A 144,179-nucleotide genomic window follows, 5' to 3' on the forward strand; every position below is an offset into this window, starting at 1 on the left:
TATCAGAAGCTTTCATTTTATATCATACATCTAATCCTAAAGCTTAAAAAGACATCAGTGCACCTAATTACATCACTGGCCATATCGACAGTGCAAATCAGGCAAACATGGATAGAGGAGAGAATGATAAAGAAACAAACGTGATTGTGATTGTAAAGGAAGAAATGTGTGTGTGTAGATATATGTTTTAATTTCAGTGGCACAATTCTATACAGAAAATATCTATAAATGTTTAAAATATAAGCTCACATGTTAAAGCTTAAGATAACAGTATTTAACACCAGTAAACACTTTTTAATTTCTATGAATTAATAAAAATATAAAAACCTTCTCTACTCATGGAATCCCAGCAATCCAATGTGCAGTGATTTCCCTCCCTATGTCCACCAAACCCTTCTTCTGCAGAGGTCCACTGAGTGTTCTAGAACATAGCTCAATCTTCACATGAATAACTGAAGATCATTCTCCATGTAATCCATGAGACTGCTTTTGCTTTACATGACACCTGTTAATATTGTATTCTCAAGAGATGTACAACTTTACACAGCATTTTTTTTTTATAAAGACTGAGAAAAGCCTATTGGGGCGGTGGGAGTAACTTTACAATCTAGTCAACAAGGTTACTGCAGTGAAAAGGAAATGTTTCACAATTTCTCCCCAGCCTCATCAACAGTTTTAACACAACCAAAATGTTTATATCCACTAACCAATCTATATAAAACGCTAGATAAAAACATGGTGTTGGACAGTGCTCCTTTATCTGGAGAAGGTAAAGAAGAATGGCAGCTCTTTAAATCCAGACTAAACGGAGCATTTGTAAAAAAAATAGAGGGAGATATTGGAACATGGTCCAAGATTGAGTCATGTGATGAGAATTCTGAGTGCTTGTGAAAACACTCAAAGAAAACAACAATCTTATGACCTCAGTTTCTTCAACACACGCAATTGTTCCTGGAATGTGCTTTCAGGCAGATGCAGTAGATAGCACTGAGTTTGTTTCAATTTACTTGCCATTACTTGCTATTGTTACTCAATTATGCTTCTAAGGAGAAACAAACCAACATGTTTTTGACATGTGTGGCTTGCCCTGACTTTATTCAGTTCACACTCATTGGAGCTTTAGTTATGTAACCTTTAAAACAATTTTTTTTTAACTCCCAGAATATAAATTATCTCAGGCTGTGAATAAAGTTGGCCATGGCATGAGGCTGAAGTTTCAAGCATTCTGCCGTTAGATTGGCGAAACCTCTCCCTGTACATTGGGTATCTTCACGAGCCTGAAAGCCCTTGCAGTTAGGAATTTTTTCGGAGATCCCCATCAGCAAGTGTGACTGATTACTAAGACAGTGTTCATTCATGGTTCCCTCCCTGAAGATGGACTAGAGTGGAAAATTACACTCTTCTAGTTATGGCCTGGCATTTCTGTTACCTGGCTCTGACTCTGAGGTTATCCAGGACCTGGCAAGATTTAGTGGAGCTGGAAAATGCTCCTGTCACTCAAAAAATCCAAAGGAAATTAAATACTTTGTAAGATTTTTCTAGCACACGTATCTTTAAGTAAATGTGAAACTTTCAGTGGAAAAGTGAAGGTTTTGGTGAAAATCGGTTATTTAGAGATAGGTTTTGGAGAAATCTTAAAGGCAGACTAGTCAAACAAATCATACAGTAATGAATACGACAAAAAGTATACATCACTGAATTTATTATAAAGCAACCCTGAGTGTGCAAGTTGGTTTCTGTCAATGATACAATCTAGAGGCCCAGGAGAAGATGAGACTTCAGCTCAGAGACTGCATCTATCAAATTTGCCTGTGAACTCCTCAGTGGGGAATTTTGTCCATTAATGATTGACGTGGGAGGGCCTACAGCACAGTGGATGGGGCCACGCCAGAGCAGGTAATGCTGGGTTGTCTAAGAGAGAAAGATGAGCAAACTAGTAGGCCATGTACCTTTATAGTTTCCACCTTATGTTTCTCTCCTGAGTTGCTGTTTGGACTTCCCTCAGTGATGGTTTGTAACTTAGAAGATAGAATAAACCCTTCCCTCACCAGATTGCTTTGGTCAAGGTTTTATACCAGCTACAGATTCCTTTCTAGGACAATATGAAAAGGCAGAAAGGTTAAAAAGTGTTTTTGGATGAAATATACCATAAGTGAAGGTAGAACATCGCATGAATTGTTAAAAACAAACCAAATAAATTTTTGCAACATCAGTAACATTTAAATGACGTAAAGACACTCAAATAAAAATTGGGCATTAAAATATATTCTTATTCTAAAAAGTAAGATGAACTGTATGTGAGTGCATGTCAAAACTTTAATGATCAAAGCTAAAGGTTAGGTAACAGAATTATAGTTGTTAAACCTATTGATTCATTATTTTAAAATCTCTATGTCCTTTTTTGTTTAGCTACCAACTTGGACAGTAGTCAAGAAAGGAAAAAATGCAATATTAAACAAAATTATCAGTCTATTATGAAGATAATAGTATACTTAGGTTGTATTTATGAATATATAGTACTTCTTAAAATATATTGAAGACATTTAAAGGGAAATTGCAGGTCATTTCCACTCATAAATATAATTTCCACAAACAAAATAAAATGTTTGCAGATTTTCTTCATTAATATGAAAAGTGTGGTTAAAATGAGCTTGAAACCTTAATACTTTTGACCTATTGGTCAAAATGTTTTTGATATATTTAAATAAATTTAAAGGAATTATTGCTTCTCATGTATATAAAATAAGACATACATATATTTTAATATATTTGCAATTTCATAAAAATTCTTTCTCTAGTTTTTGCTGAAATTTGACCAAAATGTCTTCAAAGTTTCCTTCTATCTATGTCACCCATTTTAGATAACATACTTGCCTTTTTACATAATTAAATAAAAATATTTTAATATCAGAAATACAACATAAACATGATACTTAGGCATAATTTAATTATTTTTAAGTTAATTCTCTATCGGAGCTTTCCTCTTAACTGCTAAAAATTTACAATACCATATAAGATACAGTTTTAATTTGAGTATTTATGTGCTGAGGATTTTTCTCAATATAGATGAATACATTTTCAGAAAACCTGAGAGCTTTCCAAGAATGATAGGCACTCATAACCTGCAGGGTGTAAGTCTCAATACTGACATTTCAAGGAGAATACCAGTGTCTTACTTGATACTTGTAAAATAAAAGAAAAAGCACTAAGAAGTTAAGGAAGCACAATGTAATATTGTTTTACTGTTGCTGTTGTTTGGTCTTTCAGCACATTTAGTATTTAATCTTTAAGAGAATATTCTCAAAAATAAAATTGATATGGTTATTAGTTTAGAGGTTTTAATCTAACAACTGCCTCTAACGATGAATATAATTCTAATAAAAATGTGAAACGGTGGCACATGTAGTTCACATTTTCGACATTGGATTAAATATACTGATAGCTCATGTTTTCCTCATATATATTCAAATAAGAGAATTAACTTTTAACATTTCCCTGAATTTTCTTAAATAAAACCTGCATTAGGTATTTTGTTTTAATTTTAAACATTTGTTAGGTTTTGCTTTTATGTTCCGGTGCATTTGTGTGTACGTAGTTGTGGGTTTGTGTGCCTGGGCTTGGACATGATGTGTACTCATGTGGAGGTCACGTGATGGCTTATTTTAGTAAACTTTAACCTCTCACTGCGTGGGTTCAGGGACTTGAACTCAGGTCATCAGGCTTAGCTGTTGATGCCCTTGCCTGACAAGTCATATCACTTGCCCTAGCATTAGGTGTTCGAAGCAGCTTTAATCAATCAATAATATGATATAAATGTATTGGAACAGAATGTTTCCCTTTGCTGATATTTGCACATCAAATATTTTATCATTGTCTACGAAACATTTGCAACAGTCCAGTATCAACAGTACAACTATTACAAAGTGTGTAGCAATATTTATTTTCAGTATATGTGTATGTATGAATTCAGATCTATGTGTATTGCCCTCTATCACTCAAAATATATGGGAAAACTAATTTTAAATTCCCTGATGACATTTTCAATCAATACTGTGGGTCAGTGTGGACAAACATATTCTTGAAGGAAAGTTACAATGGATTTTCCAATGTTCCATGCCCCAGCCTGCAGAGGTTCGACTAACACTCAGGAGGAGAATTCTCCTGTATAAGGACAGCACACAAGACACAAAGAAGGAGAGCAAGTCTTTGATCAAGCTCTCAAATTTTACTTTTCAGGTAGAAGGTTTTATAAGGCAGGGGGCAGGGAAGCTTATTGCTATGGCAACCCAGCTGCAGGCTATCTCAAGATGCGAGAAATTCCAAGCAGGTCACAATGTTCTGCCACACTGAATATTTTGCTATCTTTATCTAATCTAACTGCTAAACTACAACAGGATGGCTCCATCTAAATCTTGTCTTTAGTCTAACTGCCGAACCACAACAGGCTCTGATGGTTTCTGGTAAATGACAGACTACTGAAGAGATAGAAACCTAGGCTCTGACAAGATGCTTGAACATTGGCCATATGGCCTACTGTCCCCAACAGCTCCATTCATCATGATTATATACTAGCTAGGCCAATTTTCCATTCTTCCTTTGTATTTGCTAAATTTAAAGATCTAATGATTTGAATGTATGATGTTGTTTTCTTAATACACTTTAGGAGAAAATCATTAAAAAAAAAATAGTCACTAGACAAGGATACAGTTGATACCTGACTTCTGTATAGAAGACTAAACATTAGAGGAGTTTGGAGGATCAAGTTAGGATACATGGCTTAGTGCTACATTTTGCTAATATGTATATGTGCCTGAGTTCACACCAGTGTCACACCAAAAATAAAAAGTAATACAAATTTAAGTTAAATTCTGTTTGAAGTAACCAACTGAATTCAGAGCAAGAAAGCAAGCAAGATTCCTCCCAGGTGCAGAGATAACGATAACAATAAAAAAAAAAAAAAAAGAAAGCAGACAAAGAACTCCAGAGAGGCCATAGAATGTGAATAGCAGCCACCTATGAAACTGACAAGTCTTTTGATTGTTTGTGTGAGAGAACTTTTGTTGCAAGTGGAGAAAGAACCCAGGTTCGACCCACAGCGAGGCTCACTTGTCTATGCATTGATCTCTAATTCACTTCCCTGAGTCAACCGAATCCCTGGAAATGAAATAAGGAAAATTAAATCACTTCTCAAAAGAGACACTTTTACTGACATGTATCATGTGATGATGATGACTCACAGTGGACCACATGCATCATGGTACCTGCACAGGATAAATTTGTTAAAGTATGCTCTGCCGTGGTAAAATGCTTAGAATGCTTAGAACACACCCTGTCACTGAAGAAATAAATTTTGGTTTTTAAAATTGCCTCTTCTCCCACTAAGCAGTGAAAATTCTATGATTATGATGACTGGCCTATTTTGGGGTTCATATTAGTTAACTTCTGTATTTTTTGGATTATAATATAATTACATTTCCCCTTTCACTTTCGTCCCTCAAATCATTCAAATGCCTTCCACTCCCCCCAAAATTTCCTTTTTTACTTCACGCAGAAGAAAGGTGACATTGTTGGATGTTTTAGTATGTGTATAATATGTAAAATGTACATGTGGGTTGTAAAATGTACATGTGGGTTGTAAAATTAGGATAAACCTACTTATATACACAATTGACATTTCTTTGTAAAAATGCTCAGAATCTCACCTTTCAAGCTTGTTTGTAAGCTCAGAAACTATTTTGTCACTACTATTTATATTGCACACTAAATTCTTGGGTTTTTAAAACTCTATTTTCTTATCGCTCTCTCAACTACTTGCTTATTTTTATCTGATTATCTAAATGAAGTTCACTCCTCATTAGAAAACTAGAGATCAGTTCCATTGCCTCCACCAGCCAATGAGCAGTGTCTTTGGTATGCATAAGCACATGTGTGTTTGGACTTCAGTCCATGTAAACTGTGCAGGTACACAGGTGGATTTTGAGTCCCTGTCTTGTTCCAGAACACCCATTAACAGACCTTTTATTAAGCTGCTTCTATAACTCATTGATGAATTGTTGGATCTCTCTTACAAAACTGTTGACATAGGATTTGAGTGTTGAGTTCACTACACATATGTGTCTCATTTTATACTAACAGCAAATGTGTTATAATGCCCTATGCTATTGTCTTCCTCAAACTGATCATGAAAATGTAAGTCCAGCAATTTGATGAAATTTGAATTGGATTGTCATATCTCTGTAAGCCTAGTAAATACAAAACCAGTAACTAATAATGTAACCAATGTCACATCCACTTCCCACTTAAAGGAGACTGTTCTGGTTTACTTTTCTGTTTCCCTAATAAAAGACCGAACAGAAGCAGCTTGGAAGGAAATGACTGATTTCATCTCAGAGCTTACATGTAGGCCACCACCAAGAGAAGCCAACGCAGGAAATTAGGCAGCAACCTGGATCCACAAACTAAAAGTAAGACCCTGGGGACAGGACCTGACACTAAGACACAGGAAAAAGCTTCTTATGCTGTTTTCATGGCTCCTTTAGCTTAATTTCTTATGTAAACCAGGACCTCCTGTCAAGCCGTGCCACCACCACAGTGGGCTAAGCTGCCAGAATCAAGTATTAATTTAAAAAACCATAAATCCTTCCCCATGTAATTTGAGCGTTTCATAAATGCATAGATTTGTTTGTGTTTTTGGCTTTGAGAATATCAAGCAGTATATTTTTTATCATATTCATTCTCGTCCCACTACTTCCCCAAATTTCTTCCCACTGCTGTACCGTGACAACTTTATGTTCTTTCTATCTGTTAAAAGAGTGATGTGTGCATCACATACTAGCATTTCTATTAAAATATTAGACCCATCCTGTCCCCTCAGCCTATTCTGAATAGCGTGAGAAATATTGCAGAGTAAAATAAAGGCATCCTTGGTCCTTCGGATGCAAGGCAGAGTGTGCCCTACCATGATGGTTTCATCAGCAGTACCAGTACTTAGTGCCTTCGGTTGACTTTGGTCATAGTTTTCTGTTTGTGTGAACTTTCAGAGCAGCTCAGGTCTGAGAAAAAGAAAGTGTTCAAATTTAAAGGGAGCCCTAAGTAAACATAGATACCTGAGATGTAGGAACTTTAACACAAAATAATCATTGATATATTTGTATATTTCAAACTCTTACCTTAGATGCAATAATTGGTTAAAATGTCATTAAGGATCTTCATAGTAATTAACAACACAACAATAACAACAAAAGATACCAAAACATGGAGTTCAGTTTTTACTGAGTGACTGCTACTCTAGATTATTCTTCATCCACCCAGGGTTACTTGGTTGAAGAAATGTGATTCTCTGTTTCCTAGCACACATTATTTGTAAATACAATCTTGGTTGAGACCAGGACTTTGCGCCCATAGTCAGGTATTATTCTAATAGGCCTGCCTTTATATCTGACTTGGCCTTTCACCTTTGGAGCTTTTAGTAGAGTGGGAGTGAGCAGGAGCTGAAGCAGGAGCACGCAAATGAAAGGAAGGGAATATCAAGAATACATCATTGATTACTGTATAACATGTGCCAATCACTGCAAATGCATTTTATTTGTACTCCTTCTACATGTATTTTTTTAAAATTATGCCAACAGTTTAGTGTCTATATAAAATTATAAATTTATATTAAGACATTCAAAGGGAGCAGGGCACAGAGGCACATGCCTTTAATCCCCGCATTTGGGAGGCAGAGTCACACGCACCACTGTGAGTTCAATCTATGTAGTGAGTCCAGGACAGCCAACGCTACACAGAGAAAGCCTTTCTCAAGCCACCCCCAACAGGCATTCAAACTGTTTCAAGGCTGTATATGTAAATAATTACTTGCCAATTTAAAAAAATATAGTATTTACGTAAAATTCTTTTCTTCCTCAAAGGTTGGATGTGATGAAGAGAGTTTAGGAATCTGTAAGTCATGACTTCTGTTGTTTTGTAATTATCATATCTATAAGTAGTAGGCAAAGTATCTATTATGGTGACACTGTGACATTTGGGTTCTGTGGATGAAGGCAGGAAGAGGAACTGTATAATATCTCTCACTTTGAACTTGTTATTTTAATTTGCTTGGAATTTTGTTTATTTTTCATATTTTACTTCCTATATAAAGTAAGTACCACGTATGATTTCAGAAGATGTTCATGATTCTATAGGGATCTTTAACTATTGTTTGTCCTGTGGGTCAATCTTATGATCTTTTCCTCTAGCCTCTGAGATTGAATTTTATCACTGACTGACTGCTATTAATGTGTAGGCTGTAAGTTCTTGCATCTCAGTTCTATATCAAACTGACACATAGGCCTCACTTTTTGAAGAGATTATGATTCTTGGTCCTTATGTTGTTTCCATGTATTTACAGATTTTCATCTCATTCTCTTCTCTTTTATTTTAGGAATAATTTCAGTGTTATTTGAGCAAGGAGAGATTGTTCACCAAAAATTTGACTAGGTCATTTCAGATGTTTCATGTAAATTGTTCAACATTAATCTATCTTTGGAGGCTTGTTAAAAAAAAGCAACTTTTAATTGCCTTATGTTTTGGATTGATAAGATAACAAATGGTATGAATGTTATGAACTAGGTCCCTTTGTCTGAGGAAGTTTGGCACAAAGCCAGCTGCAAATGCTTCTTTTTCTGCACTTACTAAGTAGCTCCAGCTTGGTTGCTGGTAAGTGGTGAGGAAAGCAATTTGCCAGTGTATACAGTGCTTACTTGAGCCAGAGTTGATTTCCTAAACTGTGGCTTAACTCAAGAATAGATAACAAAATATCTGAATAAAATAGGCTTCAAGGCCTCCCAGTGTTAGTACTGTTTTAAGACTGAGAATTTTGAAACACAAACTTTTCAAGTTATACAACTAACTTAAATGTAAGTCCAATAAGATGGTCTGTTTCTACTTAGTTTTTAAATATGCAAATAAGAAAGGCCATTTAAATTATCCATTTTTATTTATGCCATTTCCAGATGGAAACATAACTAATTGCAAATTCATTTCCACATTGCATCTCTTGATTTTATGCCTTCAAATTTGAAAACAAATTGATGCTTAAGTATTACAAATTGAATTTTAGCCATTGTAACTTATCCCAGCCTAAGACAGTCCAAATGTAAAATCCCCAACAGGAAGATAGTTTTCTAAATGATTACCTCATGCCATTTGGATTTGGATTTTAGGGATACTGGTAGGAAAGAAAATAATGATTTTAAATAATATTCTAGAAATATATTCACACATCTAAATATTTCACTTCAGTTTTAAAAATATCTCACGCCTTTGGGTAATATATTAAATGTTATACTTTAATTAGCCAGTTAAGAAAATATCTTTAACTTTTAAAAATTAAGGTACAAATATCCAATATTTCCAAATAGATCTGTGCAGACATTATTTTACTTTTTTTGGTGGAGATAACTGCTCTATACATACAGTTCAAAGCAAATCTACCAAATAGACCAGTTAAGCCCATGGTTAGGAAAGACATTATGTCATTGGAAAACATTTTTACTAATATTTATTCTTTTCAATCTGATATTTAAGTATAGCTAAAAGGTTCAAATTGTCCTTATCATCTGTAATTCTTTGCAATTCTGATATTTTAAAATATATTTTACATGAAAAATAAATACCCAGTAATCATGCTAAACACGGAATTCTATTGTTTTGCATTGGGATTCCTAATATTTATTTCCAAGTATAGCCCGTGGTTTTGCATACATAATCAGCTAATTTAAAATTGGTGCTAGAGCATCTCTTCGGGTACAATTCCTGACCCTGCATTCCACCTCAAGTTTGGCTATAGCACTTCCTTTGAGCCAGAAAGGATAAGCTCCTCCCACTGCTGGAGCACCTCAAGCAAGGCCATTGGTGCAAAAGATAGTCAATCAAACAAAAGTGGATAGGCTCCTGTGTCTGCTTGATATCCCACAGCAGAACTGACGTTCAGAATGCCTAAGTCATTTAGGTTCGTTCCAAATAAGTTCCAAATAGTTTGTTTATTTTCCCATTAGTAGTTCATTTTTTAGACAACAGCCATAATGATGTTAACTTTAAGCGAGCAGATAACAATAAAATTTTAAATTTATGTTTGTGTCAGCCATATTTTTGCTGGGAATCTCTCATGCAAAGAGTGTTCCCATATTTTCTAACTTAATATCTGACTTTCCATTTCCTTGCAACTTTGTCATATTCACAGTTACAGGTTACTTTATGTTGCTGTAGTGACCTTACTTGAATTTATGTATTTTCATGTTATTGCTAAATATTCTCCACTTTCCAATTTATATTGTATTATTATTATTGATTTCAATATTTTATATCTAATGAGATTATGTTTCTGCCTAGTAAATAAGTGGCTGTTTCATTAATGTACATCTCAACTTATTTCAATAATGTATATTTTTAACTCTGTATGGATGTTTGAATTTTTCTATATAGCAGAAATAATGACATATTTAAACTTAAAGTAATTGTTATCTTATGTTTATAATTCCCCCAGTTCATCTTGTCTACATACTAACTCAATGCTATTTTACTCTTTATTATTGTATTGTTTATCAAAAGCATACTGAACTTGTGAAAATGAGAAATTATTTTCATTCTTCCTTTGGAATAGTACCTGAAACTTGAAATGCATTTTCCCAGAAAGAGATCTATTCTATTATTCTTCAATTCTTCCTTTTATCCTACTCAAGCATTTAACTCTGGTTTTATATACTGTTCTTTCACCATTTCATCATTTGTGTATGAAATTGTCACACTGATAGGCCATATTATGTGTTGGCTCTAGACATTGTATCTGCCTATTACAAGGTGGATTTCCTTAAAAGACTTTACAGTTACTTTTCATTATTTCCCATTCCAGGATGTGTTTGTATTTATTTTTCAAAATGTTCATGTAGTTGGTTTTATAACCAAGAATTTTCAGTGCTTTTCTCTGTTGTTCAGATTTAGAGAAACAGATGTTCAGTGGAGGTTGAGTGATAACTGCCTTACAAGGTTTGCTTTCAAAGACATCAATCAGTTCATCATTAGCTATGGATCTCTAGGTGTGTGTCCACCATGATAAATTGCATATTTTGTAATTTATTTAGGTTTTATTATTTTTAAAGTTGGGCATGGTGGTGCAACCCTGTAATCCCAGCACTTGGGAGGCAGAGGCAGGCAGATCTCTGTGAGTTCAAGGCCAGCCTTGTCTACAAAGGAAGTCCAGGACAGCTAAGGCTATACAGAGAAACGTCTCAAAAATAAATAAATAAATAAATAAAACAAATGAATACAACGTTTTATTGTTTTATGCTAGTTTCCAAAATTTTTTTTAGTTCTAGGTCACAGATGTATTCCCAAGTCAAAGAAATTCTAGTTGGTGTATCCTTATTCAAAAGTATTTCACTTAGTGCACTAGGTGCATTTGTGCACTTGTATGTGCACTTTGTATACAGGCATGTGTGTTTTAGTGCCCCAGAGTGTGGGTGGAGGTCAAAGGACAAGCTGTAAGACTTACTTCATCTTCTCAACCATCATGATCTCAGAATTTGATGGTAAGGACTTTTCCCACTTAGCTGTCTGTCTCACTTTTTATTTTTCAAAAATTATGTCATGGATTTTTAAAAAAAGTGGGAGTTTTGATTTTCACTTACTTTATACAGTTTTAACTTAAACACATCCCTATTGTGTTACATTTAGTAACTCAACATCAGGCAAAAGACAATGTAAAAGGGAAGAGCCTGGGACACATAGGCACAGGAAACAACTTCCTGAACAGTACACCAACAGCCCAGGCCTTAATATCAACAATTAATAAATGGGACCTCATGAGGCTGAGAAGCTTCTGTAAAGCAGGAGACACTGTCAGTAGAACTAAGCGACAGCCTACAGACTGGGAAAAGATCTTCACCAACCCTTCATCTGACAAAGGTTTAATATCCAAAATATATAAAGAACTCAAGAAATTAAACACCACAAAACCAAACAACCCAGTTGCAAAATGCGGCTTGGACTTAACAGAGAATTCTCAGCAGAGGAATATCAAATGGCCGAGAAACACTTAAAGAAATGCTTGTCCTCGTTAGTCATCAGAGAAATGCAAATCAAAATGACACTGAGATTCCATCTTACACCTATCAGAATAGCTAAGATCAAAAGCTCAAATGACACTGCATGTTGGCGAGGATGTGGAGAGAGAGGAACACTCCTTCATTGCTGGTGGGAATGCAAACTAGTACAACCACTTTGGAAAGCTATCTGGCACTTTCTCAGAAAAATGGGAATAGGGCTTCCTCAAGACCCAGCTATCCCACTCCTTGGAATATACCCAGAAATTGCCCTATCACACAACAGGGACATTTGCTCAACCATGTTCATAGCTGCTTTATACATAATAGTCAGAATATGGAAACAGCCTAAGTGTCCCTCAGTAGAAGAATGGACTAAGAAACTGTGGTACATTTACACCATGGAATACTACTCAGCTATTAAAAACAAGGAATTCCCGGTATTTGTGGACAAATGGATTGATCTAGAAATTATTATAATGAGTGAGTTCACCCAGAAGCAAAAAGAGACAAATGGTATACACTCATATCAAAACACTAGTCCAAGGGATACATACAAGGAAAAACTTTACTTACCAAGAAAGTGGGTCAGAGGAGAGGACATCCTATTGAGACTTTAGGCGAGAGTAACATGGAAGAATAAGGAAATAGTAGGACCCACAGGGTCCTGGAAACCTACAAGAAGAACTTTATGACAGACAGATCTGGGTCCTTGGGTCCTCCTCAAACTAAGGCACCAGCCAAGGAGAATATAGGCATTAAACTTCAAACCCCTACCAAGACCTAGCCGACGATCATGATATTCTCCACCATTGAGTGGAGAGTGAGATCTGACTCTCACACAAACTCTGGTGCCCCTTTTCTGACCACGTCTCCTGGATGGGGAGGCCTGGCGGCACTCAGAGGAAGGATAGCAAGTTACCAAGAAGAGACTCGATATTCTAACAGCATATATAGGGGGAGGAGGTCTCCCTCAATCACAGACATAGGGGAGGGGGGAAGAGGGGAAGTGGGAGGGAGGGAAGAATGGGAGGAAACAGGGGAAGGGCTAACAATCGAGATGTAATATGAATAAAATGAAAAAAATAAAAAAAAAACAAAATTCATGGAAAGGAGATGTTAAAATAATTCATATTTCACTGTGTACTTCGTGGTTTTCAGTTGTTTTTACACTATTCTTATTCATTGTATATCACAATATAAATATTTGTTAACATTGATTTATTTTTTCTGTACCATATATAGAATTGTTCTTATCAAGAAAGTAATAAAAATTAAACTCCTGATTCGAAAACACCTAACCTGTAATTTTATGATGAGTTGTCTTGCAAAAAAATTGTTGCACCAACATATAATTAGCGTTAGTATGAGTCGTTCTGTAAATGAGTTTTGAATTCTTTTTGTGTTAGGTATGAGCTTTACAAGCATGCATGGGTTCCTGTGTTCACTGTCCTCAGTGCTGCATGAACCTGGACATGGGTGACACACTATTTTATTTCCAGCACTTGGTTGGCAAGTGTGGGAAGTCAGAATTTTACTGTAATCTTCAGCTACATAGTCAGTTTAAGGCCTCCCTTGGCTACATAATATTCTCATATCTCAAAAATAACAAATAACTTGCCTTCTGTATTTCTTAATGGCATGGTGCTAGATCATAGCAGTATGACTCTAACACCATTCTATAAATATTATAGGACCTTGAAACAACTTGAAAATTTGTAGTGAATTAAACATATCTCAAAGCTTCCTGACCTATCAGCCACTCACAGCAGGTCCCAGACATTCTTTAGGCAGTCCAGTCACATCAAAGTTGATTTTAGTCTTCAAACTATCAAACTGATATTCTATTTTTAAATAATGGCATTTTCATGTTGAATTATTTGCGTGGTGAACATTTAACTTTTATTATGTGATGTTCATTTCTCTGCCTGGAAAGACATAAATTCTGAAGAGGCACTGTATGCTATGTAAAAATACTACATCTATCCCTGGGCATTGGCTAATAATCCTGATAATCACTGCAAATTAAAATTTGAAGATTTTCTTTAATATAAACTCTGATGTTTATAATCATTGAAAATTAATGTTTGGGTATCTTATTTGATAAGTGCCTAATACCATCTACTTTGTCCAATATTGTAATGTAATAGTGTTTTAGACACAGTATAATATGATTTCGATATAAAACACACACATATATATTCAATATATATTCTAGAGGTTGAAGACATGGCTGAGTGGGTAAAGCACCTGTCACCCAAGTAAGTCTAGATCCCCACAAGCATTTAAATGGCCCACTTGGCAGCCATCAGTAATTCCAGTACTCAAGAGACAGAGAAAAGAGATCTCTTAATCAAGCTGGATATCAACAAGCCTACATTAAGTGAATATTTGGTTTAGTGAGAGATCTTCATCCAACGAATATAGTGGAGAGTGGCTCAGCAAGACACAAAGCATTAACTTCAGGCATTGGCACATATGTATACTAAAAAACCACTCAAGTGCATAAATATGTACGTACACCACATGCATGAAGGCAAACTAAAATATAATGTTATATCATCCACTCTAGTCCTGCAAAAAAAATCTTTTCTAAATTTATCATTAACTATGGAGCATGTTTTATTATGTATTCATAGTTTTCAGAGAGGATATGCCAGTTCGTAGTTCATCTGCGCAAAACTTTAAATGGAATAGGATACAGATGCAACTCAATATAGATATAATATATCATATACATTACTTATAGGTACATATATTTAAAAAAATATTCAACTGAAATCCTACAGCAGGGAACTTCTACGTAGTACAGAGGTGTAGAAATCCATAGTGATATTAAATAAACTAGAAAACTTTAGAGGTCTGTATATAGAAAGAGAACTTTATTTAGTAAGGAATAGAATTAGATGATCTTTAATTTGACAGACAGGTAAACAAGTTAATTAAAAAGAGTAATCTGAAAAAAAAGAGAGTAATCTATATTTAGCCAGATTTGTTCAGGACATGGATGGCATCCCTCCCCTACTCTCAATTTAAAAAATGTAATTGTACCTGTTATGTTTGTTGATTGAAATGACATCTAACATTAATACAGGTAGTCACTGTATTATCAGAGCAGGCAGGCTGGATTAAGAAAAACATTGTGGTTTTTATCTTCAAAAGGGTAATAGATTTTTCTAGGAATGCTTTCTGTACTTTAAATTCCTAGGGTTGGCATCTTCTTGAACTGGCATGCTCTGTCAGGATAAAGTTTACTTCTGATATATCACATCTACTTTAATCATTGCCCTTGAGATTTGGTAGAGGGGAAATAAAATGGAAACAGGCATATGATAGGCTAAATTTTGAGGAGATACACTACAGTGGAGCAGTACCATTCAATAACTGAATCAAAGCCAAGGGTAACTTCATTCGCGTAGATTGTAGGGACAGTAGTAAGCAAAGCCTAGCTTTCCAGGGAAAGGTGAGCTGATGCAGTAGTAGATGAATTTCACAATAATATTTTTTAACATGTCACAGTGAAGGTCCCGCTATGACCTATATAATATATAACACACAGGTATAAATAAATGCCTGCAATAAACTGGCAATAGTCAAAAGGGGAAAGTTTCCTCCTAGGTCAATGCATTTGGCTATTTCCTTGAAGGAATATTGATATATATATGTGTAGCATTACAGGCATCCTGGATGGTTTGTCCATATATTTCCAGTGTGCCCCCAATTGCACAAATCGGAACTATCATACACAGAATGAAGTGGTTGTTTCACCATATGAGCAGCAAATAAATTAATTAGTGATTTCTGGTGACTCCGTTAGCAGTTCAGAAGACAGAAGTGTTAACTTCCCGAATTTAACTGAATTCACAACTTGAGTCAAAATTTGGGAATGGCTCTCTTTAAGAAAAGGATATTGTAATCTAAGTTATAACTTTTAGGTAATATCTAATATTTTTGGGTCTGCTCGGTTAAATCCTAATGGGATCACAAAGTACAATGTGTACTCTAAAATTATAGCTTTTATCACAGCACCTCATACTTTCAGGTATGACTATATAGTTCTGGCTTGAAATTATGTAGGCTTGTGACTACATAATACAGTTATTTATTAAATGAGGAAGTGGAAGTGCACAAAAGAAGGATCACAATGGGGCTTGTTCAGCTCAGCCAAAAGCTTCTGAATAATATAGTTAGCAATTGAAAGCTGAATGCAGGCTTGATTATTCAAACAATCTAAGGCTTTGTCAATCCTCTTCAAGAACACTTTGATGTGATCATAAAACGCAATTTCACTTACAAAGCTAAATATAAATAGAATATGTTTACAGGTATAAAATATGACAGCATGTTGATTGGGATGCTGTTTACACAGTTGCTGTGTGAAATTAATCAGGCTATCTACTTTTGATTTTTTTCTCTTTTATTCTTAATCCGTGCCTCAAGAACATGATATTGTTAACTTGTTACACTATTATTTTTGCTCGTGGTTATAAGTATATTCACTTATTGTTGAATGAGGTACATAATTGACTTTGTCAGTTTTAAGTATAATGAGAAAAATTTATGTGGAACTATAAATTAAGCAGCTAGAAATGCATATATGAAAGATGGAACATGTACAACAAACATGGTTTCCAAAACTTTTATTAGGTTTATTCATATGATTTTATATGTGAATGTTAGGTCTGCATATTTCTATAGGTTTCATGTATGTGCTTGGAGCTTATAGAAGTCAGAAGAGGGCATTGGATCCCCTTGAGCCAAAGTTATGAATATTTATGTACTATCATGTGGTACCTGGAACTGAACTGAGATCTTCTCAGATGGTAAGTACTCTTAACCACTCAGCTATCTTGCAGCCCTTCAAAAATATTCAGATGATACATCTTCAAAATTTTTATAATATCTATAGAGTTATATATGTTTATCTGTTCCTAATATATACAATCCTCACTAAATGACACTAGAATGGTATGAATAAGAAGAAAAATAATATCAGTGTTTTTGATTCCTGTTAAATGGCATGAAAATGATAATATAATAACAACTATATTGAAGCCATATGACTGGGTTTTACTAGTGTATAGTGGTATATATATTAGTAACACACACATATTCTTTCATGCGTCACTTTGCTTTTTAAAATTATAATGCTCTTGTCTACAAGGAAGTTAATTTTCTTCATCTAGATTTTTGATATTATTTTATTAATTATAATTTATTCATTTTACATCACAATTGTTATCCCTTTGTTTGTTTCTTCCCATTTCCACATGCCCTCCCTCTTCTGCCCTATTCCACACCCTTAGACCTCTGATTGAGGGGGGCTCTTATTCCCCCACCTTCTAACCACAACTATCAGGTCTCATCTAGATAACCTGCATCCCCTTCCTCTTTTGAATCCTTTACTGAAAATGAACATTATTAATATGTAACATAAGGACTCAATTCTTACTACAAAATTCTTGAATATTTATTTTTAAATTATGAAAAGGATAGATAGATAGATAGATAGATAGATAATAGATGATAGAGATAGATAGATAGATAGATAAATAGATAGAATGATTATATTTTTGTAGTGTTCGGGTCAAATACAGGCTTTGAAGCAAACTAGGAATATATTCTTTGGCCAAGTACATCCCTAGTTCATAAAATATAAAATATACAGTATCAGGAATATGGCTAATGTGTCATTTAACAATCAATAAATTGCTCCCAGTGATTCTTATATACTGAAGTGTCCTATTGGTCATAGATTAGTCATTCTCTCTTTTGAATTCCTTTTATTTTGTTTTATGTAAAAATAGTGCAGATACTTCCTGTCTGCTTAGTAAAATGTTTTGTTTATAATACTATGCTGAAAGAAGGTGAGCATACAGTTTAAATTTATCTCTTACCCTCCTCTTTTCATGACATCATTATTCTTTTTTTAAAATTTTTTATTAATTTATTCTTGTTACATATCAATGGTTATCCCCTCCCTTGTGTCCTCCCATTCTTCCCTCTCTCTCATTTTCTCCTTATTCCCCTCCCCTATGACTGTTCCTGAGGAGGATTTCCTCCCCCTGTATATGCTCATAGGATATCAAGTCTCTTCTTGGTAACCTGCTATCCTTCCTCTGAGTGCCACAAGGTCTCCCCCTCCAGGGGACATGGTCAAATATGAGGCACCAGCGTACGTGTGAAAGTCCTGTCCCACTCTTCACTCAACTGTGGAGAATGTTCTGTCCATTGGCTAGATCTGGGTAGAGGTTAAAGTTTACCGCCTGTATTGTCCTTGGCTAGTACCTTAGTTTGAGTGGGACCCCTGGGCCCAAATCTGCCTTTCATAATGTTCTACTTGTAGGTTTCTAGGACCCTCTGGATCCTTCTGCTTTGCTATTCTCCCATGCTTCTCTCATCTAGAGTCCCAATAGGATGTCCTCCCCTCTGTCCCAGTTTCCTGGTAAGTGAAGGCTTTCATGGGACATGCCTTTTGGGCTAGTACGCAGATATAAGTGAGTATATACCATTTGAGTCTTTCTGCTTCTGGGTTAACTCACTCATTATGATCATTGCTAGCTCAATTCAGATGTCCACAAATTTCAGGAATTTCTTGTTTTTAATAGCTGAGTAGTATTCCATCGTGTATATGTACCACAGTTTCTTTATCCATTCTTCTACTGATGGACTTAGGTTATTTCCATGTTCTGGCTATTATGAATAAGGCTGCTATGAACATGGTTAAGCAAATTTTCTTGTTGTGTGCTAGAGCATCTTCTGGGTATATTCCAAGGAGTGGAATAGCTGGGTCTTAAGGAAGCCCTATTCCAAGTTTTCAGAAATAGCACCAGATAGATTTCCAAAGTGGCTGTACTAGTTTGCATTCCCACCAGCAATGAAGGAGTGTTCCTCTCTCCCAACATCCTCACCAGCATGTGGAGTCGCTTGAATTTTTGATCTTAGCCATTCTGATGGGTATAAGATGGACTCTCAGAGTTGTTTTGATTTGCATTTCCCTGATGTCTAAGGATGTTGAGCATTTCTTTAAGTGTTTCTCAGCCATTTGATATTCCTCTGTTGAGAATTCTCTGTTTAGTTCCAAGCCCCATATCTCAGTTGGGTTATTTGGTTTGGTGGTGTTTAATTTTTTGAGTTCTTTATATATTTTAGATATAAGACCTTTGTCAAATGTAGGATTGGTCAAGATCTTTTTCCAGTCTGTAGGCTGTCGCTTTGTTCTCTTGACAGTGTCTCCTGCCTTACAGAAGCTTCTCAGCCTCATGAGGTCCCATTTATTAATGTTTGACATTAAGGCCTGGGCCGTTGGTGTTCTGTTCAGGAAGTTGTCTCCTGTGCCAATATGTTCTAGGCTCTTCCCCACTTTTTCTTCTAAGTGACTTAGTGTCTCTGGTTCTACGTTGAGGTCTTTAATCCACTAGTATTTGAGTTTTGTGCAAGGTGACAAATACGGGTCCAGTTGCATTTTTTACACATAGACATCCAGTTAGACCAGCACCATTTGTTGAAGATGCTATCTTTTTCCATTGAATGTATTTGGCTTCTTCGTCAAAAATCAAGTGACCATACGTGTGTGGATTCATATCTGGGTCTTCAATTCGATTCCACTGATCAACCAGCCTGTTGCTGTGCCAGTACCATGCTGTTTTAATCACTATTGCTTTATAATACAATTTGAGATCAGGTATAGAGATTCCTCCGGAGCACCTTTTATTGTACAAGATTGGTTTAGCTATTCTGGGTTTTTTGTTTTTCCATATGAAGTTCAGAATTGAACTTTCAATGTCTTTAAAAAATTGTGTAGGTATTTTGATAGGGATTGCCTTGAATCTGTAGATTGCTTTTGGTAGGATGGCCATTTTTACTATGTTAAATCTCCTGATCCATGAGCAAGGAAGATCCTTCCATCTTCTCAGGTCATCTTCAATCTCTTTCTTCAGAGCTTTGAAATTTTTTCAAACAAATCCTTCACTTGCTGAGTTAGAGTAACTCCTAAACTCATGTTTAAAGTTTTAGAGAGATCGGGGACACAAGGCACTTTCTTTAGCATAATAAAGGCTATATACAGCAAGCCAATAGTCAAAATCAAAGTAAATTGTGAGATACTCAAGGAAATTCCTCTGAAATCGGGAACAAGGCAAGGCTGCCCACTCTCTCCATATCTCTTCAATATAGTACTCGAAGTTCTAGCCAGAGTAATAAGACAACAAAAGGAGATCAAGGGTTTCCAAATGGGAAAGGAGGAAGTCAAATTTTCTCTATTTGCAGATGATATGATAGTGTACATAAGTGACCCTCAAAATTCCACCAGAGAACTCCTACAGCTGATAATCACCTTCAGCAAATTGGCTGGATATAAAATTAATTCCAAAAAGTCTGTAGCCTTCCTATACACAAATGACAAGCTTGCAGAGGAAGAAATTAGGAAAACCACACCCTTCACATTAGTCACAAGCAATATAAAATATTTAGGAGTTACTCTAAGCAATTGAAGGACATCATTATTCTAACTATTAGATGATGCTAAGTTTAGCTTTAAACTAGCAAGGAGAAAGGCAGAACATATCAGAATATTAGCCCCCAAAACAATCTAACTATAATCTAGATTATATCTAGGTTTTCCCTGTTAAAATTTTTCATCCTTTGTAAAGGCAATGCTTTGTATTTCTCAGGCACAAGTGACCATTTGTATTAAAGATGAATTTGTTTTTTGTCATAACAAATGACACTGATTTTGCACTCCATCAAGAAAACAAAAAGGCAGAAATAATACGCTCACTTCATAAAATAGGTTTTCTACATTAAAAATTAGGCAAAAATACACAAAATGACTGAAACTTTTATCATTAATGCACAATGGGCAAAGATACTAATTTCCTTTTCCAATTCAACTCAAGGAAAAGCAAATAAAACATTAGGTCTAATTATTAAAATGTCTTTATGACTTCCAGATTGAATTTTTTGAAATAAACATTTTATCACAATTGGAGTGACAAAAATCAGAAAATCGGATTTATCCATTATAAATATTTTCAAAAAGTTGCATAAAATTAATAACATGCTCAGGCAGAATGAGGACTAATTATTCTTTAGTATGTAATTTTAAAATATGTTAATCTTTATTTTTCAATTTTGAAGATGATAGTTCTGACCTGTCAGGAGGGCAAGATAAAAATTTAAACATACTTGAGAAAAAATATCAGTGCTTGTTATAAAAAGACAGAGAAAGCTTACAGCTTTCCTTTGCTCATTGGGGAAAAGCTGTTAATGAGTTGGGTCTCTGCTTCCTCTGACATATCTATTTTAATCATTTGAAGGAAATGTTCAACCATCATTTAATATAATGGCAGTTGACTTCTTCACCTTAGCTATAAGAGTGTGCAGAGGAAGCTCATCAATGTAACCTAAGTATACAGTTACCATTGTCTATCCAACTGTCTTTGTAAGCGCCATGCCATATGTCAAGACAAATGAAAAGTATACATCTTTAAGTATGCAGAAAATAATATTGTCAAAGCAAGTCGAATTAGGAGTCATAGTAGCATGACTATTTTTCATTATGTGTTTTCTTCTACACAGTAATATAAAATGAAAAGTTAGTTCTGCATAAAGGTGTATGATATTCATACATTCATTCATTATCCAGGGTTAGAATTCTCAACTTCTTTCTTGGGACACTACTGTGGCTAAGCAAGAAATGTCATGCATGGGTGGTGGTATGTGACATACAATATTCCTTATGAATGACAAATCAGAGATGACACAAACTAGACTCAGTTTGAAGGATAAAGTTGCTACTTAGAAAACGGTTTAGAGATGTGATGTTTTGGTGGCTAGTGATGTCAAGAATATCAATACATACAGATAACAAGCATCATAAACTCTCTCTGTCCAACGATTTAGCCTTCAATTCAGAGCTTTCTCTGTGTTATGTTGTGAGGAAGGTTCATCTTCCACTATCCTGCGTTTCTGATCATCATCATGTTTGGACCTGAGGTTCCCTCTGTTTCTACTAAAGGTACATTTCACCATGACGGGTGTTAAACCTCCTGAAAATCTAGAGGAAGAGGGTTTCCATTCTTAAGTGATTGCTAACACCAACAGATTTTTTTTAGTGATTTATTTCTTAAGTTAAGGAAGTCAGGACAGGTAAGAGAGTTGTGCCAGACTAGAAGGTTTAAATGAATAGAGGTAGTTTACAACCTGAGACTTAGTGACTTCTTGTGAGTCTCTAGCGTGTTAGCAAGAGGAAAGTAATCTACTCAATCCCTCTGTGTATCTATAATGCATCTGAATATATTGTAATGAGGTCAACAGACTAGACAAATGCTCATTAAAAAGGTTATGACAAGTTTACTATACTATATTATAATTGAATGATGAGAGAGCTGATGGCTCCTTAGCACTCAACCAATTCCAAAATAAGCACTCTTCCTGAGAAGACTTTATTATATTAGTGCAGCGGAAAGAAAGAGGATGAATGCCAAAACTTGGAGAACCTTCACTAGTCTGTGACAGTTCAATTTAGTTGACACATAAAACAAAGTAAAAATGACATTAATGGAACTGTATTCTTGATATTCTAGGATCCTTTAGTGAAACCTCAAATGGCTAGATGGTCTAGGTTCTAGAATACAGAATGTTTAGAGAAGCACAGATAGAATGCACACTTTACAAAACATTTTCAGGGAGATCTATCCTGGAACTCCTACTAACGCATAATGAGAGACACCTTGTATGAGAATCTTGCATCCAATTGAACATTCTTTGAGAGATAATTTTATAGCCATGTTAGTATTAGAATGAATCACAAGTTACTTGAAGTGCACTGGAAATACCCTCTAAGTTGTAGTTCACTCTAGCTATAGGAATGTGGAAGCCTGAGAGAATGCACAAAATTAGAAACAGTACACAGCTACGTTCATCTCAAGAAGGGGGATGAAGGACACCAAAAGATAGAACCATGTATAGTTGGAAAGTTCCCAAGCACTGTAGCAGGAATGATAATGTATTACTATTCTTTGTTATTTTTTTTTCCCACTGTACGTATAATGAAGGATAGAGGTAGGGTAAAAAGGACAGAGTCGGGGAAAGTCCAGAAATTAGAAAATTGCTATCATATTAGTTGTACAAAGGACATAACTTCCATTTTGTGACTGCTTTCTCTGATTAGAAAAGATAATTTGTTAGCTTTATGTATTGTGAAATAGTATGATATTTATAGATATGAAAAACTTGTAGTCCCTAAAGGAAATCTAACACTGTTAATTAACCACGTGCTAAACATAAAGAAAATTTACCACTTATATCTTGTTTTCATGTTAAATAGCTAAGCTAGTAATTAAACTTAACTCAAACCAGTCTCATTTCCTAGTCTGATTAACCTACAGAATCCATTTTGGTTGCTATCAACTTTTCCTATTCTTTTTGCAGTCATTCTAAATGGGTTATTTTTCTTTGATATTTCACCACAAAATCATTAGTAAAAGAAAATCTATAATATGAAACTTATAAACCAGAAGATTATCTCCAGAAATTGAGTTAAATCTGAACAATTGCTATGAACTATAGTAAAAAGCTTTCTTATTTCTCAGAAAAGTTGCTGATTAAATCCATACTTTGGTAATCCTCCATTTTCACCAATTGCCGATCTATAACAACAAATGCTTAGTTACTTGTTTAGCACTGGGGTGGAAAAATGTGTTGAAAAGTAGCAGGAGAAAATAAAGGATAGTACAGCACTGGCCGTGCTATTTCCAACTCCCTGCTGCATATGTAACACTATATAAGTCTGAGTTTTCTTTCAAGAATAATTCAAATAACTTTCCTTCTGAGATGTCTTACAAGACTGCTGAGCCGGTAGCTCCTTTGTCGCTGAAATACAGCACAAAGTCACAGAATGCTTAAATAAGGAACACATGAGGAAATTTTGGCTGGAACAACGCTGAGGATCATGTAGAGAGCACAAGGCTGCCAAAGCTGCTTTCCAAGACAGGGTTTCTTGCTGTATTCAACTCTAATGCTGGAGATGTTCCTTCTGCCAAATTATGGAGGAATAAATGTCCCATTTTGATACCACAATAAAGTCAGCTGATGCAGCCAGCCAGAAAATACAAAAAATAATAAAATGTTAGACAATTGAAGAAAGGAAATCTGGAAAGCCACCAGTTGAAAGATAAATATCTTAATGACACTTGGAATAATAGAGTTTTTGTACATCCTTAGAAGAAGAAAATAGTAAGTTGGTTTCTGAAGATTTTTCAACGTAACTCTGCCATTAGGATTGAGGGCAGTGAATAGTAATGAGAAGTTTAGTCGTCATTAAAAAATTTTAAATTAGGCATTCTCCAATGACATGCACAGCTTTGATTTATGTACCTCATGTTAAAAGTGCTTCCCATTGTTTGCAGAAACGCTGATTTTGTCTGGAGAAAGTATGACTTCTATGAAGAGTGTATTAACCAAAAGAGGCGTTCTTAATTCTGTCTATGCCATTTCTCTCCGGAACAAAGAAAGGTGACTGAGACACTACATCATCCAAATAGTACATTAGAAGTGGCTGAGTTGAAAGAGAGAGGACCATAGGCAATCTTCTTGATGATGTTACTGGAAGCAGTAGAAGCTCTTAGGTCCCACATCTAGTTTTAGCAGCTAAAGCATAAACTTTTAATAGTGTTTCTGAACATACTATGTGTCTCTTTCACAGCAACAATATTAGGGACCCAAGTCTAATATATCACTAAAACGTCCTGTAATGTGTATCCTTCAAATTTACCTATAACATTTCTAAAATATCTGTGAGCTACAGTCTGTTTCACAATCCCCTTTTACTATTCTTTGTGTGACTTCTAATATTGCTGATATTAGTGTCTCTGACCACAGGGTTAGCAAGCTTCTGCCAAAGGATGAATAGTGAATGATATTTTAAAAAGCAATTACATGAATATTCTTTGTCATTTTTTTCTTTTTAAATCTTACCTTAAGAATTACAAAATGTGGGTTGCTGGGAGTAAATATATAAATATTCATGAGGCAAGAGGGAAGCATCACTGATTACTTCTTAATTTTTCTTTTTCATCTTTTGGTACTCAGGGAAAATAAGCTTAAATATTTTAGATTAACAGTTGGCTTTTGAAAAATTTAAAAAATTTTTAATTTGTTCACGTTATATCTCTATTGAGTCCCCCACCCTCTACTTATTTAATATGAACAAGTTTATTCCGTGTCTTGTCAGCAGTAAGCCTGAATTAGAGAATAATTTGTGTTCAGATATTTTAAAATTGGACCCAGTGAAGGACTTTAATTACTGGTTCAACCAGTCATATTTGGTTACTATAGGTTTTCCTAAGTGAGACATGATGCAACAGACCTTAGGCATTTAACACTTTTGACTTAGATTTCCAGTAATTTTACAAGATTATAGGTACCTAAAGAAGTTGAAATAATGCCTAGTTAGTTGAAAAACAATCTCCAGGATTTGAGGAGTGATGTCAAAGTCTTGAAAACTTGGCCTTGCAATGGTGCATACAGCTTTAATCTCAGTACTTGGAGAGCAGAGCTATGTGAGTTTAAGGGCAGCTCTGTCTACAGAGAGAATTTCAGCATAAAATGGACAACATAGAGAAACCCTGCCTTTAAAAATAAAATATAAAGAAAAAATGCAATTGGTAAGATGATATTTGGCTATCAGATATTAAAATCTGATACTCTGAATATTCTGGAGGATGATGAAACAACATACAATTTTACCACTATGAATTTGGATCAGACTGTTTGCTTCAATTATATATCAAAATTTTAATAAAATGAGAAAATATGAATTGGATATTTTAGTATTTTGAGTTCTTAGAGTGGATCATTAAAATCATATGTTACCAAGTTCACATCCCTGACTTGCAATTTTATAGCTATGCATTTTAGGGCATATTACCTAATACATTTTTTGATGAATTTATACTTAAGCCAATATCTTTCTTATTTTGACAAAAATAAGACTATTGCTGAGAAGGTTTCAAGCACTGCAAATTATGTACTTGAGCCATTTACAAGGAAAATGTTCATGTTCGAGTGTTGCCTCATATGACTTATGTGATACCGTTTGTCAACTTGGGGCAACCCTAAAACACTTCTGCAGAAGGATCAGCTGAAACTAAAGAACATTACTGTCTCACACTTCTGGAGACCAAGAGTTTAAGATCAACAAGGCAATAGTTTGGTTTCTCTCAGGGCCACTCAGCTTGCTGATAGTGATTTTCTCTTCATCTTTGAACACAGTATATCACTCCCTCTCCTTTACTTTAAGAGAACAGCAGTTACATTATATACTATATCCCTACACTTGTGACCTCATCTGTCGTAGTTATGACATAACTATCAAAAAGTCATATACAGGGCATTGTCGCTAACTATCAGGAATATATTATACAGAATATTCCATGGCATGCCAGAGTATTTTACTACAATGTGTGTGCAACCACTCATTGAAAAGTCTCTCGCAATCTTTCCTTCACAAACTCCCCACAACCTGAAAACACCATTGTACTCAACCAGGCAATTTTAAGTGATGAATAACGTAAGATTGTAAGAATTTTTGCATTCCTCTGCTACATCTAAATGCTTAGTGAAAAGCTTAATGAGTGAATAAGTCAATGTAATTAAAGGAAATAAATTTTTAAAATTTTCACACGAGACAACTTCTTACTGTGTAGTCCTCTGGAACTCATTATGTATCCCAGGCTAACCTTAAACACATAGCTACTCTCCCGCCTTGGCCACTTTACTGCTAGGACTACAGACATAAGCCAGTGAACCCCACTGAGTAAGTGTTCTATGACCGTCATTATGATAATCAATTCTAAATTTCAATTAATCTTCTGGATTCATGCTATGATATATTCAGATAAGGACAAAATCATGGACTTCTTTTGATCTCACAGTCAAATTCAACATACACAAAAAGGAAACTAAACTTTTTCAGTCTGTCTTGGCATCTTTCTGGCATCCTGTCACATCAGAGTGGTGGGACCACATCTAACACATCTCTTAATTTCAAGCAGAACTTGTTTTTCCTTAGTATGATGTGGGTCTTGTTTAGTATAACACAATCACAAGTGTTTGTGTTAGTTAAATACCCACTTAGAGGTTTTTAAGAGTCATATATTGGTTCACTTATTTTTAAGACGTCATCATACAATTGTTATTCTCTATTTAAAAGTTGGCACAGCAGGGACTTTGTGCCTTGTTGATACTGCCATTGTAAAACAAACTTGAGTCATTAAAATTTTACATGTCTGAACAGAGATAAGATATGATAGACATTGATTTTCATTCAGAAATTTGGACCCAACAAGATAGGAAAGACATTTTCTCAAGTTTATTTTATTTATGTGTAATGTATATGTTAAAAGTAATTTTTTAAAAAGAGATGCACTAATTATGAGCAACACTTATCCTCTAGGCTGGAGATTCAGATGGAATAAAAGAGGAAAAAGGAAAAAAACAAAACAGAAACTATCTAGTATGATCATTCTGTGAATCTGAGAGTCTGAATGTAATATAAAAGTATCCCGATTTTATAAATAAAAATATATGTTCCTGGTGACTATTCAAAAAAATTTACATGTCTAGATGAAAGCACAATTCTCTACAGTCTTATGTTATTTATTACTACACATTGGATGATCAAGCATAAAGGTGTTTTCAGGTAAAGGAGAGTTTGGGAAGGAAGGATGGGCGGGGCTGCTCAGTGTGTGGTTGCACACTTATTGTAATAAAATGCTCAGGTATATCATGTGTATCTTAATAACATGCTCATAGTAGTTCAACATTACACCCTGGTATGCGAAAAGCCAAAAGAAAGGGCATCGAATGTTTTCATCAGAAAGACCTGACAAATATTTGAGGACTTTCATATGTTTATTTTATTATGAAGTCATGCAGTGTAGACATATGGACACAATGTTCTTCACATTTACATAGAGCAGTTAAAATCAATTAAAATTATATTGAAAAAAGACATGAGGTTTTTTTTTTTAATCAACTACCTGAACCAAGAAATTAAAATGCATTTTTGTCAGCAATAAAGAAGCGCAAATAATTTTTAAATGGCACATATTTAAATATTTTTCTGCTTAAACACTCTACTCATAAGTTTGGATCTGATTTTATGCTTGAGATTCTTTTATTTGTCATCTATTATATCCCTCATTTCAATAATAATTAAGAACATATATACGAATCTGTATATCTTTAAAATAAATGTGAGAAGTAACATTTATAATTTCTTATAATTATATGTGTACATCTTTATAAACAGCTCAACATTGTAGTATTATTACCACTTGTCACTATATAATTTTCACTATATAATTATGTATCATGAGAGGTAAATACAATAGGAATTCAATTCTTGATGAGGAGAATTGCTTTTCCTAAAAATTAGTTATAATGTCCATGTTACCATTGAGGGGTCTTGGTTCAGTTTAGTTTCTCGGCCAGTTACAGAAATAAAAAGGCAGAAAAAATCAGAGTCAAAACACACATCGTGGAATTTCTCAACATTTAGAACCTGGATCGCAAATGCTATCCCTGGCTTACTTAACCATTTTCTCATATATTTTCTGGGGCAGGGGCCTTCAAAGGTATTATTTGGCCTAAATCAGTCTGAATAAACTTTAAGAGAACTGTGTCCCAGTACCTTTAATGGGGTTGGGTAGGATTCTGTTTGCTCTCTTGGGCTACAGATGCTTATTTTCATCAGAAGTTCATTATAAGTTCTAATTGGTCTTAGAGAGAAAACTAGGTTGGACTCAGGGACGCCTCTTTTTTCTTTATCTTTCTTTCATGGATAAGGAGATAGGAACTGAAAAGAAAAAGGGAGGATATACAAATTTTGAGGGAGGATATAACAAAAAGTAAATTATTGAATCTACTCCTCAACTCAAGGCCTTAATTGTTACTCACAAATAAGGTTATTTTTAATTCATTGGTATAGAATTTTGTATATTGATGCAAATCATGCTCATGTCAAATACTAGTCTAATTTTACCACAAGAATATTTATCCTAGGTCGAACAGATACATATGAGTCTATAGATGCATAAGGCAAAATAATTAAAGTCTTCAAAAACTTCAGAGACCTAAGAATAAGGCATTTAAAGACTTTTTATTATTCTAAAGATTCTTTGACAAGACAAGTTAACTCCTGGCAACACCCAGCCTTCCTCAAAGAAGATGATCAACATCAAAGAACCTCCTCATGGAGCTGGCTTCAAATGTGACAAACAAGCCACTGGGGAAAATGTCCTCATTTCTGCTATTGACAGAATTCTCCCTAAAAATGGGCAAGTTTAGATGCAGGCAGAGTTGATGGCCGAACTCTTTCAAGACAGGGTAAGCAAGTCCTCAATAGTTCCTTCCTTGCAAATAAGTCTGTCACAGATATTGGGCTAGAAGGCTGAAGATGATGCTCCAACATTATAGAGAGTGTTGTGTGACTGTTCAGGCAGTAAATTGTCTCAATCATTTTTTTTTTTTCAATTTGGAAGCTGCTAACCTGTACTTCTGGTTTTTCAGGTTTTTAAGTTTTATTCCTTCTCAAGTCTCTGATATAATTGAAGATCAGATAGTTTAGTCTTACAATTAAGCTTAGTTGGTTGAGAGTTAAGATATTTTTAGATCAAGATAGATGTTTTAAGTTAACAGAGATGAGATATGATAGAGACTGATTTTCATCCAGAATTTTACACTAGACAAGATAGGAAAGATGCTTTCTACAAGTTTGCCAAGAACACATAGCCAAATCATTATGAATGTAACATTTATTAACTCCTGAGTGCCTCATGGTTCATTCTGCTGTATGTATTTATTTTATTTATGTGTAATAATATAAATGTATATCTTAAAATTAATTTTAAAAATTACTTGATAAAAAAGTAAAATAAAAAACAAACTGCATAAAAAGCTAAAGCACAGCATCAGAACCACACAGTGCTTATATTTTTCAGGGCCAGGAAACAAGAAGGACAAAGTGGAAATTGGACAAAAGGTGAGAGTGAGAAAGGAGGGGTACCAGAGGAGAAGGGAGGGAGGGGCGGAGGGAGAGAGACCCGTGGGGGGACGGAGAGATTAAAAGAGAGAGCGAGTGGGCAAACATGAGCAGGAGGGGGGATGAGGGGGAGAGGGAAGGAGAGAGAGAACAAGGCCTCTTTCAAATAGAGAAAGGAAAAGCAAAGTCCTTGGAACCCAAATCTACCTCATCTTGAAGGCTGAGACTCCTTGAGTCTTTGAGAGATCTTCTTTTACTATATTAGGTTAGTGAGTTTGAAGAGTCAGGAGGCTGCATGGCCCAATGCTTTCACGTAAAAATGTTCTGATGTGGCCTGAATTTGTGGGATAGGTTCACTGGACTGGGGGAGCACCACTGGCTGGGGAAAATGCTTGCCTGCCCTTTAGACTTCTGTCTCTAGTTAGGAATATGATAAAGATGCTGGAGATTGGCCATCCCTGCCCCCGTTTTTTCAGCAGTTTATTTATTTAATCACTTTATAGCCTGATCACATCACCCTCCCTGAGATTCCATCCTATACTCATCAGAATGGCTAAGACTACAAACTCAAATGGTGGTGAGAATGTGGAGAAAGGGAACACTCTTCCATTATTGGTGGGAGGGCAAACTTACACAAGCACTTTGAAAATCAACCTGGCGCTTTCTCAGGAAATTGGGAATAGTTCTACTTCAAGACCTAGCTATATCACTCCTGGGCATATACCCAAAAGATGTTTCACCATACCACTTGGATACTTGCTCAACTATGTTCATAGCAACTTTATTCATCATAGCCAGGAAGTAGAAACAGCCTAAATGTCCTTCAACTGAAAATTGGATAAAGAAAACATGGTACATTTACATAATTGAACACTACTCAGCTATTAAACATGAGAATATCATAAAGTTTAAAGGCAAATGAAAGTAACTAGAAAATTTTATCCAGAATGAGATAAAACAGAACCAGAAAGACATTTGTCATCTTTAGTATCTTCTTGTGGCTTCTCTTTCTGCCTTTTCATTAGTGACCAGTGCAAACCTACCCCTACATTGTTTGACACTGTCTTTTTTGTTTGTTTGTTTGTTGGTATGATAAAACACACTGACAAAAACAAACAAACCAGAGAGAAACAGTCTATGTTAATGCTCAGTTCCTAAGAACAGCTTATAATTGTCAGGAGCTCATGTTTGTTTTGGCTTCAGGGAAAAGATCACATTGTGTCAACAGTGAGAATGCAGAGAGAAAGGAGGGCATGCTCTTGCAAATCTTTTCACCTGGATCCCAGGAAATGACCCCCTCCCACACACAGTGGGCAGGTTTTAGCACCTCAGTTATACACTCCTAGATTACCCCTATACACATGCAAAGAGATCCTTTCGGTTTATTCTAAATTTGAACTCATTGGCAATTAACATATTAACACTAACAATTGACAATTAAGTATCAACTCATTTTCTAAATTATGTGTCCTCCCTTACAATTCCATCAGGTTGTATATCAAAGAGCTTGTTTCTATAATGCCTAAGTAAACTGACTATAAATTATATTTAAAATATCAAGTGTAGGCATTGAAACTTATTGCTAATATTTGATATTGTGTGTATGCAATCTTACAAAAAATCTATTGGCACTTGAATTATATACTTTCTAATTTTCTGTAAAGTTCATTAATTTCCATAAAGTTTCCCACTCCTAGGGATATGACTGTTATACCATTGATCTTCCAATTGAAGCATATTATTATCTTGTTTAATCATACATGCTCGGATGTCTTTGGAAACATCAAATTGCTATTTAATTTAATATCAATTTTCAATGCAATGGTATACTTAAAACATTTTTATCTTAACTCATGGAGCTGGAAAGGAAATGAGGGAAGTGATTTTCTTCCTTTTCAATTAAAAACACATTCAGAAAGCCAAATCAAGAAAAACAGACACAGGAAAAACTTTACATGTAGATTTTTTAAAGCTTCTAGATATTGGAATTTGTGATATGCCCAAAGCTTAGAGTCTACTGGGGACTTCATGAGGATTCCTTTTGCTATAATTCAACACTCTGACTAAATGTAAGTTGGTGAGGAAAAGTTTATTTCATCTTATGCTATGTCGTTCATCATCTAGGTAAGCCAGGAAAGACACTCAAGTTAGAAACTATTGCAGGTGCTTTGGAGGAGTGTTGTTTACTGCCTTGCTTGCTTACTTAACCGGGGACCAGCAGTCTCTGAGTGGAACCACCCACAGTGATCTGGGCTTTGCCACATAACAAGAATATTCACCACATGTTTCTTCACAGGCCAATCTGGTGGAGGGATTTTTTAATAATTGAGGTTCCTTCTTCCAAAATGACTCTAGCTTGTGTCAAGTTGACATGAAACTAGGCAGTAGAACTTACAACTGAGGCTTTTGGATACATTATACAGTTAATGTTACTATATTAGCCTGTGCTTTTTAAGTTAACTTTTTCAAGCTCTCTTAATGAAACCAAACTTTTCTCTAACCTTTCTCTTTGAATACTAGGGAGAATTGTAATTCTGGTGTCAAACACCTGATGGATAGGCATTGATAGTAGTATTATAAAATTAGTATTTCTGATAATCTATCTACAGAAAGGGTTATTAAAAATAAGAAGCATGAGACATATTGTGGTTTTATTGTGTCTCAATTATGGGCAATACCTCAAAGCCTACATATGGAACTGTCTGGTGGCAGGATACTCTTCTGCTCCCAAATAATAAGCAATATTAATGTTGCAACAAAAGAAGTGTATTTGCGGAGGTGAGAGAAAGACCATTGTGAAGTAAGTATTAGCATAGGAGACACAGCTACATACTGCAAGTACAGGTGCATTTTCAATTTTAGGGCAGAAGGAAGAAACAAATGGAAAGTAATGATCTAAAAGGAACATTCTTAAAATTATCTATGCCCACACACCACTTGGAAAAATTTAATGCACCCCTTGAGATAGACACATGAATTTTCCAGCCACACTTTTGGATACAGTTATAAAGGAACTACAACGGAAAATGCATAGACTTTGCAGTCTGACTTCTTTTTGAACTCTGGGTCTGTAATTTTGTATGTTTCCTCCATAATTTTAAGATTCTGTTTCTTCATTTCCCATCTCTGTAAAGGAGGGTATCAATCTCAAAAGCTTTGTTAAATTTTCTGAAAATATTATATGATATTTATAGGTTATTATCTACTGTGTAATCTATATTTAAAAACATTAGCTTTACTAGCTCTCCTCCAACACTAAGAATAATTTGTTTGCTTCGGAAAAGAGATTCATATTTGTTAAAACAATGATGTCACATATTTACATTTACTAGTAGTTACATTTATGAAGAAAATAATTTATTTTTTCTTTTATTCAAAATATATATTTTGAATAGTATTATATATATATATATATGTTTTTTTGCATAATGCTTACCTCCCTCTAGTCATCTAAGTTCATCCCCATATCCTCTTCAATCCAAATACATCCCCTTTCTGTGTCTCATTAGAAAATGAATAGGCTTCTAAGGGATTATTACAAGGCAATAAAATATAATATGACGTAATATAATAAAACCAAACTAAATACATTCATATAAGACAAAACAAACAAAAAGAAAGGAGCCTAAGAAAAGGCACAAGGACCAAATATGGACGCAAAGACGTATTCACTTGTATACTCAAAAATCCTATAAAGACTGAAAAAAGGTAATTTATGAATAGATAATTTCGCAAAACATTGGGACTTGTATTTGACTTTTTGATGTAAACATTTAAAACTATTTTACTTGCTGAACTATGTATTTAACATCTAATTTATAAATCTTATGGCTTTAAGTATAAAAATTAATATTGGGAGCCAATCTTAGGAAACCATTGTCACCTCTCTCATTATATTCTCCCTTTGAGGCTAAACTTATGTAGAAAGGAAAATGGAATGATTTTCTCCAATGGCAGAGTAAGAAAGCAGGATAATCTGTGATCCATGAGCAGGTTGCATAATTAAATATTTTGATGAGCTCCAGGTACTCCATCCTTATCACAGTCATTATTTCACTAATGGCACAGCAAATCTCCAATGATTTTTGATTAAAATAACTATATCTCCTTCCTTATTTGTAAAGCTGTAGTTTGGCTTCAACACCTTGTAGCTGTGTTTGGACGGAAATCATTGCAGGATGCTTTGTAATTGTTATTTTTGCTACTGTTGGGTTTTTAAAAAAGTAACGAAATCTACAAGGAATGTCCTTTGTTCCATCCTCCTTTATGGTGAGTCCACACCAATCTTAATGCCGTAGGAGCTATTTGTATTATAAATAGTCTTAACATTTTATTTTATTATTATTAAAAATATTGTCAAATGCTATATATTATTAAACAAATTACTGGAAGTATTGTTGATTGATTGTTGATAATTCAACTTAACATAACTGTAATTTTTTTATAACTGTAATTTCTTAATCACTATGATCTGAAATTCATCAAAAGAACTGTCATATCTTACTGCTCTAAACTTTTTCTGTATTTTGCTATTAGAAAGAAGAAACATGAATTGAAACTTCCCAGAGTAGCCAAAGTGAAATGTGATGTTTTCTAATGTTACATTAAAATAGCCACCAAACCAGAAAACTGAGTATTTATGCTTGAATATGTCATTTTATGAAGAGCAATAATGTAACTCAGGACAAAGTTATCATCTACTTTCTCACTACTCGTGATACACTTAAACAATAACATACTACGGTCACATTATGTTTTTTAAAGACTAAAGCTGCCTATCTGCACCCCCTGTGTACTCAGGTAATTAATGATATTCCGTTTCAAGTATATAATGGGGTTTAAGAACAGATTTAGTTTTACAATTAAGCTTAGTTGTTTAGGAATTAAGAAGTTTTTAGGTCTAGATAGATGTTTTAAATTGGTAATGATGAGATATGATAGATATTGATTTACATTCAGAATTTTAGACACACCAAGATATGAAAGATATTTTCTTGAAGGCTACCAAATATAAATAGCCAAAACACTATGAATTAATATTTATATAATTCCTAATTGTTTTGTGGTTCTTCTTGCTGTAGGTAGTTTATCATATATATGTGTAATAATATTAATGTATATGTAAAAAATAAAAATAAAAAATTCAGTGTAAAAAAAAAAGACTAAATGAAAGAAACATATCCCTCTAAAATTCACTTCCAGATTACTAGGGAGACAAATAAAGGAGTAAATTTAAAAGTCCATTGAAGACTATAAATAGAAATAAAAGACAAGTCCAGAAACTTCAAGAGAACTTCAAACAAACAACCCATTGTGCCCAAAATATATTTAAAAAATAAAATCTAAGTGCTCTTCTTAGCTGTAGAAAGTAAAGAATGTACTATTTAAAGAGGTAAGAATACAGTGTCCTATACATTGAAAATTTAACAAAATGGCTGTGTGTGAGCATCATTATGAAAAGGGCATCAAATACTTCCTAATGTGCTTCTTTCTTTAGCAGTCAACTTGATAGCCGACTACAGACCGCAATAGATTTAACTATTGATATGGTATGTTAGAATCATAGAGTCTGTGAAGATACTTATTTGTTCTGGATTCTCAGTCCAAAAGTCAATATGGACCACCTGGCTCAATAGTAACACAGATAGAAGGGAATCATTAAACAAGAGATTATAATGAATAAAAACCACAGACATTTTTTGAACTATTAACCTAAGCATATATTTCCCTTTCAACAAATCATAAGTGATAGACAAGTCTACCTGTATCATGTTTTGAAGATATTTTCAGTCTATAGTGTGTTTGAGACTTTTTTAATTTTCTGAACTTATTGACAATTTCCATTTTCTTTAAAAAAAAAACAGCATTTTTTCATTATCTTCTTCCCCATCCATTGTTGTAAGTGTTCAAGATTTAGAATTATGTATGTAGTGCACTCACAAATAAATTTGGTTATTTTTTACTATCTTTGAATTTGCTTTGTTTTCTCTGGTCCATGCACTTAAATTTTTTAAATTACATTTTCTGATACATTCTCTAAACTTGTTATGGGAATGTCCTGTAAAATGACTATGTGCATATTTCTTAAAACTGCCATAAAATCTGTCACGTCTAGATGACTCAGTGCTTAGAAAGATATTTCTGAGTAATTAGGGAGCTAAAAATTGAAATTAAGGTTTTGTCAGAGCTCAGTTCACTCTAAGGTTTGCTTTCTTTATACTAAATTACTTTTTTGTCTCTTCCAGAATCACCAAAACAAGGGAGTCTGTTGGTTTTTAGCCCATGACTTTACTTTCTGATCCCATCTTATATTTTTCTTGTTACTAGACATATTTATTTTCTACTTGGACACCAGTCACAATGGGAAGGTCTGGCTACATCTGAGTGTACTGTATGAAATGAGTTTATTTATTTGAAAGACAGGATAACTTATAACTGGGCTAAGGACATGGCACAACAGGTACAATGCTTGCTATACGAGTTTGAATCCACAACACGTATATTGTTTACTTTTCTCCCTGTGTTATAACACGATATGGCCAATACTACTTAGACAGACAAGGTTTCTTTGGGCCTGTAATTGCAGAGGAATAATGATTCATCACTATCATGTCAGAAAAGCATGGGAACATCAGGTATTGCCACAGGAACAGTTGAGAGCTGGAATCTTGAACTGCAACCAGGAAAAAAAAAAATGAGCAGGCTTGTAATAGCACATGCCTAATTTCTCCAAGCGCACTGCCATTGGCATCCTCTAGCAAGACCACACTTCAAGAAGCATTTTTATGCATAGCCAATTATGTCTCAGCCTGTCTCAGAACTATTCCCATATAGTGGGATTAACAATATAAGTTACCTGCTTGTTCTGCAGTTTGAATTCTTTACACCCTCTCATCTCTGTTCCACCTTCCCTAGCTTACCTTCTCTCCCTCCATCCCCTAGTCATCAGAAAGAGGGCCCCTCCTCCCATCTGGTCTCAGCCTATCAAGGCTCATCTGTACTACTCGTATCCTCTTCCTCTCTGTCCTGGCAAGACTGCTTGCCACGAGGAATTGATCCTTGGGGGTCCAGAGTCCATGTCAGAAGTAGTCCCTACTCCCCATATTGTGGGACTCACAAGGAGACTGTGTTGCCTATCTACTTCATCTGAGCAGAGTGAAAAAAAATTGTTTTAAATCGTATTGAAAGACCCAGCATGTTACCAATATCCTGAAGGGGTATCCCGTTGAGACTAAGCAAAGAAAGAGAAGGCATCTTACTATAATCCACATATGGTTTTGTTACATCCTTAGAGGCATTTGGTGGGTTCATAGTAGCAACTCTCATGGATTGGACTTACACAGTGGTTTTGACAAGGTGTCAAGCCTGAATAATTGGAAAAACTAAAGGGAGGAGTATTTCCAGGAAAATCTGAATAAGTGCAAAGACTTAGAAACTTTGGTTCTGATTGCCATGGTGAACTGTCAATACAGCAGCCTTTATAAGAGTTGTGGCCCCGAAATGAAGTGCTTCAGCTTTTGATTATTGTTGTCTTCTCTTGACTCTCCAAATGAAAAAAAAAAAAGTCTTTGTTAAAAAAAAAGTATTACCAGCTACTATTACTAAAACCTTAGGTAGAGGGCAATTAACAACATGTAAAGAAAGGAAGAAATGCAGAAATGGTAGATATTAGTATGGACACATATGTTTTCTTGATATTTCGTTTTCTGTTTTGAAAAATAATATAATGTATATAAAAATATTGAATAAGCATAATAATGTGTGCATTCAACATCAGCTCTAAATGTTAAAAAGGAATAAATGCTGGTTCCACTAGGTTACAAAAATTTTTTTATTTTAAATTTAATGATTCTTCCTCAAAACCTGCAAAAGTAGCTAGTGAGAAATGTTGTGGACAAGAAGATAGACTATGAGAATATACCAAAGGAGAAATAAAGATTGATCAAATTAGACAAAAACCGTATGCAAAAACCTGGAGGAATAATGAAGTATTTTGTTAGCATTAGTAAGCTCTTTAATTTAGACTTGATTGAATGCCTTTCAAATATTGCGTTACAGAATTATTTTAAAATGGTAAAATGAGATGATATTCCTCTTTCATAAACCAGGAGTGTTACATATACCAAGGAAACCACAGAGACATAAGGCAGAAGTAATAAATTGGGTAAAAGAAGTGAAATAAATTAAATAATAAATACTTAGAGAAAATAAACTGAACTTGAGACAAATAACCATATCACAAAGTTATTATTGTTGTTATTGTTATAAATATTACTGTTTTGGTTTTTAGAGACAGGGTTTCTATGTGTACCATTGGCTGTACTGGACTTGTTTTATAGACCAGGTTGGTTTCAACTCACAGGTATCAACCTGCTTCTGTCTCCCTGAGTGCTAGGGTTTATTACATGTGTACTCTACTATAGCAAGCATAATTATTAACAGCAACTAAATGATTTAAATATTATAAATAAATAGATTATGCATTCCAATTGAATAGATGATTCTTAGGTCACATATGATGTTAATTCTAACTCAAATGAATGATAGCGTACTAATAAACAACAGAAAGACATTTACCTTCTAAACAACAACAAAAACGTAAGCAAGAGTTCTTTGAAAACCACAGTAAATGGTAAGAATTATTTTAGTTTAATTACTAAGGAATGAGGGAGACGTCAAGGGTTCACTCAGACCTTCATATACTGTTTACATCCCTATATCACATCTTCAAAATAAAGCATACAAGTGATAGAATTAGAATCAAAAGAGAAAAATGTCATACTTTTGGTGTCATGTTTTAATGTAAATAACTAAGGCACTCATCTAAAATAATGTAAAGAGAGCTAGGAAATGTATTTTCAAACATTTAAAATATAAAAACACTTTTGTTTCGAGGCATCTTGGTAAATCCTGTCATCCTAGACTTTGGTAGACAGGGCAAAAGGGCTGAGAGGTTAAGCCCAGTATTAACTTCATAGTAAACCTGAGGCCAAATTCTCAAAAAAAAAAAAATGAAAAAAGTGGTTATTGAAATATAAATATAAGCACACAGAAACACTACATTCACTGTTAGACTATATCAGCATTAAAACTATGAAAGGACTTTTTTATTTTATTATTTCATTTTTTAATCATTATACATTTTGACATGTTTTAAATTATGCTTTTTAACATATACATTTATATTATTGCACATGAATAAAATAAACTACATAGAGCAGGAAGAACATTGAGACATTAAGGATTATATTAGTTTTACATTCGTAGTTATTTGGCTATTTGTATTTGACAAACTTGAAGTAAACCTCTTTCCTATCTTGTTGGATCTAAATTTGTGAATGAAAATCAATATCTGTCATATCTCATCTATATTAACTTAAAATATCTGTCTTTATTTAAAAACACTTTAACTCTTAACCAACTAAGCTTAATTATAAGACTAAACTATCTTGTCTTCAACCCCATCAGAGACTTGAGAAAGAATACACCTTAAATACCTGAGTGAACCAGAAGTGCAAGTAGGTGGCTTCCAAAATGAAAAAAATGACTGAGACAGTTTACTGCCTGAACAGTCACCCAACACTCTCTGTAACATTGAACATTGGAGAATCATCTTTGGCCTTCTAGACCATTATTTCTTCCAAACACATTTGATAGGCAGGAACTATTGAGGACTTGTTTAGCCTGTCTGGGCAGAATTTGGCTGTCAACTATGCCTCAATTTAATTTTGTCCATTTTTAGGCAGAATTCTGTCTGTGGCAGAAAGGAGGATGTTTTTCCCAGTGGCTTGTTTGCCACATTTGAAGCCATCTCCATAAGGAGGTTCTTTGATGTCCATCATCTTCTTTGAGTCAGGTTGGGTGTTCCCAACTGTGTGGGACAGTCTGAAATGCCGGACCACTTGGGATTGGGAGCTTTCTACAATGCTGTACTGGAAGCTGTCCTGTTCTGATGAGTAACAGCAACTGATATGCTTGGAACATGGAGGATGCAGGATATTCAAGCCCAGTGTGCTGAGAGGAATGAATCCTGTCAGGTCTGACCCAGGATCAGTGCCCTGTTCTTTTGTCCTGAAAATGAAATTGCTTACAAACATTATACAGTTCTAATATTATAATTGTATGAGCTGTGCGGGATGCACAGAGCTCATTGTATGAGCAGAAGTAAGAGATCGGCAAATTTTCCTCCCTTCTATACTAAGAATAGCCTCTAATTATGAGTCACAGAGAACCTGTGACCATCATGAAGCCTTTTCTACGCATAGACACTCATATCTCAGCCAGTCTCAGAGTTATTCCCATGTAGTGGGATTAGCAATACAAGTTACCTGCTTGTTCTGCAGTTTGAATTCTTTACATCCTGATTTCAGCCCCTTTGCTCATCACCTCCTGATCCCATCTCCTCCCTCATCCTCTTTTCCTCCCTCCTCCCCTAACATCTGCCCTCAGTTTATCCAGTGTCCTCTGTATTACCTGTACCCTCTCCCTCTGTGGCCTGGCAAGTTCACCCTGCCAAAGGGGAAGTGAATAATATTAGGAGGCCTGAGTCCATGTCAGAAGTAGTCTCTATATCCTATATTGTGGGATCCACAGGTAACTACACTGCCTATATAGTACATTTGAGCAGAAAGGTCCAGGTCTACATCCTACATGGACCTTGGTTGACACATCAGTCACTGTATCATAATATGGTTAACCTTAATTAAGTGGCTACCATCCTCTTATGAGTAAGATGATGTCATGTTTATCTGTCTGGGTCTGAGTCACCTCAGTCAAGACGATTGTCTCTAGTTCCCTCCCTTTGCCTGCAAATTACGAGATTTCCTTGTTTTTGATAGCTGAGTAGTATTCCATTGTAGAAGTGAGCCATCGTTTCTTTATCCATTCTTCAGTTGAAGGACATCTAGATTGTTTCCAGATTCTGGCTATTATGAACAAGGCTGCTATGAACATAGTTCAACAAATGTCCTTGTTGTATGGTGGACCCTCTTTAGGGTACATGCCCAGGAGTGGTATGACTGAGTCTTGAGGCAGATTAATTCCCAATTTCCTGAGATAGTGCCAGGTTGTTTCCAAAGTCATTATATAAGTTTGCACTCCCACCAGCAATGGAAAAGTGTTCTTTATCCACAACCTCCCCAGCATGTTCAGTCACTTGATTTTTTTTTTTAATCTTGCCCACTAAGATAGGTATAAGATGGAATCTCAGAGCCATTTTGATTTTCATTTTCCTGATGACTAGGGATGTTGAACATTTCTTTAAGTGTTTCTCAGCTATTTAATATTCCTCTGTTGAGAACTTTTCTGTTTAGCTCTGTACCCCATTTTCAATTGGGATATTTGCCTTGGTGGTGTTTAATTTTTTTGAGTTCTTTATATACTTTGGATATACCCTTTGCTAGAGGTATGGTTGGTGAATATCTTTATCCAGTCTGTAGAATGTTGTTTTGTTCTGTTGACTGTTTCCTTTGCCTTACAGAAGCTTTTCAGTTTCATGAGGTCCCATTTATTAATTTTTGATCTTAGAGCCTGGGCTGTTGGTGTTCTGTTTAGGAAGTTGTCTCCTATGCCAGTGAGTTCAAGGCTCTTCCCCACCTTTTCTCTAACAGATTTAGGGTGTCTGGTTTTATCTTGAAGCCTTTAATATTTGGACTTTAGTTTTGTGCATGGTGATAAATATGGGTCTATTTGCATTTTTCTGCATGTGACCATCCAGGTAGACCAGCATCATTTGTTGAAGATGCAATCTTTTTTCCATTGTATGGATTTGGCTTCTTTGTCAAAAATCAAATGACCATAGACATGGGGTTTTATTTCTGGTTCTTCAATTTGTTTCCACTGGTTAACCAGCCTATTTCCATGCCAGTACCATGTTCTTCTTATTACTGTTGCTCTATAGTCCAGCTTGAGATCCAGGATGGAGATTCTTCCAGAAGATCTTTTATTGTACAAGATTGTATTAGCTATTCTATTTTTTTCAGTTTCATGAGGTCCCATTTATTAATTTTTAATCTTAGAGCCTGAGCTATTGGCATTCTGTACAGAAAATTATAAAAGAGCAATTATTAACAAATATAGCAGATCATTTCTAAGCAACCACATTGGCTATAGTAATAATTCTTATGTGTTATTTCTTATATTTATTTAAAGTGTTATAAATATCAACCAAATATGACAACATCCTGCTATATTATGTGATGTAAAGAATCACATAAACACTGAAAAAAAGCCATACTCCAAAATATACCACATTGACCTTTATAAGCATCTCATGTTTGGGATACTAAGGCCTTACTGCTGCTTGTCCTTTTCTACAGTGATGCTTATCTGGGACTATTCATATATTCTGTTGTAAACAACGTATCTTTATGGTCATTTATCTTTCTGGAATTCTAATTCACATTATGTCTGTACGAAAGAATGTTGGATGCTTTATTTTCCCCAATAAATGTTTAGATTTTCACACTCTGAAATATGTGTTCCTTAGGCTCTCTCAATCTTATACAATACCACAAAAATATTACTGTCCTAATGGATGTCACCACATATATAAATTTAGATGGTGTAAGGAGTATAGGTAATGAATTGGAATAGTTTAAATACAGGCTACTCATTTTTGTTATCCTTTCTTACCTGTCAACCATCCTCCCCAGAAAGAATCATTTCTTGTTCTAAGACAGAGCATAAATACATTATAGGGATACATTCTGTAAAAGTAAGTTGGTATTTCTAATTGGTTATGTAAAATCATGCGTTGCTTAATGGGAGAAACTGGACAGGAGAGTTGAAACTAAGGTGTCTCGACTTTCTTTATTAGGTCAGCAGAATAGTGGAGAGTGGAAACAAACAATCCACTTGTCCTAGTCTCCAATTTCTCTTATTTCCCCTGTTCTGCTTATGTATTCAGTGAAAACTTTTCCCTTGAGTAGCACAACAAAATTTATTTGGTAGTGGAAATCCTTCTTATAATTCTTACTTGAACAATGAAAACTAATCACAAGCATTTAGGCTTCTCTAATCATTGTGAAACTAGGTCTTGGGGATTCACCAACACCTATGACTCCAAGTTGGGAGGAAGTTAGGGAAAATGACTTTCTGAGGAAAAGTTTAAATGTGGGGTAGTTCTTGTTTCAAAGGGCACTAGAGAATCATGCTGGACTTTAATAAGAACAGCACTACAACCTGGAATCAATGACCTTAAAGCAGTGGTTGTAATAATCCTATGAAGAAAAAAAAACCAAGCAGCTTGTGTTTCTCTCAAACTCAATACATCATAAACATTCTGTGAATCACTTCTCCCATGCAAATAGGCTGCAGATGCAGAATTGAACAATAGGGATGATTTCTGGTGATGAAAGGTTAGGGAAGCAGCTAGCATCCCTCATTGTAGGCTATTGTCTATTCCAGCTGCCATCTGCTACAGGATAAGACTTTGGCACTAGCGTGGAAGATTTACATACCAGCAAAGTCAGAGAACACTTAACTTTGTCAACACTCATGAAACTACATGGAAAATGCAGTGGGCTTTGTGTAGCCATGAAAAAAATATGGTGTGTGTGTGTGTGTATGTGTGTTTTGTGTGTTGTGTGTTACTGTTAAGAGCCTTGTTCCCTTGTATTGATTCAAATATCCTAGGTTGATGTTTAATGGGTTCCTGCTGAGTTAAAGGAATGAAACAATGATAAGAACCTCTAGAAATAGAAACAAGCATGGCCTTTTGAAACAAAGGTACCTCCTTCCTCACACCTGTGGTTTCCTAGGTTAGTAGGAGGCTCACAGAAGAACCTGGAGGAGACACTTCACTAGAAAGACTATGGGCTTTCAGAAACTGAATTCTGATATGGAGCCACAAATGACATTATTAGTCATATATAAAAAGGCATAAAACAAAGATTTACATTGCGTCTAGACACAAGAAATATCTCAAATTGAAACAATCTTAAAAAATATAAAACTTACCAACTCCTGGAAGGGGTGAGGAGATCCAAAAAGAGACAAATAGGGTCAAGGAATTGGGACAGAGGACAGCGGTGCTGCAGAGACTGATGCACCAACCAAGGACCATGCATGGTATGGACCTGGAACCTCTGCTCAGATGTGTTAGATAGGCAGCATAGTCTCCTTGTGGATCCCATAATATGAGGAGTAGGGACTACGTCTGACACGGACTCTGGCCCCCACATGTTGATCACTTCCCCCTGATGGGGCAGTCTTGACAGGTCACAGAGGAAGTTGATACATGCAGACTAGATGAGACTTGATAAGCTGAGGTCAGATGTTAGGGTAAGAGGGTTTACTGAGGACTAGAAGAGGGAGGGAGAGGGTAGGAAGGAGGAAGGGTAGGATTAGGAAGGGGCTACAATTGGGATGTAAAGTGAACAAATTAAAAATTAAAAAAATATATAATTTGATTAATGTCTATTAGGTTCATTGTTTCTCCATTTAGTTAGTCTTTATGATATATCTATTTGTGAGAGTGAGGTATTGAAGTCTGCTACTATTATTGTGTGAGGATGGATCTGTGATTTAAGCTTTAGAATCAAATGAACCTAAGAAGTATCTCCAGAACATTTCACCAGAACACAAAAGAATATATCTTTTTCTCAGAACAGCATGGAGCCTTCTCAAAAATAGGCAATACATGGTCACAATGCAAATGTCAACAGATACAAGAAGATTGAACTAACTCCTTTCATCTTATCAGACCACCATGGATTAAATCTGGATCTCAACAACAGAAGGAACAGAAAGTGTACAAACCCATGGAAATTGAACAACTCCCCCACTCAATGACCTTTGGGTCAGGGAAAAAATAAAAATAAAATTACATAGAATTCAATGAAAATAAAAGCACAATGTACCAGACTGATGGGACACAATGAAAATGGTGCTAAGTGGAAATTTCATAGTATTAAGTCCCTTTATAATGAAATTGGATAGAGCTTATAAAACAACTTAACAGCACACCTGAAAGCTCTAGAACAAAAAGAAGGAGATGCATTCTAGAGGAGTACAAGGCTAGAAATTATCAAACTCAAGGCTGAAATCAATAAATTGAAAACAAAGAGAACAATTCAAAGAATCAATAACCAAGAGCTACTTGTTGGAGAAAAGCAAGGTAGACAAACTTTTAGCCAAACTAACTAAAAGGCAGTGTGAGAGTACGTAAATGAAGAAAATCATAAATGAAAAGAAAGACCTAAGGACAGACACTGAAGAAATCCAGAGAAGTCTTAGTTCTTACTTTAAAAACATATATGCCACAAAATTTGAAAATTTAAATGAAATGGACACTTTCCTTGATAGCTACCAGTTACCAAAATTGAATGAAGATCAGGTAAGCAAGTTAAACAGTCCCTGGTTTTATGTTGAAGTCTTTAATCCACTTGGGCTTGAGTTGGTCCAATTGCATTTTTCTACATGTAGACATCCAGTTAGACCAGCACCATTTGTTGAATATGCTATCCTTTTTCCATTGAATAGATTTGGCTTCTTTGTCAAAAATCAAGTGACCATATGTGTGTGGATTCATTTCTGGGTCTTTGATTAGATTCCATTGATCTACCGGCCTATTGCTGTGCCAGTACCCTGCCGTTTTAATTACTGTTGCTCTATAGTACAACTTGAGATCAGGAATGGAGATTCCTCCAGGGGATCTTTTATTGTATAGGGTTGTTTTTGCTATTCTGCATTTTTTGTTTTTCCATATGAAGTTGAGAATTGATCTTTCAATGTCTTTAAAATGTTGTGTAGGTATTTTGATAGGGATTGCATTGAATCTGTAAATTGCTACATTTACACTATGGAATACTACTCAGCTATTAAAAACAAGGAATTTCCAAAATTTGTAGACAAATGGATTGAACTAGAAATGATCATAATGAGTGAGCTAACCCAGAAATAGAGAGACTCAAATAGTATATACTCACTTATATCTGGACACTAGGCCAAGGAGCATGTCTCATGAAAGTCTTCACTTACCAGGAAAGTGGGACAGTGGTGAGGACATCCAAAGATGAGAGAAATATAGGAGATAGGGAAATAGATGGATCCAGAGGGTCCTAGAAACCTACAATAGCACTATGATGGGAAGATCTGGTCCCAGTGGTTCTGCTCAATCTATGGCACCAACCAAGGACAATATGTGTAGTCATCATTAAACCCCTACCCGGACCTAGGGACAGAATATTCTCCACAGCTAAGCGGAGACGGGACTGACTTTCACATGAACTTTGGTGCGCCATATTTGGCCATGTCCCCTTGATGGGGAGGCCCAAAGGCACTCAGAAGAAGGATAGCAGACTACCAAGAAGAAACTTGATACCCTAGCATCATATTCAAGGGGAGGAGGTCACTATCAGTCACAGTCATGGGGAAGGGGAATGGGGTGAAAGCAGGAGGTAGGGAGGTATGGGAGGATGCATGGGATTGGATAGCAATTGAGATGTAATATGAATGATTTTATTTTTCAATAAAAAAGAAGAAAAAACAAATTAAACAGTCCTACATCTCCTGCAGAAATACAAGCTGTCATCAAAAGTCTCTAAACAACAAAACAAACAAACAAACAAACAATCAAAAAAACCCAGAGCTGAATGAATTAAACACAGAATTCTACCAGACCTTCAAAGAAGATCAAATACAAACTATCTTCAGACTATTCAACAAAATGAAGACAGAAGCAATATTACCTAAGTCATAATCATCCTACGAGTCCATAGTAAGCTTGAGACCTAAAACACAGAAAAACTCTACAAACAAAGAGAATTTCAGACCAATTTCCCTTATAAATGTTGATGCAAAAATACTCACAAGCTGACTGTAAGAACACATCAAAATATCATTCACCATGACAAGTAGGTTTCATCCCAGGCATGCAGGGATGAGTCAATGTAAGAAAATTCATAAATGTAACCCATTGTATTAAAAACCCCTAAGAGAAATATCATATGATCATGGCATTAGATGCTTATAAATCATTTGACAAAATCCAACACCAAGTGTTAAAAGTTTTGGAGAGATCTGGAATACTAGGCACATACCTAAGCATAATATAGGCAATATGCATCAAGCCTATAGCCAACATCAACCTACACACTGGGAAAATATATTGATCAATCCTATATCTGAGCAAGGTCTAATATCCAAAATATATAAAGAATTCAAAGGAATAAATACCACCAAACCAAGTAATCCAATTAAAAAATGGAGTACAGAACTAATCAGAGAATTCTCAACAGAGGAATTTCGAATGATTGAGAAACACTTAAAAAAATGCTCAATGTTCCTCTCTAGTCATAAGGAAAATGCAAGTGAAAACAAATCAGATACGATCTTACACCTGTCAAAGTGGCTAAGATAAAAAATTCAAGTGACAGCACATGCTGGGAAGGATGGAGAAACACTCCTCCATTGCTGACAGCAATGTGAAATCATACAACCATTTTTAAACTCAATATGGTGCTTTCTCAGAAAATTGGAAAGACTTCTTGAAATTTGCAGGTAAATGGATGGAACTAGAAAAGGTTATCCTGAGTGAGGTAACCCAGATCCAGAAAGACATGCACGGTGTGCACTCACTTTTAAGTGAATATTAGTCAAATAACACAGGATAATAACACTGCAATACACAGACCTATAGAAATTAAATAACAAGGATGACCCTAGGGAGAATGCTTGATTCTAACTCAGAAGGTCAAACTAAATAGACACCAGAAGCTGTTGAAAAGAAGGAACCAGAAGGGAGGCTACCATAGAGATACTCTGAAAGACCCCATGCAGCAGGAGATCAAAGAAGATGCTGAGACTCACAGCCAGAGTTCAGCGTGGAGCTCAGGGAGTGTTATGGAAGAGTTGGAGAATAAAAGGACTTGAGGGGTCAGGAGCTCCACAAGGAGACCAACAAATCTGGGCAGAGGATGGGGTTGCTCCAGAGAATAATGCACCAGCCAAAGTGAAAGAAAGGTGAGGGCTTAGACCCCTCTGCTCAGAAGCAGTAGATAGGCAGCACAGTCTTCTTGTTGGTCCCATAACATGGGGACTACTGTCTACTTTGACATGGACTGGACTTGACAGGCTGATCACTTTCCTCTGGTAATCTTGACAGGACACAGAGGAAAAGGATACAGGCAGTCCAGATGAGACTAGATAGGCTGAGGTCAGATGTTAGGGGAGGGTATGAAGAAAGTATGGGGATCTTTAATGTAAGGCTGGGTTATATTTCATTGCTATTTTAGCTCACATCTATCTTTCCAAACTTCTTCTCAATGTTTATTTAGGTTAATGAGCACAATTAAAATAACAGACATCAATGTTCCAACCTGATCCACTATGAATGCAACTTCATAAATCTCCAATTTACTTTGATTAGTGTTCAACAATCCCTTTAATTGTGACACTGTACATCAAGACCCCATGGAACTCTGTGTTCAAGTGTCCATGTGCTGTGGCATCTTCTATTTATTTCCCCTAATATCTCTATCCACTGGCATGTTTTATTGTATACTTTTTTGGGATTCAAGCTTTATTCACTACAGTGTTACTCTAATATTTTCCTTTCATGAATGATGGTTTGTGTTTAATATTAGGAATATCCATACACACAGGCAAACATACATGTATAATACAGTAGGTAACTCTTTTAAAAATCAGTAATATTATTTCAGTTGGTTATTACTCCTATAATACCTAGATAGCCAAGGGTTAAAACACACTTATCTACTTTCTTTAATATGCTTATTCTGTTCTTACCAACTTTCTTTACAAACATATACATGTTATGCTATTTAATGTAGGCAGGCTAATTAATAATTTATGGTTCTAAATATGTTGCAAATCTTATATTCATTACTGGTATGTACCTCATAGATGTCATGTAGTAATAAAATACCTTGCATTGTTTTGCAATCTACTAAGCGTCTGCTTTTTCGTAACTGTGGACACCTATGGCACTGAAAGCTGAACAGTGCTCTCTGAGGGAGACCACATCATCTTTAACGTGATGTTCTGGCTATCAAAAGAATCAGAACAACTACTGGAGAAATTTGACTTTTTTAAGGTTAGTGACATAGCTTAACCTTGAATATATGAATCTGTAGATACCAATGTGTATAATATGTCTCCATTATATTTCCCAAATCACTTACATTTGAGAATGCCTTTTGGCTCTCTAAATTGTCATTCTTTTGCATATCCCAGGTGGGCAAAATATGGTGTGATTAATGGTTATTCTTATGTAACAAAAAGAAGTATAATATATCAAACAATGTATTGAATTGATTCTAATCTTGTATTGTTCATTTTAGTGCTGGTTCTCACAAATTCTGAACACTTATAAAACATAGGCAATAGAAGGAATGAAATAGAAATACTCTATTTAGGAAATAAGCCAGAAAAACTGGCACTATCAGTTTTCAGTTAAGAATAACATTCTTAGAGATTATATGATTATATGTTATATGATTATATATTATATGAGTGTATCATTATATGTCAATATTAACTTCTTTATTTTATTTTTTTATTATATTTCTTTTTTTTTTTTTTATTAATTTATTCTTGTTACATCTCAATGTTTATCCCATCCCTTGTATCCTCCCATTCCTCCCCCCCCCATTTTCCCATTATTCCCCTCCCCTATGACTGTTCCTGAGGGGGATTACGTCCCCCTATATATTCTCATAGGGTATCAAGTCTCTTCTTGGCTACTTGCTGTCCTTCCTCTGAGTGCCACCAGGTCTCCCCCTCCAGGGGACATGGTCAAATGTGAGGCACCAGAGTATGTGAGAAAGTCGTATCACACTCTCCACTCAACTGTGGAGAATATTCTGACCATTGGCTAGATCTGGGAAGGGGTTTAAAGTTTACCTCCTGTATTGTCCTTGGCTGGTGCCTTAGTTTGAGCGGGACCCCTGGGCCCAAATCTGCCTATCATATTGTTCTACTTGTAGATTTCTAGGACCCTCTGGATCCTTTTATTTTGCTGTTCTCCCATGCGTCTCTCATTTAGAGTCCCAATAGGATGCCTTCCCCTCTGTCCCAGTTTCCTGGTAAGTGAAGGCTTTCGTGGGACATGCCCCTTGGGCTAGTATGCAGATATAAGTGAGTATATACCATTTGATTCTTTCTGCTTCTGGGTTAACTCACTCATTATGATCATTTCTAGCTCAATCCATTTATCCACAAATTTTGAAGCATGCATTTATATTATTACACATGAATAAAATAAATTACATACAGCAGGAAGAACCATGAGACAATCACGAGTTATATAAATGTTATATTCATAGTGTTTTGGTTATTTTTATTTGGCAGACTTGCAGTAAACATCTTTTCTATCTTGTAGTGTCTAAATATCTGAATGAAGATCAATATCTATCATATCTCATATCAGTTAATTTAAAACATCTATCTTGATCAAACACATAATAATCCCTAACCCATTAAGCTTAATTGAAAGACTAAACTATCTGGTCTTCAACCCTATCAGAGATTTGAGAAAGAATAAAACTTAAATACCTGAATGAATCAGATGCACAGGTTAGCAGCTTCCAAAATGAAAAAAATGACAGACAATTTGCTGCCTGAACAGTCACACAACCCTCATAAAGAGTTGGAGCATCATCCTCAGCCTTCTGGCCCAATATATCTGACAGACATATTTGTGAGGCAGGAACTATTGAGGACTTGTTTACCCTGTCTTGGCAGAATTTGGCTATTGACTCTTTTTTTTTTTATTGATAATTTTGGCTATGAAACTCAAATTATACTTCTGCTTTATTTATATTTGCTATCTCCTAAGAGTGTCTGGAATTTTAATTACACAGTAAAAGTTCTGAAATGGAAAATCTTTACTTCATGAAATGCATACACTCATATATTTATGCATTATTCTAGTTGCAATTAGAAATGATGTCTTGATGGGTCAAACTTTGCCTGGGAAACCATAATCTAATTTTGCACAGTGACCACTGTTAGAAAACACTCTCTCCTCTGCTTTGACTTTCTTTTTTTAATAATTAAAATCACACTCTTATTAATAACTAGAATAGGGAAACTCAGTAGAAGCATGCCCTAAAAAACTAGCAGTTCTGAAACCATTGCAAATGTCAAATCACATACTTTGTTACTTCTTCTTGAGATTGTACAGTTATCCTTTGTGAAATAAACTTAAATATAATTTTGTAGAATACTTCAAAATATATATGTCACAAAACTATATATATATTAGAAACTTCAGGGTAAAAGAAGAAAATGCGAACAGTTCTGATTACAGCACTACCACGATACATGGTTCTCCTGATGAGTCAGAATACCTGAGACTTTTCAGCTAATGATAACACCATGACCAGTGGTGGAAACACATTGTACGTAAATGTGTCATTGTGCATATGCATCTATTAAATTTTTAATGACTATTAAGAAGAATGGATTTTTATAACTGAAACAGTATTTTGGAGGTATTAGTTTATTGGGGCTACACTAGAGAAATCACTACTCATTTCATTTCTGCCTGTCATAATGACCACTCATGCTATATTAATCACCATTAAAAGATACTGCATTATGTCAGAGCAGGGCAGTTATTAGCCGATTCAGATGAAGTTAATTGCATACACATTTAAAATACTAAAATACGAAAGTGAAACTACATGAGTTTACACTTCATGCTTAAAACTACAGAACAAGGAGGGGCCAGAATCAAAATTACAATTGTTTAAATTTACCCTTCTAAATAGAAAATTCTGTCGACTGCATCATATCTCTTATGAAGAGACTAGATGAAGAACTGGGCAATACTTTTATTTCAGAAATACTTTTCATTAAAATTTACATTTTCTTTTAGATACTTGAAATACACCGCTTCTTTAATACACTGTCATATCTATATATTTCCCCTTTCATTCTCGATACTCCACCATCTGTGCGATTACTCCCTATAGTTTTTAATGAGGCAAAAAGCTTTAGATTATATTTGTGTCCCATGAAATATTTCTAAATTTTCAGTTGAAAAAGGTTGGCTTACTTTTAGAGTAGATTTAGTTTTTTAAACCTCTGTGAATCTTGTGTGATAAACACACACTAGATTAGCTCAACTGAGGTTAAAAATAACAAACAGTGTTTGTATGTTCTTATTGTCACAAACTTATTAAAAATTGTTTTTCAAAGTTTAATGTAACTATTCTCTGACTAATAATCTTAGTGTGACTAATCTTATTATTAATACTTTTAGAGAAAACTTTTTCCTTAAGCAATTTAGAATTCATACTTGTGTATCTGCAGTTCTCATCACTGATATTTTTTAAATGCTTTTTTCTTTATAGGTACAATGCTGCCAGACAACAACACAAAGAACAAAGTAACTGACACATATCTCATCAGTAATAATAACCAGTTTTGATAATGCATTTAATGGTTGTTTACCCATTTTATATATATTCAAATATGTAGCATCACTTGAGTATATGGTAAACAAATGTTTGAAGATATTATTTTAAAATAAATTTCAGTGCTGTTTCCTGGTTTTTTTAACTGCCATAAACTATAATTATTTATTTGTTTTAAAAGCTAAAGGATGGAGGCACTTAGTGCTGTGTGCTTCCTCACATGGTTGTTGCCGCTGGTCCCATAGATTTTAGAACATTGTATTCATTGTCATTCAACCGGAAGAACCTTACATTTCTTTTGTGATTTTTCTCTTCACTCAGTTTTAGTTCAACGTGTTGCTAAACTTCCACAAATGTGTGTGTATTGTCTTTTCCTTATGTTGTTGTTACTATCAAACATTATATTAATCCATAATGCTCAGATAAAAATCAGGATATGGTTTCCTTTTCTTCTGTACTTTTTGAAACTTGTTTTGAGTCCTGATATGTGAACTATTTCGGAGAAAAACCTCCATGATGCTGAGATGAAGATGGAAATTTTGTAGATTCATTTTATTTATGACGTCTGTGCTGGCTGATTTTATGTCAGCTTGACACAACCTAGAGTCGATGTGAGAAGAATACACCAATTTAAAAAATGTTCCTACCACATAGTCCTCTGGGCATGCCTGTTTTTCATTTTCTCAGTTAGTGCATGCCCAGCTCACTCTCGGTGGTGCCTACTCAGGGCTGATGTGGTCTTAGATGCTATAACAAGGCAGGATAAGTAAGCAAGTGATAGAAAGCCAGTAAGCAGCGTTCTTCTATGGCTTCTGCATCCGTTCTGGCCTCCAGTTTCCTGTTTATACTTCCCTCAAAGATTATCTAGATTTTCTGCAATGAAACACCTTGACTGAAAACAACTTGAGGAGAAAGGGCATTTACTTGTCTTACGTATCCTGAGACAAATTCACTCAAGACAGGAAAGCAAGCCCAGTAGGAATCTGGAGACAAGATGGGCCACAAAGGCCACAGAAAAGTGTTTCTTTCTGCTTTGGTTGTTCAGCTCTCTCAGACAGCACTTTTTTTTTTACTGGATTAATATTCTTTTTTATTAACTTATTCATATTACATCTTGATTGTTAGCCCTTCCCGTTTCCTCCCATTCTTCCCTCCCTCCCACTTCCCCCCATCTCCCTTCCCCTATGTCTGTGATTGAGGGAGAACTTCTTCCCCTATATATGCTCTTAGAATATCGAGTCTCTTCTTGGTAACTTGCTATCCTTCCTCTGAGTGCCGCCAGGCCTCCCCATCCAGGGGACGTGGTCAGAAAAGGGGCACCAGAGTTTGTGTGAGAGTCAGATCTCACTCTCCACTCAATGGTGGAGAATATCCTGTTCGTCAGCTAGGTCTTGGTAGGGGTTCGAAGTTTATTGCCTATATTCTCCTTGGCTGGTGCCTTAGTTTGAGGACGACCCAAAGACCCAGATTTGTCTGTCATAAAGTTCTTCTTGTAGGTTTCCAGGACCCTGTGGATCCTATTATTTCCCCATTCTTACATGCTACTCTCGCCTAAAGTCTCAATAGGATGTCCTCTCCTCTGACCTACTTTCTTGGTAAGTAAAGATTTTCATGGTACGTATCCCTTGGACTAGTGTTTTGATATAAGTGAGTATATACCATCTGTCTCTTTTTGCTTCTGGGTGAACTCACTCATTATGATAATTTCTAGATCAATCCATTTGTCCACAAATTTCGGGAATTCCGTGTTTTTAATAGCTGAGTAGTATTCCATCGTATAAATGTACCACAGTTTCTTAGTCCATTCTTCTACTGAGGGACACTTAGGCTGTTTCCATGTTCTGGCTATTATGTTTAAAGCAGCTATGAACATGGTTGAGCAAATGTCCCTGTTGTGTGATAGGGCATTTTCTGAGTATATTGCAAGGAGTGGGATAGCTGAGTCTTGAGGAAGCCCTATTCCCATTTTTCCGAGAAAGTGCCAGATAGCTTTCCAAAGTGGTTGTACTAGTTTGCATTCCCACCAGCAATGAAGGAGTGTTCCTCTCTCCCCACATCCTCTCCAGCATGTGGTGTCAGTTGAGTTATTGATCTTAGCCATTCTGATGGGTATAAGATGGAATCTCAGTGTCCTTTTGATTTGCATTTCTCTGATGACTAATGAGGAGGAGCATTTCTTTAAGTGTTTCTCGGCCATTTGATATTCCTCTGTTGAGAATTGTCTGTTAAGTTCCAAGCTCCATTTCGCAACTGGGTTGTTTGGTTTTGTGGTGTTTAATTTCTTGAGTTCTTTATATATTTTGGATATTAAGCCTTTGTCAGACGATGGGTTGGTGAAGGTCTTTTCCCAGTCTGTAGGCTGTCGCTTTGTTCTACTGACAGTGTCTTCTGCCTTACAGAAGCTTCTCAGCCTCATGAGGTCCCATTTATTAATTGTTGACATTAAGGCCTGGACTGTTGGTGTACTGTTCAGGAAGTTGTCTCCTGTGCCTATGTGTCCCAGGCTCTTCCCCACTTTTTCCTCTAACTGAATTAATATCTCTGGCTTTAAGTTGAGGTCAGACAGCATTTTTATAGAACAAAGAACCAGTAGCGCAGGGGTGGACACACACACAGTGGCCTGGCCCTTACACCATCATCAACAATTGAGAAAATGCCTTACAGGCGTGCCTGTAGACAGATTTTAGGGAAGTATTTTCTCAGTTGGAGTTCCCTTCTTTCAGGTGACTGTAGCTTTTGTTGAGTGAAAGAAAATTAGCCAGGACAGTGATGGACTATAATCTGGAACTGTAAACTAATATAAACCCTTTCTTCCCTAAATTGCTTTCAGCATGGTGTTATAGCATATAGAAACCTAACTAAGACAATGCCATTTAATTCCCGAGTGTCTCTAGGTTTATCCCACCCTCCCAAAGATAACCTGTCTCTTGGTAAGAGTAGGGTGTTGCTACCACCTATTATCATTGTATTGCATCTATTTGTGTTTGTAAGTTTCACAATGTTTATTTAATGTAATTGGGTGGATTTTATTGCATGTAGTTTAGGATTGTAATATCCTGTTGCTGAATTTTTTAATGAAAATGAAATGCTATTCCTCATCTCCTCTGATTTCTTGTTTTGAAGTCAATTGTGTTAGATATTGGAATAGCCGCACTTGCTTATCTGTTAATTCTAACTTCTGGAATACAGTTATTTAATTTTTTGCAGCCTTTTAACATCAGATAGCCTGCTTTTGGCCCCTTTCAACACCCAGTAATACTGCAACAGAGATGAAAAGCACACAAGAGCCAGAGGCAATGGATGAATACAAGGGAAGATTCTCTTCTGAACCCAGAAGAGAAACTGTACCCATGAACTCATAGTGGTTCGGTCAACATTGTGTACGATCTTATACACGTCCAAGCCATTCTGAATCCCATAATGAAGTGAGGAGTTGGATATCACCTCTAAATATGGAGCTATTGGAAAATATCAGCTTCTAGGAGAAGAACATCAACCCACTCACAAAAATTTCTACACAAAATTTATCTTGCCTAAAAGATATTCAGGGACAAAGATAGAACAGAAATTGAGGGAATGCTCTACTGCCAGGTTGCACCATGCAAAACAGCCAAATCCTGTCACAATTAATGACACTCTGCTATGCTTGCAGACATGTACAGGAGCCTAGCATAGAGGTCCTCTGAGACAGTATACCCAGCAATAGATAGAAACAAATGCTGAGACCCAAAGCAAAACATTGGGATAAGTGCAGAGAGCCTTGTGGAAGAGTGGGAGGAAGAATAGAAGGACCTGGAGGGAACAGGAGCTCCAGAAGAAAACCAAAAGAGCCTATTGGTGTCCAAGGAGACTTGCGAGGACTGAAGCACAAACCAAAAACCATATATGGAATAGATTTAGGCCCATCTACACATATGTACCCAATGGGCAGCTTGGCTTCTTGTGGTTCCCCTAGTAAGGGGAGAAGAAGGGCCTGTTCCTGATATGGACTTTCTTGAATTTTTTTTTTTGATTGCTACCCCTGGAGTGGCTACCTTGACAGGCCACCATAGTAGAGGATATCCTCAGTCCTGATGCAATTTGATGTGCTTGCATGGATAGGTGGGGAGGTCTCCCCTTTTCTAAGAGGTAGAGGAGGGCCGATATGGAGGCTAAGGAGGGAGAGTGGTACAGAGAGGATGGAGGAGGCTACGATAGGGACATAAGGTGAATAAATAAACTAATTAATTAAAAAACAAGTTCTCAATGCTTTATCATACAATTTATATTTAACCTCATTTTTCTAGAGCTTTGAAATGTTTTCATTGGTCAGTATTTGTTGAGATCTCTTAGATTAGTATTATGATTTAGCTTTATTAAATCCTTTTGTTTCTGGACAGATGTTTAATAGTGGTGATTCCTATTTTACCAATTAACAAAGAGATTTCACTGATTTCAGCAAACTCTATTACTTCTTTCTGTATTAAGTTAGTGCTGATACCAGATGCCATATATGTCATCCGGCTAGAATCTAGGACATGACACCTATATTGTGGGTCACAAGCAAAGGCAAAAAATGAAGAACTTTCTTCAAACATTGACTGGGACATAGAGGGAGGATAGAACAAAAGCTAGATGATTGAAACTACTCCTTAACTCAAGGCCTTAATTGTTACTTATAATGAAGGTTATGTCTAAGTAATTGCTATAGAATTTAGCATATTGATACAAAACATGGGCATGTCAAATAATTGGCAGATTTTAACACAAGAATATATGTCCTAAGTCTAACAGATAGATATGACTCTATGGATATATGAGGTAAAATAGTTGAATAAGGTCTTTAAAAGCCTCAGAGACACACAGAATATGCCATTTAAAGTTGTTCTTACAATCCTAAATTTCTTCGACAACAAGACAAGTTAACTCCTGACAACACCCAGCCAACCTCAAAGAAGATGATGAGCATCAAAGAGCCTCCTTATGGAGATGGCTTCAAAGGTGGCAAAATAACCACTGGGAAAAATGTCCTCATTCCTGCCACAAACAGAATCTGCCTAAAAATGGGCAACTTAGATGTAGGCAGAGTCGACGGCTGCACTCTGCCAAGTCAGAGTAAGCAAGTCCTCAATAGTTCCTGCCCTGTGAACAAGTCTGGCAGAAATATTAGGCCAGAAAACTGAATATGAGGCTCCAATGTTATACAGTGTATTGGGGGACTGGTTAGGCAGTAAACTGTCTTAAGTCAATTTGGAAGCTGCTAACCCACACTGCTGGTTCACTCAGGAATTAAAGTTTTATTCTTTCTCAAGTCTCTGAGGGGCATTGAAGACAAGATAGTATAATTTTATCACCAAGTTTAGCTGGTTAGGATACAATATAGTTTTAGAGAAAGAAAAAGAACTTACGCTATTAGAGTTGAGATAGGATAGATATTGAATCTCATTCTGAAATCTAGACCCAACAAGACAGGAAAAACACTTATTTCAAACGAGACGAATGCAGATGGCCAAGTAACTATGAATGTAACATATATAGAACTCATTATTCTCATGATTGTCACATGGCTCTCTCTGCTATATGTAGTTTGTTTTATACATGTGTAATAAAACAAAAATATTAATAAAAAAACAAATTTCAACTCCTAGTGGCAAGGCATTAAGGTGAGCAAACACTTTCCTAAGTGATCCCTATGGGATATATTTGTCACACACATGAAGGCAGAGTTACATAGCTTTTCCTGAAAGAAGACTTAATCCTTAAATGTAAAGTTTTTGTGTTTCTGTTTAGAAATTTGGTATGTGAAAATCATAATTATTTTCTTTTTAAATAACGTAATTGTTACATCTGTGTATTGCTTGTGTAATTTGCCTTTCTGTTACTCTAACATGGAATTATAGCAGTATTGATTAGCAATGCTTTTGAATTTAGCTTTCATAAAGTTGGGCCTGGGAAACCTTGTGTGGAGCATAGATCAGGTATGTGGTTTTGGTTTGTGTACATGTATGTATGTATGCTAGTGTCTTTCTGTTATTTTGTTCCAGTGTATGCATTATTTTAATTAAGGAACTAGAATTACTCACAAAACTGTAACCTGTAAAAGCTTTTAAATTATATAAAACGCAGGGTTTTTTTTTTTTTTTTGTGATTGTGTGTGCATTTGAAAGAATCATGCTATAAGCCATCTGCACCAAAGTCTTATTTATTTATTTATTTATTTATTTATTTATTTATTTATTGCCCTCACAGCCTCTCTGTTCTATAATAGTGGCTATTATTCTAAACAGATTTGCCCCTATTTCCTACTGTTTTTCTGGAATAAAGCCTAAAATTTCTTCAAATTGTATACTTACTAAATTATAAGACTGAAAAATAGAAAGAATTCTTCCTAGTGACTCCCTGGTTTTAAATTTCATCTCCATAATGTAGCAGCTGTGTGACCTCCAGCAATTTTTACCTCCATTTCCTGATTTACACAAATCTAGGATAATCAGAATAATTATGGCATTTACTGACTGTAGGTGCAGCTAGCATTAAAAGAGTCGACATTCGAAATCTATAAAACTAGTGTTTGTTGCAGGTCATAGTTATAAGTGATATTTATCTAAATTTCTGACATTGCTGTTCACCATATACTTTGGGAGCTGCACTCAAAATAAGATCATGCCCTCATTCTCCTGACCTTTCAAATAATTTCTATCAACCACACCCCAAATAATTAAGCTACAGGGTTATGCTTTCATGTTCTTATTTTTCTGTGAAAATTAAAAGAAAAACTGTGGGCATTGTGCTTATTGTGAAAAATTAACCCAGCAAATGTCCCATTGAATCAAAGAATCATATATAATTTTCAAGGATATGTGAAACTATATACTTTTAATAGAAACTTAAAATAATAATGAAAAGACACAGTTACAATTTAAGGATTCATTTTAACATAGTTTAATGTTTCTTGCACTAAATAATATTATATAAGACAGACATTTTTAGAGAAATATTTTCTACACTTTGAGTTCTCATGTGTGTCTGTCATGACTCAAGCCAAACATCTGTGTACATTAGCTATGTACATGTATATCTTTCCTCAATTTACAGCAAAATAACATCAAAATTTGCATTGATTTAGATATTCATATCATATCTAAATTCCTTATTTTTATTAATAAGTGAATTAAGTGTGTTCCCATCATTGTGACAAACTACATGGACGAAGCAATTTTTATGGAGGAACGATTAATTTGGCCATTGGTTTGAGAAGTCACCTTCCATCATTGTGGTGAAGCTTACATTCTGGTACAAGTCACATCTCACTGGATCAGGAGGCAGAACTGGTACTTGAAGCAAAATAGGCTATAAGCCTGAAGTCTCCACCTCTGAAGCATCCACGCCCTCCCAAAATAGCACCAACACCTGGCAAACAAGTATCCAAAGATGGGAAGTTGTTTGTGATGTTTGACTTCAACCCACTACATTATGAGTGACAGCTCACAAATGCTGGCAAACGTAGAGCACACTGCACAGCCTGCAGGAAGCTGTAACGATGCACAGAGTTCTTTTCAAGTGACTCATTTGTTCTCAACCTCTTCCAGAGAGCTTGGCAGGTGTCTGCTTCTTCCAGGTAGCTGGTCCAGTCCCACAGTCTTTGCAACATGGCCTGTTCAAAAAAACATATGACATGGAGACAGAGGAGTTTCTCAGGGAAAGAAGTGGTCCAGCAATGGCCTGGAAGAGGAAGCTCAACAAACAGAGTATTCTGAAAATTAATAATGAAATCCATTACTTTGCATAATTATTCAACTATATAAATAAAAAGAAACAGAAGTAAATAGGAAAGAAGAACACATCATGTGACTGTACCAACACAAAGAATTATGCTTTATACTAACAAAATAACCTCTCTCCTAGGCACTAACTAGGTTTCTAGGAGAACTCTGTTATTCTCTTCTTGGGGCCACAGGACCAGTAACCTGATAACTTTTCTGATATTTACCACCATACCTTAACTCAGGCCTGGTATCCATCATTGGATTCCTTAGAAAAAAGCTACACACCCACCCAATACCAAGGGAGTGGGGCCAGAGAACATTATCATGCTTTGTTAGTATAAAAACAAGTACAAATGCCACACCCAGAGATGACCCTACCTATACACACAAAAATCACAATTGTGTATCTGGCTTTCTGTCACCCCTTACATCAACTTGCCCTCGCAGGAGTCATGTCCACAAAATGTGGCTAGCTCACAATGACCTAGACAATCAGTTGTCATCTGTAAATGAATCTCAATATTTATGATAATTAGAATCAGGAGATAGTTACTTCAACCTCCTGTCAGATTAATTCACATGTCCTATCTTCTAAATATTATGAAAACAATGCTTATTACAATGATAACAAAAAGACATATCTTTCTAGAGATTCAAAAGTTTTGTAAGCTTTTATGTGTTTGTCTCATTTCTTAGTCTCACAAATTATAGGTCAGACAGTATATGGTAGAATCTAGTCTATAAAGCTAGGATTATGATACACACCCTAAAGTAAATCCCTTTTTAAAATACAAAAGTCCTTCTCTGGACACATGGAGGGTTGAGAGGCACAGGTGACAAGGTTAGGTTTGAAATATATTGTCAACATAAGACAACATGAAAGTGTAGGAAATCAGTAATCTGAAGTCCCATCAAAATGTGCGTGTATTTGAGTTTTGTGCAAGGTGGCAAATATGGGTCCAGTTGCATTTTTTTACACATAGACCTCCAGTTAGACCAGCACCATTTGTTGAAGATGCTATCCTTTTTCCATTGAATGGATTTGGCTTCTTTGTCAAAAATCAAGTGACCATATGTGTGTGGATTTATATCTGGGTCTTCGATTCGATTCCACTGATCAACCAGCCTGTTGCTGTGCCAGTACCATGCTGTTTTAATTACTATTGCTTTATAGTACAGTTTGAGATCAGGTATGGAGATTCCTCCGGAGCACCTTTTATTGTACAAGATTGTTTTAGCTATTCTGGGTTTTTTTGTTTTTCCATATGAAGTTCAGAATTGAACTTTCAATGTCTTTAAAAAATTGTGTAGGTATTTTGATAGGGATTGCCTTGAATCTGTAGATTGCTTTTGGTAGGATGGCCATTTTTACTATGTTAATTCTCCTGATCCAAGAGCAAGGAAGATCATGCCATCTTCTCAGGTCATCTTCAATCTCTTTCTTCAGAGTTTTGAAATTTTTTTCATACAAGTCCTTCACTTGCTTAGTTAGGGTAACTCCTAGATATTTTATATTGCTTGTGGCTAATGTGAAGGGTGTGGTTTTCCTAATTTCTTCCTCTGCAAGCTTGTCATTTGTGTATAGGAAGGCTACAGACTTTTTTGAGTTAATTTTGTATCCAGCCAATTTGCTGAAGGTGTTTATCAGCTTTAGGAGTTCTCTGGTGGAATTTTGAGGGTCACTTATGTACACTATCATATCATCTGCAAATAGGGATAATTTGACTTCCTCCTTTCCCATTTGGATACTTTTGATCTCCTTTTGTTGTCTTATTGCTCTGGCTAGAACTTCGAGTACTATATTGAAGAGATATGGAGAGAGTGGGCAGCCTTGCCTTGTTCCCGATTTTAGAGGAATTTCCTTGAGTATCTCACCATTTACTTTGATTTTGGCTATTGGCTTGCTGTATATAGCCTTTATTATGTTGAGGAAAGTGCCTTGTATCCCCGATCTCTCTAAAACTTTAAACATGAATGGGTGTTGAATTTTATCAAATGCTTTCTCTGCATCCAAGGAGATGATCATGTGGTTTTTTATTTTCAATTTTGAGTGAGTTAACCCAGAAGCAGAAAGAATCAAATGGTATATACTCACTTATATCTGCATACTAGCCCAAGGGGCATGTCCCACGAAAGCCTTCACTTACCAGGAAACTGGGACAGAGGGGAAGGCATCCTATTGGGACTCTAAATGAGAGACGCATGGGAGAATAGCAAAATAAAAGGATACAGAGGGTCCTAGAAATCTACAAGTAGAACAATATGATATGCAGATTTGGGCCCAGGGGTCCCGCTCAAACTAAGGCACCAGCCAAGGACAATACAGGAGGTAAACTTTAAACCCCTTCCCAGATCTAGCCAATGGTCAGAATCTTCTCCACAGTTGAGTGGAGAGTGTGATATGACTTTCTCAGGTACTATAGTGCCTCACATTTGACCATGACCCCTGGAGGGGGAGACCTGGTGGCACTCAGAGGAAGGACAGCAGGTAGCCAAGAAGAGACTTGATACCCTATGAGAATATATAGGGGGATGTAATCCCCCTCAGGAACAGTCATAGGGGAGGGGAATAATGGGAAAATGGGGGGGGGATGGGAGGATACAAGGGATGGGATAAACATTGAGATGTAACAAGAATAAATTAATAAAAAAATTTAAAACAAACAAAAAATGTGCGTGTATTTTATATGATATATTTATGTCTCCATTAGCTTCATGGATTATATGATCTACAAGTTAAGTCTCACCCTTTAGTTATTCAGTGTCCATGGTTTCTGGGTTTCAGAGTTTTTTCATTTTTCTGAATAAAATTTGTCTTAATGGACATATTGTCTCTACTTTTTTCTTCTTTTTCCTCCTTCCTTGCTCTGCACAAATGAGAAGACAGACATATTTAAATAGTTTTTGGATCATTATTAATCCTCTTCTTTATTGTCAGGTATTAAAACCTTAATAGAGTTAGGTGCATATGCCTCTTTGCTCCAAAATATTAAGTCCAGTAGTAGGAAAGTTATGTTTCCAATCAACAACATTCTTCCTTTTCAATGAGATAAATTCCAAAGACATGAGAGCATCCTTGCAATTGCCTGATAGACTGAAGTTGCCCTGATTTCTATTTTTATCTCTATTCCAATATCATCATGCCCTTGATTGCTTGGTAATTGTTTCCCATCTTAGAACGTGTCTAGTCGGTAATGTTTTTAAAATATTTGCCATTTTGATTAGAATTTGGAAACATTCTTCTCTCCCTTTTTGAAAGCTTAAAGGTAAGACTGTTCCTTTTCTCTCTGGATTCACTTTTTTTCCTGGAGTCATTTCAGACAACATAACAGTGTAACCTATGAATCGAACTTTTGAAGGTTTGTTAACTTTGGACTTGATGGTCTGTTGCCCAGAGGCAGGACTTGTGGCAGGGACAGTTCATCCTTCCTGTCTACACAATTAGGACATGGACTATGGTATTCTAAACAAATACTGGACAGCCAGAAGTCACCAACCCTTATTGCTTTGGGGGGATTTCATTACCTGAATGGACTGCAGCACATTTCCAGGAAGCCGTTAAGCAGAGCATCACAGTACTGAAACATCTAGGGAAGTGCATGATCATAGCAGACAAAAAACAAAACAAACAAACAACAAACAAAAACAAAAGAAGAATGAAGGGTTTACTATTGCATACACAGCTGTGCATCTTGCTCAGTTAGTGTTAAATAAAAAGATCCAAAGAATATTGTATGAAAGGGAATATGGAATTCCACAGTTGGCTTTAAAATGGTGACTTTGAGCCCATGGCTGCTTATCTATTGCAGTGTAAATCCCTAGCTTTTCCTCTAATGGTCTCTGAAAATGTTTTATAATGAGAAGCAGATTCGGGCAATCCACATTGTGCTCAAATTACTTTTCTCAGCATCTTTCCATGAGCTGTTATTAAATATATAAAGTCTAATTTCATATGTTTAAAAAATGTTCATTTCTAAGCCACCCTGATTGTCAACTGCCGGTGACTGATATAAAATAACTTATTGTGGGAACACAATTAGAATCTTAAAATACTAATGGAAGAATGCATAAATGGAATTCAAGAGGTTTTTTTAGAGCCATTAAATTCACCAAAGCTTACTTATAATGTGTCTATCCTTAATGCTTTTCTATAGAACAAAGGAAATAACTGAAAATTGGAAAATCCTGACCAATGGCCTAGAAAGCATTATTTCTACATGCCTCCACATTTAGAAATTGCCTTTCTTCTTCATTCTTTTCCTTTCAGAGGTCTGAGATAAATTAATCTGTTTTCAGCTATTTCATGGCTTCTATTCAGGAAAATATATGTTAACAGTACTAAGCTGGTAATAAAACTCTGTCTGCAGGAAACAGAAAACAGTAAGATGAAACCTAAAATGTTTGGGACATTTTACCTGCTATCACAATCAAGGATAAGGGTCTTATGTCTCAAATTTCGCTTGAAACCACAGAGATTAAGCCTCAATAATACTACCTTTCACATTCTGAAGAAAAATGGTGGAAGCTTTGTCATTGTTTAACAAAACAGAAAACTCAATTCAAAGACTGTCAGTCTTCATCAACTGTCTTTATGCCCCAACAATATTAAAATCAAAATCTGAATGCAGTCTCTTAAGTAAAGACAAAAGGATACAGACTGGGCAATAGACGCAAAGGCTTGTCTTCCTGGTCTTTCTAATTAACTAAAAGTGTGAGGATATCTTAAACTTTTTGTTATGGTTCTGTTAAAGATGTTTTAAGGAGGACATGATGGGTTGTCAGGCCATCAGGTCTAGACTCTCCCACACTTGTTCCATCAATTGAGATTTAGTATCTTTACCAACAACTCCAATTTAATGTTCTTAAAAAATTTTGGGACATTACAGACTGGATCATACTTCAAACTAAACTAAACCAGACAAAAATAAAAAAACAAAATATTGATATAAGCTTTTATGCTTCTGTTTTTAACTCAAATGCAAAATGTAGAGGAAAAAGATTATATACATATATATTTTCTGTTCTATTATAATCTTAATGAAGTCATTACAATAAAATAAGGATTCTAAAATATCAAGAACATGATATTTTAAAGTTGACTATATTCTGAATTATGATAGGTGAGTGTGTATGTGTGTGTGTGTGTGTGTGTGTTCATGTGCATAAAGGTGGTAATTCCCATGAATGTATCAATTTTATCTGTTTTATGATACAAACTGAATCAGCAATATGTTTCTATCTACAAGCAATAGCATAAGTTATTCAGAATAGAATTTGAAGACTCTCAAAATTCCTACCATATTGTATTCCAATTTTTTATTTGCTCTCACAAAATACACTCCAACCTCAGGGTCTCCTATTTCTACCCCTCTCAAACCCCTTCAACCCCCCTTTCCCCAGATTCACTGTTCCTCCATCTCCCTTCAGAAATGAATATGCATCTCTGAGATAGCAACAAAACACAGCATAACAAGATGAAATAAGACTAAGTAAATACCCTCGTATCATGTCTGGGTGAGGCAACCCAGCAGCAAGAATAAGGTTTGAAGAGCAGGCAAAAGATTCAGAGACAACCCTTCTCCTACTGTTAAGAGTTCCACATAAACCCAACCATAACGTGTGCAGTGGACCTAGTAGAGACCATTGCAGTCTCCTTGAGGTCCTATAACCCCCGCTTAATAAATTCCGTGGGCCATGTACTCTTGTCCCTGACTACTTTTGCTCCCAATATCTTTCCTCTGTCTTCCACAGGGTTCCCTGAGTTCTGTCTAATATTTGACAGTAGGTTTCTGCAGTTGCTCCCATCAGCTGCTGGAGGAAGCCTCTATTTTGCCAATTAAGCTACTAGGCTCACAACCAAAAATATAAGAATCATTCTAATGGATAAATAAAGAACTATCATCACTAATATGGGGGCAACTAAAAACTCATCTAGGAGAGAAAAAATTCCAGGATTCAACCTTAAAATTTCAAAGCAAGCTACTAGGGAGATGACTCAGTGGCTAAGAGCACTTACTCCACCTACATATGGTCATGGGTTGAATCCAGTCCATTCTATTGAGGCCTCATGTGACCTCTGAAAACTGTAAATCCAATGCAGAATGGAAGATGAGGCAAAATAAAATAAAATAAAATAAAATAAAATAAAATAAAATAAAATAAAATAAAATACTGAAAGGCTTTGATACCTAGCCTGCCTAGACAGTAAACATGGGACTCGAGGTTTATTAAGAAATCCTACCTCAAAAGAATAAGCTGGAAAGCAATACAGGAGAATAAAAAACATCTCTTCTAACCTCTACATGTTCACACATGGATGTTTATTCCTACAAATGCAGGTGCACCCACATATAAAGTGTACGCGCGTGCACACACACACACACACACGCACACACACACACACACACACACACACACACACACACACACACACACACACACACCCTGAACACACTAACTTCAAAGCAATGTGGACACAGTTCCATGTAGTCCACACTTCAAACACAATCCCCTTTCAAGGCTACATTTCAATGCTTCCATTATGTATGGAAATGTATGGAAAAGAATCTTGTTTATTGCTGGGATTCCCATGGAGTTTCTTATAGTCTACTCCATGCTGTTACGTAATTTTCTGCAAACCATGATACCTACATTAATTTGGTGGTGATTGTTATTATGCTTTCAATTCCAGAGGACTACTGCTGTAATGTATTTTTTTATTTTTATAAATTAGTAGAAAAATGAGGAAGACACATTGTCCATTGTTTTCTGGACTGAATAAATATTTGGTAATAACTTCAAATTATTTTGTTGCCACCACATTTGACTGCATTAGAATCAAGATTTCCATTTGAAAAATAAAATACCACTAAGGTACAAGTTTTGATATTTTGTTTTCTTCCTGAAACTTGTTTGCTCTCATTTTTTTTTGAAGTTTGGACAGAATTTCCTAAGCTCCAGAGAAGCAAAGTGAACAACTATCGTTTAAATTTCTTTTGTGCACATTAAACAGGTGAATCTGAAACCCTCTTTTAATATTGCTCAGTAACAAGGCAAAATCAAGTTTTTTATTTCCTGTAGTTAGAGTTCAGATACAAGAGGTGTCCTCTATTTGTTGGCATTTAATCTCTGAAATTTATATAAATATATGCATATATCAATATACTTTTTATATGTGTTATTAAAACATAACAGTGGATCTGAGAAGGTAAATTATAATCTTGCACTCTATTTCCTAACATTTTATACTAATGCTTTCATTTTTTTGTGTATTGATTTCCTGTACACCACCAAAGTGTCACGGTGACAAAGAGAAATATCTACATTGCTATAGTAATATATGAAAAGATATACAGTTATACACAACTAGTTTTACATTCCTTCTTAAGGGACGTAAGTTTTAAATCTGTGTTTATATTCTGCCCGGTATACAAGTGACCTCCATTTCTTTATTTAGTGACTGTGCAAATTATCCACCTTGATTACTTGAATAGGAATTAAAAGACTAATGAATGCAAATAAATTTCTTGAACGTCATTTCCAAATAAAAAAAGTGATACTTATAATCATGGTTTTTGTGTGAGGACTAAGAACAACAGCAATAATATTAATGGCAGTTGATAAAGAAATTTTGGGAAAGAAGAATTTTAGAACTTATCTGGAACCTCCTTACCATAAAAATTAATATTTCTCAAGTGGCTTGGAAAAACTACTTGTGTTGTGCCTGAACACTTAGGTAGCAACTGGTGAGTATCTCTATTCAACACCTCAGATCACATTGGACCTTAAGGACTACACAAGACCTGATCAGAGACCTCACAATGCGGAGATGTGAGCCAGGGGCTGTGATGAAAGCAACTTTCTACATCTACTGTGGGGCAAGTAAATGTAAACTTGGTATTTCCCTTCCCGGGCAATGAAAATGGCATGCCTGTTCTCTGAGAACAGCCTTGGAATATCCTCATCCACAAGGTACCTGGTGACTTTTAAAAGCAATTCCAGGTTATAGCAACCATCTGTGCCGGGCTCTGACCCATGGCAAAAGCTAGCATAGAGGTCACTGGGTTGTAAGGCCAGCTACAAGAGAGGAAGTAGAGAGCTAAATTTAAAAGCCTGTGGCTTGGTTTCTTATTCATTGTGAATAAAAGGATGAATTCAAATAAAAAAATGAAAAAAAATACAAGATATTCATTTTGAAAGAGTAACAATTGAAACACATGTTAAGAATCAAACATAATACTACCTATTATCATCATTTTGAATAATAGTAAATATGGATATGCTGCAACCAGGTATATTTATATATGTTTATATATATATATATATATATATATATATATATATGTGTGTGTGTGTGTGTGTGTGTGTGTGTGTGTGTGTGTGTGTGTGTGTATGAAGGGTGCATATATATGTGAAAGTATGTGTGTACAAGTGTGTATGCATGCATATGCATGCATATGTATGTGTTTATGAGCATGTGTATATTTGTTCATATGTATTCGTTCACATGTGTGTTAATGTGCATTTCTGGGTGTATATATGTGTATGTATATGTGTATATCTTCTTTCTGCATGTGTTTACTTGTGTGTATAGATATATGTGTGTGCATGCATACGTACATGTATGTGTGTACATGTGTTTACATATATATACAACATGAGTGTGTATGTTTGTATGTGTGAGTGAATACTTGTTAATTTACAGATTTACCCACACTCACACTACTCTGGATTTTTTTGGATGTTTACCTTCAAATAAATAACAGTCTGTAAATAATATTAATGTACCTGGCATGATAACGTACAAGACAATGAGAAAGGTGAATTATGGGGGACTAAATGATATGTTACTTTAAAAGTAAAAGCAGAAAATTTATTACATTGTTCAGATGCTTTAGCTGCTTTTATTCTCACTGTTCAATGACTATAAAACAACCTCAGTTGGACTGAACAAAGTCACAGAGTGAGGGACTAGATCAGTGTCACACTAATTACACCATAAGATCTGAAATTCCGGCTGTAAGGTAGTGAAGGAAAGACACATGTTCTCTGGGATATAGATTCTCCTGAACCCCAAACAAAAAACATAAACAGGTGCCATAAGGATACAAAATAAAGCCTTACTAATCCTTATTTAATTTTGTGAAATTAAATATTCTTACCTAAAAGATGTGCCGTTCATTATTTTATTAAATGTCTCTTCTCTCCATTCTAGAAGTTGAGGAAAATAAAGTTGTTTTATTTAAAGAACAGCTTTATTTTAAAATATAATATAAATGCGATAATCATATACTAACAAACTGGTCCTGTATTTTACATTGCAGAAGGCTGTTGTGAAAACAAAAAAAATGTTAAATATTTAAAAGATGATGTGAGTGTGTGTATGTGTGTGTGTGTGTGTGTCTGTGTGTGTGTGTGTGTGTGTGTGATATTTGTGAAGGAGCCTACAGATGCCAGAAGAAAGGGTCAGATTCCCCTGGAGAAGTAGAGCTGTGGAGCTGTGTGTATAGGCAGTTGTAAGCTTCACAACATGGGTTCTGGGACTGAACTCCACCGCTCAGTAAGAATGTGAAGTGTTCATTAAATGTTGAGACATAGCTCCTGTGTTGACAAATAAAACTTTAGGTACTGTTTAGTTTATCTTGAGTCATCAAAAACAATTAACACTTAACAGAACTCTACAACCTGGAGAAGCTCAGATCAGGACTCTCACTATCTGTATTATATCTTGGTTCCATTATTCTTTGAACTTCAGAGAACAGAAGTTAAAAAAGACTAATTCAGAATATAGACATAATTGATTGTTTGTGTTTTTGATACTTGTCACCTTATTATACATTATTATAATGCCCCTTTCTCTGCCTCAATTTTCTTATCTACAAAACATGCGTAAGTATAGTGTTATATAGTGCTATCGGATGAACTGTATATTAAACACTAAAATACACCACAGGATATAATGCTGATTAAATAAATGACTGAAAAATCCACATCAATAACCCATATCCCTTTTATAAAAAATAATTGATACATTCCAGTATACGCATTTCCAGTATATGGTATTTTCTTCAGAGAGATATGTTATCTTTGAAATTAATAATTTATATAAAACCAATGTCTCTCCTAGACTAACAAATAGAGGTAGAGAGTGAGAGAACAAGAAAAGTGGAAAGGATGGAGGAAGAAAAGGAGGTAGGGAATAAGATAGGAAAAAGGAGGGGAGAGAGTCTGGAAGAAGAAAGAGACCAAGAAGTAGGAAGAGGGGATGGAAGTGGTGGAAAAAGTCAGGAAAAAGGAAATGGAGGAAGAAATAAAGGAATGGAGGAAGGAAGGAATAAAGAGAGAAAGGAAACTTGGAAGAGATCAAGGAAGAAAGAAAGGAAAATAATGAAAAGGAGAGAGGGAAGAAAGGAGAGGTGGTAGAGAAAACTGAAGAAGGGATAAGGAACCATGGAGAAAGCGGTAATAAAGAGAAGAATGGGGAAAGGAAAAGAAGGAGCAAGCACGAAATGAAGAAATGGAGAAAGAGATTCATAGAGAAAGAAGAAAGTATGGGACGGAGATAGAGAGAAAGGAGAGAAGGAGAGAAGAGAAAAGGAAATAAATGAAGGAAAGAAGAAAGGAAGGGAGGAAAATAGGAAAGGAAGAATGAGGGAAAGAAGAAATGAGGGAAGTAGAGGAAAAGGAAGAATGAAATAAGGAAGAAAAATGGAGGGAAAGTTCAAGATGAAAGGAGGAAAGAGGGAAGATAAAAGGAGGAAGAAGAAAGAAAATTGGTAGGAAGAGAGGAAAGAACAGGGAAGGAACTTTATTCTATACTAGGAAGTCTTATAACTTTGGTAAAAAAATAATATGCTTAATTCAACAGTCTAACACACAACACTTCCATATGGTTCTACTACCAGACCTAAAGACATAGATAGGCCTGGTGAAGACTAAACAAAAGGAAGAAAATTGAAAACAGTGAAGGTATTTTATTCATAATTCCTGTGTGCAATCATGGAGATTTTTTCTTTGAGAATAAATATTTCAATAGTCCCACTGATCCCATGTGTGTTCCATTGATAACTAGGATTCTTAAGGCAGAAAGCTAGACACTGACCTTAATTATCTATTTAATTGGTCATTTCAATGCAGTTAACTAAGTTACCCATGGCCATACAAAGGCAGGAATTGCACTTCTATTTTTACTGTTGAAACTGTTTCAAGAGTGCTTAATTTTAGCTAATACATTTGGTTAATCGTAAGTGTTTTAGGACTCAATAATTATGAAACTAGCAATTAGAAGGAGGCTAACCCCAATAAATGGTGCTGGAGACATCATGTAAATACATTAAAATAAAATAAGAATTAAAAATAATTTAATTTATTATAATTTATTCAGATTACATACCAATTGTTATCCCCTCCCTTGTATCTTCAAGTTCTCATCTTCCTTTCCTCTTTTATCCTATTCCTCCTCCGTAGACCTCTGACAGAAGGGGACCTCCTCCCCCACCATAGGACCACAGCCTTTCGGGTCTCATCTGGATAGCGTGCTTCCCTTTCCTCTGTGTGCAGCCAAGCCTCCCCACCAAGGTCAAGTGATCAAATTGGAGGCAGCAGAGTCATGTCAGAGGCAGTCCTTTGCATTATAGAAGCTTTTGAGTTTTATGAGGTCCTATTTATTAATTGCTGACCGTATAGCCTGAGCTACCAGTATTCTGTTCAGGAAGTTGTGTCCTGTACCAATGAGCTCAAGGCTCTTTGTCTTTAACCCACTAGGACTTAGTTTTGTACAGGGTAGTAAATATGGATCTATTTCCATTTTACTACATGTAGACATCTAGTTAGACCAGCAACATTTGTTGAATATGCTATTGTTCTCCATTGTAAGGATTTGGATTCTTTTTAAAAAATCAAGTGTCCATAGGTATTGTCAGTTTGTTTTGTTAAACAGTATGTGGATTTATTTCTGCATCTTCAATTCAATTCCATTGATCAATCAGCCTATTTCTATGATGGTACCATGCCATTTTTATTACAGTTGCTCTATAGCAGTTTGACATTAGGGATGGAGATACTTCTGGAAGATCTTTATTGTATAGGGTTGTTTTATCTACTCTGTTTTTTTCCCATAGGAATTTGAGAATTTATCTTTCAAGGTCTGTAAAGAATTGTGTAGGTATTTTGGTATGGTTTGCATTGAATATGCAGATTGGTTTTGATAGGATAGCTGTTTTTATTATGTTGATAATCCCAATCCATGAGCACTGGTGATCGTTCCATCTTTTGATGCGTTTTTCAATTTCTGTCTTCAGAGACTTGAATTTTTTTCCAACAAGTCTTTCACTTGCTTTGTTAGGGTTATACAAAATACTTTATATTATTTGTAGCTACTCTGAAGGACTTAGTTTTCCTAATCTTTTCTCAGCCCATTTGTCATTTTTATACAGGAAAGCTACTGATTTATTTTTAAGTAAACATTATCTCAGGCAACTTTGTAGAAGGTGTTTATCAGCTGTAGGAGTTCTCTGGTGGAATTTTGTGGGTCACTTATGTACACTATCATATCACCAGTGAATAGTGACACTTCAATATCCTCCTTTCCTATGTGTGTCTCCTTCATCTCCTTTTGTTGCCTTATTTCTCTAGCTAGAAAGTTAAGTACTGTATTAAATAGATATAAAGAGAGTGAGCATCCTTGTCTAATTATTAATTTTAGTGAAATTTCTTTGAGTTTCTGTCAATTTAAATTGATGTTGGCTATTGTTTGCTGTCTTTATTATGTCTTTATTATGTTTAGGTATGATCCTTGAATCCCTGATCTCTCCAAGACTTTAAACATGGATGGGTGTTGGAATTTGTCAATTGCTTTTTTGGCACCTAAGGAGATTACCGTGTGTGTGTGTGTGTGTGTGTGTGTGTGTGTGTGTGTGTGTGTGTGTGTATTTTCAGTTTGTTTATATGATGGATTACATTGATGAATTTCTGTAGATTGAACCATCCCTGCATGCCTGGGATGAAGTCTACTTGGTCATGATGAATGATATCTTTGATGTGTTCTTCGATTCAGTTTGATAGTATTTTCTTGAGTATATTTGCATCAATGTTCATAAGAGAAATTGGTCTGAAATTCTCTTCCTTTGTTGAATCTTTGTGTGGTTTATGTGTCAAGGTGACTGTGACCCCATAGGATGAGTGTGGTGATGTTCCCTCCATTTCTATTTGTGGTATATTATGAAGAGTATTGGTATTAGCTATTCTTTGAAGGTTTGAAGGTAAAATTGTGGGATGAAACTATCTGGCCTTGGGTTTTTTTTTTTTTTTGGTTGGGAGACTTTTTAAAAATACATTTTATTAATTTATTCATATTACATCTCAATTGTTATCCCATCCCTTGTATCTTTTCATTCCTTCCTCCCTCCTATTTTCCCCTTACTCCCCTCCCCTCTGACTGTGACTGAGGGGAACTTCCTCCCCCTGTATATCCTCATATGGTATCAGATTTCTTCTTGGTAGCCTGCTATTCTTCCTCTGAGTGCCACAAGGCCTCCACGTCCAGAGGACGTAGTCATATATGGAGCACCAGAGTTGGTGTTAAGTTCAGACCCCCACTCTCCACTCATCTGTGGAGAATGTCCTGTCCATTCACTAGATCTGGGTAGGTCACTGTACAGTCACTGCTGTCCTGCAGATCAGACACAGTGTGGGTACAGAGCCAATATTTTAGATCTCCTACAAAATAAGAATTTCTTTTAAGGCCAACAACAAACACATATTGAGAATGTTCAGATGTCAATGTGTTTTTCCAGAGGTAAATATTCATAGAAATACAGTAATGGAATGTAAATGCCTTATCTAGATTTTATCACATATCTGTGAACATTTCCATAAATAAAATGCTCAAGTACATGGATAAAAGGAAATGCAATCTGATGGCATAGCATTCATGCCTTTAAAGTCTGGAAACCCATCTCATATTGGTCTGAATCAAGAGTTAACATGATTCCTGTAGGAAGAAATCTTAGAAGCTATTAAATCATTGACCCTACTTATCATGTTCATTTCAAATGAGGGCACCATATACACATGAAATGGATGATGAGCCTGTACATATTTTGAGAGCTCATGCAATGACTGTTTAGCACCCACTAATCCTGTTATCATACTATGAGGATACAATGTATTTCGATGAAATTCTGTACATTTAAATTTCACATGGTTAAGGTGTGTGAAAGTTGGAAGACCAAGTCATTATTGAGCAAAACAAACAAAGAGAAAAATCAAAGGATAAGATTAAGAGAAAAAGTAGACCTGAACAATAACTCACTTGGTGGCAGATGGCTTAGGTGTGACTTCTTAAACTGTGCCTGTGAAGGGCGTAGAAGAAAACTGCTTTGGAGTGGCATGCCTCCCACACAGTGTTCTGAGAACAATTCGAGTTGTACAGTTGATTGTATCACTATTTGATCATAAACAATGTATGGAAATCACTTAAACTATTAGCCTATAATTTTCTTCTATCCAGGAGTTGCTAAGCCTTCTCAGTTATATTGATGGTATGATTAATAAAAAGAAGTCTCCAACATAATTTGAACACTTGCCGAAGCCTTCAGGAGGAAGGCACACATTCCTTCTTTCAATGCCTTACATTTTTATGGCAAGGCATTAAAATGGTAAGTACTGATTCTATTTTAGACTTAGTGCTTGTAGTGTTAGACTCAGTACTTGTAGTACCCAATGTATCAAAGTAGAATTAGCATATGTAACATGTAATGTAAGCAAAAATGTACAGGCATATGCACTTGTGAAGACTTTCATGCTTATGTTTATTGTATATAATAGTAAATTATTTTGAATTTTTATGATAAAGTGAAACGAAAGAGTTTTAAAATGAAGACACATATTCTGAGTATATTGGTCACACTTAATTCTAAAAATCTAATACATGAAATACTCTATGCCCATACATATTACATATATACAAGCACATACACATGCACATACATATATACATACTAATATGCTCTTATTATTTATTATTGATATAATGAGTTTTTTAAATTTGTTCACTTTACATCATGATTGTAGCACCCTCCGTCATCACTTCCTTGTCTCATGATACCTTGTCTCTCATTTGTGCTCCCTCCCTCCCCTAGTCCTCAGAAAGGGGACCCCTTCTCCTCTAACATCTGACTTCAGTCTATCAAGTCCCAGGTGGACTGCCTGTTTCCTCTTCCTCTGTGGCCTGGAAAGACTACCCCCCTAGAAGGAAGCAATCAATGTATGGGAGTCAGAGTCCATGTCATAAGTTGTCTGTACTCCCCATATTATGGGACCCACGGGGAGACTGTGCTGCCCATCTACTAAGACTGAGCAGAGGGTCTAGGTCTTCACCGTACATGGTCCTTGGTTAGAACATTAGTCTTGGCATCACCCATTAACTCCACCAATTTGAGGTTCCTTTGGCCTCCTTGTGTAGACTATACCCCTCCAAGTTCTTCTATTCCCAAACTCTTCCATAAGACTCCCCATGCTTTTGCTCCAAACCAAAGTTTGGTTGTGTATCTCAGCATCTGTTTGGCTCCCATGCTGGATAGAGTCTTTCAGAAGACCTCTTTATCCATTCTTCAGTGGAGGAACATCTAGATTGTTTGCAGATTCTGCCTATTATGAATAAAGCTTCTATGAACATAGTTGAGCAAATGTCTTTGTTGTATGTTAGAGTATCTATGGTAAGCTCCTCTCCTATTCCTTCTCTTCAACTGCTTCCAGTGTCTATTCTATTTGTCCTTCTGAATGAGAAATAAACATTCTCCCTAGGGTCCTCCTTTTTATTTAGTTTCTTTAGGTCTGTGTATTATTGTGTGGTTATCCTGTATTTTGTGGCTAATATATGCATATAACTGAGTACATACTATGCACATCTTTCTGTGTCTGGTGTCCTCAATCAGGATGATCTTTTTTAGTTCAATCCATTTGCCTGCAAATGACAAGATTTCCTTGTTTTTAATAGCTGAGTAGGATTCCATTGTGTAAATGTACCACAATTTATTTGTCCATTTTTCAGTGGCAGGACATTTAAGTTGTTTCCAGATTCTGTCTATTATTAATAAAGCTGCTATAATCATAGTTGAACAAATGTCCTTGTTGTATAGTGGAGCATCTTTTGGGTATATGCCCAAAGATGCAATCGCTGGGTGTTTGGGAAGATCTATTTTTCAGTGAAAGTACCAGACTGATTTTTCAAAGTAGTTGTATAAGTTTGCATTCCCGTGAGCAATGGAGGAGTGTTCCTCTTTCTGCACATCCTCACCAGCCTGTGCTATCCCCTGAGTTATTGATCTTAGTCATTCTGACAGGTGTTAAATGGAATCTCAGTTGTTTTCATTTACATTTCCCTGATGACTAGGGACATTGAACCTTTCTTTAAGTGTTTCTCAGCCATTCAATATTCCTCTGTTGAGAATTCTCTATTTAGTTCTATACCCCCTTTTTTGATTGGATTATTTGTTCTGGTGTTATTTAATTTCTTGAGTTCTCTATATATTTTGGATATTAGCCCTTAGGCAGATGTAGGGTTGGTGTAGACCTTTTCCTAATGTCTAGATAGGCTGCCATTTTGTTCTGTTCAGAGTGTCCTTTGCCTTACAGAAGCTTTTCAGTTTCATGAGACCCCACTCATTAATTGTTTAATTGTGGATCTTAGAGCCTGAGCTCTTAGCGTTCTTTTCAAGAAGTTGTCTCCTGTGCCAATGAGCTCAAGGCTCTTCCCCACTTCTTCTTCTTTAATAGAGTTGGACTTTAGTTTTGCTCAGGGTGATAAATAAGGGTCTATTTGAAATTTTCTACAAGGAGACATCCAGTTAGACCACCATTTGTTTAAGATTATATTTGAGCATTTGTCAAATAGTCTTAGTCTCATCTTCTTTAGTGTTGAACTACTTACTACACAGCTTGAGCCCCATTTCTGTCCATATGAAAAAATATAGGTTTATGGAGCAAGAAAGGAAAAGGGAAAGATACCAGTGATGTGAAGTAGGAAACAAAACCTGGAGGTACAGATCAATATTTATGTTGAGTTTAAATTCAGCCTCAGGTGTAGCCATTTTTCTGTAGAGGATATTTAGCAATGTCCTCAATCATTTTCCCCACCAAACCTAGAAAATTGCATTGCTTTATAATGTGTAGAAAGATTCTGCTTCATCTTGTACAGTGTATCTAACAGCCCTGATGACAATTATCTGACACTAAGCATCAGTGGAGTTCAAACTAATTTGGAATTACTGAATTCCTAGAAATCTAGAGTTTTCAATGCAGTCAATCCTCTGCAACGTGCTTTTCTTGACCTTCAGTCTTGGCTGGATGACTCCACTTCATTTTAGTAATTAATATGCTGTTATTGCTCAGTGAGCAAATTGAGGCAAAAAGAGTTACAAGAGATAGTAGTTGACTGTGGCATACTTCTCAGGGCTGTTACTGATTTCGTTTGCCACATCATCATTGGATTTGAAAGGCTAATGCTTTATTTGCATTTGTATGATGTGCCATTGCCTAAATGGGGGCTGGATTTTAGTAACATAGACTCTGAAGGCCACCAGAGCATACCACAAAAAATGATGCATTGTATATGAAATGGCCTCTAGGGTGAAGGGGCCCAAAAGGAAAAAGATTGTCAAGTTGGCAGACTTGCTTTGTGTAACAACTATACAATACTGTTCAAATGAAAAAATTGGATAAGCTATTTCTACAATTTCTTAAAAATTGTGCCAGGCTCTTATCTCCCCTTGTATATGCCTAAATTCACTTCATAAATGAGCCGTTGACACATCAGATAACAGTATATTGTTAAAATTCATAATAAATAAACATTTTAAATAGCAGTAGGAAAGATTCCTTTTCCAATGGAGTTTTCAGGATGGATGAGGGAGATGTTCAATGGTAAATTTGTTACAAGGAAACACGGATAAGATGATTGTGGAAGACCCCCTAAGTTTCTGAAATACAAGACTGAGAGAAAGCAGGTGTCTAAGACAATGTGAATGTGAGAAGAAGCAGAATATGGAGTACTTCACTGATAGCAAACACCTGTTTCCACAGGTTTTCGTAAGGGATTCTAGGATATTTTAAATCATATATCAAAAAAGTTTACACAACTGTGGATTTGAAGTTAGTTTTGAATTTTGATATTTATAACAGTGTGCTTGTTCTTTTTATTACCATCTCTCCATATAGGTAGCTAGATATAGGCATGTAAATGACATAAAGATCATGACTTTCAAGATATGCGATAAGCATTTTCACAGTAAAGACTATGACAGTTTCACTCTCATGATTGCTTTCTACCATGTGGGTTGTGTTTGGAAAACAGTCTTTTGAAAGCTGAGTCCTTAAAAATGTACCAAAGGAAAATGATGACATCACCATGCTATGACCAAATATTACTTATGGAAGAAAGGGTTGATTTTTGCTTATGGTTCCAGAGAGAGCCCAAATGTGGCTGAATAACCATGGCAGAAGGTCCAGGAGTTTGAGAAATTGATACTTTCATCATGGCCAGAAACCCAGAGAAAGAACAGGAAGAAGAGGAATCTGTAAACTCTGAAAGATTGTCCCTAGTGAAACCCTTATTCTAAGAAGATTCCATACATTAAAGGTTTCAGACATCCTTTAACAACAACACCATGTTGGAAATAGGTATTCCAATATATATGCCTTTTGGGGACATTTATGAAATGAGCACAATAGCATATACAATTTTCAGATATACACACGGTTTCCTTAAGAAGTGTGCTGGCAACTAGGAAGGTTGAAAGCAACCTCAAGGGAGTTTCTTTCACGAGTTGGGCATTGCTGTTGAGCATGGTCCCAGTTTTTAATTAATTAATTAATTTGTGAGTGAGTGTGTGTGTATGTGTGTGTGTGCATATTTTACAGTAACACCTCAGTTTTTGCCACCCTGTAGTCTTCACCCTCTTTTGGGGGACAGCTTTAAAGGGTGAGGATACAGAGATATGACTCTAATCCAGTGGTTTCAAACCTGTGGCTCTAGCCCATTTTGGTTTCAAAGGACCAAGTAAGACAACCATCATAACAGATATTTGTATTATTATTCATAGAATTAGGAAAACTACAGTAATCAGGTAGGAAAAAAATATTTTATGGTTGGGTGTTACCAAAACATAGGAACTGAATTAAGGGTTGCATCATTAGGAAGGCTGAGAACCACTGAAATCTGTTTGTGTAGTTTGTTTAGGATTGGGTTAAATTTCTATTTTAAAACTTAATTTATTTATCTTTTTTATTTTTATCATTATTAACTTTACATCTCAATGATAACACCCTCTCTCATCTCCTCCCAGCCCCACCCTCACTCCATCTTCCCCTCTTTGCCCATCCCCAAGTCCTCAGAGAGATGGCACCCTTCTCCCCTATCAACTGACCCCAGCCTACAAAGTCTTATTGGGATTGCGTGCAGAGTCTTGAGCTCAATGGCACAGGAGACAACTTCCTAAATAGAACACCAACAGTTCAGGGTCTAAAAACAACAATTAGTAAATGGGACCTCATGAACTGAAAAGCTTCTGTAAGGCAAGGGATACTGTCACTAAAACAAAACAGTAGCCTACTGACTGGGAAAAGATCTTCACAAACCCTACAAGTGACAGAGGGTAACATCCAATATATATAAAAACCCAAGAAAGTAGACATCAACAAACCAAATAATCCCATTAAAAATGGGGTAAAGAGCTAAACCGAATTCTAAACAGAAGAATATCAAATGGCTGAGAAGCAATTTTGAAAAATGTTCAAAGTCTTAGTCATCATGGAAATGCAAATCAAAATGACAGAGATACCATCTTACACCCATCAAAATGCCTAAGATCAAAAACTCAAGTGACTAATATCCACTTAGAAATGAGTATATACCATGTGTGTCTTTCTGGGTCTGGGTAATATCACTCAGGATGGGATTTTGTAGCACTATCTATTTGTAAAAAGTGAAGATTTCCCTTTTTTTAATAGCTGAGTAGTATTCCATTGTGTAAATGCACCACAGTTTTTCTTTATCCATTCTTAATTGAGGGACGTTTAGATTGTTTCTAGATTCTGGCTACTATGAATAAAGCTGCTATGAACATAGTTGAGCACATGCTCAACTTCCTGTGTAGTGGAGAATCTTTTGAGTGGAAAATAGGCCAACATACATATCCTCTGATAGTCTCCACTTGGCATGGATGCTGGGAATTGCCTCTGGACTCCAAATGAGGGTGATATGGAAGAGTGGGACCATTGAAGGAGCAAGGGGTTCCAGGAGCTCCACAAGAAGACCATCAAGCCTGGCTGATCTGGACCCAGGGGGGTCATCACAAACTTCTGTACTACCAAATGGCATGTATGCAGTAAGCTTTGACCCCCTGTTCAGATCTAGCCAATGAACAGTTCATTCTCCACAGTTGTGAGAGAATAAGGATTGCCTCTGACATGAACTCTGTTGCCCCCAATTTAATAACTTCCACTTTGTGGCAAGGGCCAGCAGCACACAGAGGAAGGGGAAGCAAATTCCAGATAAGACTTGACAGGCTGTGGTCATATGGTGAGGGAGGAGGGCCTTGTCACAGGTCTAGAAGAGGGAAATAGGAAGAAAGAGGGAGTGGGGGGTGGATGGGAAGATATAGGTGAAGGGGTAACAACAATTGGGATGTAATCTAAATAAATTAAATTCATTCTTTTTATTTTTTTATTCTTTTTTTAAATTAATTTATTTTTGTTACATCTCAATGTTTATCCCATCCCTTGTATCCTCCCATTCCTCCCCCCCCCCATTTTCCCATTATTCCCCTCCCCTAGGACTGTTCCTGAGGGGGATTACCTCCCCCTGTATATTCTCATAGGGTATCAAGTCTCTTCTTGGCTACCTGCTGTCCTTCCTCTGAGTGCCACCATTCTTTTTAAAGATGGAAAAGAAATCTCAAGTGACAGAACATGCTGGTGAGGATGTTGAGAAAGGGAAACACTCCTTCATTGGTGGTGGGAGTGCAAACTTGTACAACCACTTTGGAAATCAATGTGGCATTTTCTCAGAAAACTTGGAATAGTGCTACCTAAAGACCCAGTTATACCACTCCTGGTCATCTAACAAAAAAATGCTTCATTACACAAGGACATTTGCTCAACTATGTTCATGGCAGCTTAATTTATAATAACCAGAAACTGGAAAGAACCTTGATGCCCCTCACTGAAAAATTAGTAAACTGGTACATCTACACAATAGAATACTGTTCAGCTATCAAAAACAAGGACATCATGAAATATTCAGGCAAATGGATGGAGCTCAAAAGACCATTCTGAATAAAGTAACCGAGACCCAGAGAGACACACGTGGTATATATTCACTTATAAGTGGCTATTAGCCATATAATACAGGATAACCATATTTCCAATCACAGGCCTAAAGAAGCTAAGTAACAAGGATGACCCTTTGGATGATGCTTAATTCCCATTTAGAAGGGCAATTAGAATAGACAGTAGAAGCCATTTGAAGAGACGGAACAGGATCAAAGCCTACTACAGAGGTGTTCTGAAAAACTCCACCAAGCAGGGGATCAAGGCAGACACTGAGTCTCAGAGCCAAACTTTGGGCAGGGGTGTACAGAGTCTTATGGAAGAGAGGGTGGATAAAAGGACCTCGAGGGGAAGGAATCTGCTGAACAAGAAGACCAACAGAGCCAACAAATCTGGACCCAGGAGGGATGTCAGAGACTGATGAAGCAAACAAGAACCATGCATTGAGAGGAATACGGCCCCACTGCTCAGATGTAGCAGATAGGCAGCTCAGTCTGCACAAAAGTCCCCTAATAAAGGCAGCAAAGGCTGTCCTGGACTCTGTTATCTATGCTTTGACAAACCCTTCCCCCTGGTGTGGTGCCTTGCCAGGCCAGAGAAGAGGAGGATTAAAACTCGTTACGCCTTCTATAGCTCTTGTTTTTGTCAGGAAAGTGAAATGCTTCAACTCGGATACTCAAATTAGATACCTGGCTGTTACATAGACCTACTTTCCTTCCACTCACTCCGCCCATTTAGTTAGTCACCAAACCCAGTGAATTATTATAATTTTGTCTCCTGTCATTCCTCTTTCTCTGAGGTGAAATAGAGGAGGGATCTATGGTATTAACGAATGCCTCATTCTGTGCTATATTACATCCGTCAAATCAAGAACTCTCCGTATCAGCATGGTTGACATTTGGGGACAAATTATTATTAGAAAATGTAACATCCTACTCACTTAAGTTTTCAGTAAGTAATCATTGAATTATCCCTCCTATATGAGATACCCTACATGCACAGGTCTCTGAAGTATATGTAGATAGATTTGATGAATGCAAAAACTAGGTCATTTTTTTTATTTACTAGGCAATGAGCAAGACATAACTGTAGTGTATATGAAGTATCCAAATGATCTTTGATACATGGAATAGAGCTATTTATTTAAAGTAACACTTTTTGCAAATGCAAGGAATCTGAGAGTGAAAATTTGTCTATGTGTTTCATTACTATTAGCAAAGAATTTTGTGTTTTTCTAAAACACAACAGTCTGGAATAACTGTATTATTTGTGTTTACAAATAAAATAATGTAAACCTGTTGCCTTATGAAATCTTATCAATTAAGCCTTTATCTAGCTTACTTCTAAGAAAATTCTTTTGATGTTTTGTCAGGATTTTCAAGTGTGTTAAGACTAAATGAGAAATACAGAAGCTGTGATGTATAATTGTATTTGTATCCTCAATTCAAGATAAATAATTGCAATTATTTCTAGATAGTTCTACTAATGAGGCAGAGGATCCAGGTTTTTTCTTACAGAATATTATAGGTTGACTTCTGGATCTTTTTATAACATACAGATTTTACAAGTTGATAATAATAGTATTTTCTATACATGGTTCATCCTGGACTAAACCACATATATATCAGAGGTTTTCAGTCTCAGCATTACTGACATTTGGGATCACATAATTCTTTGTAAGTATCTGAGGTGTCCTGTCTCTATAGGATGTACAGATTAATCACTGTGCATTGCCCATCAAATGCCAGCAGCATCTCTCCTCATGAGAAAAATCAATGTTTCCAGACATTTTCAATAACTATGGGGGCACAAAAATGTTCCAAGCTATGTTGCACCAAATTATATCGTGTCAGGAGACGGTCTTAACCTATGAAAAATAAGTAATTAAATAGCTAACTAAATAATTTTAAAAATCAATTGTGTAGTATATACAACTAAAACAAAGGATGCAAATATTTTGTTCATGTAGTTAACATATAAGTCGACTTAATTATTTTAGCACATCACAATATAATATTTAAAATATGTCCATATAATAGCATATATTCACTTAGAGAATATAAATAATAAATGAGTGAAAATATGGCAAATTTGGATTTAATCATGACTTAGGACAGGAAGTTAGACTTCTTTAATTAAGGTAGAATTTATATTGTGACTCCACATCCTTTGTGGAAGTTATAACACTGACTGAGTTTCTGAGCGCGTATTTAAGAACATCAAACATCAAAGAGAAGGACAAAAGAGGGAGAGAGAGAGAGAGAGAGAGAGAGAGAGAGAGAGAGAGAGAGAGAGAGAGAGAGAGAGAGAGAGAAAGGTAGAGGTGGGGTTAGGGAAGAAAGGATGGAAGGAGGCAAGCTGTGTAAGGTGGTTCTTGCTTGTAATCCCAGCCTTTGGGAGGCCTGATCATTAGCAACACTGCATACAAATCATGTCCAATTTATATTCTTAGCAAAATGACACATTCCCTGGAATGCTATGGAAAGTCAATAAATGTTGACTTATAAAATTAATTACTTACACTTTCAAAAGTTTGTTCTTTAGTTTGGAATCTACATTGCATCTCTGGGAGTATTTAGCATGAATACACCTTTTAATTGTTATATTTTTCTCAAGTAAGTAGTCAAAAATCAATTTCTACCCAGAACTGAGTACAACTCTTATCATAAAAGACTTTGTATGATAAATTCTACTCAGAGTTACTCATAACTAGACACTAGATGATGAAGGCTGCTAAAAGTTCATACAGACATTTACAAGAAGTGATTTTTCTTAATTTTTTCTATTCATTGGAATCTTTACATAATTTGTATCCTATAGATATTAATTTCATTATCCACATTGGAAAAAACACTAATTATTATGACCGAATGGATCATTCTTTGATGAACTGATAGAAATGGTCAACTTTACTTTGCATAAAATACCCATAATTTTAGGGACTATTTTTAACAAGATTATTAGTAATTGCCTTTTGGTATTGGTCACTGTTTTTACAACACCATGTGCTAATGTCTTCTCCTAATCAACGATCTTCAACAAAATCATTTGTAAAATTATCTCATCTAGTTGTCTTGCTAAATCACCATGAAATTCCTACCAATTCCAAACCTATAACCCGTAACTACTTTTCTTATCATAATAAAATTCAAGTAACTTACCAGGTATCATATTGGACTTTTGAATCTAGGGTGGCCAATAATTTGCTACTACTTTGAGTGGTTTTATTTTGATTTTCATGTCTATAGGAATACTTTCTATGCAGCCATGATCTGTCGTTTTTCCCTTTGCCTTTGTTTCTAAAATGGATTCTACAAAATCATTCTCTAAAACCTTAGCTCATCACAATAGCATCATCATATTCTTTTGAGTCATTTTAGCTTTTGATCTTATTTTACATTTTAAGTAAAATATAATTATTTGAAGTTCCCTCCTTCTATTTCATCCCTTAAGCTTCTCTCACGTTGCTTCCCTCAAACTCTTCCTATGCCCTCCCACTCTCAAATTGACAGCTTTTAAAAACTAATGGTGGAAGAAGAGTCATTAGAGTTTTAATGCCCAATTACTCCCTTTATTATCACGTACGTGGAATTCCAATATATTGAAAATAATACATTTTTCCTGATTAAGGATTCAAGTATTTCCTCAAATGTATTACATGTAAACAACAGGTATCCAATTAATATTTGTTTTTATCTGTAAATATAGCTATTAAATATATTTGTATTAATAATATTTCTTTTTCACTAAAACGAGTCCATTGATAATAATCAAGCAATTTAAAAACAAGGAAGAATTCCTTTTTTATAGAGAACACATTCCTAGATGTCATCACATTACTAGCTGGGCCTGCATTCTTATGTGTTTTGTACTGGAAATGTCTCTATTGTTTTGTTCTTGCTTGCTGACTCAAATAAAGCAGTGCTTTCCATAAGTTTTCATACTGTGAGAGTTAACCACTTACCCTAGGCAAATCCCTCCTGTTTGATTTAATACTAACCATTTGCATATATGTTTGTGTGTAGCCTACATATTGCTCTAAGAACTAAAAGATAGAACAAAGTAAAAAGGTAGGAAGGGTCATCCTCCAGGCTCTGAACTCCTCTGTAAAGCTTAAAACATTTGTCTTTTGTAAACTTAGGCTCAGCATATATGAACTAATATTCCACTTAGGGTATACTAGACTTCAGGAATAGTAGAGCATTCTTTGGTAGGGAGTATACTCTATGAGAATACATGGCATTCTAAATAAAGGTTAGAAATTTAGGTGGAGAATTTCCTTATGAAACATGGACAGAGGCTAATATCAACTTGAGTTCTTAATATTTGTTGTAGTATACTGATTGCAGAACAGTAGGGACTTGGTACATGGTAATGGTAATACTTTGTTACTAAGAATCTATAAAGAATGTCAGTAGAGTGTCACATTACGATACTCTACAGTATGGTTGGGGAATGAGAGGAAAAAAAGAGTTAAAGAGAAGGAAAAGAGAAGAGGGAACAGTGAAGAAAAGAAGGGAAGATGGGAAATAACCCTAAAATGAAAGTGAGCCTCATACATGTATAAGATGTTTATAAATGCCTCTGAGGAAAAGCAATCATTTTATTAGTATCATTATTACTTTATTTATTTGTTCATGTTTTTGCATCCTTGTTTGGGGCTTGTCACTCCTCTCCTCCAGACACACCCTTATCCCTCCATTTCCTCATCTCCCCTCTCCGATTCCTCAGAAAAGCAGAGGAACCCCTCCCCCATCAACCCAGTTCATCAAGTAGCATCAGGACTGAGAGTGTTCTTTTCCCCAATAAACTGGCAAGGCAGTCCCTCCAGGGGGACAGACTTAGGCCCCCCATACACAAATGTAGCCAATGGGCAGCTCAGGTTCATGTGGGTCTCTACTAAGGGGAACAGGAACTGTCCTTGGCATGGACTCTGTTGCCTGCTTTTTGAAAGAGCAATTCTTATTGATATCTTTTGCTTTAAAGAAGATGAATTATTTACCAAAGTAGTGATTCTTGTGTGTACATTCTATATTGCTGACATAGATAGCAATGAATTAATTACTTTATATTGTGAAAAACAATCTGAAAACATGTAATAAAAGGGACTGAAGAGTTTTTTCTGGATTCACAGTTTGAGGGCATATGCTCTATGATGGCAGAGAAAGTGTGACTTCAGGAGGGTAAGACATCTAGTCACATTGCTTCTGTACTCAGGTAGTAGGGAAGTCCTAACAAGTGGGTACACACTACAAACAATACAAAACCTGATGCCAATGATCCATTTTTCCCCACTGAAGCTTCATTATTTAAAGGTTTAACAACTTTGCTAAGCAATGACTGTCTTTGAGGAATCATGTATTCAAGCACAGTGTTTTTGGAGGACAATTCAATATGTTAAGCCACAACACACGGTATTATCATCCCAAGTTTATTTTAATGAAAATATTGGAAGGGAAAATGCACACATCCAAATTTATGTGTACACAATTTATTTATGAATGTGTGTATACTAACATTAATATGCACTCGTGCATTTAATTACACATGCGGAGTCAACTTCAAGTTTCTTCCTTGACCATACTATACTGTGTGTGTGTCTGTGTGTGGTGGATATGAATGTTCCTCTAGTTCTTTGAGATATACTTGTAATGACAAAAGCACATGCATATGGAGAACAGATGTTGAAGCAATATCCCTTTCTGCCTTACCTTTTAAAACAGCATCTCACAAAGATTGTGCAGCCCACTGACTGACTTAGGCATGTGGGCCAGCAAACCCTAGCTTTCTCTGTACCCAAACACTTCCATTACAGCCAAGTATTATTGTGCATGTCTTGTATGTGAATACTTGTGATCCAAACGCAGATCCTTATTTATACTTACAAACAAGCATGTTTGAAAGTTCTTTTTAACCATACACACACATATAGTATTTTACCCCTATCATACTATCTTTTGGATATTTTATATGAAGTTTGCATATTGAATTTTGAGTTGGATAAATATTAATTCAAGCTAAAATTCCCCATACTCTGTAATTATAAACTAATATCGATTGGTTATTTTAAACATATAAAACGTTGAAAATGCTTAGGATTTCCACCTTTACTCACAGTATTATGACATGAGTAAGAAAGACTCATAGTTCAAATTGAGCAGACTCCACTCTGCCTAATAACCCCACTACCCAGCAAAGCATCTAGACCGTTGCAAGCAGAACAAGGAAGGATGCTAGGAAGTCAAGCTCAAGTTATGTGCAATATCTATTTAAACATACTACAATATCTCCAGCATGCTAAAAGTATAATTATAACTGATTTTAGAAACAAAATGTTTTATCATATGTAGAATTCCTCACTCTAAGACCACTTTATGTACATTGTCTGGTTTTATATTTTTAATAAAATATTCATCTTAAAATATGCTCAGATATTTCCTGTGTGAACAAATTCCTTCCTCCAATATGTTAAGAAGTTTTAGAAAACTCACTCATTGAATCTGATTTTTCTGTCCACAAACCGAGAATTGAAAGGTGATCGTATTGGTGCCAGGTTAAATACAATGTCCCTGAAATAAATTTAAACACAAAGGTTATTTTTATTTCCTATATTCTCCTATGTAAACTTGTTGTCCACTTTATTTTGTCATCATACTGTGTGAGAATAAATGCTGCATTTTCCTACTTGTCCTTAAATCATTCACTCCCTTAATGGCAAAATTTGATACATACAACAAAATTTCTTCATGTGATCAGTCTCTTAACAGCAAGATCTGTGGAGATGTGCAGACAAAGTACAATCAAGACCTAAATAGCTTGTTCTGGATTAGCCACCATAAGCCTCCAAGGATATTGAGTAGACCTTAGGACCTTACCACTCAATATCTATGGACAAATATTCTGAATCTAATAGACTGGTGATAAATCCATTTTATATATACTTTTTCTATATTTTTGAGAATTTCATACATATACATAATGAAATATAGCTAAATTTACCCCTCACTTTTGCCCTCTCCAACTACAAGTGTTCCCCCAAAATATCCCTTCTCAATTTCCTGTGTCTTTCTTTTTGCACAACCTTCAAAGTCCATTTAGCGATGCCCATACATTCATGGCTATCCACTGTACCATGGAAAGTCAACAAGAGGCCACAGCTTCAAAATGGTTTTAACTCCCCCATTAATTAAGCACAGCCTTTAGCTTTTCAGTGAGTCCTGGTGCCTGGATATCATCTACTGTATCTATTCTAAGATTTATTTTTCTGGCTTGGACTTACATTGATCTTTTCTAGGTAACCATGGCTTTTATAAGTTTATGTGTGCAATGAATAACCATGTCCAGCACATAGAGTTTTACAACAGTCTTCCCAAACTTTCTGCCCTTACTTTCACTTTGTTTCTTTTTCTGGGATATTCTCTAACTCTTAGTGGTAACAGTGTGATTCAAAGAGATGATGTATCTGTGTATTTTTAGGTATTTCTTCATCTCAGTGTTTTAAGACATACATTTATCTATTGATTGCTGCTCACTGTACAAAGAAGATTCTCTTACTAAGGGTGAACACAGTTCAGGTCTACAGGTATAAACTAAGTTTAAATGTTTACAAGAAATATTGACAGCATGACCATAGTAGGTTCTACTGCAGGGCCTATGACCTCCCTAACCAGGGACTTTTGGCCTAGACTACAGTATCAGGAAGGAAATTCTCTGCTGTGGAGCAGGCCTAAGATCCAATCAGAAAGTGATTAGCTATCCCCATGAAAGTCATGCACTTAGTGTACCAATGAGCTCATAATACCTGATAGATTGGTACTATAGCTAAAAAAATTCAATACTAAACAAGAAAATGGATGGTTTTTCTTCCTGCGAATTCTGTACATCACATTCTGACACTAAAAATGCATGCAAGTGGGGACGATGATTCCTGGTTAATTTGAGGTTACTTTTTCTAAAACCTATAGCTGACGTGTGCAGTGTTTCATTAGTAGGTTCTTACCTTGCTGTTATGATGGGTAACCAAAGGCAATGACATGTTGTTTTAGGGACATCTGGGACATCTGGGGCCACCCTGAACAGTAGCTCCTAGGGAAGTCTCAGCATGGCCTTGAGATTATCATTTAATAATTCATATCTTTGGGGAGCAAACTTGTGCTCCAATGCAGAAGAATTCTGTTAGAAATGAAGTTTGATTTCCATTTTTCATACATTAAAAAAATTTGCTCAATGATCCACTGCTCTCTATGCTGTCTCCTCTCCTTACCCCTGTCTCACTTAAAGTTTTAAGCCCCTGGTATCCTCTCCTCCCCTCCCACATGTATTGATTGTCCCTGTACTTGTTATATTATAGGTTGGGTTGTGAGAGAGTAGACTTGAATATTGCTTTCAAAATCCTTTTATTTTGGATTTCCCCATGTTCATTCTCTTACTTCCCCCTACTCCCATGTTCCTTCATTATTGTGTCCGTAAGTAGTCTGCATCACCAGTATAATCACCTGAAGACCACTACCACTACACTACCCTTGCTTAGTATGTCCTCTCCTAAAACATCCTCCTCCTAGTTCCCTTATTTCTGCTTATGCTCCAAGTGAAACACACAAAACAAAATTACTGAGGCTAGGATCTACATGGGAGAGAAAACAAATAATCTTAGAGTTCTTCCTTAAAGAAATTTCTGTTCATTTCTACAGCTCATTGTTTAATTGGCTTGATTCTGTTCACGGTTTAGTTTTTTTGTTTGTTTATTTGTTTTGAGTTCCTTGAATTTGCTAGATATTAATTCTCTGTGAAATACATATATAGTGAAGGTTGTATTCCATTTTTGGAGAACTTATTCAGTCACATGAATATTTCCTTAACTATATAGAAGTCCTTTTGTTTCATGAGGTCCTATTTGTCATTGTTCAACACATCTCCAGTGCTACTGAGGTGTTATTCTGGAAGATTTTACCTTCCCCAGAAGATAAAATGAATTCCTTACATCTAGGAGTCGTGAAATACCATATCTCATTTCAAATTTTTGACCCATGTCTAATTGAGTATTGTTCATGGAGAGAGATGAATCCAGTTGTACCAGCACCAGTTTTTGAATGTGCTCTTCCGGTATGTTTAATAGTAGAATCTTTGTCAAAAATCAGGTTACTGAGATGGCTGGTGCCTATACCTGGGTCTTCAACTCCATTAATTGTTGTTTGCATTTGTACCTTTACAATACTGTTTGTAATACTATGACTCTGTAGTTTGATTTGAAATAAAGTCTGCTCTTACCTCCCAAAATATCATTTTGGTTCGGTATTGCTTTGGCACTATCTGGCCTTTTGTGCCCCCACGCAAATGTGTTACATCCCAATTGTAACCCACTCCCTTGTCACCTCCCTATCTCAACCTCCCTCTCTCATACCCTCTCCCTTCCTTCTCTAGTCCTAAGAAATGGAATCACTCCTCCCCTAACATCTGACATCCGCCTATTAAGTCTTATATGTGCTAGCTGTATCCTCTTCCTCTGTGGCCTGGCAAGGCCATCCTGCCAGGGGGAAGTGATCAACACTGGTGGCCAAAGTCCATGTCAGAAGTAGTCTCTACTCCCCATACTGCTATTTGAACTCATATTTTGCTATTTTGTTTTGTTTCATGTCAAAGTTTTCTATTTTCAATGCTAGAATTCAATCCAGCAATGTAATTTGCCCTGATTCAATCTAGTAATAATTTCTTTTTTTCCTCCAATCATTGGAATTCTCATTGTTTTCCACTGAACGTTACCTTCTACTTTTGAAAGTTTTTTTTTTTTTTGGTTTTTCAAGACAGGGTTTCTCTGTTTAGCCTTGGCCATCCTGGACTCACTTTGTAGACCAGGCTGGCCTCGAACTCACAGTGATCTGCCTGCCTCTGCCTCCCGAGTGCTGGGATTAAAGGCGTGCGCCACCACACCCGGCCTTTTTGAAACATTTTTGTTGGGTATTTTGAAGGAAAAAAAAAACCTTCTTTCTTTGATTATCTAATATTTTGTTCTGATAGAATTTTGGGCTTTACTGGAGATAATTGCAGATGAGAAATGTCCTTCTCATTGTTGGTGTTCATTAACTTGGCCACTCATGAAGAACTGATTTCTACTAGATTCCTCAACAATGAGTATATATGTGTGAGGCAGAGAGAGAGGGAGAGGGGGGCAGGTGCATGAGTTTTACAAGGAAAGTTTCAGGAGTGAGTCCTCCTCTTTCCATGGGCTCTAGAAATTGAATTCTGGCACATAAGACTGAACAGTAAATTCATTAATTTGCTGAACACTCTCACTGCCCATGTTCTGCATTGCTTCACACTAAACCTATTCAACTCTTTCCTCAGTTTATGGATATTAGTCTTATTGTGTTTGTATCTTTCAGTTTTTTATGTCCTGTCATTAATTATTGAGGAATATAATATCTTTGCAGTCCAATTACAATATTTTCTATGGAGCTCACCTTATTTGTTTTACAGTCTTTGGGCTGGGCTGGGTCATCTCTTCATTATTTGTTGATAACTAAATGACAGAGGCCTCATAATAGGTCGTAAAACCTGTTTGATAATAGCAGAGGCAGACATGAGATCAAAGTGGTCTGTGTTATAGGATTCTGTGTTTTCAAATGCTTTCCAAATTAGAAATAAAGTTCTCTGGGGACTATTAGACCACAGAAAAAATTTATAATATGTTCTGTTTCACAGATTATTAGAAATTTATGTCTATGAGGGAAATACACATCCAAAATTCTACATGGAAACTAAACACAAACTGATTTATAAATGCTGTCTATACAAAAATTCTAGTTAAAATTTTACAGGAAATAATATAGAATTTTCCTTCAAGGAGCTTAAATTATACAACAATTTCAAATCTTTTGAATTTTCAAGTAGTTGTTTTATTTTGAATCTCTCAACCTTTGACTCGTTTCTTACCTCCTTATTATTTTGTGAAGCACATAATTTCAGCTAGTACTTGAGCTTTGCACCCAGAACATTTGTGAAAGAAAAATTAAAACCTTCCCTTCCTTTATGTTCATAAGAACACTTCAAGTAACCCGTCTTTAGAATGCAAGTATGTCTGTAAATATGCAAATGATATTCTAAGATTTTTTTTAAAAAAAAAGAAATTTGAATGATTGACTGACTGTAGCCATGACATCATATTTCTTTCCAATACAAGGACACACATAAATGGAAGGACATAAATACAAAAATACCATAACTAAACTTTTGTGTTCATCAAGACAGGCAATGATAGTGTACACACATAAAGTTGCCAGATTCCTTAAATAATGACTAGTCAGTCCACCTTGTCTACCGTTCACAGACTTCGTTCCATACAATACTTAGAGATATCCAGGACAAACCGAAAACCTTTTGATGTAGTTAATTGTGTGGTGTTCCTTTCCTCAGACATAGGTTCTGCTTATATTACATTCATGTCACAATGCTTTTTGTAGTCTCTGTGATGTCAACCTATCTTCAGAAATTATTTGTATGGATAAAAAAGCGTATGATTTACAATGTCAGGGGAACTTGAGCATAACAAATATATGTTCAGTACTTTATAATGTTTTCTTTGTTTGTTTGTTTGTTTGTTTGAGACAGGATTTCTCTGCGTAGCCTTTGCTCTTCTGGACTTGCTTTGTAGACCAGGCTGGCCTTGAACTCACAGTGATCTGCCTGCCTCTGCCTCCCAAGTGCTGGAATTAAAGGTGTGCACCACCACTGCCTGGCCTTTAGAAGGTTTTCAAGCCAAAAGGTCACTTAGAATTATATGCAGTAAAAGTAAATGTTATGGTAAAGATTTTCATAATCAATAATATATCAGCAATTCATAGAAGTGGAAGAAAGAGCAATGAGCTATTGAATATTGAATGGATGATTAATAAAGTAATCTAAAACAAGAGATAAGACTATTTTATGGGATCTTATGTACCAGAATCTCAAAACTGAGCAAATACTTACTTGTTTTATTTTACTCCAAAGACTAAATACAGGTCAAGGTAAATTGGTCCAAGAGACACAAACAGTGCTCACACATTTCACTGCTCAGAGTCCTATGACAGAAGGTACCAGCTGCTTTATAGAACCATTGAGTCAGAATTGAATGTCTTCAGTCTCTTCTTTTGTACTGAGGCATAGGCAGAGGAGCATGAAGAAGATCCCTACCCTTACCCTAAGATGTAAAAATCTAGGCTTGAAGACCTGATCAATAGGTGTAAGAACAGGAGTTACCAAAGAGTCTCCAATTCCATCTCATTCTTCACACCCGATAAGCCAATGCACCATGCCAAGTGGAAAGAATAGCTTTCTCCTGTGAGATATGCCAGGTAATGTCTTAGAAATGCAGTGATGACAGCTGAGAAAACACACTCTGGCTTTAAACCAGGAGTGAGACTCCTCAGAGAATCCTTTATGAGGCTAGGATGTTAGGTGTGTCTCTCATCTCAGCACATGGTAGCCTAGACACTTGGGTGGAAATTGTTTTCAAATCAGAAAAGAGTGAGCAAAGAGATAGTGGAAATGAGAAAGAGAGGGGCATCTTTCCAACTACCTATAATGAAATGGTACTCTTTTGTGTGTTCTACAACTGGTGCACTGTTTGAATTCACATCGAAGCCAGGTTATCCCTGTATTCATCTTACAAATAGAAGCAAAATAGAGGCACACATCAAAAAAATATAACTTGCCAAAGTTATCAAATGAAAATAGCAGAATCATGATTTGAATCCAAGAAGACACATGACATCACAAAGTAGCACGGGGGCTGCCCTTTTCATGGTTAATCAAAATCCTTATCTGTTTCTAAGTCATCACTGAATAAGGCACAGAAGTTACAGTTTCTCGTGAGTTTTCTAAACAGTGCTAACATATAAAAAATTTAGTGCTATACTTATTTTTCCAGTTTACAAAGAATTATTCATTATGAAAATAAAATATACAATAACAATGTCACAATACCTGAGCTGACAAAGAGGGAACCTAAACTGAGGAAATATCTTCATCATAGGCAACTCTGTATGGCATCTTCCAGATTCGCAATGATGTGAGAGGGTCTAACACACTGTGGCTGGTGCTACCTCAGCTCTGATGGTCCTTGGTTGTATAAAAAAGCAGCTGGAGCAAGTCACAGAGACAGCAAATAAGCAACATTCACTGTGAGTTCTGTTCCAATTCTTGCCTCCACTTACTGCCTTGAATCCTAGGCTTGCCTTCCCCTTATTGGCTTCCCCTATAACCTACAAGTCAGACAAATCCTTTTGTCCTCCCCCAGGTTGATTTTGGTTAATGATTCACCACAACAAAAGAAGTACAGATAAGAAAATAACTGTCTGGCTATATAAGTGTTATAGTGAGCTCTGATATATTGAAACGAATATTTATTTTCTAGAGCATTCCATTTAGGATTTTTATTGTAAGCCAGCTTATTGAGATATACTACAATTTATTAAGATAAAACATTTTAAATTTGCCTCTATTTATTTGAGCAAACAAAAGCAGATCCATGATTTTGCCATTCAAGGTATATACCAGTCCTGTAAGTTAATGCAATTTCCTGTTTCCCTTGCTATATACTTGACCTATATTGTATAACACACTAAAAGTCTGGTAGTAATGTGTTTTCTTTTTGTATCTTAAGCAAAATTTGAATAGATTGATACCTATCAGAGATTTGATCTTCTGTCCATAAAAGACGTACAGATTTTTTCAGCATCAGAAAAGTATGAGTAAAATGGACCTAAGTATTTATATATGGTTTGTGTTTTTTATGAATGTATAAATTAACACATATTTTGGGTTTTATTAGATATTATCTTGAAAGTAAAATTTCTAGTTCAGGTGGTAAGCATATATTTAGCATTTTAAAGAAACTGCTAAAAGGTTTTGGGAAAGATCATATCATTCCAAATTCTCATTGGAAACATTGGAGAGTATTAGTTTTCTCTGTCTTTATCATTTCTTATATTAATTGATTATTGTTTTTTTATATCATAGCTCTACTTTGCATTTGTCTAAATAATTTTTAATACTTTTAAATGGATATTTTGTGATGAAATATATCAATTGTTAAACTATTCTTTCTACAAATCTTGTATTGACCTTGACTTTCTTTATACTTCTGAGATCTCAAAAATATGTTATCTCAATTTGTAGTTTATCATCCCATTTTTTAAAAAAGGTTTGTTTTTGATAAAGTCAAATTTTATGCTTTATTTTTCTATGAACCCTGCCATTGCTGCTAAATAACTTGTATCTAATGAGAAATCAAAAGTTTTTTCCCCAGTGGTGAACCTTAAAGATTTCATACCCCAGGTTTTGAACTCATATGTTTAGTGCCTGAGATGTGGCCTGAGAATCGTTTTGACTTTTAGACCTTCATTGTTCCAGAAGCTATTGTGAAAATTCTCTCACTTTTCACAAAATGAACTGACTTTGTATGTTCTGTGTCTATTTCAGAAGCCTCATTGTGCCCCCTTGATCTCTGCTGGCTACATAGTACTGAATACGGATTACTGAGCCTTTGTGTTACGCTTTGGAATCAGATACTGTGAAGTGTGACTTTTGTCAAAGTCGCCTGGACTCTTCTATCTCCTTTGCTTTCCTCTGGAATGATCAAAATCAGAGCACATTTCAAAAGAAGAACAGTGAATCATCACCTGTTCTCATGTCACTTTGTGGACAATAGTTATACCAACTTTACTGAATCATTTGATCAATTCACTTACTTCTCCATTTATTTAGATTAATTTGTTTTATTGTATTAGCAGACATAGTAAACTTTTCAGCACAGATATATCATATATGTGTTATTCAGTCAACTGAAATGTACTGTAGATAATATATTTATATGAATTTCAATTTCATTGACATGGTATGGAATATATTGGATATTAAAATATTTAACTTACAACCTGAGCAACACAAAACAATGTAGCTAGTTTTAGTAGTCTTTTTGTAGGACATTTGTGTTATTTCATCTAAACAAAAACAACAGGAGCTGAAGAATTTGCAGCATGATTAATCCATCTCAGACTAGAGCCCCTGATCTCCCTCATATTTTCAACAGACGGTAGCCACTGGTGACATTTGACCTCAAACATTCTAGGTCCTAAAGGTAAGCAATTCCAGAGATGCTGACTCACGAAATCTGTGTGATTAAAAATTAATTTTTTGAAGAAACTGAGTTTTGAGACACTTTACTTTGCAACTGTGCATAGCTATAATAGTGCCCATCATTGCACCCTGGTCTGGATTCCACAGATGCTACTTTGTGTGTACAGAAGGGATCTTCCCCTGTGGCTATGGTCTTGGTGGGATTAATTATCCACACCAGACTGTTTTTACACATGCTTGCCTCATATCAGCAATATATTGCTTATGTGTATCTGGTCACTAGAAAGGTTCTTAGGATAGAGCATAAACTTTTCTGTCTTGGGAACAACTGTAGTTTCTGGGTCTCCTGGATGGTATTTCTTTACCTTTGTGTGGCTACAAAGCTCTGCTTGGAATCAATCTTTGTGGCACTTATGCAGCAGCGTGACTGATTACCATAGTCCAGAAAGACTCTTCATAATATTTAAAGGTTAATTATTTTTGTTTTGTATTACATGGTTTATTACTACCAATATACTTTAGAACTTTTCCAATGTATATAGTGACAAGATTTATCAGCATCTCACACTCAAACCAAGTTTCCTTTAACCAGAAGAGGCCAGAAGGAAGGATAAAGCTAAAACATTTGCTCTTTCTGTTTAGGCAGCCACTCTCTTCTTCCCAGGACAGAAAGGAAGCTGTATTCCACTCTTCCTCCCTACTTGCTATGTTCCTGATTGAATTTACAGTGGAGGCTTGGTAGGTTACAGAATTATGATGATGGTTCCCAGAGGTTCTGAGCTTCTGCATGCTAGCTAAGATGTAAATTTATTAACTTATTTGCATCATTTTCCTCAGATAATGCAATAGGTCTCTCTATATTCTGTCACAGTGATGTAGAGCCTGTGTTCCATCTTATTTAGGTAGGTGCATCTTACATTTCAGATCACTTAGTTGTCTCATTAATGGAACTTTCTGAGGTAATTAAGAAAATTGTCACTATCTGGCTTTTTCATGTCACTAGAGAAGCAATGTGCCTTTAATCATTATTGTACCAAGGCAGAAGTTTCCCAAATAACTTTAACTTTCTTTCTTGGAGTCTGTTTGGTAACCACTGAAATATGATAAGGTTTTTTATAAGTGAATAAGTAAATTATATCATCCATTAATATTTTCATTAAATTAAATTTAAAAATATGACATGAGTGTTCTTAGCAATATTATACATAATAGCAATGGATGAGAAACAATTCAAATTATCACAACTTGGTGGTGTAATCAGCAGATGCTTAGGGGAAAACCGAACTTCTGATGTGTGTAGCAACATACTCACATGTCACAATTCTTATGTTGAATTTTAAAAAGTAGACTAAATAGGATGTGGAACACTGATGATCTGAATTCAGTTTCATTATTAACATCTTCGGTAAAACCCACACTAGATTATTAGTGAATTACTTAGAAGAAAGACATGGATTGCAAATAATCTTGCCAGACCTTTCAAGGTGAGAGGAGTGTATATATGAATAATAGTAGGCGTTTCAGAGCCATAGAGGTCTATAAAATCTATTTAATCTGTAACTTGATTTGTTTGATTTTATAGACGCCAATGTATTTTGTAAATTAATTGGATTCACTTCTTTATACTGGTGTAGGTGTAAAATAAATAGATGAATAACATTAAGTTTAGACAAGAAATACATGTACTCTTATGCTTATTACATAAGAGAGCAGACTGTGTTTAATAGCCACAATGTACCTCCCTCCTGTGAAGTAGAGACCTGTTCTAACTTTTCCATCTGTCAGAGACATACAAAGTCTAACAGAAAAATTATGACAAATAACTACACATAAAGTAGATTTTGCTGGTTTCAAACATTATTAGTGTTGTGTTCTTTAATTTTTGTAGGGTAATTTTAACACACTTCTTTTGGTTCAGACCCATCTATTTAACCTGTAGTGTCCCACTATACCCTATTTCATATCAGTTTTTCTCATTTACTGTTTCAATATTTTAACTGACTGTATATTGTTTCATATAATATGACATCTCACATATTTTCATGGATTGAAAGACTAATGTAAATTTAATATGTATGTGTATATGAATAAGCAATACTTTATTCTAGTGTCAAATATGATATGCTGATAGAGTTTCAGTTGAGTATGTGTGACTGAAAAGACCATGTATTTCAGAAGGAACACTTGCCTCCTGACGTCTCCAAAATGGAATTTCAAAACAGTTTGGGAAAAAATTCAAAACAATACAAAAATTTTTGGCAATATAAGTTGCATGATGCTGAAATACAGTATGGATAGACTTGAAAACTTCCAAACCATCACAAAGCAAAAAGAAGTGCATGTCTCAGCAATGTTTAACTTCATTTCAAGTACAAGCTTGTGTTTGAGAAGGCTCAGCACCGGAGGACGCACCTCTGTGTGTTGGCTGGGATCAGGAGGAGCAGGAGCTCCTTCATTGCATGAGCATTGTCTCCTTTTAGCAACCAGAGTATAACTGGCAAGGACTCTTCTGTTCTTCCTAAATTAAGTTCCCAGTTAAGTCTTCTATCCACCAATGTCTCATTAAGCAAATTTCTTTATGTTCCTTCGCTTTTGAGTGTGCCATGAATTTCATATGTCATGAGATTAAAGCAGGAGAGGAATAGCAATAGTTCTGATGACTCTGCCACTCTGTGTAATCCATGATGTCCTTTAGTTTTGCTTGGTTCTTTCAGATGAGTGAGACCAATGCTGCTGTTCTCTTCATCTCATATGGGGGACAAATTAGGCTAAGAAAATTTGTTTTCTCATGATTCCAAAGCTACCTGAAAAACTTTTTGAGACATAGTGATCTTATGCCACTGCAGGATCTCAAGCAAAGAAAGTAAGTGAATGCCAGATGATTGATTAATTGACAAACATGATTTTCTATATGAAATGGGGACCATTTCTCCAAGAACCAAGGTTGAGCATTTTGCTCTATATAAAACATTTTATTTATTCTCGGCCCATGTATAGCATGTGTCCCATTTGCCTGAAGCATTTTCAAGAATGGTAAGAGATTAATGGTTGCCCTGATATTTCCTGTTGCATGCCCGCTGTCTACTAATATCCCTTTGACATTTTGATGGATACGGGTCAGAATACTATTCCAAGTCCGTAATTTTATTTAGCCATAGGTGGTGTGTGCTTTTTCTAAATGATTACAAGTTTATACGGGTTGATGAAACTTTCTCCTGGTAATCTGGTTCCTAAGGTGATACATACAATATTAAATTATAACAATCAGTTATCTGTATCGACCAAAGATATTTTTCATTTTACCATTAATTCATGTGTTTTAAGCAACTTACTATATTTCTTAGAAGCAGAAATTATTATTACTTATCCTCTTAAATTAGAATCAAATCATAATTGTTTTATTACTCATCTATGTAATCTCTATTTATATGGAAAATGAATCAAAGCTATATAGTGTTTAAAAGCTAGAATTATAGTTTTGATTGTGTCTGCTTTCAATCCCTGTTATTTAAAAAGTCTTTCCATTATTTTTATACTATTAAATGGTATTAATATGACCATTTTGCTATTATTATTATCTGCAAAATGAAGACCACTGAATTAGGTCATCCATTTAAAAAAAAATCCTTTAGGTGCTAAAATAATGGACTCACTGGCTAATGAGAGTGTAGTGACATTAATTAAAATGTATTTTATTTTTATTATTATGAGCATGTCTCTCCATTCCCTAGTCTGAAAATCAGTAAAACAAGGCTCCATTGAGCCACACAACCAATGTGTGACTTTTCTTCCTAGAGATTGCACTCCAAACACAAAAGAAATATATATCTTGAGGGTTCCAAGATGGCAGCGACCAGTATGCACCGTATCTGACCTACTGCATGGAGACCAGGGACTTGAATGGAGCCATAGACTGCTGGATCTAGAGAACCGTAGGTGAGTGGGATCCTGCACAACCACCACTGGTGGGCCTGGCCCAGGGACAAGCAACAGCCCGGAGGTCCTGAAGCCACTCTTCGGACACTCGAACAGAACCCACCTGTGGGCTGCAGCTGGCCTATAAAGCAAAAACTTACTGTGTGGGGCATTGGTACACTGAGCCCCTCGACTGAGGAGTCTCAGGAAAAGGGTGAAACTGCCCTTGGAACCCTCCACTAACCCCACGCCAAATTGCGGAGTTCCCCAGGGCTGAGTGGAAAGACAGGTGGCAGGGCCCACCAAAAACATCTAGAGTGGCAGTGCAGCTCGTGGGCTGATCTGGGCCCAAACTAGAGCCAGACACAATGAACTGAGCCTGCAAACACGGGCAGTTAGAATGCAGCTTGTAGTGTTCCTACAGGCCTGGCAGGATCTCTCATGCTCTCCTGAGATGCTGGACACTCCTGAGTGTCTAATCCCTGAGGTAAAAGGTGACTACAGCTCCGAGGATCTGTGAGCAGTCCCAGCTACACAGCCATGGAAAGTGCAGGCACCTGCCTGCGGTCTGAAACAGTCCTGTCTCTGGGCCACCACACACTGATCCTGCACTCTCCAACAGACAAATTCTAACTAGATCAGGTCCCACAGGCCCAGCAGGATTGCCCATGCTCTGAAGAGAGGTTGGAAACCCCTGTGGAATCTAGTCGTTGAGCTAAAAGGTGGCTACAACTCAGAGGGCCTGACCAGAGTGGGGTCCTGCCTACAGGCCCACGGGAAGTGCAGGCAGCTTGGCGGTCTGAACTGGTATAGTCTCTGGGCTGTGGCATACAAATCGTTCACCCTCCAACAGACAGAACGTAACTGGATTAGGTTCTGTAAGACCAGCAGGATCTCCCATGATCTGGGCATGCTAGATTCTCCTGCAGGGTCTAGATGTCAAGCTAAAAGGCGCCTACAGCTCAGAGGGTCTGACCCAGGTGGGGTCATGACTACTGCAGGACAGGAAGTGCAGGCAGCTTGGAGCTTGCTGTGGTCTGAAAAGGTACTCTCTCTGCACTGTCTCATACTGATCCTGCACTCTCAAACAGACAGAAACTAGCTGGATCATCTCCCACAGGCCCAGCAGGATCTCCCAGGCTCTTGGGAGAGGTTGGACACCTCTGCAGTGTTTAGAGGCTGAGTTAAAGGAGGCTACAGCTCAGAAGATCTGGGATCTTGGCTACAAGGTGGCAAGAAGGACAGGCAGCTGGGACCAACCTACCCAAACAGAGTGCTTGTGTGCTGACCTTGTCTTAGGACCCAAAATAGCTGATCTGAATTATAGCAGTAAAGTGAAAGGTTCAGACAGAAACCTACTTCTGCTGACTCAGTTCAGAGCCTAAGGTGTAGAGCAAAATCTCCAGCAGTCGAAACCAGACCACTTGCTTGTTCCAGGGAAAAACTCCCTGATTACCACAGACAAGGGCATGCGACCTATAATCATTCACCAACTATCCACTCTCAACAACCAGTGAAGGACACCAGAAGCTACCACCCAACCTCAGAGATGTCAAAATGACAAAAGGACAGTGAAAGAATGCAAACGAAAACCAAAACAGTTTGGCATCTCCAGATCCAACCTATCCCAATGAAAGTAACCCTGAAAACCCAAACACAATCGAAATACAAGAAAATGACCTCAAGTTCTTACTAAGGAAGATGATAATGGAAGAAATGAATAAAATCTGTAAACAAGTGGAGAACGCAACTAAGCGGGTTGAAGACATAAAAGAGTCATATAGAGCGGCACTGGAAGAATTTCAGAAAAATACAAACAACCAGATGAAGAAAATCATTAAAACAGTTCAAGATTTGAAGATAAAAATGGAAGCTATGATAGAGGAACACACAGAAGAAAAACGTGATAGAGAAGTCTCAGAGAAGAAAGTAGGCACCATGAGGTGACCTTATATAACAGAATCCAAGAAATGGAGGAACGAATGTCGGGACTTGAAGATACAATCATAGAACTCGAAACAACCATCAATGAAAATGCTAAATCTGAAAAGATCCTGACACAGAATATCCAACAAATCAAGGACACCATGAAAAGACGCAACTTTAAAATAATAGGTATTGAGGAAAGAGAGGACACCCAACTCCACAGCCTAGAAAATATCTTCAACAAAATCATAGAAGAAAAATTTCCCAATCTGAAGAAGGAAATGCATATGAGCATATAAGAGGCTTACAGAACACCAAATGGAATAGACCAGAAAGGAAAATCTTCCCACCACATGATAATAACAATACAAAATACCCAGAACAAGGAAAAAAATATTAAAAGCAAAAAGAGAAAAACACAGAGTAACATATGATGGCAAACCTATCAGAATTGCATCCAACTTCTCAGCAAAGACCATGAAACACAGAAAGGCCTGGACAGAGGTCCTGCAAACCCTAAGAGAACGCAGATGCCAGCCCAGACTACTATACCCAGCGAAACTATCAATAACTATTGACGGAGAAAACAAGATATTCCATGACAAAAACAAATTCAAACAGTACCTATCCAGAAATCCAACTTTACAGAAGTTACTAGAAGGAAAACTCCACCCCAAAGGGTCAAATTACAACCAAAACTACAATGGAAATAGGTAAGTACACCATCACAAAATCACAACCTCAAAAACCCTGGACTGTAATAAATAGCAAAAATGAAGGAACTTAACAGGTTCTGGTCATTAATATTTCTCAACATCAATGGTCTGAATTCTCCAGTAAAAAGACAGAGACTAACTGAGTGGATGCATAAACATAACCCAAAATTCTTCTGCATTCAAGAAACACATCTCACACCAAGGACAGACATTACCTGAGAGTAAAAGGTTGGGACAAAATATTTCAAGCAAATGGTCACAAGAAGCAAGCTGGTGTAGCCATTCTAATATCTAATAAAATAGACTTTCAACCAATATTAATCAGAGGGATGAGGAAGGACACTTCATACTCATCAAAGATAAAGTCAGCCAAGAAGACATCACAATTTTGAACATCTATGCTCCTAATAAAAGGGCATCCACATTTATAAAAGAACTATTAACAAAGCTTAAACCACTCATCAATCACCAAACATTAATAGTGGGAGATTTCAACACCCCACTTTCACTCAAGGATAGCTCTTTGATTCAGAAACTAAGCCAGGAAATAACTTCATTATCCAATGTCATGAATCAAATAGATCTAACAGATATCTACAGAACTTTTGACCAAAACGCAAAAGATTATACCTTCCTCTCAGCATCCCATGGAACATTCTCTAAGATTGATCACATAGTAGGCCATGAAACAAGCCTCAATAGATACAAGAAGATTGAAATAATACCTTGTATCCTATCAGATCACAATGGTCTAAGGCTGGATTTCAACAACAAGAGAAATAATAAAAAGCCTACACATACATGGAAACTAAACAACTCTCTACTTAATGACACCTGGGTCAGGGAAGAAAAAAGGAAGAAATAAAGGACTTTTTAAAATTCAGTGAAAATGAAGGAACAACATACTCAAATTTATGGGACACAATGACAGTGGTGCTAAGAGGAAAATTCATAACACAAAGCGCCTTTAGAAAGGAAGTGAAAACATTCCACATTCCACTTAGCAACACATCTAGAAGCCCTAGAAAAAAAAGAAGCAGAAACACCCAAGAGGAATAGACATCTGGAAATAATCAATAAATTATTGAAATCAATAACTTAGAAACAAAGAGAACATTCAAAGAATCAACAAAACCAGGAGCTGGTTCTTTGAGAAAATCCACAAGATAGGGAAACTGTTTGCCAAACTAATTAAAGACAGAGAAACACTATCAAAACTAACAAAATCAGAAATGAAAAGGGAGACATAACAACAGACATTGAAGAAATACAAAGAATCATAAGAACCTACATTAAAGGCATTTATGCCACAAAATTTGAAAATCTAATGGAAAAGGACAATTTTCTTGACCGATTCATTTGCCAAAATTGAATCAAGATCAGATAAACAAATTAAATAGCCCTATTTGCCTATAGAAATAGAAGCAACCATTGATAGTCTCCCAACCAAAAAAAGCCCAGGACCAGATGGCTTCAGCACAGAATTCTACCAGTCCTTCAAAGACGAGCTAAAACCGATACTATTCAAGCTATTCCAAAAGATAGAAATGGATGGAACATTACCAAATAGCTTCTATGAGGCCATAGTCACCTTGATACCTAAACCTCACAAAGAACCAACAAAAAAGAGAATCTCAGACCAATATCTCTTATGAACATTGATGCAAAAATACTCAATAAAATATTCCCAAAACGAATACAACAGCATATCAGTTCTTGAAATTCTAGCCAGAGCAATAAAACATCAAAAGGAGATCAAGGGGATCCAAATGGGAAAGGAAGAAGTAAAATTATCCCTATTTGCAGATGATATCATCGTGTATATAAGTGACCTCCAAAATTCCACCAGAAAACACCTACATCTGATAAACACCTTCAGGAAATTGGCTGGATACAAAATAAAATTTAAAAAGTCAGTAGCTTTCCTATAAACAAATGACAAACATGAAGAGGAAGAAATTAGGAAAACAACACCCTTCATGATAGCCACAATCAATATAAAATATCTAGAAGTAACTCTAACCAAGCAAGTTAGGAACTCATTTGAAAAAAACTTTAAATCTCTGAAGAAAGAGATTGAAGAAGACATCAGAATATGGAGGGGTCTCCCTTGTTAGTGGATTGGGAAAACTAACATAGTAAAAATGGCCATCTTGCCAAAAGCAATGTACAGATTTAATGCAATCTTTATCAAAATACCTACAAAATATTTGGAGACAGCAAAGGATCAATTCTCAACTTCATATGAAGAAACAAAAAGCCTAGAATAGCAAAAACAATCCTGTGCAATAAAAGATCCTCTGAAGGAATCTCCATACCCAATCTCAGGCTGTACTATAGAGCAACAGTAAATAAAACAGCATGGTAATGGCACAGCAATAGGCTGGTGGATCAATGGAATCGAATCGAAGAACCAGAGATGAATCCACACACATATGGTCACTTGATTTTTGACAAAGAGGCCAAATCTATCCAATGAAAAAACGATAGCATCTTCAACAAATGGTGCTTGTCTAACTGTATGTCTACATGTAGAAAAATGCAATTAGACCCATATCTGTCACCGTGTACAAAACTCAAATCCACATGCATTAAAGACTTCAACATAAACCAGAGACACTAAATCAGTTAGAAGAAAAAAATGGGGAAGAGCCTGGAACACAATGGTACAGGAGACAGCTTCCTGAACAGAACACCGACAGCCTAGGCCTTAAGGTCAACAATTAACAAATGGGACCTCATGAGGCAGAGAAGCTTCTGTAAGGCAGGAGACACTATCAACAGAACAAAGCAACAGCCTAAATACTGGGAAAAGATCTTCACCAACCCTACATTTGACAAAGGTCTAATATCCAAAGTATATGAAGAACACAAGAAATTAAACACCACCAAACCAAATAACCCAATTAAGAAATGGGGCTCAGAACTAAACAGAGAATTTTCAACAGAGGAATATTGAGTGGCTGAGAAATACTTAATGAAATGCTCAACATCATTAGTCAATAGAGAAATGCAAATCAAAACAACACTGAGATCCATCTTACACTCATCAGAATGGCTAAGATCAAAAATTCAAGTGACATCACATGCTGTCAAGGTTATGGAGAAAGAGGAACACTCCTTCATTGCTGGTGGGAGTGCAAACTTGTACAATCAGTTGGGCAATCTATCTGGTGCTTTCTCAGAAAAATGGGAATAGGGCTTCCTCAAGACCCAGCTATTCTACTCATTGGAATATACCCAGAAAATCCTCCATCACACAACACAACAGGGACATATGCTCAACCATGTTCATAGTGGCCGTATTCATAATAGCCAGAACACAGAAACAGCCTAAGTGTCCCTCAGTAGAAGAATGGATAAAGAAACTGTGCTAAATTTACACTATGGAATACTAATCAGCTATTAAAAACAAAGAATTCCCAAAATTTGTGGACAAATGGATTGAACTAGAAATGATCATAATGAGTGAGTTCAACCAGAAGCAGAAAGAGTCAAATTGTATATATTTGCCTATATCTAGACACTAGACCAAGGGACATGTCTCATGAAAGTCTTCACTTACCAGGAAAGTGAGTCAGAGGGGATGACATACTATTGGGAGTTTAGGTGAGCGAAACATGGGAGAATGGGAAATAGAAGCATCCAGAGGGTCCTAGAAACTTACAAGAAAAACATTATGATGGGCGGATCTGGGCCCAGGGATCCTGCTCAAACTATGGCTCCAGCCAAGGACAATATGGGCAGTAATCTTTGAACTCCTACCCAGATCTAGCTGATGGACAGGACATTCTCCACTGTTGAGTGGAGAGTGGGGACTGATTTTCACACGTACTCTGGTGCATCATATTTGACCATGTTCCCTGGAGGGGGAGACCTGGTGGCACTCGTAGGAAGGATAGCAGGCTACCAAGAAGAGACTTGATATCCTATGAACATGTACAGGGAGAGGAGTTCCCCCTCAGTCACAGACATAAGGGAGGGGAGTAGGAGGAAAGCAGAAGGGAGAGAGGAATGGAAGGATACAAGGGATGGACTAACAATTACAATGTAATATGAATAAATTAATAAAATATTTTAAAAAGAAATATATACCTAAAATATTTGAGTATTTCAAGCCTTTAGGCAGTAAACTACTGTAATTATTACACTGTTCAAACATAATTTATATTAATATATTTAAATGTAATACATTTCCTTCTCATGTGCTCAGGATAAACAAAGAAGCAGCAATATTCAATTGTTACATGTCCTTCTATAGTCGGCTTAAGTGTCTGAATTCATTTTTCATGTAGGATTATGCAGCACTATGCTGTAAACTAGCCCAGCACACATTATCAATTTGATAAATTGACATAATTAAATGTGATTGCTCAGTAAATGTATCTGTAGATTGATTTGTCTGTTTATTGTGGAAAGAGTACATCAATGCTCACTTGCAGAATCATTGGGGCATTCACACAGCCCCACCCTCTTCTTGCCTTACATTGAGCATGATGAAGATCAAATCCTCTTTGAAATTTAGGTATAGATTTATGACATGCCTTTGCAAATGAGAACAGATGCGATCTATCACTCTGAAGAAAAAGAGCACTATTTGCGCACTGCTGACACTCTGCCGAGGGAACCAAGGAGCAACCAGATTGTGAACATTTGTTTCTAAGGCTCAGTTTGGTTCTGTAAAACCACTATGTATGGAAGTCTCCTGCTGGCCGATGGAATAGTTAGTTAAGGAAGGAATATATGTGAATCATGTTAGGCCATGGGGACTCAAGGATGGTAGAGTGATGTCTGTCTTGACATAAACAATCCCCATGGTAACTGGTGATGCATTTGACTATCCACATACCTTCTCTATCACATGATGAATAAAATTTATTTTTCTTGATATGCCTTATTACATACAGTCTTCTTTAGTGTTTTCAAAACTATAATTATTTCTAAATGAAAAGCTTGAAAATCACACAGTGGGTATTTGTTAGTCAAGGAACATGAGCTCTGATTTAAATTATTTTCTTTAATTTTCATATACTGACATAAAGTTCACATTTGAAATTGAATTGGATTTCTAGTCAATTTGCTTTGAATCTAAAAAATTATTCTGTTTCAAATAGGGAGTATTAATTGCAAATATTTGTTCCTTTTATCAATACTTTGGTTAAAAATGTATAGCAATTATCATCTATACCTATATCGATACATTCCTCTTTATCCAGTCCACTCTTACTCTCAATTTAAGTGTCATGTCCTCAGGAAAATATGCTGTAACTCTCAGATTTTTAAATCATTAGGACTCCCCAGAATTACGGGTGTTGGTTTGGGAAGCTGTATCGGGGTGCCAAGTTGAAACAACCCTTTCACTTTCTCTACTACGGATCTTACTGATTATTGCAGGATGAAGATTATTATGACTCTGTGATATGCCTTGATATTGGGAATAGTATTGTCACCAACATTATTTCTTTTGCTGAGGATGGCATTAACTTTCCAGAGCATTTTGTGTTTCCATATATTTTAAAATAGTTTTAAGTACATAATTGCAACATTTTCCCCATTCTATTTCTAATTAATAAACTCCATGTTCTTATTTCTGTCTATTAATGTGGATATTTCAATGGGTATTTTTATTGGGAATTGTTTTGAATCTCATGGCTTTTGTCAAGATGGTAACAATTAAATACATGTTTAAAGGTTCTTAAAAGCATTAGCTATCTGGGAAATTCTATGGCTATTATCAATTAAGAATTTGAGAATTTGGTCAAAGTAAGATATTCATTCACTGTTGATGAGAGTATATACTGTAACAACCACAGTAAAAATTAGTACTCTTGCTTTTAAACAACCTAGAATTAAAACTGTAATATGACCCAGCTATACATATGCTATGTCTATAACCAAAAGGTTCTTTATCTGACCCTGGAGACACTTGCTCATTCTTGTTCTATGACAATCTGGTCAAGATGGCCATGACGTGGAAACAGACCAGATTTTCATTAACTGATAAATGAATAATGAAAAGTGTGGCACATGTACATAATGGAATTCTATTCAGCTATATAGAAAAAAAGTGAAATTATGAACTTCACAGGAATAAATAGATAGACATAGAATAGATTTCACTCAGCAAAGTAAATAAAATAAAATACAATTTCTGTATGCTTTTTCTCACTGGTCAACACCAGCTACAAATTCTAGATCACACTGAGAAAACCAAAGACTAGAAAGACAACATTGGATGGTCATCACATAAGGCAGTGGTGGAGGAGGTTAGAATGATGTAGATGAAGTTAAATGTGAAGAAGAATTTATGGAGATGGTAAGGTTTATATGGGGAAATAAATGGGAAGAAAAGAAGAAGAAAAGGAAGGATAATTAAATGAAATGATGAATAAAAGTCATGTAAAGAAATTTTGCTTTATGATACAATTTAATATATATTAGTATGTTTAAAGAGCAAGACATAATGCTACTGCATTTATGAGGCATGTGTTATTTAACCAACATTCCAGTTCCTGGAACGAAATATATCCTTTTATGGTTTCTGGTCCAACCTCTACCCTAGAAAATCACATAAAACTGAACAGTTCAGTTGCTTGCCATTTTTCTGGTTTGACACCAAAAGTAGATAATATTCTAACAATGAAAACAGCACACATCTTGATTAAAAATATAGATAAACAAAGCTGGATCTTGGCTGAAAGTATCCATTCTACAAATTTCCTTTCATAGTACCAGAAGGTGCTAAATGGGTCCTTGGGGAAAAGGACCCAATAGTATTATTCTACTGTAATTTCCATGAACTCCAACATCAACCTTCTAGGCACGATGTGTCTAATTGGATAATAATGGTATATATGCCATGGGGTAATAATATAATATCTATCTCCCATGGAGAATGGGGAAATAGAAGGATTCAGAGGGTCCTAGAAACCTACAAGGAGAACATAAAGTGGCAGATCTGGGCCCAGGGGTCCTGTTCAAACTAAGGCACCAGCCAACAACAATACGTGCAGTAAACTCCAAACCCTTACCCAGATCTAACCGATGGACAGGACATTGTCCACAGTTGAGTGGAGAGTGGGGTCTGACTTTCACATAAACTCTGGTGCCCCATATTTGGCCACGTCCCCTGGATGGGGAGGCCTGGTGGCACTCAGAGGAAGGATAGTAGGCTACCAAGAAGAGATTTGATACCCTATGAGCATATACAGGGGGAAGTATATACTCATAATTGGGCACAAGCCCCAAAGACATGTCCCATGAAAATCTTCAATTACCAGGAGATTGGGATAGATGTGAGGATATCCTCCTTGGACTCTAGATAAGACAAATATAGGATATAGGGAAATATAAGGACCCAGAGGGTCCTAGAACCTACAAGAAGAACATCATGACTGGTGGATCAGAGTCCAGGGAGATCTGCTCAAACTATTGCACTAACCAAGGACAATATGAGTAGTAAACATCGAATGCCTACTATGATCTAGCCAATGGGCAGGCCATTCTCCACAGTTATGTGGAGAGCATGGACTGACTCTGACATGAACTCTGTGCCCCATATTTGACCACTTCTCCTTGGTGGGGAGGCCTGGTGGTACACAAAGAATAAGCAGGCTACCAAAATGAGACTTGAGAGCCTATTACCATATAGTGGGGGAGGAGGGGTCCTAGGTCATAGACCTAGGGGAGAGGTATAGGGTGAAAGCAGGAGGGAGGAAGGAACAGGAGGATACAAGTGATGGGATACTTTCAGAATTTTAGATGCACCAAGATAGGAAAGATATTTTCTTTAAGTCTGCCAAGTACAAATAGCAAAAACACTAAGAATGTAACATTTATATTGTTTCATGGATCCTCTTGCTATAGGTAGTTTATTGTATATATGTGTAACAATATAAATGTATATGTGAAAAATAAAATATATTTAATAAAAAAGAAGGGCCACCTAAGGAGCATAACTCCACTGAGCTGGTATAACAATGAAACTCACAGCAGCCAACAATGGATGTAGGTGGAGCTTAAGATTCCCTGTCCAACCCCTTATTGAACTATTGGCCACTTAAAGGTTCTGGGAAGTAAAAATCTCAATGTTATCAGTATGAAATCACTGTTGAGCCCATCCGGCTCAAGGTGAGAACTTGCAACAGATGGCCACACATAGGATCCTGGTTAAACTCATTGGGTAAGAAAACAAAATTAATGAATATGGGAAAAGGATTTGTAGGGACAAAAGGAGCCTGAGAGGGATAAGATGGAGACAATGGAGGGTGTGAGTGACTTTCATCAACATGCCTTGTACACTTGTTTACAGATGTCAAAGAATAATTGTATATTTCAGAAGCATAGATTATTTTTCATTTTTAATGAAAACTGTAATGTACCTTTTAATAACTGAAGACATAATCTTTGTATGTAATGTGTTTTTCTTTTTTTTAAATTTAATTATTTTTTTTATTCTCTGCAAAACCTTTATATAATAACATAAGAATGATATGTTTTTCAAGAAAACTTCTCCAGCAAGGTGGTCTTTCTAAAAAAGAAGGGCTTACAATAGTGGTTTATAATTCACTGTTGATATTAGGTTATAGGTCAGGTTATGAGATTGTTGAGTTAAAGTGATTCAAAACATTTCATTCAACTTTTTGGTGCAAACGAGAATACAAGTCTAAAAGGGAAATTTACAGCATAGAGTTGCACTACCTAGAGGGAAGCCACAGTTCTATATGCCATTTGATATTCAAGGAAGCCGTCCCAGCACCTGCACAAGGGAAGCGATCAATTGATACATGCTGAATGAATATATATGACCATGCGTATAGACAAAACCAGAGGTCTGAGCATTAAACTCAGTTTTCACCGTTAAAATGCAGTCAGAGTGCAGGCATTTGGAGCAGAACAAAAGAGGTGCATTAGAAAAGCATGTCAGATTCTGTGCATGCTTCCAGGTAAAATCTTGGGTTAAGCCAGTGTGATAAGTAACTCAGTTTCATGACTAACTTCAAGATACAAATATACAGACCCATGGTGACTTTTGTCTGTGATAATGAGCAGGGTGCCCATCCTTCCACTTTAAATGAACAACTGAGTAGCAAACAGACAGCCATAAAAAAAGCCACACAGTCCCAAAATTAAATAGTGAGTAGATTTGACAGTGATTGTCAGGAGGAACATACACAAGCTACACCCTCCGACTCTCACTGTTGAGGCACTTGCTGAGCTCTCTGCAAGATGGTGCTTGTAAATTGATTTTTTAAAAAAATATTTTATTAATTTATTCTTGTTACATCTCAATGTTTATCCCATCCCTTGTATCCTCCCATTCCTCCCCCCCCATTTTCCCATTATTCCCCTCCCCTATGACTGTTCCTGAGGGGGATTATGTCCCCCTATATATTCTCATAGGGTATCAAGTCTCTTCTTGGCTACTTGCTGTCCTTCCTCTGAGTGCCACCAGGTCTCCTGCTCCAGGGGACATTGTCAAAAGTGAGGCACCAGAGTACGTGAGAAAGTCGTATCACACTCTCCACTCAACTGTGGAGAATATTCTGACCATTGGCTAGATCTGGGAAGGGATTTAAAGTTTACCTCCTGTATTGTCCTTGGCTGGTGCCTTAGTTTGAGCGGGACCCCTGGGCCCAAATCTGCCTATCATATTGTTCTACTTGTAGATTTCTAGGACCCTCTGTATCCTTTTATTTTGCTGTTCTCCCATGCGTCTCTCATTTAGAGTCCCAATAGGATGCCCTCCCCTCTGTCCCAGTTTCCTGGTAAGTGAAGACTTTGATGGGACATGCCCCTTGGGCTAGTATGCAGATATAAGTAAGTATATACCATTTGATTCTTTCTGCTTCTGGGTTAACTCACTCATTATGATCATTTCTAGCTCAATCCATTTATCCACAAATTTTGGGAATTCCTTTTTTTTACTAGCTGAGTAGTATTCCATAGTGTATATGTACCACAGTTTCTTTATCCACTCTTCTACTGAGGGACAATTAGGCTGTTTCCATGTTCTGGCTATTATGAATAAGGCTGCTATGAACATGGTTGAGCAAATTTTCTTGCTGTGTGCTGGAGCATCTTCTGGGTATATTCCAAGGAGTGGAATAGCTGGGTCTTGAGGAAGCACTATTCCCATTTTTCTGAGATAGCACCAGATAGATTTCCAAAGTGGCTGTACTAGTTTGCATTCCCACCAGCAATGAAGGAGTGTTCGTCTCTCCCCACATCCTCGCCAGCATGTGGTGTCGCTTGAGTTTTTGATCTTAGCCATTCTGATGGGTGTAAGATGGAATCTCAGAGTTGTTTTGATTTATATTTCCCTGATGACTAAGGAGGTTGAGCATTTCTTTAAGTGTTTCTCAGCCATTTGATACTCCTCTGTTGAGAATTCTCTGTTTAGTTCCAAGCCCCATTTCTCAATTGGGTTATTTGGTTTGGTGGTGTTTAATTTCTTGAGTTCTTTATATATTTTGGATATTAGACCTTTGTCAGATGTAGGGTTGGTGAAGATTTTTTCCCAGTCTGTAGGCTGTCGCTTTGTTCTCTTGACAGTGTCTCCTGCCTTACAGAAGCTTCTCAGCCTCATTAAGTCCCATTTATTAATGGTTGACATTAAGGCATGGGCCGTTGGTGTTCTGTTCAGGAAGTTGTCTCCTGTGCCAATATGTTCCAGGCTCTTTCCCACTTTTTCTTCTAAGTGGCTTAGTGTCTCTGGTTTTATGTTGAGGTCTTTAATCCACTTAGATTTGAGTTTTGTGCAAGGTGACAAATATGGGTCCAGTTTCATTTTTTTACACATAGACCTCCAGTTAGACCAGCACCATTTGTTGAAGATGCTATCCTTTTTCCATTGAATGGATTTGGCTTCTTTGTCAAAAATCAAGTGACCATATGTGTGTGGATTCATATCTGGGTCTTCGATTCGATTCCACTGATCAACCAGCCTGTTGTTGTGCCAGTACCATGCTGTTTTAATTACTATTGCTTTATAGTACAGTTTGAGATCAGGTATGGAGATTCCTCCGGAGCACCTTTTATTGTACAAGATTGTTTTAGCTACTCTGGGTTTTTTGTTTTTCCATATGAAGTTCAGAATTGAACTTTCAATGTCTTTAAAAAATTGTGTAGGTATTTTGATAGGGATTGCATTGAATCTGTAGATTGCTTTTGGTAGGATGGCCATTTTTACTATGTTAATTCTCCCGATCCATGAGCAAGGAAGATCATGCCATCTTCTCAGGTCATCTTCAATCTCTTTCTTCAGAGTTTTGAAAGTTTTTTCATACAAGTCCTTCACTTGCTTAGTTAGGGTAACTCCTAGATATTTTATATTGCTTGTAGCTAATGTGAAGGGTGTGGTTTTCCTAATTTCTTCCTCTGCAAGCTTGTCATTTGTGTATAGGAAGGCTACAGACTTTTTTGAGTTAATTTTGTATCCAGCCAATTTGCTGAAGGTGTTTATCAGCTTTAGGAGTTCTCTGGTGGAGTTTTGAGGGTCACTTATGTACACTATCATATCATCTGCAAAGAGGGATAATTTGACTTCCTCATTTTCCATTTGGATACCCTTGATCTCCTTTTGTTGTCTTATTGCTCTGGCTAGAATTTCGAGTACTATATTGAAGAGATATGGAGAGAGTGGGCAGCCTTGCCTTGTTCCCGATTTTAGAGGAATTTCCTTGAGTATCTCACCATTTACTTTGATTTTGGCTATTGGCTTGCTATATATAGCCTTTATTATTTTGAGGAAAGTGCCTTGTATCCCCGATCTCTCTAAAACTTTAAACATGAATGGGTGTTGAATTTTATCAAATGCTTTCTCTTCATCCAAGGAGATGATCATGTGGTTTTTTATTTTCAGTTTGTTTATATGGTGGATTACATTGATGGATTTCCGTATATTAAACCATCCCTGCATGCCTGGACTGAAGCCTACTTGGTCATGATGAATGATATCTTTGATGTGCTCTGTATTCGCTTTGCAAGTATTTTATTTAGTATTTTTGCATCCATGTTCATAAGAGAAATAGGTTTGAAATTTTCTTTCTTTGTTGAGTCTTTGTGAGGTTTAGGTATCAATGAGACTATGGCCTCATAGAATGAATTTGGTAATTTTCCATCCATTTCTATCTTTTGGAGTAGCTTGAAGAGTATCGGTATTAGCTCGCCCTTAAAGGTCTGGTAGAATTCTGCACTGAAACCATCTGGCCCTGGGCTTTTTTTGGTTGGGAGACCATCGATGATTGCTTCTATTTCTGTAGGGGAAATGGGACTATTTAGCTTGTTTATCTGTTCTTCATTCAACTTTGGCAAGTGAAATTGTTCAAGAAAATCGTCCATTTCCCTTAGATTTTCAAATTTTGTGGCGTATATGCCTTCAAAGTAGGATCTTATGATTCTTTGAATTTCTTCAGTGTCTGTTGTTATGTCTCCCTTTTCATTTCTTATTTTGTTGATTTCAATACTGTCTCTCTGCCTTTTAGTTAGTTTGGCTAATGGTCTGTCTATCTTGTTGATTTTCTCAAAGAACCAGCTTTTGGTTTTGTTGATTCTTTGGACTGTTTTCTTAGTTTCTAACTTGTTAATTTCAGCCCTGAGTTTGATTATTTCCAGGCGTCTACTCCTCTTGGGTGTTTCTGCTTCTTTTTTTTCTAGGGCTTCCAGTTGTGTTGTTAAGATGCTTATGTGCGATGTTTCCAATTTCTTTTTAAAGGCACTTAGTGCTATGAATTTTCCTCTTAGCACTGCTTTCAATGTATCCCACAAATTTGGGTATGTTGTTTCTTCATTTTCATTGAATTTCAGAAACTCCTTGATTTCTTTCTTTATTTCTTCCCTGACCCAGGTGTCATTTAGCAGAGAGTTGTTTAGTTTCCACGTATGTGTAGGCTTTTTGTTATTTCTGTTGTTGTTGAATTGCAGCCTAAGAGCATGGTGATCTGATAGGATACAAGGTATTATTTCAATCCTCTTGTATCTATCGAGGCTTGCTTTGTGACCTACGATGTGATCAATTTTGGAGAAGGTTCCATGGGGTGGAGAAAAGAAGGTATATTCTTTCTTGTTTGGGTGAAAGGTTCTATAGATATCTGTTAGGCCCATTTGACCCATGACATGGGTTAATGATGTTATATCTTGGCTTAGTTCTGTTTCAATGACTTATACTTTAATGAGAGTGTGGTGTTGAAGTCTCCCACTATTATTGTGTGGGGATCAATATGTGGTTTAAGTTTTTTAGCAGATCTTTTACAAATGTGGGTGCCCTTGTATTGGGAGCATAGATGTTCAGAATTGTGATGTCATCTTGGTTGACTTTACCTCTGATGAGTATGAAGTGCCCTTCCTCATCCCGTTTAATTAATTTGGTTGAAAGTCTATTTTGTTCGATATTAAAATGGCTACGCCTGCATGCTTCTTGTGACCATTTGCTTGGATTAATTTTTTCCAACCTTTTACCCTGAGGTGTTGCCTATCATTATGGGTGAGATGTGTTTCTTGGATGCAGAAGAATGTTGGATCTTGTTTATGTACCCATTCAGTTAGTCTGTGTCTTTTTATTGGAGAATTGAGGCCATTGATGTTGAGAGATATTAATGACCAGTGACTGTTAAGAGTTTTAATTTTGATGTTGTTTCCAGTCGAGCGTTTGTGTAGTTGTGTTTTTGCCATGGGATAGTTATCTATTTCCTGGGTAGTTTTGGTTGTAGCTTGACCCTTTGGGATGGAGTTTTCCTTCTAGTACCTTCTGTAAAGCTGGGTTTGTGGATAGGTACTGTTTGAATTTGTTTTTGTCATGGAATATTTTGTTTTCTCCATCAATGGTTATTGATAATTTTGCTGGGTAAAGTAGTCTGGCCTGGCATCTGTGGTCTCTTAGGGTTTGCAGGATCTCTGTCCAGGCCCTTCTGGCTTTTATGGTCTCTGCTGAGAAGTCGGGTGTAATTCTGATAGGTTTACCATTAAATGTTATTTGGCCCTTTTCCCTTGCAGTTTTTAATATTTTTTCTTTGTTTTGCATGTTTTGTGTTTTGATTATTATGTGGCGGGCAGTTTTTCTTTTCTGGTCAATTCTATTTGGTGTTCTGTAGGCCTCTTGTATGTTTATAGGCATCTCTTTCTTTAGATTGGGGAAATTTTCTTCTATGATTTTGTTGAGAATAGTTTCTGGGCCCTGGAGTCTGATGTCTTCTCTTTCTTCAATGCCTATTATCCGCAGATTTCTTCTTTTCATGGTGTCCCTAATTTCTTGAATGTTTTGTGTCAGGAGTTTTCCAGATTTGGCATTTTCTTTAATGGTTGATTCAATATCTGTGATTGTATCTTCTAGCCCTGAGATTCGTTCTTCCATCTCTTGGATTCTGTTAGAAAAGCTCACCTCTGTGTTGCTCGCCTTCTTCTCTGAGGTCTCACGTTCTCGTTTTTCTTCTGTCTGTGTGTTTATCATTGAATCCATTTTCATTTTCAGATCTTGAACTGATTTTTTGATTTCTTTCATCTGATTTTTTGTATATTCCTGAGTTTCTTCCATTGCCTCTTTATAGGTCTTCAGAGCTTGAACCGTTTTCTTTATTTCTTTCATCTGGTTGTTTGCATTTTCCTGCAATTTTTCTAGTTCCACTCTATGTGCTTCTTTTATGTCTCTCACCTGTTTGTCTGCGTCTTCCTGCATTTGATTACGACTTTTATTTGTTTCCTCCATTATCATCTTCATTACTAAGGATTTGAGGTCATTTTCTTGTATTTCCGTTGTATTTGAGTTCTCTGGGTTGTTTTCTTTGGGATAGCTGGAAACTGGAGACGCCATGTTGTTTTGGGGTTTTTTGCGTATGCTTTTTCGTTGTCCTTTAGACATCTTGCCGTCTTTGTTTTTGTTGGGTAGCTCCTAGAGTTGAATGGAGGGTGTCTGACGATAGATTCACTTGTTTTCTCACGATTTCCCTAGGCTGCGAGCTCAAAGCTTCACTGGTGTGGATGTTAGGAGGTTAGCCCTGTTGTTCTGGTCTCTCACAGCCAATGATCCTCAGCCCCCCTCTGCTGTGGATCCTGCAATTGTTCTGGGTCTCTGAATGAGCGTTGGGTCAGGCCAAGGTATCCACAGCCTTCTGTGTTCCCTGCCAAGTCCAGCCAGGAGCACTGGGACCGAACCACGGGCAGAACTCAGCTAGATTCTCAGGGCCTGAACTGTCTGCCAAGCTCAGCTAGGGATTTTGGGCCCAAAATGCACACAGGGTCCAGCCAGAATTTTTGGGCTGGGACTACGCACCAAGCTCCGCTAGGGCCTTTTGGGCCAAAGTGCGTGCTGTGGTCAGTTATTGACTCAGAGCCCGAACTGACCACCAATCTCAGCCAGAAATTCTGGATTCAAACTGCACACTGTGTCCAACCAGAGTCTTAGAGCTGGTGGAACCGAGAGCTCTGTCCAGCCTGCGCCACAGCAGGAGAACTGCGGCTGCTCTGAGTTAGCGCCAGTGGTGGAACAAGTGCTCCGCCCAGACTGTGTCACCGCAGGGGAGCTGCCGCTGAGCTGAGGTGGTGCCTAGGATGGAACTGAGCACGTCACCAAGCCTGCGCCACAGCAGGAGAACTGCGGCTGCTCTGAGTTAGCGTCTGTGGTGAAACCAAGTGCTCCGCCCAGACTGTGTCACCGCAGGGGAGCTGCCGCTGAGCTGAGGTGCTGCCTAGTGTGGAGCTGCGAGCTCAACTATGCCTGCGCCACAGCAGGGGAGCTGTGGCCACGCTGAGTTAGTGCCTCAGGCAGAATTGCTTGCTGGGCCGGGCCAGTACCCGGGACTCTGGGGCCGAACTGTCCGCCAAGTCCAGTCTGGGTCCAAAGGCTCCACGTGACCCAAATCCTGCCCCGAGTCCCCTCTTCCGCAGCAATTCCCACCAGCCACCACCCCAATCGCCTCCACCGGAAGGCTATGAGCTGCAAACCTCTGCCGCCGCTGCTGGTGCCGCTGGTGCTGCTGCCTCTGCTGCTGCCGCTCCAATCAGAGAAAAACCATGCTCCTCCCGTGTGCAGGGGCACGCAGGTCCTCTGCACCCCGGTCCCTCTGAACCGTGGAGCACTCCCGCTGCCGTGATGTTTGGACTTCGGTGTTCCTGGCTCAGAAATCTGTGCAATTCCCTGAATTGTTCACTGGACCTCCAAACGCGGTCCACACTGCTCGCCGCCATCTTGGATCTCCGTAAATTGATTTTCAAGATGAGGAAACTAGTATACAAGTGATGAAGTGTTCTAAAAACATGCTTTAGGGATAAGAATCCTATTCTATAAAATGAATAAAAGAGAAGACCAACTTTTATATATTTACTTATATTTTTTATATAATTAGAGTTTTCAAAATTTCTTAATATAATAAACTACAGTAATTTGCCATTAATTATATTAAAAATAAATCCTAAGGTCTCATGCTTAAGACTAAACAATATATACTCTACAAAGATAAAATGTAACATCACAGAAGGAGGGCAAGAAACCATAAGATATATTAAAATTATAAGAGAAGCATCCATATAAATAGAGTATCATTTAATAATAGGTTCAGATAATGGGTTTATATTTGAAAAATTAGAAAACATAAAAATGGTCCATGGTATAGAAAAAAAATTTTACTTGATTCAAAAGTAAAATCTGAATAACTTTATCTTCATTTTATATAACAAACTAGATATAACTATTTCCATGTCGTAGTAAACATATATAACATTCCTCTCACATGTAAAGTCTTATTTATGAAAAGCATAGCAGATAGTCTGGAAAAATGAAAAGTAATTATAGCACTTTCTGTTCTTGTAGAGGGCTCAAAACTAACATAACTGTTCACAGCCATCTGTAACTTCAGTTTCAAAAGATCTGATGGTTGCTTCTGGCTTCTGGAGGGACTAGATAAACACACATGCAGGCCAAACAAAATCATAAAATAAAAATACATAAAAAGAAAATGTTGGATATTATTGCCTCATTTTAAAAGAATAGAACACATTTTACACAAACTGAATCACCCACAAAACTAAAGATATATGCCACAACTGAATAGTGATCCAAAGGGCCAAATGTATATGCCAGCCAACAACATTTAACAGTACATAAAAAATATATCATGATGAAAAAAATTTGATTCTCTAAATATCCAAAGGTTTCTTAAAAGTAGACCTTGCAGTACAGTTGATCATATTAAATGTTGGAGGAAACAATATTATATGTATGCAGAAAAAAGACATGCAATGAAAAGGGAAACAGTTGGGAACAGAAAGAGGGTTGCAAGGGGTAGCAGGAAAAGTAGACATAATACTATGGGTAAATATGATCATGATATATTATATCCATGCTTTAAAGAAAGAGAAAACACAATATATGGAAAAAGAATTATTGAAATAATCTGCTGAAAATTACTTACACATGTTCTAAAGCTGATGTGAGCAAATAAATTTTGGAGTAATAATTTTAAATAATGACTATATTTTTCTCTGTATGGAATTATAATTGAAAATAATACATATGATTTAATTATCACTGATGGCAAAAAATATAAAACCAAGGAATAGATGTACATCTAACTTAAATACCTGCGGAAGATTACATAATGAATGTATACTCACAGTTGCATGCCAAATGGAATATAATACAGCCTTTAAAAATGAGGAAAAAAATGATCATTTCGGACCACATAAATAAGACTATAGTGATTGAAACTTTGAAAGAGCATGATGATAATAATGTATAATTTTCTCACTGGGCAAAGGTAGGCCTGAAGACAATTCAATGAAACCTCTATTTAATAGATAACTTTACGTTTAAAGGCAGAATAATGGCGTAAATTTACCTCACATGAATCTTGGGAGACAGAAAGAATGGGAGAAAGATTAAAATTTCCTGTATCAAAATGGAATCCATTTTAGATGCTCAGCATAATATGAGTCTATTATTGTATTTCAACATCAAGACAAGTCTTATTTGAGTGAACAAATTTGTTCTGTAACAAATATATAAAAAGTTCTGAGAAGACAAGTGTACTCATAGTGCCTTCATCACAACACAAACACAGAAGAAAATGCATCTTCCATAGACTGAGGGGACAAATTGCCTTCTAGTGTGACACCATGACAGATGTGTTCAAGTGTGGCAGCCAATTGTGAAGTTGCCTTTCCAGAGAATGTTTAAGAAGATCACCACAAAGGGGAAAACAAATAGAACATAGGATGACAGTGGATCAAATTACTCAGATATGCAGGAACTCCTGTTAAACACAGACATCCAGTGTGCAAATAGATGAGAATAAGATTTCCCATAGGTATTCTCAGGGCACAGGAGAGCAGGAATGGGAGGTCCTTTGTGGTTGGTTGAAAATTTTACCTCAGTAATATTATAGCAGGGTCCTTGAGCTGGAAGCTGCCTTTTCATTGAACAAAGGGTAGGGATACTGCCTTGAAGGGGGTCAGGCATGAGCAGCACTGCTGCAGTGTTGGAAGCAAGGTGGCAATAGAGAGCGATGAGCCTTCTAAGTGACCAGTGTTTGTAGGGCATAAGGTTAGTGTATAACTCAAATGTTGATTTATGTACCACTATATCTGATTTCAATCCTTGTTCTGAGAATCTCCTGTCTCAATGTTGTGTAAAAAGGGCTCCCAAACTGTCCCATGATATGCCAATAAAGCAGCTTACATCTACTCACTGAGCAGGGCAAAGAATAGGGCTGAACTTGCTGTCACCAAGGGGAGGAGTATTTGTGGAAAGACATATGGAATTGAGCCATGGGAGAGGTCCAAGAGACATCATGAGGGACAGCTGAAACAGGAAAAGTTACAAACTGCTAGTATCTAAGGAAGGAAACCAAATTAGCTTGGAGAATTAGGAATAGAGTATTAATTAATTGCTCAGTTCTTGTGCTTTGAACCTTGTTAAACATAAAAAAATATTTTCAGTGATTTGCGTACTAGCCTGCTAAATAGAAAAAGAGAGAAAGACCATTATATAAAAATAACTTTAACAAGTTTTCAGGTAGCTTAATGATGAAGCAGTAAGTTATTTCCTGAAAATAAAGGCACAACACCATACCATGAAATAGCCCCGTGTCATTACTTCTACATATTTAGATTTAGGATCTGTGAAATGGACTACCTGCATTCTCACTCTATATATTTTAATGAAGTCAATCATTTCTGATGTACACTTCTAGCTGCAACAGATGATATTAATTTAGCTTCATATATGGTAGTTGGACATAAGGAAAGTTTAAATGCAATATTGGTATAAATATTATTCATTTTATTTACATATTCTGTTAGAAAAAAAATTGATCTTGCAATTAAGGAAATGCAATCATTGCCCACAAATTTGCTTTGAACATTAACTTGTTACAATGAAACACTATTTAAAAGACATTTTGATAGAAATCCTCAATGTGTTAAAAGATATAAGAATAAAACTAACATGCTTTTATTATAAATTTTAGTAACTAGAAGCAGTAAAAAAGTAAAAAGTAACAAAACATGCTTAAATATTTAAAACGTACTAAAACATATTAAACAACTCTTGGGTCAAAGGGCAAACATAAAGGGTTTGAAAAATGTTTCTGAAATGAGGCTATTAGTAATAGGATGTAAAAGAATTTGTGGCACATAGCGAAAACATCTGTGAAGCAAAGTCCTATAGTATTAAGTATTCTCTGAATAAAAATGAGCGAAACATCCAATAGACTTCTTCTCCAATTCAAAAACTCTATGAAAAGAATGAGAAAGTGAAGAAAAAACTTAATAAAATGCTTTAAAATATGAAGCCAAAGATATTGTTGGAGAACAACCTGTCTTCTTAAGTAAAAAAGTATAATCCCTAAGTACACTCCAAATGTTTCTCCTGGAACCCACAAATAAAAGTAGTCCTTCCCACTTATCAGATTAAATTTCTCTTTGTACCAGCGAACACTGATCAAGGAAAAAACAATATTAATTCAAAGTTCCATTGAATACATCTACAAAACATCTCCACCAAACGTAAGGAAATTTCAGAGAAGGGGGCAGAATGACGATAGTAGCAAGGAGATCAGGGATTATGCTGTGAGAATGTCTCTTTTAGTAATGTCTGATTACATTAGTAAAGTCTCACCAACATGACCACTCAAACATGAACTCAACAGGGATGCCAACAACAGACATGCTAAAGCGGACGGGGAAAAGACGGGCCTCAATCCTACCCAAAGAACTTTAAACAACTAAGGAATGCTGGGCGCAAGAGGAAAGCTCTTCTCTAGGGAAAAACACAGCAATTCATTGTCTAATAACAAATGCTCAGCTCTATAAACATAGGCACGCGGACCACTATGCAGAACTGGTTTCGTATCTGGAAACTTATACGCATGAAATAACAATGAATGAAAAAGGAGGCCAGGAAAATGAAGGCAAGAAGGAGTAGTCTATGGTATGGTTGGTAGGAGGAAAGAGAAGAATGAAAATTGTCAGTTTTCTGAAATATTTGTCACAACTAAAATGCGACGTATAAAGTTATGAGAAATTTTATCCTGTAATAAGAGGGAAATGGTTTACAGTCCATCTGTCAAACCTCACCCATCTTAGTTGATCTTATAAGAGAGTTGCATCTGTTAGGAGTCAGGAAATGTTAATGGTACAGAAATTTTGAAACATTGGAAAAATATAACTCCTAAATATTTCTTCAACACACATGCACACACATATGTTAAGCTTATACACTGCATAAAATTGTTCTTTTTTTTTTACATGTAATGGTTTTTTTTTTTACTAATTTTTGTATTTTGTTTCTTTCTAATTTATTCATATTACATCCTGATCGTTTTTAATTTATTATTTCTTCACTTTACATTCTGATTTTAGCCCCACTCCCTCATCTCCCCCAGGTCATACCTTCCATCCCCAATTCCCTTCTACTCCCCACATAGTCCTTAGAAATGGGGAGCCTTCCTCCCCTATAATCTGACCGCAGGCTATCAAGCCTGATCTTCCTGTATCCTCTTCCTCTGTGGTTTAGCCAGGCCTCCCACTAGGGACAAATGATAAAGAAGTGGGCACCAGAGTCCATATCAGAGATGCACATATTCCCTATATTATGGGACCCACAAAGAGGCTGTGCTGCCGATAGACTACATCTAAGCAGAGAGTCTAGGTCCTCTCCATCCATGGTCCTGGATAGTGCATCAGTCTCTGCATGCCACCCTGGGCCCAGATTTGTTGGCTCTGTTAGTTTCCTTGTGGAGCTCTGGTCCCTTCCAGGTCCTTCTATCCCCCCATCTCTTCCATAAGACTCCCTGAGCTCCACCCCAAAGTTTGGCTGTGAGACTCAGCATCTGCTCTGACCCTCTGCTGGTTGGAGTCTTTCAGAGGACCTCTATGCCAGGCTTCTATCCTGTTCCTTCTCTTCAGCCTTTCCGGTGTCTGTTCTATTTGCCTTTCTGAATGAGAATTGTTTTTTTTTGTTGTTGTTGTTGTTTTTTTTTTTTGTTTTTTTATGTATCGGTTCAGCCTAAGATGCTAAATAAAGACACAGCGTCTGAAGCATACTTTAAAGCTGTCAGCACAACACTCTGGGCAGAATTAAGCACAATCCCCTTGTTATTTAGCTTCGTTAGGTCTGTCGATTGTAGTGTGGTGTCATGTATTAAATTGTTACATGATAAGTAAATCACTTGTAAATATCTGTGTAACGCTCTTTTAAAAAACGTTGTCTGCGTCAGTGATATATGTCATTCATCATACATGCCACTAAAGATGAGCATCATTTCTTAGAAAATCTTTGTGAAGTCAGTTCTCTATGCTCAGGTTTACATGGATGCTGTGGATTGATCTCAGGTCACTGTATGTTTCTTTAGTGACAGCAGCCTTTAAACCACATTTCTGACATCAAAGTAGGATTCTCAAGTAAACATATAATCTGAAGTGCATTACAAAAACAACTATTAATTTCATTAATACTTCAATGAAAAGCTGGTCATAAATAGTTCCATAAATAAGACTATATAAATAGAGCTTAAAAGCAAACTGTATAATTATCCCTCAAGACTCAGAGAAAGCTTTAGCTAAAATTAAGTATACAAAGATTTGAAGTATGCTCAATCAATTGAGAATTAATGTACATATAATTAACATAAAGTATATTCTTAATCAATAGACAAACACTTTAGTTAAAAGGGAAAAAAATGAAAAAACAAAAAACAGCCTTTCTGGATCAAGCCAAGAAAAAGAAAGGGATATTTTTTATAAGAAGAAACAAACAAATAGAAGGCCCCAGTATATTAGATCCAAGGTTTTAAGGGAATGTTATTGAGTTAAACTCTAAGAGAATATATTCCCAAATAAAGGAAGTCTAAGGTAAACCACAGACAAATCTAAAATGAGCTCAGGTCCTCCTGGATTGGAGCCACTTGGTACAAATGTGAGGATCTGACAGACGATATGATGAAGCTTCTAGGGGATGTAGTAGTCTCCAGAGATAATACTTTTGCTGTTCAGCTAGTGTCATGCACTTAATTATAAATGTGTAACACACACATGCACACACACACATTCATACACACATGCACACACACATGCAGGCACACACACAAGGGGTATAGAAAAGCAGAGAGTATAACCAAATATACTTACACTCCATGGGAAGTTAGATCATTAGACATCTCTCTTTCTCTGGGTCAGCAGTAAATTTTATATCTTTGGGAAAGAAGAAGAAAAAGATAAATAATCTACCAAAAGAATGAACCTTTTGAATGAATAAGTCAATTAGGACCCTAATAATAAAAAGTAGAACAATGGTAATATGCAACCAAACCAATGAGGGTTAACAATTGAGCAGACAGAGAAGAAAATTAAGAGGACCAAGAGTGAGAGTGTTCATGAAACCAGAGAGAAGCAATAAAACCTCATGGAACAGGCAGGAAAAGCTAGAGTAGACGTTAAGTAGAAAGATGGCCATAATTAGAATCCTGGAAAAAAGAGTAAAGGGAAGAAGCAATATTACAAATCTATTGTCTGGTTTTTTCCAACATTGGCATTCTAGAGAGTCAGCATAAACAAAGGGGAACCCATGGAAGTCTACATAATTGTGATGGTTTGGATAGATATGGCCGCAATAAACCCATGTGTTTAAGGCTTGACACATAGAGAATGGCACTAGTAGAAGTTATAGCCTTGTTGCCTTAAGTATGGTATTGTTAGAGGAAGTGTGTCAATGTGGGTCCAGTCTTTTGAGTTCTCCTTTGTTCAAACTATGCCCAGTGTCATAGAGTCTCCTTCTGCTGCCCTCTGATTGAGATGTAGAATTCTCAGCTCCTTTTCCAGCACCATGCCTGCATGCATACTACCATACTTTCTGCCATGATGATAATGGAATAAACCTCTGAAACTGTATGTCATACTCATTTAAATATTTTTCTTTATAAGAGCTGTCATGATGTTGGTGTTGCTTTCCATCAATAAAACCCAAAATAAGAGAGAAGTTGTTACAGAAGTGGGGGTCTTTCTGTGAGAGCCAGGCTTTGTTTGTAGGAATGTAGGTTTTGAGCCTTTGGAAAAGGAAAGTAATGAGATGCTTAAAGTGGGGGATATAGAAGTAGAAGCACGGCAGATGGTAGTGCTGGTGGTGATTTGAACAATGGGGACCTGGCTCAAGAGGTTTCAAAGGAGAAGGATTTAGTATGTGTCATAGAGACTGTTCTTTTGAAATTTTGGCAAAGGATTTGGCTGCTTTTGTCCTTGTCTGAAAAGTTTGCCTGAGGCTAAAATGAAGAGTCTTTGAATAATTGCATTGGCAAAGGAAATGTCAGAACAGACTAATATAGATGTTCTTGCATGGTTACTGATTTTCACTCTTATAAAGAATATTGTTTTTATATGAAAAGGAGTAAACTAAGCAAGACAAAGTACACATTGTATGATTCAAAGAAAAAATGGACACTGGGAAGTAGAATAAAGCTCATTTTTGTCTTCAAGGAAACAAACTGATTAAAAATATTAAATGGAATTAAAGGAGTGGTGACCACAGGGCAAGCTTCTACCCAGCTTAGCTTCCATCTAGTTAAAAGGAATTTAAGAACAGTTTAGGTACAGGAATAGGGGCAAAGGCCTTTAATCCCAGCATTCAGGCAACAGAGCCATACAGATCTCTGAGTTCAAGGTCAGAACTACAAAGCAAGTTCCAGGACAGCCTAACTGAGGTAGTGAAGAAAGCAGACATTGAAAACAGAAAGCTGGTGAAGATGTTCCAGGCATAACGAGGAATAGAGCTTGGCAACTTCAGCCACGCGATTTTGGCTTTAGAGTCAAGGAATAAGAAAAGGGTTGATGGAATATCCCTTTGTGACTAAGGAAAACCACTTAAGACAGGCATGTGGCAGGGTTTTTCTTGTAAGGAACCCAGAGAGGCCATTGCAAAGCTGTGAAGGTGATGCCTGACCTGCCTTAGAAACCCCAAGAGGTTAGAGATGCCAGAGCCATGAGGTACTTGCTGAGGATAGCTGCAAACAGGGAGTGGAACCGGTCCAAGAGAAAGACTTGTGTTGCAGTCCACAAATCTGAAAGGAGTTGGACATCTGAAGAGTGCTTTGACATCAGATATGAGATGCAGAACTTGGAGTTTGCCTGCTGGTTTTCAGTTTTGCTTTGGTCCAGCATTTGCTATGCTCCCTTTGCTGTGTTTTGGAAAGATAATGTATATCCTGTGCTATTATATGTAGGAAGTATTGATTTGTTTTTTTAATTTGATAATATAGGAGATTACCAGTAAGAGCTTTAATGAATGTTCGAAGAGGTTTTGAACTTCAGATTTTTAAGCATTGTTGAGACGGTGATAGACTATGGGGTCTTTTGTGTGTTTGTTTGTTTGTTGTTGTTAATTTTTATATTGTTCTGTTTACATCCTGACTGTGGCTCCCTCCTTCCTTGTCTCCTATTCCTTCCCTACCTACTTCATACCCTCTCTCTCTCTCCCCTAGTCCACAGAAAGGGGAGCCCTCCTCCTCTAACATCTGCCTTCAGGCTATCAAGTCTCATTGGGACTGCCTGTATCCTCTTCCTTTGTGGCCTGCCACCAGCCAGTGGGCCAAAGTCCATGTCAGAAGTAGTCCCTACTCCCAATATTATGGGACCTACAAGGAGATTGTGCTGCTTGTCTACTACATCTGAACAGACGGTCTAGGTCCACACCACGCATGGTTCTTGTTTGCAGAACCATTCTTTGCAACACCCCACTCCTCCACCTGGATATGTTGGCTCTATTGGTCTTTTTGTGGAGCTCCTGACCTTTGAAATTGGACTAAATGCATTTCTCATTATGTTATGAATACAAGTCTATTAGGGGCCAGGGAGTGGAACGTGGTGGTTTAAACAGGTATGGCCCCTATAGACTCATGGGTCTGAATGATTGACCCATAGGAGTGATACTATTAAGACGTGAGACCTTGTTGGAGTAGGTGTGGCTTTGTTGGAGTAAGTGTGTCCCTTTGGCATGAGCTTTGAAGCATCCTTTGCTCAAGTTACTTCCAATGAGATACACAGTCTTCTGCTGCCTTTAGATTGAGCAGTAGACCTCTCAGCTCTTTTTCCAGCACCATGCCTGCCTGCACACTGCCATACTTTTTGTCATGATGATAATGGATTAAACCATTGAAATTGTAAGCAGGCCCAATTAAATATTTTTCTTCATAAGAGTTGCCATGGTCATGCCATCTCTTCACAGAAATAAAACGCAAACTAAGGCAATGGGATATTTTTAATAATAATAATGATATTGTAAATGTTGCCAGAAAGGAAAGACATTGCTACAAACAAAACAAAACAAAACAAAACATTGAAACCAGTCTCCAAGTAGAAGAAAATGACTTCTCAGAAAGACATAGAAATTCAGAGAGAAATGAAGCAAAGGGTCTATGGAACCATTAAGTATCACAGAAATGGAAGTACATGACTGACTTAAGTCTGTAGGTCTTTGGTTGTCTATAAAGTTGTGCACACAAAGATGATAATACATGAAATAAAAATCACAAAATGAGAGAGGACTCTCAAAGGACACTGGAATTGTATATTAATCAGAGTTCAAAGATTCAAATGGAACGTAAAGGAAAAGAGATATACGCTTCAATCAATTTATAAAATAGTGTCGTATGTGGACAAAAGAATAAAAAGTATATTTAATATGAAGAAAAGTCATAAAGATTATATTTCCCATAAGTATAATAACCACATCAGGTCAATTAAAAAAGGCAGAGATGTATACATATATAATTTTTAGTTCTATCTTTAGTTTTTGGTGTGTGTAGGTGGAACATCTATAACCCAAGGTTCCAATACCAAAGCTCAAGGATATTGTAGAAGACAGGACTGAAAAAACGCTGACTTATAGTATGTACAGGAGTACCTTGAAATTTAGTCTTCCTGATACAACAGGGCTATTGCGTATATGAACTCACAACACAGAAGCAAGGATGAGCCAGTTATAATACCAATATGCATGGGGTAGGGGTACTCAGGACTCCATGTCTCATGGAGGAGCACTGTGGGCAGGTGCTAGTGGAGGAGGGAGAGTTTCTTTTATTTGGCTGTATGACATGCACCAGTGGATGGCCCCATACCCATGCACATACAAACAGAAGTATTAGACTCAGTATGCTATTAAAGTGAATGAATGAATGAATAAATAAATAAATAAATAAATAATTTCTTCAGAAACAATTTTGATGCTTTTTAAACAATCATAAGAAGAATGCCTCACATTATAAGGAATGAAATATTTTGATTAAACTATTATTATTAATTGAGTCATACTTCCTGAGATATAGCTATAATGCCTCAAACAAATCAGTAAGGTTTGACTTTCAATATTGTAAAAATGGAATGGATTAAAATATTTAGTATTATGATTCTCATCCAAGCTCAGGTAAAAGGAGGTTTAAAACAAGAAAAATCAAAACATAATTAGAAAAAAAATGATTACTATATAAGAAGACACATAAAAGTAAAATTTGAAAACCCCAAAGGAATCAAAAGATATTTGAAAATAGACAAAAATAAGAATAATAATATTTAAGAACTAAATACATAAAAGAACACTTTCCAATTTTATTTTATAGTACTTGAGGTTTTAATTATCTTTGTTTACTGTTTTTTTTTTCTTTGAAACTAAGCCTCTCTGCAGCCATGGCTGACCTGGAACTTACTGTATAGGTGTGGGTTGGAGCCCACAAAGTTCTCCCTGCCTGTATCTCTCATTCCATGAAGTAAGGCTTTTTCTACCATATTTTCAGTTTAAAAAGCTGATGTACAAAGGTGAAAGGAAAACAACAAATGTAAGTTGTTAGTGAGAGCAGCAGATTAGAATAATCTCAGTATGAATTTAATTTAGACAAGACAACCTTTTTTGTATGAAAAAAGATAGAGTAATTTCCTCAAAGGAACAGAAATATAGAACTTCTTTTCTATGGAATAAATTTCTATAATTATGAATTTTCTTATAAAGAACTACCTAGAAAAACCTTTTTTCTACTTGTAACATACAAAGAAATAAAATGAACACAAGCAAATACTGGAGATTTTAAAGAGGAAAAAATAGAATATATTACAATTCAATTTCAAGTTGAGCATAAATTTGGTATCAAAATATGACAGAAACAGAAAGGAAAATCTGCTGACTAAACCATTTTGTAAGTAAGTGTGAAAAATTATGAAATAGTATATGGAGCTTAGTATCACATAAAATACCTTGTAAAATGAAAACAAGTTTGGCATATCTCTGTAATGACATTTATATATAATCCTGCAAGTTTAAGATAAACTAAAGTAGAGTGATCTTTATGGAATAGAGAAAATCCGCAATCATGCCGAAAACAACATTTGATGAAATCAATACATGCTTATAGAAGTTTAACTAAGAGCCTACATACAGAAAGTACCTTCTTACTTCAAGGCAAACATGAAAAGTAATGATAAATTATGGCTTCAACAGTACGATCATTTGCAGTCTGTTTCTATGCCAGTACCATGCAGTTATATTACTCTTGCTCTGTAGTAAAGCTTGAAATCAGGGATGGAGGTTCCTCTAGAAGTTCTTTTATTGTATAGGATTGTTTTAGCTATGCTGGTTTTTGTTTTGTTTTCTCATATAAAGTTCAGAATCATTCTTTCAAGGTCTTTAAAAAAGTTAGGATGCTATTTTGATGGTGATGGCATTGAATCTGTGGATTGCTTTTGGTAAGGTGGCCATTCTTACTATGTTAATATTACTAATCCATGAGCATGGTACATCTTACCACCTTCTGATATCTTCTTCAGTTTCTTTCTTCAGACACATGAAGTCCTTGTCATACAGGCCTTTGAGTGTCTTGGTTAGAGTTACACCAAGTTACTTTTATATTATTTGTGGCTATTGTAAAGGGTGTGTTTTCCCTAATTTTTTTCACAGCCTGTTCGTCAATGATACATAGGAAGCTTACTGATTTATTTTAGTTTCTTTTCTATCCAGCTGCTTTGCTGAAGGTGTTAATCGACTGTAGGAGTTCTCTGGCAGAATTTTGGTGGCTGGGACTTCAAGTAATATGGAGATAGGAAAACCCCTGTCAGAATGGCTAAAATAAAAACTCAAGTGACAGTGTATGCTGTCAAGGATGTAGAGAAAGGAAAACACTCCTCCATTGTCAGTGGGAGTACAAACTTGTACAACCATTTTGGAAATCAATCTGGTGCTTTCTCAGAAAATTGGGAAGAGTGCTACCTCAGAACACAGCTATCCCCTTCCTGGGCATATACCCGATAAAATGATCAATCATCAAACAAGGACAGTTGTGCAATTATGTTCATTGTGGCCTTATTTGTAATAGCCAGAATGTGGAAACAACCTAGATGTTACTCAACTGAGAAACTGAGAGAGAAAATTTGGAATATTATACAATGGAATAGTATTTAGCTATTAAAAACAAGTAAATCATGAAATTTACAGGAAAATGAATGGAACTGAAAAGGTCATCCTGAGGCAATCCAGACCAGAAAGACACACTCACTTGTTTGTACTCAATTGTAAGTGGATTAACTATATAGTACAGGCTAAACATACTGCAATTCACATACCCAAAGAAGATAAGTAACAAGGAGGACCAAAAGAAAGATGCTTAAATCTCATTCAGATGAGGAAAAAGAATAGATAGTAGTAATGGTGGAAGAGTGAGAACAAGGTAGAAAAGGGAGTGCAGAGAAAAATGAGGGTGGAGATCAGACCTTGGGAGAGTGGGAGCAGGAAGACAGAGGGCCTGCCAAGAGAAGAGAAAGTGTGTGGGGGTATCTCTGTGACAAACTAGAGACCTACAGCAGAATAGATTTCTGGGAAGATATGTGTGTGACTGAAGTGGACACTTTCTAACTAGATAAGTCTCCTGGTGAAGGGAGGAGAACACAAGCCCACACACAAAAACTACTACCCAAAATTTACCCCACCTAAAAAGATGGGCAGGGTTAAATTGAGGGCAGAGATCAAGGGAATGTCCAACCAATCCTTGCCCCAACCTGAGACCTACTACATGGGAGATAGTAAACACTTGACACTACTAAGGATACACTGCTATGCTTGCAGATGGGAGTCTAGCGTAGTTGTCCCCTGAGAGGCTCCACTCAGCAGCACAACGAAACAGTTGAGCAAAGCATAGGGTAACTTGTGGAAAGTGACAGAAGTATAGAAGGAGCTGGAGGGGAAAAGATCTCCACAAGAAGACCAATAAAGGCAACTAACCAGGACCCAAAGAGATTTGTAGAGACTGAAAAACCAAAGACAATGCATGGACTGGACCTATGCCCCTTGCAAATGTAGCCAATGGCCAGCTCTGGCTTTATGTGGGTCCCCTAGTAAGGGGAACAAGGCTGCCTATTATATAAACTATGTTCTACTTTTTGATGACCTCCCCCTGGCAGGGCTGCCCCACTAGACCACAGATGAAGAGGGTGCTCTTAGTTCTTATGACTTGATGCGCTATGGTGGGTTGGTTGGCGGCCTCCCCTTTCTTAGGAGTAGGGGTTTGGGAGATAGTTGGAATAAGGAGGGCTCATGGCACCAGGAGGAGCCGAGAGATGGAGTTCTGATCAGTATGTAAAGTGAATAATTAATTAATTAATTAAAATAGTATCATCACTTCAATTTTTATATCCAGTATATTCAGAAACAATGTTGGAATATTCCTGTAAATTGTAGACACACCAACAGTGATATATGTAACTTGATTCAATGCGATACACAAGAATAAAATGAGAAGTTACAAATGGAAAGGTATAGAAAACGTAGTCATTATTGTCTTTGATAATCTTTCATACTCACAAGGGTTAACAGAATATAATCAAAATATAATTTCAACCAAATTATTACACTGAGGGCTATATAAGTTGATGGAAGAAAACAAACATAAGAACCCTAACCTGAAGATTACAATTACCAGGAAAAATTAAATAAGTCTTCAATAAGCAAAGAAATACCACATGACCACTGATTGGAGAAATCAATTTTTAACACATCCTGACAATACCAATTTTTTTCTCTACAAAATCTATACTGAAACACAAATTTTATACGTAATTGACAATGGTTCCGAAATTAAATGGAGAATGAGAGTGATGAACAGGAAGAATTTCTTAGTTTATAAAACACGCCTCAGAGTTTGACCTGTCAGCTCGTATTTTAATATTAAGATGGGGACATGTATGGACATTGGTTCATTTATAGTTCCTTGGACTATAGAAGTTGGGACAGAGAAATAAAATATTTTGTCTAGGAGGTTATTGTGAGCATTCCATGTCAGATACAGACACATTTGTCTCTTTCCTCAGTGTCAGAATGAAAAGAATAACAATGAACTAAAGGCTTCATAGATTCCGTGGGATTCAGCTCGTAAAATCCTCATGATGTCCTCTGATAGCTGGTTACACTTTGAACTATTAATATTAACTCTCTCATCACACATTACACAAAACACAACAAATACATAGACTACAACATGGCTCCAAAGAAAGACAGAGACAAGGGCAGGGTTTGCAGAATTCTGGTTAGGTCTTAGTGGAAGGCACAAAAATGTCACCACATGTGCTGAGTTTTGATGTAAGGTCTCAGAGTCAAGGACAGCACTTGGAGTAGACTTGAGCTAGCCTCAATGTCAAATAAATATATCCAAACAGGCTTGGGTTCTGGACTCTGGAGGCTGGAGAGTTAAGTACTGAATTAAGTAGAGATGACTAATCAGGAGGAGAGACCTGCAGATAGAAATTCGTGTAGTGTGTGTTATCAATGGGATAACACAACAATGGCTAACCTAAAACATGTGCAACAATTGGAAGTTCTCTGCTTGTGAGTCCATTGACACAAATGCTAGATGATCATACTGTCGGCCAAGTGGTCTGTGTCCATCATAGTGTTATGTGGCTTCCTTATGAGGTTCTGGTTAGAGGGTTGCACATTTTTTCTCATCTGGTACGTTCAAAGAGCTCGTGAGCCTCTTTTACTGATATGATTTCACTATATTTGTGTATTCATACACTCTCAATTTAATTGATGAATTTATATGGGAGTTTACTTTATACATTTAGGATTAAATTGTTGCTCTGTCTTATACCACCCATGTGATACAAGATATCACTTTGTCTCTACATTTGTACTGAATTTGTAGTAAATGCTGGTTTTTAAAAATAGTATCTCTGCACAGGTCACCACCTATAAACCCACTATTTTGCACAACACTCAGCAACATAGAGCAGAGCACAACTCCATTCAATAAGTACTGCTATAACAAGAGAAACCTGGCAAAATATTTAGGGGATCATGTCATGCCCTAGATATAGGATCATAAAATATTTGGGGGCAAAATTATCTCTAGGTTCAAAAAACAGAGTTTTAGTGAACTTTGATTGTCATTACAAGTCTACACACAGACAAAGTGAGGAAATCAAATATATATATTTACATATAACTATTGCTATAGAGATGTATTTCATAGTATAGCATTCAAAGTTTCCCATATATGTATCAAAAACGAATTTGATTCAGATGTAGTGTATGCATACAATTGAATTTTATGCAATTAAGTAATGTATTTTAAGTTAAATTTCAAGCAAGAATTTTCATAGGCCAAGTAAATAAAAGTTAGCTGTAAGGCCAGAGTGAACTTGTTAAAATCAAAAAGTCAAACGGACACTATTCTGAACATATCAATGAAAAAAGTATGTTACATTAAAAAAAAACTATGAAGGGTAATATAACAAATGACAGGGAACTTAAGGTTTATAGTAAATATTAAATATGTAGATAATGAATTTAAATTTTTAATTCATCAATGCATATTTACAAATCCATAAATAGCAAACCATAAGCAAAATTAGAAGATATTTTGAATGACTATATTGTATACTACTATATTTCAAAGAAACAAAGCAAACCATAGAAAAGAACAATGCTTAAATGTTTGTGTTGAATATAAAGTAAGTGCTTAATTAATTCTCTAGCTTCATAGGAATCTAGCAAAACAAGATATTAAAATCAAATAAAGATATTTTTAAAATATGCAGATGCATTGAACTTACAAAAACAATAGAGTTTGCATTATACAAAACATAAGGTATGTTGGAAAATGTGGTTTTCCTTAAGGTTATGGCCACTGCGAATTTAACCATGCTCCTGTAAGTATATAGCCAACACATATTGGACTTTTTTGTTCATATTTCAGTTCTTTTTTGGCGAGTGGTCAGAAGAGTGGCAGTCCAGACCTGGGAGGACTGGGAAGTGAGTGTGATCACGATTCATGATGTGAAATCCCCAAATAATCAATAAATGTATTGTGTAAAAGGAGAAAGCATTAATATAATTATTCTCATGAGGAAAAAAATCTAAAAAATACTGTAGTTCTGAAAATTTAAAAACTTACTATGTGGAGGTGAAGAGGGTAATATAACTTTATAAGGGACATATATATCACTAACTTGGACATCATTTGCAAGATAAAATATTCAATTGTTTCCTTTTGAAATATTAGTAATGTATATTTGAAAATAAGATACTATAAATAGGTTTATAGCTATTAAATCCTGATCTCATCCATTATTCATTACATGTGTGAAGTAGACAAACTAAATCCAAACTAAATATGAACACAAGGAATAACAATGACAGCAAAGACATCCAGATGGCATCATCAGAAAACAAGTGCATGCAAACAGAGAAGACATAATATTCAGTCTAAAATCCCTAAAGCAGAGTTTAGTGGGGAAATCAGCTTTCTAAATCAACAATAAGACTAGTGAATCAGGATATATAAGGTGGGGTGGGAGGGAGGGAAGTAAGGGAGTGGTAAAGAGAGGGACACAAAAGAGAGACAGAGAATAATTTGATTTCAGGGACCCTCACTCTCTAATAAGCTAAATAGTACTCTATGTACATATATTAATTACTTAATAAAATAGACAAACTGTTCAAAACTAATAATCCATCAAAGTATTCAAGATGAAATAATTTGAATAGAGTCATCACAATAATATTTACTTTATAGCTTAACACTTGTCTCAAAATAACCCAGGCCAAATAATTTCAGTGATGATTCAATGTATTTAAGGGTACAGAAGTGGTAATAACCAACAGCTCTCCAATTTGGTTTAAGACTAACTCAACAATAGGAAAGTCATGCCCAGTACTGGAACCCTAAGTAAGTGACTGCCTAGGGCTAGTGAAGTCATTGATCTTGAAGAAGAACCTACAACCACCACTTACTAAACCAGTATAATCTGGATCTACCCCCTAAATATGTGTCCCTGTACCCATCAATAAGTGTCATTCTCATCCATCATCAAGATAACTTCTCTTTGAAATATATAGAGACCATATATTACAAAACTGAACAATACAGAAAAAAACCCACAAACAAACAAAAACCAAAGCTGTGGAGCCCAAATCTAGTGAATTTATTTACAAAATACTCCCACACCTAAGACGGAGAAAACATTGAAAAACATGGCCAGAACAACTGTAAGAGCCAGAGGATCAGGTAGTTTGTTGAGATATTTGTCTCCTAGTAGTGTCATAGCTACACTCATGACTACTCACCAATATGGCTGTCTAAACATGAGGTATATAAGTACAACAGTAGACTGGCCAAGTGGTCAGAGGAATCCCATACATTCTCTACCCTACACAAAAACGACAGGCAACTAAAGAATCCTAAAGTTAAAGAAATAGTCTTCTCTAAGGAAGAGGTTACATGTTCATTACCCAATACCTAATGTTCAGCCCTGAAAACATACGTGCAAATGACCTTATGTAGACTGGGTGGGCATATTTAGAAACATACATGTATATGCATATGTACATGAAACCAATGTGATTCAAAATCTTAAGGGAAATATAAAGAAGATCAGTGCTTAGTTCTGGCCATAGCTGTAGAAACATCATGTGGCACACACATATGTGTGTATCTGTATATACACGTATATATTTGTAGATACATATGAATATACATGCATAGTTGCATGAAATAAAAATTCATGAAAGATAATGCTATGGATTTTAAAGGGAGTAAAGAGTAGTTTATGACAGCTTTAGGAGGAGGGAATGATATAATTATAATCTAGAAAAATAAAGAAAAAGTGAAACTATGAAATAAAAACAATTCTACATATATCTGCCTAAGGAAACTTTCTGTAATGGTATTGTATCAATATGAATTTAAGCAGAATTTGCTGGGGGAAAAATTATACACAAAAGGAAAATTTTTAGGGAAGCCTAAATGAAATCAATATGTAGTCCTGGGTACACCTGTGGAAATATCATATGGCAAAATGTATGCTCATTATTAACAAAGAGTTTAATTAAGAAGACAGTGGAATTGTGTGTGTGTGTGTGTGTGTTTATGTGTGCATGTTTGTATATTTGAGTATGTATGATTGTGTGTGTGAGATCATGTCTGCTTGTGGCAGTGCATATGCTTTTTTATGTACATAAGAAGGCCAGACCACACATTGACATCTGGCATCTACTATCATCCACTTGTCCACTCTTGGAGCATGAGACCTGTTCAGTTATTTCAGCATTTATTTTCATTTCAAATGATGTGTGTGCATTGTGTCTTAGTGTGAATTTGTGCACATAAGCACAGGTGCTCTTGGAGGCCACAAGCACCTGAAGGTGAAGTAACAGGCACTGTATATGGGTTTTTAGATCCAACTAAGGTCCTCTGCAAGAACAGCCAGACCTTCAAACCACTGAGACATTTCTCCAACCTTTGTTTTGTTCATTCATTTGTTTTTGTGTGTGTGTGTGTTTTTAAGTAATAAGTTAATTGTCAAGGTGGTAACGAGCTACTGCCCTCCCAGACATACTGTGAGACAATGGTATTTTTCTCTACCTATGCCCTGTCTGCCAGGAGAATCACTATTTCACCTAACAAACAACTAAATTTGGAGCTAGTTGGGCCTGAGACTATAAGTGTCTTGGTAGGAGTAGCTGTATCTAGCTGGCTTAGCAACTGAAGGTAATTTCTTTCCCCTCTTCCACCCATAAAGCTATGTGGCTGGCGCATGTTTTGTTTAATTCTTTCCATGGAATTTCCCATGATTTCCTCTGTAAATTTTAGTTAAATTTTAACTCTCTTCATGGAGGGTTTTCAAAGTTCACTCATTCTTAGTCATCTTCCTATCCTCCCAACACTACTCCCTTCTCTTCTTGTTCTTCTTCGCCTCTGGAGAAATGGCTATTTTACTTTATTATGACTGTCTTCTTCAGCAAATCCCATAAAAGGGTCTGCTATCCTGCCATCTTGCCCAAAAGTCAAACGATATCTTTGAAAACTCCTTTTTCAAGCCCATCTTAGATGAGATTTTTATTCAATTATCTGCCCTGAATTATCAGTGTTAAATAGAAAGCCTTTTTTTTTTTTTCGTTGGCTCTCTCCAACCTAGCAAAGTCTGTCTGCTTGCTTTGAGGACAGAATACAATATCTATCTATCTATCTATCTATCTATCTATCTATCTATCTATATATAAACTTTTAAAGACTATATATCAGAAAACCAATTCCAAGACAAGTCTTTGTCTTCTACCAAGAAAAAAAGATGATTTATTTACATAACGACCATCCAAAGGCTATCCATTTAACTAATGGGAAGAGATATATTATTTATGCAGACAAACCAATAATTTGGAAGAAGAGATAAAACGGTGCTCCAAGCAACTTATTTTCAAAAATAGTGTTTTGATTCAATGAAGAATAATTAGCATTTGGTTTTTGCAATGTCTGGAATGCAGGAAAAACATGCCAGAATGAATAGCTCAAGTATCTGCTTAACTAGACACCAACTAACAGTATAATTGCAGCATCTTTCAATACCATCACTGAGATATGTGGAACAGCTACGAGAAGAAATAGTAGGTCAAAGGGTCAGAGCAGAGCAGGGCCTGAAGGGCAATGCATCAGCAGCTTTCTTGGTAGAGAGACACTGCAGTATGTAGTTTTGATAAAACCGCAACGACAAAATATAATCAGACTTTTGGCAATATTAATGACACAATAAAAGGAGAATATAAAGTTGAGAGGAGTAGGTGGGAGGACATTGAGGGGAGTTACAGGGATGCAGTGGTGGAAGGATGTGATGAAAATATCTTCTATAATCATATAAAATTTTAAAGACCAAATAAAATATTATTTTAAATACATATGTATAATTTCATTTGTATGTTATTCTTCTGCAAATATGCTACATCACTAGACAAAAAAAAAATCAAAAAATAAAGATACTTTCTCTTCTCCTTTTCACTCAACCCATATGGAGGGCTATCTCTGTAAGCCGTAGCTGTGACTGAATCCTGGCTCCTAGCTAGCGCCACAGTTCTCACAGACCACAGACCATAGGCAATGACTCCAAGGGCTTTGCTGTCAGGTCCTTAGGCTTTTGTTTTCTTATTTTCACCCTCACACTCCATTTACATCTTCACATGTGGAGACATTTCTCCTTATAAGTAGATGTAGAAAACCCTTTGCTTATGAATAAGTTCAAGGAGGCTACAAATTGGCCCCCTTTTTTTTTAAAAAAAAATTGACCTCATAATAATACCTCCCTTTATTGAGGCCTTGCAAGAACTTTCTTCCCTTTCCATGTGGTATTCAGAGATTAATGGGAGTGGTGTCCGCATATTTGTGTTGCAGCCAGACTATACCACTTATCTGCAGCCAGTGTCAGGGCCTTATGACGATTAATCACCTCTCTGATCCCTGAAATAAAATCTGCATTGTACACTTCTTGGACCGAGGAGAGCAATGGGAATGGTATGGTTTAGTGCTGCTTCTCATCATTAATTTTCAATTATGATTTCAAGAACTATCCCCGTTAAGCCTCCCATCGGAGGGCAGAGGGTAAAAAAAGCCCCAGGGAAGATTAATAAGGACCACATGGAAGGAGAGATCTGGGAATTATAAAACTTTTTTTTCTAAGAAATGAAAAATAATACACAATTTATAAAATTTCTTACTGAGCAGTATAAAATATATCCAAACTAAAGTCACAGGGGAGGGCAACACAGAAAGGCTTTTTAAAGGTATAAATAAAAAGAGCTAAGCTCCATCTTGGTTTAGAATAAAAAAATGTAACCCAAATTTTGTAACTACTTAAGATCATTGTTTCCTCTTAAAATAACTTTATGACTATGTTTCTGGTCCTACTGAAAGTCTTCTCAGCCCAAGGACAGTGTTTTACTGTCTTCAAAGGTTTGCTTTTAGTCACATCTTCTGGAGTGAAATGAGCAAACCTAGACACTCCTGAGCTGAATAATAGAAGCACATTCAGAACTTTAGATTTGGCTGTTATAGAGAATATTCTAATGTTGTCTTGTAAAAATTTCAATGTCCTAAGTAAATGTCACTTTTAACAGAACTGGCTAAAGACTTGGAGACAAATCACATGGACCATATTATAGGTTAGCATTCTACTGTCCATTCCCAGACTCTATGCCTCTATGATGGCTTTGAATCTTCAGCAACAAAGTGTGAAGCCTTTATTTGGAGTTATATGTTCATATCAGAATGAAGATATCATTTTGCTGACAGAGAAAGCTCAGGTATACAAACATACATAGATACATAGATACACGCAATATGTCATAGTGGATATTAACAAGTCTTTATCTTTCCATTCAAAAACTACATTTTCTTTGTTTACATGTGTGTACTATGAATCTATGTTTGTGTGTGTTGTGTGTGTTGTGTGTGTTGTATGTGCATGTACACATGAATATGTATGTATGTGTGAGTGTGTGAATGTGTTCACAGATATACACATGTGAGGCCGGAGAACAACCTCATGTGTGGTTCCTCAAATGCCATTTTATTTCTGAGATAAGAGCTCTCACTCTCCTAAATGTCACAAAATATGCTAGTCTGGGTGGCATCTAACCATCTCAACTGTTCCTAGTACAACAGGCTTTTATATATGTATCAGTGGATTAAGTTTAGATCCTTGTGCTTGCAAGGTAATCACTAAAGATTGAGGCATTTCTTTATTCCACCACCAATATCTGCTTTTTTATTTCATTAAGTAATCCTGAAAAATACCTTTCAGTATGAATGCTTTCGAAAGATCAGCTGTTATCTGCAAAATATCTGTAAGTCAATCCATTCTACACTTACTGTGTTTAGCTCGTCTCAGCAAACTGCTTTCTAACTGACAGTAGGGGCAGGAGCTTCCTGAACAACCAATGCTAGCTAGGCAGTCAAAAGCGATTAAAAACCATCTGCTTTATCACATTTGTGCAAGAAGTTTGAAGTAAACCTCAAAGTTAGAGGAGACTCTGCTGGCTAATTTTGTGTCAGCTAGACACGAGTAAGCCATCACAAAGACAGTGATATAAGTTAAGAAAATACCTCCATAAGATCCAGCTGTAGGGTATTTTCTTTTTTTAATATTGTATATTTGCTTCTTAGCTTGATTCACAACTCAGACATATAGACAAAATAATATATTGATATCTGTTTGTATACTTCCTCCAGTCCCACATGTATTAGGATGGGCAAGATGGAAGGCAAGAACTTCCAGAAGTTCTCCTTTAAGTCCCTTTCTCCTACACTCCATACAATAAACGGGGAAAAGACTTAAATGAAGAGGTACCTCAGGGGATAAAATAGCTGCCCCCATGAATGAAGTCCTGGGTTTGAGCCCAGCATCACAAAACATCAACCAAGTGTGACAGTACACACCTGAAACCCAACAGTAAGGGCATAGAAGAAGGAAGATCAGAAGATCGAGAACAGTCTATTTCCAGTTGTTGAGTGAAATTAAACCAGTCTTGGATGTATGATACCCTGTCTCAAAAGAAAAGAAAAAGTTGTGAGCCTAGCCTTTTTTTAATGCCTGAAGGAAGACATCCTATTGGGACTCTAGGTGAGAGAAGCATGGGAGAATTGGGAAATAGAAGGATCCAGAGGATCCTAGAAACCTACAAGAAGAACATTATGATGGGCAGATCTTGGCCCAGCAGTCCTACTCAAACTATGGCACCAGCCAAGGAAAACACGTGCAGTAAACTTTGAACCTCTACCCAGATCTACCCAATGGACAGGACATTCTTCACAGTTGAGTGGAGAGTGGGGACTGAATTTCACACAAACTCTGGTGCCCCATGTTTGACCACATCCCCTGGACGGTGAAGCCTGGTGGCACTCAGAGGAAGTATAGCAGGCTACCAAGAAGATACTTGACACCCTATGAGCATATACAGGGGGAGGAGGTCCCCCTCAGTCACAGTCATAGGGGGAAATGGAGGGAGGGAGAAATGGGAGGATACAAGGAATGGGATAACAATTGAGATGTAATATGAATAAATTAATAAAATATATTTTTAAAAAACAAGAAAATAAAAAGATATGATGATAATCTATAGGTCCTGGTTAGATGATGGTTAAAAAGAGTGTAGTTGAAAGATACTTCCAAAAGTATATTGAATTTAAAAATGATACTGGTTTAAGAAGCATGCTTTGTTCACAGTTACCAATAAGAAATTATTATAAAGTTTTAAAACATGTTAAATTCTAAGTTTCAGCTAAGTTGCACCTTTTTTCTGCATGAACATTCTTTGTATTCATCAATTTTAAATATATAGAACACTGAGACAATATAGATCATTAACTTAATGTATTAAAGACAGCACACTAGTCACTTTAAGTTCAATTCTCTGACTTCAAGGAAATCTTTCAAAGTTACTATAGAATTGATGGAAAAGAGCTTTTATCAAGTTAGAGCAATACATTGATAAAAGGATATTGAATTATACTTACTACTTTACTTTAGCTTTAAAGAATTACAGAGAAAAACTGGACAGTGGAGCATTTTAATTTCTGATTGTTGATACTTCTGTCATAATGAGAAACTGGTCTACTGTGTGCTTCATGGTTGATATGGGAGAGCCCAGCCCATTGTAGGGTTGCTCTCCCCAGTTTGGTGGCTGTGGGTTCTACAGGAAAATTAGCTGCGCAAGCCATGAGGAGCAAGCCAGTAAGCAGCTCTCCTGCACAGGCATTCCATCAGCTCATGCACACAGATTCAGGCCCTTTTTGAGTTGTTGTCCTGACTTCCTTGCATGATGAATAGTGATTTGCAAGCATAAGCCAAATAAGCCCTATCAGGCAAGTTGCTTTTGGTCACGGTGTTTCATCACAGCAATAGTAACCCTAACTAGGACAGTCCATATTCTGTCATACACTTTTTAGTCATGTTATCCATAACTTTTAAAATAATTCAGTATTCAGTAGACTAAACTCAGGAATAAATTTTGGTTCTTTGTGGCATTGAGCACCATGGATTCAGATAACACTAAATAATTAATATGATGTCCTTGATTACAGATCACACATTAAGGTAAAAGGTTAATTTTTTTGAGATGTGAAATTGAGTCTCAAGGCATTGTTGAT

This window comes from Acomys russatus, chromosome 1 (genome assembly GCF_903995435.1).
Source record: "Acomys russatus chromosome 1, mAcoRus1.1, whole genome shotgun sequence".
Lineage (NCBI taxonomy): Eukaryota > Metazoa > Chordata > Mammalia > Rodentia > Muridae > Acomys > Acomys russatus.